The 136,773-nt window shown below is 41.0% G+C and overlaps 5 protein-coding genes across 8 annotated transcripts; 2 read left to right on the top strand and 3 right to left on the bottom strand.

The window, feature by feature from the left end:
* Nucleotides 1-1,534: 1,534 nt before the first annotated feature.
* On the top strand, nt 1,535-12,507 carry LOC120786594 (T-cell differentiation antigen CD6-like). Of its 3 annotated transcripts, XM_040122110.1 has the most exons (13): nt 1,535-1,628; nt 2,865-2,960; nt 4,908-5,189; nt 6,585-6,899; nt 8,078-8,392; nt 9,204-9,266; nt 9,491-9,625; nt 10,241-10,357; nt 10,574-10,696; nt 10,898-10,969; nt 11,286-11,456; nt 11,705-11,812; nt 11,915-12,507. In XM_040122110.1, exons 1-13 carry the CDS (start codon nt 1,577-1,579, stop codon nt 11,959-11,961), a joined length of 1,896 nt encoding a protein of 631 aa, XP_039978044.1. In that variant the 5' UTR covers nt 1,535-1,576; the 3' UTR covers nt 11,962-12,507. The 3 variants fall into 3 exon arrangements, with proteins under 3 accessions (XP_039978044.1, XP_039978043.1, XP_039978045.1); XM_040122109.1 differs by having other exon boundaries at nt 11,705-12,507; XM_040122111.1 differs by lacking the exon at nt 10,574-10,696 and having other exon boundaries at nt 11,705-12,507.
* Nucleotides 12,508-39,998: 27,491 nt separating this feature from the next.
* On the bottom strand, nt 39,999-41,482 carry gdf6b (growth differentiation factor 6b). The gene is made up of 2 exons (XM_040122355.1): nt 41,137-41,482; nt 39,999-40,891 (listed from the first exon to the last, which is right to left on the bottom strand). The coding sequence occupies exons 1-2, from the start codon at nt 41,480-41,482 to the stop codon at nt 39,999-40,001; spliced, it is 1,239 nt and encodes a 412-aa protein (XP_039978289.1).
* A 668-nt stretch (nt 41,483-42,150) lies between these two features.
* pkhd1l1.1 (PKHD1 like 1, tandem duplicate 1) lies at nt 42,151-88,225 on the bottom strand. Its single transcript, XM_040122583.1, has 76 exons — nt 88,171-88,225; nt 87,888-87,965; nt 87,285-87,429; nt 87,049-87,157; nt 86,851-86,908; nt 86,670-86,763; nt 86,317-86,370; nt 86,029-86,102; nt 85,868-85,910; nt 85,550-85,620; nt 85,323-85,433; nt 83,398-83,490; nt 82,207-82,472; nt 81,922-82,013; nt 81,657-81,816; nt 80,488-80,623; nt 80,115-80,258; nt 79,651-79,805; nt 79,249-79,359; nt 78,792-78,941; nt 78,413-78,537; nt 78,128-78,291; nt 77,524-77,693; nt 75,896-76,028; nt 74,804-74,958; nt 74,503-74,625; nt 74,095-74,200; nt 73,599-73,706; nt 73,326-73,490; nt 73,031-73,152; nt 72,303-72,435; nt 71,163-71,355; nt 70,154-70,296; nt 69,788-69,892; nt 69,245-69,430; nt 68,052-68,225; nt 67,596-67,801; nt 66,496-67,468; nt 65,505-65,753; nt 65,166-65,315; nt 63,717-63,891; nt 62,891-63,047; nt 62,586-62,742; nt 62,015-62,224; nt 60,645-60,774; nt 59,562-59,803; nt 58,969-59,105; nt 57,732-58,761; nt 57,172-57,363; nt 56,691-56,842; nt 56,396-56,555; nt 55,652-55,823; nt 55,185-55,273; nt 54,652-54,815; nt 53,736-53,865; nt 52,698-52,816; nt 52,299-52,428; nt 51,502-51,675; nt 51,123-51,226; nt 50,573-50,699; nt 50,272-50,393; nt 50,091-50,181; nt 49,744-49,892; nt 48,777-48,899; nt 48,546-48,657; nt 48,013-48,129; nt 47,696-47,861; nt 47,080-47,312; nt 46,272-46,436; nt 45,989-46,146; nt 45,642-45,777; nt 45,128-45,472; nt 44,823-44,974; nt 44,552-44,698; nt 43,357-43,510; nt 42,151-42,845 (listed from the first exon to the last, which is right to left on the bottom strand). The coding sequence occupies exons 1-76, from the start codon at nt 88,223-88,225 to the stop codon at nt 42,583-42,585; spliced, it is 12,666 nt and encodes a 4,221-aa protein (XP_039978517.1). The 3' UTR covers nt 42,151-42,582.
* Nucleotides 88,226-93,478: 5,253 nt separating this feature from the next.
* LOC120786815 (transcription and mRNA export factor ENY2-2-like) lies at nt 93,479-96,338 on the bottom strand. Its single transcript, XM_040122499.1, has 5 exons — nt 96,136-96,338; nt 95,958-96,032; nt 95,784-95,854; nt 95,518-95,592; nt 93,479-93,847 (listed from the first exon to the last, which is right to left on the bottom strand). The coding sequence occupies exons 2-5, from the start codon at nt 96,023-96,025 to the stop codon at nt 93,771-93,773; spliced, it is 291 nt and encodes a 96-aa protein (XP_039978433.1). The 5' UTR covers nt 96,026-96,032; nt 96,136-96,338; the 3' UTR covers nt 93,479-93,770.
* Nucleotides 96,339-96,449: 111 nt separating this feature from the next.
* On the top strand, nt 96,450-133,403 carry nudcd1 (NudC domain containing 1). Of its 2 annotated transcripts, XM_040122498.1 has the most exons (11): nt 96,557-96,670; nt 96,804-96,913; nt 98,149-98,303; nt 100,269-100,454; nt 103,168-103,351; nt 105,439-105,627; nt 112,161-112,368; nt 118,429-118,573; nt 119,610-119,735; nt 128,786-128,945; nt 132,694-133,403. In XM_040122498.1, the coding sequence occupies exons 3-11, from the start codon at nt 98,196-98,198 to the stop codon at nt 132,981-132,983; spliced, it is 1,596 nt and encodes a 531-aa protein (XP_039978432.1). In that variant the 5' UTR covers nt 96,557-96,670; nt 96,804-96,913; nt 98,149-98,195; the 3' UTR covers nt 132,984-133,403. The 2 variants fall into 2 exon arrangements, with proteins under 2 accessions (XP_039978431.1, XP_039978432.1); XM_040122497.1 differs by lacking the exon at nt 96,804-96,913 and having other exon boundaries at nt 96,450-96,670; nt 132,694-133,393.
* Nucleotides 133,404-136,773: the final 3,370 nt, after the last annotated feature.

Here is a 136,773-nt window from a genome sequence, read left to right as displayed (position 1 = left end):
TGAATATAGTCTATTTAGATCAAATGTTTGCTTTAAGTGTTAATGAGCCTTTGTTGTTGTAGGAAAATGTATGTAAACAACATAAGTCTCACACTAACTTCATCTTTCTTTTCGGCTCTTATTTTGTTGGATTTCGGGGCGGCCGGCGCTGGGCGGAGCTACAGAGCGGGACAGCCAATGGGAGGGAGGGTTGAGTTGAGCGCGTGCTCCTGCAGCTGGATGTAAACAAAGCAGGGAGCTGTCAACATGGATGCAGCTGTGTGCAGAAGTTAAATGTAATGTTAACATCTTCATGTGAAAAACTATTTCACTTAAAGTTAACATACATACAAACATATATATATATATATATATATATATATATATATATTTATTTTTTTTTTTTTTTTTTAAATATATATTTATATTTATTTATATTATTGTTTCCCCATATTTCATTTATTCAACTGTCCAATTATGTTCTCAAAAACACATTTCCCAAGACAAAGATCCAAATACTGTTTCAAAGCCTTATCCACACTGCTATTCATGTCGTTATAGATGATGAATCCCTTCCTTTTTTTTGATTTCTTATCAGCCTGTAAAATACACCACAAGTGTAGAATGTCACCCCCCCCCCAAGGTGGATAAAACCCATCAATTTCCAAAGTACACGGGATATTTTAAGCAAATGAAACTGCCCCAAGTCTTTAACTTTATATCCGTCTTATTGCTTCATTTAACTTCGTGTGGTTTAATAAATGTAGTGTCTTCATGGTCCTTTTCGCAGAAAACTTGTTCACAGCATAATGACTTTTCCTGAAACCATTTTAGTTAAAAGATGCTCCACCACAGAAATGAGGAAACGTCGCCCTCGACGGGTTAAAGGTAGAAGTAGGTCACCTGGTCGATGTGCTGTGAAGCAGACCTTATATCTTAGATTTAATATGATTAACAAGACTGTTAACACCACATCATGTGTTATGTTAATAATATTATTTCCTTACATGAAAAAAAATCAAACAAATCCAACCTTTTAGCATCATTAGATTGAATTAAATTTATGAAATAGGATTCATACCTAACAAAAATCTATTGCACTGAGTAATATGGTAATTTTAAGATAATTATAAGGAGCAATTTAAAAACACTAATGCTTCACAGCATAAATTATGTTACCAATTTACTGAATATTTTTAGACGTTCAGTTTCTACATATTTTTATATTTTATGTAATACAAGGGTCTTTGGTCCTAAAGTTACCAAGGTGACAATATTATACATCTGAATTTAAAGAACAGATTAAAGGCAAAACAAGTTAAATTATCAGTACAATATGCTGCTGATGTAAAAAAAATAATTAATGGAATGAGTTATTGCTGCCATTTAATGGGTAAAGATTCTGTATCACGAATGGGGTTTGAGTATTGATATTCATTTCTCAGAGACAAAGCCACTGGCTTCACTTCCTATGTTAAATGCGAATTGAATATAGAGGGAACCTAAGAGGAAGCCGCGCTTTGTGCAGACAGGCTCAGTTCGACTTTCAGCTTTGAGCAGAGACGATAGAAGCAGCTTAACTCTTTCCGTGAACAACATGAAGCTGGTGAAATACATTTTAATCGTCCAACTGAGCTGTCTTTGTCAAGGTAATGTTAACAGTTTTATACATTTACAAAACTTTTATGTAAAAGTTATTCACAAACCCTCAACTGTGGTTTTATTGATATTGGTGGTAACTGAGGCAATTATATATTTTTGTGATTACATGAAGTTACCTATAATTAACACTATTTTTCAAATGTATTGACACAATTAGTGGCTCTCACTTACCATGAATTCAGTTTGACTATGTTATTACATTTTGAATTGAAATCCTAAACAACCGAAAGAAGATATTAAGTTGCTGTTGTCGGTAACGTGATATTGTAAGTACAGGTACTTGCTTCTCTATTTTACAGTTTGTTTGTTGTTTTTACATGATTCATCCTAATTAAAGTAAGTTTAACATGTATAAAGTAACATACTGTTACCTGAAGAGTAGAATTAGTTTCGATGCACAACGTAACCCTGGCATATAGTATTGTAAATTTGGCAATGTATTTTAGAAGAAATACTTCAGTAGCTTCTTTACGTAAAATAAAGTATCCCGTGGTACAGTTCTACCAGCTCTTATTATTCTTTTTGTAGATTTTAAATTTACAAGTGCATCATTTTCATTTGGAAAACATTTTCTCCCTGAAGAAAATGTGAATTTTAAAGGGAATTGAATGGTTGAAAACATAGAGAATTAGGCAGAACTGAGTTGAGGATGAAAGGTGGATCATGCACATTTGTAGACATTTTATCTTTGAAACATTTATTCCTAGTATAGTGTTTGAACTTTTATCCTTTATTTCTCTTTTTTCATACTAGCCTTTTAGCACAACCTTAGGAGCATGTCGAATTGCATTTCACAACTGTGACAAATAAACCTTTGAATCCATTTGAATCATTTGAATCCTTTGGTGTGGGTGCTTAAGGTTCTGTCAGAAGGTCACAGGGAAGACAAAGTTGGTTTTAAAAGGTAGACAGAGGAAAGTCATATCTGTACCTCCATGCAGAAAATAAATGTGGGTGTAAAATGTGGAAAGATTGCACATGGCAGGTGGTGTGATCTCTCATCATGTTTCACCAGCATTGCACTCCATCACCATGTTCAAACGCAAAAACCTGACACTTGGCCAAGTCGTTTCCCTCCAAGGGTCCTGTGGTAAATGTGTTTGATGTGGTGTGTTGGTGAGTAGCCTTTATAGGCCCGTACAGGTCGAGTAGCCTGTATCGGCCTGACGCTGACACTGTGACTGTCGGTGAAAGTAATCAGCGTTTTCCCCTCTTTTTTCCAGCTTTCCAAAACTCATCCACTCGAACAAACCAAACTGATGTCCAGATGAAAGCAGAGGGAAATAATACAAAAGGAATAATGCAAGAGGAATTCAACAGTAAGTTAGATATTTTTCTGCAGTGCAAATATGTATCAAAGAAGATAATCTCACTCTTCCTCTGTCTCACACATACATATATACATAAACACACAGTTATACCAGAATTTCATAGACTATTTTCCTAGACCTTTTGTCCAGAATCAGGAGAAAAACTTATTGCAGGGGCTGTTTGAAAATTCTTCTTCATTCTCATTGTCACAGGATGTGGGCTGGCGTGCTAAGCAAACTCATCTTAGTGAATTTTGCAGGTGCATATCAAACTGTGAGACTGCCGAGCAGCTCTCCCACGCAGACTCTGTGTGGCTCTCCACTGTTGCCGCTTGTATCTGTGTGGCTTCGCCCCTTAACTACATCCTCAGCAACACAGTTTTGTCCCAGAAAAATCTCGGTCCAATACATTCACATTCAGAATCGTAGAAATGTAATTTGCCAGAGTTGCAATGGTTACAGTGCAATGAATTAAGCTACATTCAAACTGATTTTTACACAGTGAATCAGAAGATTATAATTGATATAAAGGTAAGTGTCACTGTTAAGGGGGTATAAATACAGTAAAATATTTTTTGGCACGTTGGCCTTTCTTGTAGAGGTAACGGTAAAGACGGAACCATGTGCTGGGGAGAATGTGTATTAACCACCATGCCTGCCTAAAATATTTTTAAATTTGCAATGCAACTGAAAATCACATTCTAGAAACTTTAAGATAATAAATTATAATACACAAAGGGACAAACACTCACAAAATGCTACAACGTGAATACATACAGAAAATGCTGAAAAGTGTGTTTGAAATAGTCAGGTTCAGTCACTCATTGCCACGGTAGAGTATCAGCTCATAAACAAGGTTATTACATTTTATAATTTCAGAATAGTTATTAAACTGTAAATGTAAAATTATAAACTACCTATGGAAGATGTTTGATCATTGTTGTCAGTTAAAGGAAGTGGTAGGAGCTGGTACTGTCTCCTAATTAACTGTTTAATGCTACTATTTACTAAAGCAATTGACACCTTCAATTTTACATGGTTGAATGTGTGTAGGGCTATTTTCCATTCGAAACTCCAGTTTTGAATAAAAAGTTTACAGTTGTGTCAAATTCGTACGGAAAAGCCTTTTCCCCTAAGCAAGTGTTAGACGTGGAGGCTGATTAATTGAAGATGCGGCCTGCGCTCATGTTTCACAGACAGTGCTCTGACCCACGTGCCCAAGCACAAAAGTCTGATGTCTGGTCAAGCGGTTACTCCTCAGAGGGACTAATACGTGACCACTGCCTCCGGTTAGATGGGTTTGATGCAGTGCGTCGATCGACATACTGTAAGGAAGTTGATGCTCTGGTTTGAGTCAATCCCACATAAAGCACGCTGGTGCTGTAAAATCTCACGAGAGCATCAAATGTGTATTAAGCCGCCTTTTTAAATAGTCCCCGACAGACATACTGTTTTTTCTCCTGTTTGAGTAAAGCTTGCTGGAAGCTGCTTTAGAAAACTCCTGAGCCCTTTCCAAAAAAAAAACACTATATATTTGTGTCCTGATTTTATAAGAGTTACGTCTCCAGCAGAATGCAATGGACTAACACATTGTTTTTTTCATGGTATTGGTGGACAATAAGAAATATATAGGATATAACCAAACACACAGAATCAATAACTGAAAGTCCAAGACACACAAACTCAGAATGACTTTTAATTGCAAGCGTTTGATATTGGTATATCTATCTATATGTTTGATATTGGACAAAGTGACAACTTGTAGCAAAGGACAGTGAACATGAAATAATTGAACTAACAATATATGCTTCTCATCAGCTGTGTAAACTCAAATTCAAAACATACATACAGTTAACAATTTTAACACTCATTTATGTTTGAAGGGCTTCAGTCAGACCAGAGAATTAGAGAGCCAGAATGTAAAAATGTCCTCCTTCTGCTTCTGTCTGTCCTCAGATGACCCTTATGTTCACCGCCATGCTGGTAAATGCAGCTGGAGTCTCAGGCTGCCTGGGAACAGGAGCAGCGATGTGGTGGCACTCGTATCCGACCGCACAGTTGAGTTGGTCGAGCAGATCTGTCAGGATCTTGGCTGCGGCGGCATCTACCAAGTGAATAAAATCGGCTCACCTCCCAACACCACTTGCTTTCACGGCTGTTTGTACAAAGATCGCCGTTTGCAGAACTGTTCGCAGAGTGTTGGAAGTAAATGCACTGTGATTGCTGGAGCAGTTTGCGGTAAGGTCTCTAACATGTGGCAGGCTTACATGACATGAGCTCGTTTTTAAAGCCTTACAGTGAACTTGTGAAGTTAGCACAAAGTGGCAATGAGAAGAAACTGTGAAACGTTTTATCTCGGCTACAGTGAACGGAGCATAAACTTTGAAGTACTTCTCCCTTGATAGGTTTTGATTTGTCACATTATAAACAACATGACACCGTATTGGTAAATCAGATTAACCTACGGGATGTCAGGTTAAGGGATAGGATGGTCTATGAGCCATCTGCAAGTAAAATATAAAATAACTATAAATCCATCATTTCTACTTAGACTCAGGGCAGCTCTAGAGGACCAAAATAGGCTTCAAATGGTTGTAAAGCAATTATTAACTGATTTTCAGTTTCTCTGCCCACACTAGGCGTGTAGGTGCACCAACGTGCAGCGAGTGAATAACACTTCCAATTAACGCTGAAGACTTTTAGGTGTTTACTGGAAGCAAATGTGAAACAGTAACTCGAAACCAAATTCAATGAAAGTGATCGGAAATCAGAAAAAAAAGATGCGATGTCACAAACGGGAGTCGGATCAGAGATACTGTAAAAATGAATCATCACAGTAACAACAAAACTGGATTCAGACAGGATGAGCATAGGCTAGTTGTCTGTTTAGCTACACTGTCCTTCGTGGTGGGAAGAAGCAAAGTACCAACTGTTGAAAGAACATTAAGTCTCCAACGGAAGTACAAACATACACATGAAGTCCACAAGAGTCAAAGAAAAAAGATTAAGGAACCTCGACAGCCTCAGACAGCTAGTGTAATGGCTGGCCTGGCAGTAAACTGATTGAAGGAGCTGTAATAAATGAGTGCAAACAGAAATTTAAGGAACACGTATGTAAAAATGTTCCCCTAAAATTATGTTTTGACTAAGGTCCATCTACAAAACGGGACCTTTATAATCAGGTTATAATGCAGCTTTAGTTGTGCATACAACATAAATCTTCACTTTATCAAATTACCACAAAGAAATTGCCAAACGGGGAACCTGGAATCTTTGGGCCCCCTTTAAAGTCTGTGGCCCCTGGGCAGTAATAAAAAAATGTAGGAGCAGTGAGAGGATCGAAATTCAAACTGATAAAATTTTATTTTCCTTTTATTTTTAATTTACTTGAGATTCAACTTATCTTTTATAAGTTTTATAAATGGTGATTTACAAAGTCCTTTCAGGCTCCTAATGAGCCGTGCAGGCTCATAATAGCTGGATATAATTACTCATTATGGAAGGTATTTAATGTCTCTTTTTTATTGTCCAATTAAATATCACCTAATAAGTGGATATCGATAACTGTATCACAGTCTGCCCTTCATAAACAGTGGCATGCAGTAAGTTGACTGGATGATAATGTTTCCTCAGGCCACCAGGCTGTGCGGCTGGCGGGAGGGCCAGACCGCTGCGCTGGAAGGGTGGAGCTGTGGAGAAATAGCAGATGGGGCACAGTGTGTGACGACCAGTGGGACCTGCGGGATGCCGACGTGGCGTGCGCCCAGCTCGGCTGTGGTTACGCCCTCAGTGTGATGGGACAGGGTGGCTCCTTTCCCCCGGGCAGAGGACCCATCTACTTGGACGAGCTAAACTGCACGGGCACAGAGGAGAACCTGTGGGCCTGTCCGGCCACACAGGAGGAGCCCGACTGTGGACACAAAGAGGATGCTGGTGTCATATGCTCAGGTCACAGTCTAGTAAAAAACAAAAACAAAAAAAAACAAAAAACATTATACATACAGAAAAAAACAGAAAAGCACTGATCTGAAACACGATTAAAAAATAACAAAATACCGTAGGAAAAGTTCAGCTTTAAAGTTCAGTCTTGATTCCGCTTACTAGCTTTCTGGAGCGGTTAAAAGCTCCTGAGAAGATAATAAGTGGACGTTGAGCTGGGACCTGTCAGAAAAAGAAAAAAAGCTTTATTCTTACAGCATATTTGTTCGTTTGGGGTGACAAAAAGTACAAAGCATAACAAGACAAAGAGTCTACAGTCATGTTAGCGGTGCTGTGGGGCTGTACTTAGGCACAGTGGTGCTTTAAGCTAAATGGTAATGTCTCCACGCTAACATGTTCACAGTGACAATGTTAGCATGCTAATGTTTTCCATGTTGACCATGTTACTGTAGCCAGTTAGCACGCTTACGTTTGCTAATTGGCACTAAACACAAAGTACAGCTGAGGCTGATGGGAATGTCATTAGTTTTGTTGGTATTTGGTCATAAACCAAAGTACAGAGAAAAATAAAATCTGAGCTGACGATGGCGTTTAATTAAAGTTAAAGTCGGGGGATCACCAAAGTGATTCAAATTTATCCAGATGGGGATGTGTATGTCTGAACCAAATGTCAAGGGAATCCATCCAATATTGGTTGAAACATTTCATTCAAAACTACAAACCTCGTGCTAGCGATAGAGGAAAAGTCAGGGGATCACCCAAGTCAGTAGGGTTCGTCCTCTGGGGACCATGAATGTCTGTAAAACATTTTCAGGCATCCGTCCAATTGTTGTTGAGAGCAACACAGTGATGGACCGAGTCCAAGTCCTGCCAGTGTTCACCAATCCAGGTATAAAACTTTGCTGGTTGATTACCAAATTCTAGTTTTATCTATTCATTTTGGCTGGCCAAAATGCAATGTGTAGGTTATAATTATAAACTGGTTGATAAAAGCCCCATAGAAAAAAACTCAAGGACGTGAGTTTGGTGTCCTCAATGGTAATATCATAAGTAAGCGGTTAAATCCAAAACCTCTTTGTGGCTCACAAGGGAATCATTTTACTTGACATCAAGTTATTGCAGAAAATCTTGATTTTATTTTCCTCTAGTAGTTTCACAGTTTGTGTTTTCTGTCTGTCTCTGCGCAGAGATGAAAGCAATCAGATTGACTGGAGGCCTGGACCGCTGCTCTGGTAAACTGGAGGTCCACCGTAATGGGAGCTGGGGTACGGTGTGCGATAACTGCTGGAATAAAGAGATGGCCGCCATGGTGTGCTCCATGCTGCAGTGTGGTACCAATCCGCAGAAATTCACCCAGTTTCTCCCTCCTCTCAGCCATAACAAAGGGACGCTGTGGTTCTATGAATGCGGCCAGACGGAGCGGAATCTGTGGCAGTGCACGGAGTTCATAAACAAAACACACCTGTGCAGTGACTCAAAAGCATCTGGTGTCATCTGTAATGGTGAGGGACACGGCTTTTGTGTCTGTTTATGAAGTACGTTTCGTCCAACGACAAGGGGGTTAGGGTTGAACTGGCCTCTCATAAAGCGACACAATCCGAGGATCTGGTTTAGACACAGTAAAACAGGGGGAACAGCGCACGTGAAACTGCCAGGTTTGGCTGAAATGGTAAATGTATCATATTTTACTTCTATAATTTCATAAAATATACAAATGTAGCTATAAACAGGTGTTTTATTCATTTAATACAGGTATTTGTTTCAGGTAATTGATCATAGCTAAATAATTGGACAGGTAACTCTGTCTCTGTCCCTGTAGATACTTTTAGATACTCAAACTGAATTAGGTGAAAACTTTCACTGACAAATGTAAACACTTTTGTTTACATTTGGTTTAGATATTTTTGGCCTTCCTTAAGCTAATAACAAAAAAAGGTTATGATTTAAAATCCTTGGTATTTGGGTCCTGAATAATAATGAGGAAAGAGCTTTCTAAAACACTTATCTACCAGTGGTACCTCCCTTTAAAGTTTTACATTGGAGTCATGATTATCCTTCCTGTTTAGACAGTTTTCTTTAACAAAAAAAAAACAACAAAGATTTAAATTACAACATTTTATTCCCAAGATTAGTCTTCCCGTAATGTTTGCTGTTCGGCGTGTACATTTTGTTCTAGTAGAAATATGAATTTAATGTCGAGACTGTGACTCTGTATTTTTTTCCTCTCTTTATTTGTCAGCTTCCATCTAAACTATTTGAAACACACGCACACACACACACAAAAAAGAAAAAAACAATATTTTTGTCCTGCAGGTTCCCTCGGGTTTCTTACAGCCACCACAGCTGATGCAACTGTAACAACCAGTTGGACAACTGGTAAACATTTAAGATTTTATCTTTTGTTTTTTTACATTGAATTGTATTTATAAATGTTACTTTAAGTATTCCTTGGCCTATTTAAGAGCAAAGTAGGACAACAGAATATTTCTCAGTATGTCTTAAAACGTCACGGGAAGGATGAACCAGCGGAAAGTATGAGACTTGTGTGATTTTTAAAAATTTTTATTTTTTATTTTTTCTGGAACTGTCCATCCCACCAGGTACAACCGCAGTCACTGTGGAAGCTCTCTTCTCTGTGTCCCCAGAGCTCACCAGCACCATCACGCTGTCTCTTCTGCTCATCGTCTTCCTGATCACAAACACTGTGCTCTGCTGCCATTACAGGAAAAGACACGGTTGGTTCGCCGCACGCCGGCCTCACCGCTTTTATCTGGATAGCGACCCGGTGATGCTGGGCTGTCAACAAGCATTCGAACAGAACTAAAAGAATACATCTGAATTGAGTTGTTGCTCAGTCTGTCTTAAGGATAAGTCGAGCTTTTATCGCTGAGATCTCAGCTGTGAAAGCAGTATAAACAGTTTTCTTCTCATTTAATAAGTTTTAGTTCTGGTAACTGTGGTGGTAATACTAGTAGCTGTGATATTTGTATGTATTTAATTGTGCTATACATGAGCAGAGGTTCTCATAGTACTTGTACATGAAAAACAGGTAGCACAACTCACTCAATTCAATTCATTTTTTTTTTAAGAGGCAACTTTCCTGAAATAATTCATATTATTATATATATTATTATAATAATTCATATAGACCCCATCTGATGTGTCCTGTCTGAAAAATCTAGTCAGATCCCATCTCTTTGGTATAACCAGATAAAAATGTCTTTTTCCAGACAGACCTGGACAAGACAACACGAACAGACTTTTCTGCCAAACAGTCAAACACACACCTGGGGCTGAACATTTCGCACAGTGGACATTAATGACTTACATCCCGTTTTACATGTCCACAGCTGTCCTACTCCAGCAGATGCGCACCAGACCACGGCCTCCCTCTGGACATAACCACAACAGCTACGAAGGCAATGTCAATCTCGTCAAAGTCACCACCAACCAGATGCCGGCAGATGGTCAGTGGCTGAACATTTCCAAGAATATAATAAATAAAAAACTACATGTGTGCAGACTGTAGTATATTATGTACTCCTGCATTTTCTTTCTTTATACCCTACATATACAGTATTTGTATTTATATACATGCACAGTGGTAAGAACGTTGCAGAAAAACTTTTAGTCGTTTCATCAAGTCATTTTAATTTTTTTTTTTTTTTTTTTGTCTCAAAAAGTCCCCCACAATCCCAGGTATCTTTGGACCCAGCTTAGTAGTGTTGACAGCACGTCGGTAGATACAGACTATGAGCAGTATGATCCAAGCAATGATCCGTCTGTCCTTTTGTCAACTTTTAAGAGTGAGCTATATTCTTTCATTTCCTCTCCATTTGTATTTCCCTTCATCTTAAGATGTTCTCTCGCTGTGTTTTTGCATTTTGCGGTTGCATCTGCTCTGTCGTGTGCGATTGTGTGAGTATCTGCCGATGCTTTCTGCAGTGAATGTGTGCAGGATGGCTTGTGATTAAAATATTGTACTTTGTGCATCATTTTGAATCCAGATTCTCAACGGTACAGAACTGAAACGAACGCTTTGATGAGGCCTTCGGGTCTTGACAGCCTCTTTGAGGAGGGTGAGTCACTGCTAGTTTGCAGAGAATGTCACGGAGACAAAGACGTTAGACACTTTGCAGATCTCAACCCTGCAGCTCCCAATAATCACCGCTAACATAACATTATCAAACACTGACAGAGTTTTAGTCCCAGCTGGGACGAGTGTTTAGAACATATTAACCACTGCAAGAGTGTAGGAGGAGGATTGTGACTGAAATTTGACTATGCCTTGTAATACACCTGCTATGCCTGTGAAATTCAGTAGGCTCTTACATTACTCTTCTAGCCTTTAATATTATATTTCAAAGTATTATATTTGTCATTGTCGTTTTTCAGTCCCTGAACCCAAAAATGAAGAGAGGGGAGCCTTCACAAGCTATAACGGTAGCCCCCAAGATGCTCAGTATGCCAGAGAGTCGAAGATCTCGGTGGACTCATTCGACACCTCCAGCACCTCGTCTGGGGAATGCTATGAAAACATAACCAGCAGCTACATCGTCGCTCGTGGTCAGTGGAATTCACTCAATCGCGTCGGCACGCTAAATGAGAAGCTAAGGCCGACAGATGCATTGGTCCAGATGACTCTGGACGGAGACAGGCTAGCTGTCCCCCCCCCCCAGTTTACTCACAGTATATGTGTTGTTCACTTGTTGAGTTTGATATGAAAGGTACAAGCCGATGTGAAACTTGCTCAGAAAGACTTAGGTAACCTTACAAAAAAGTAAATGAACTACCTGTGTCCTCCCAAATTACAGACCCAGGACTGGGCCAGTCGTCTGCTGTCAACGGTACTTTTGATCCCTCGAGGCTTGTCCACGGCGATGATCAACTCAACTCTGGACAAGCAACAAACCTGAGTTACAGTAAATATCACTACACAGATGTTACCTCAACAGATGTTAACACTTGTGGAAAGGTAAGATTTATAAAACGTTTGCTGGTCTTTGTTATTGTCTGATCAACAGGTGATGAAGACAACGGCCCCATCTACTCCCCAGTGAGCACTGGCTGAGACCCTTCATCTGAGGATGACTGTGATGACCTTGGCACCTGACAGCAGACAGCGGGGGACATCCCCAGCTGTAAAACCGCACTGAAACAAGACACTGTACATTTACATGTACTGTAAGACCAAATAACTCAGGCTACATCCTGTATTAACATTGTTTCGATATAAATTCAATGACTATGATTCAACGTGTAGTCAATTGGACTACACGTTGAAACATATGGTCATTAAAATGTTATCAAAATACACATAATAATACTCGCACACATCACTGAGATATCTTAGAAATGTTCACTCTTTAACTACATTTAGCCCGGACGACAGCTAGATTTATTTCAACAGCAGATCACCAAATGAATGCATGCTGAGAACAGCAAATACAGAGCTTCAGTGTACAGTTTCAGAGACTAGAAAATGGATTGAGCCACTGCAGGTGATCCGTTACCATGAAAAACTTGTTGCATTTTTTCAAGAAGGGACTTTTCTTGGAAGACTTTTCATGGAAGGGGGTTCCGTTGATGTTCAGGCATCTGACAATCAGGTGCCATGATCAAAAGCATTGCATTCGTGATTTTTTTTTTTTTTTTTTCCCTAAGGTCAGAAAAAAATCAAACCAAGGAGACAAAACTATATGCAAAGGTCGAGTGTTGTGAAAAGGATAATGTGAGGTTTTGGTCTGAGTTGCAGCCCACCCTGAAATGTTTGGACATCACACAAGCATCTTGGAGCTGGACAGTCCCTGCTTGCAGCTGATTTGCCGTGCAAATGTAATTTTACTTTCGCTAAAAAAAAAAAAGAAAAAAAAAAGGGTTACTTATCTAAAGCAAGTTTCAAGTCTCTGCATGTTTGTTTTAGAGCACATTGAGATAAAATGAATTAAAACCAATGACTGCCCAGAAGGAAGGTAGGGAATCAAACTTAGAACTTAAAGTATGTTTAAGTGTTTTTTGAATATAGTGGGAGCAACTATGATTATGTATTTTTTTTTTTTTTAATTTTTATCAAATTTTTTTTCAGTTTTATGTAATAACTAGTATATGTATTTGCATGTTTGCCATGTATCTCTCCCTGGATGTCAGTACAATCAAACTATTGAGTTGCAACATAATCTCGAAATTGTGAAGCGAAGTACATGGCCGAAGGTATGTGGACACCTGAAACATTACACCCATTACTGATGGTTGAACGTGTCATTGTAAAAAACATAGGCTTTAATCTGCTGCAGGGATTTGCAAACAGTCTGGCTGTCCAACAGTGTAATACAATGTTTTAAAAAGAGTATGTCCAAATGTAATTCAAGGGTCTACAGAATAAAAATGCTAAATTTTTTTGCAATTTAGGCGGAACCATGCAAAATGAGAGTGTCTGTTAAAGAGCTGAGATTTCCTTTAATTGTAGGTAAGGGGCCAAACCATATTAGAACAACCTCCGACCCCAAATTTTACAAAAGTGTCCACATATCTTTGGCCATGTATTGTGTACAAATAGTGTGCTAATGTTTGCAACACACCCCCCTGCGGGCATGTGTAAAGTTGTAATCAAACCATTGAGTTCTACCACAAGGTGGCACTACAAGCTTGTGATTAACTAAAGGGTTCCAGTACCTGACTGGAGTGAAGCCTTTTCAAATAAACTACAGAAAAAAAAAAACTATAAAACCGTAAAATGTTTTCCACAGCGATGTTTTCCAGGCTGTAACACTTTGTAACAAATACCTATTTGTGCTGAGTGAGGGAGAAGTCGAACCAATGCACTGTGAAAACGTTTGAGAGGGGAACTCTGGAACCTGATCGGGGGCCAACATAAACCATCAGTGCGGGCTGAAACCAGACCTGGCACGGCTCTTCTTGGTCCATTACATCTGCAGCAGCTGCAGAGCATCAACACTTCCTCCTGGTCCAAAGTACGGCCTTGAATCAAAGTGATGTCTTGTTTTGTAGAAGTAAATATGACAAACTGCTTCGAAGCACCTATAAAACTTTTAATAGGGGGTAGCAGTGGTGAACGCACAGATAAACATGGATTAGCCTCAGCTTAGTCAACATGACGTAGGAGTGATGATGCATTAGACTGATAACCAGCGGAATAGGGTGTTTTTTGAAAGGAAAGTATGCGGCGAAGAAGAGGATGAGTGCATATGTTGTGGTGAGGGGAGGTGGGAGGAGAGGGAGGCGACGCTGCAGAGAAAAACAGGAGGTGGACGGAAAAGTCTGGAAAGATAAAACGTGTCTGAGAGAACCATATATTAAACTCAAATTTAGTGCAGAGCTCTGCATCAAGATAAACAGGCGAATTAACGACCAGATCTCCTTATGAAACTCAATCTCTTTCACATGCCAGAGAATTCTGCACATCCACACTCACACACCAACCCACACACCACTTAACAGAGATTCCATCTAAAAGTATGCAGCATGATAAATCACAGATCCTCCTCGAACAGTTTGGTTTTGTTTTATCCTGCTCCGAAAGATTGATAAGTCAGAATCTTAAAATCTGTGGATTTACAGTCCTGATTAACATCAAGGGAAGGAAACAGAGTACACTAGTATTTCAAGTAGCTTGTAGTATTTGAGGGATTAGAAGATCAACCCTCTGTTTTTACTTTGTTCATTAAATCAGTTACACACAAAGGATTATGGCTCCATAAGCCCGTAAATTGCTTAAAGTGTCCTGACCACAGATCCTGCCCTAGTTTAAACTTTTGAACTATGTTTGGGGCAGGACGCCCTGGGACCACAGTACCTGCCTGCGAACGATGCATAGAACATACCAGAGCCTGAAGTTACAGCTGCTGCAGCTCGTGTTTACAACTGTTTTGAGGTTTGTCATCATCCAGTAAAATTTAATATGAAGAACAATGCGATTAGTTTGGCCTTTTGGCATGGGAAATGTGTTGACAATCCTCGTTATACTCCTATCGATAATCTTATTCTGTGATAAGATACTTATATCAGTGTTCACTAACTCGCTTTATCCCAAGCTTTTTGACCGTACGCCATGTGCTTCTTCAGTGAATGCACCTTATTCCGTTGTCAGTCTGTAACTTCATCACGGACTGTTGGTCACGTGACGACAGGTAGTCACATATGGGCAGTGGTATATGGACGAAAGTTCCAGAAAAAGCTAGTAAGTTTAGAATATTTGATCAGTTTTCAAGAACCAACCCCCATGCTCCAGTATTTTTATACAGTGAATGAATAACTACAACGTAAAAAAGGTCACTTGCTGTGACGAACCCACAGAGAACTCTGCAGCTGCAGCTTTTTAGCTTCTTTTAGCTCGTTGTTTTGGTTTTTTTAGGACACATTAAACGTTTGGCCCAATCTCACCGCCCTCATCAACCTCATCTCCAGCCCCAGCAGGCAGCTGTTTTCAGCAGAAATAGCTCTGATAAACCCACCGCACGCCGCAGACAAAGTTAGCCACTAGCTGGCAAACACAGTGAAGCATTAAGCAGCTGAAGAGCCAGGGGGTTTTCACGGGAACTGGTGGAGAGCAAAAAAGAGCTTAAAAGAGACTGAATATCGGACTTATATTCATCAGCTTGCAGAGTTAGAAATAGGCTGGCGAAGAAAGTTGAAAAGCTAGCAGCTAAAGCCAGATATTTTTTCCTGGATTAAGCGGAGGCCAAAACAGACATGAGACCGAATATTTGATCCACATCCATCTCTGATTCTAGACGAATACGGAAATTCTGCTGCAGAAGACTGTGTCTGTCAGTTTGTTTTGGATTTCTGTTGCCCCCACCTGCTTCCTGAAGCTTTTCTGAGAATATTACGTTGTGCTTTTTGGCTCTAGGTTTATTTGGAGCAAATCTCACATTTCGAGAGTAAGAGTGCACTTTTAGCTTCATAGAGTGATTCTTTTAATAAACCGTCCTCTTAGAGTATCTGTGTATTTTGTATCCATGTATCCTCACAAAAGACAGAAATCATAACTGAGAATATAAAAAGGGGGTCACAATGTTTTTTTTTAACTTTTTGTCCAAAATGCTGTTTTTCCCGTCACCAACTTAGCGACATGGGACTCTGGCTTATTACAAATACTTCCAACCAGGTTTCATGTTTCATTACAACAATGAGACGTTAAGAGAAAAGAAACACACCCTCTCCTGTCTAATTAGTGTCTTACTTCACCGTGACCTTGAAGGTTTTGCTCTTGACTCGGCCTTTGTATTGGCACTGCTCTCTGATTGCCAGGGACATGTTGCAGGATGGACTGCAGCCAGTGAAATGCAGTGAGGTCATCAGTTTAGGTAGAGCCCCAGATGGTTACAGACCCGGGCGAAAAATCCACTTCAGCTCATTAATCAAAGCCTTTTTTTCTTTGGTCGAGTAATGGCAAAGAGTTATACTAAAGCCGCTGAATTCGCCAGTATTCCCCTCTACTGATTAGTTGCTCTCGGAGTGAATCGGCCCGTAGTTTGGCTGTAAACGACATTACAGCCTGCTGGGCTGAAGCTTGGGTGCGCTGGCGAGGGCCAGTAATAGTGTTGATTACTCGTCACTCATTAGGTTGCTTTCACTGCTGCCGCTAAGCCCTCATCAGGAGGTTTTTGGCTGAGCGACCGGCCGGGGGCCCTGATCCAATTCACCTTTAAAGTTCAGTGGACCTGTCTGGGTTGCCACGGGTCAGTGCATCGCTCTCCATGCTGTGCACTCCCAGAGAGGCCCTCATTACCTCACTTCCTGTTACTACTGTACCAGACGAGCATTTGAATCTCACGGTTTGGGTGTGTGAAGTTTGCGGTGTTTGTCGCAGGTGGTATATTAAAACTCTTGAATAAGACACTTGTTGAATTTGTCTTGGGAGAAGAACGAATGTCAGCATCAGTCATAATTAGCAGTTTCCGTGTGGGCCCTGAGGTGCAAAACACAACAATATTGGCCCAAATGCATTAACAACACAGAAAACACAACATTTCACAGACCGCAACATTAAAGAAAATGATATTTCAGTTTCTAAGGTCGTTTGGTTGCGTCAGTTTTGCAATATTTGTCACACGTGGTTTATAACACTTGTTGAATTTATGAAGAACGAATGTGAGAATGTGAACGTTTCTACGGTGGCTCTGAGAGGCCAAACACAATAACACTGGGTGAAAAACATAGGCGAAATAGAAAACGCAACAATATTTCACAGAACACAACAATACAACGACATTCTTGAAAACACACATTTTTAAAAATGTCTTCATGTATTTGGGTTAAACAAATTATTGTCTGAAAACAGGTCAAGAATTGTGTACAACATCATTTTAGAAAACACGAACAAACTAGAATAATCCGGATCTGCCCCAAAATGTAATGGATCCCTCCCTGGCCCATGCCCCATCCCTCCACCAAGTTCTGTTGAAATCGGCTCAGTACTTTTTGCGTAATCCTGCTGAAAAATAAACAAGCAAACAGACACGGGTGAAAACATGTAGGAAACACAACGAAACTGAAAACACAATGACGTTTCACAAAGTGGAAAAGGTAGTGACAATGAACCTTGTCTGTGCCTCGACAGAATCAGTGGTAGCAAATTGCAAAGTACATTTACTCAAGTACTATACAGTACAGTTGTGGGGTACTTTGACATTGCTTGTGTATTTCCATTTTCTGCTACTTTATACCTCCTCTCCCCAACATTTCAGAGGGACACATTGTATGTTTTACTACACCACATTTAAATGACAGATGCAGTTATTCGTTACTTTGATTTTACAATACAAAACTTACGATCAACTTATAAAATATGACGCATTATTATGGTTCAAAGGCCCCTGCACATCCACACAGGTGTTTGCAGTTACTGTGGCTGAGTAAACCTGCTCGGGTTCGAGTTCTCTGCCGGGATTTACTTGAGGCCACCAAACTCTGTGCACCAATAAAAATTATAAAGTTGTAACTTGTTCTGCAAACAAAATTAACAGGTGAGTGTAGTCCACGTAGTCCCGTAAAAATGTTAAAAGACGCCTAATTAGGGGAAATCAGAGAAAATACCCCCGGGACCATGGGAGTGCAGGTTCTTCGAACTACCCAACAACATGAAAATGTTGCTTACTTTTTAACACTTCGATAATAATCCACTAATGTAATATATTTAACACAGAGCCCCTGAAGACAAGACTTCTTTTTAAAATTTGAATAATTAGTACCCAGAGACTTGTAGTCCAAAAAAAAAAAAAAAAGGGCTTTTGGGGAGTCAGTGATTTAACACAATGAAAGGCTCATTTCTGCATAACAAATACTTAACTACATTTTGCTGATAATACTTATGTACTTTTACTTAACTAGAATTTTAATGCGGGACTTGTAATGGAGTTAATCTTTAATTGAGGTATTGCTACTTTCACTTAAGTAATGGATCTGAACACTGCCTCCATCCAGGTCAAACCAGAATTCTTCCATATAGTATCGCTGGCCAGACCTCGTTTTTCCAAGAAAATCTAAGAAAATGTTGTTGCGTTTTCTGAAACGTTGTCATGTTTTCAGTTTTTTGAATGTGTTGTGTTCATGTTGCTGTGTTTTGCGCTTCTGGGCCACTGCAGGTTTCTCATCAGACACATTTATTGGCCTGTGTAAAGAAACTGAATCCCAACTTGAAAGCTAGGCTTGGCAGTGCAGCGTTTAGCTCATTAACCTTTTTTCTTCTTAGCACCTCGCTGCAGTTAACAGTCTGTGGCCTCTTCCCCACCAAGACACATTCATGTAGCTGCCAATCAGGTCAACGCTGCAATTAAGCCGCTTTAAACTTGTTCAGTGGTGCTTGGAGGCCGTAAAAATACTTCCGTTTGAGTGTCAATGGGAGCCTGTGGTGGTTAACGCTGCATTCATTGGAGAATACATTGTGTTTAGTTAATGTAAGTAGTCTGGTCAGCAGGTCAAAAGGGCAACACCACTGAAGGATATATGGAGGTGCAGTAGGTCCCAGGTATTTGAGTTAAACACCACCAGTGTGATCATCCAGGCTGAGAGTGGGACACCGTTTTTTTTTCTTCTTCACTTGTCCAACATTCAGATTTCTCAAGCAACTAAGAATTTATGGAGACATTTCCTTGTTTGTCTCCGACCAGATGGACTGAGTTTTATGAGCGTGTGGTGCATGTTGGACAGCGGCATTTCTCGCTGAGTACCAGTCAGTCAGGACAGGCGTCATCAATCTTGGTCTTCGGTGAATGGCAGATTGGCTGCCATAAAACCGGCATGATTGCAGTGTGCTGTTCCCAGCGGAAGAGTTTTCAGTCCAAGGGAGGCACGGAAACAAAGCCCTGCAGATACAAACAATGTGTGTGGGACAATGTGAACTGTGCCACATTGTCAGATATTGTGCATGTTTGCACCAGTGTTGCACAGAAATTGTTCATTTATTTATCATTCTCATCATTCAAAGTGATCCTGTAACCATTTTACGATGCATTACACAATAAAAGTTGAAGACAGAACATTATAACCACTTGAAGTATGTTCTAAACCAGGGTCATAGCCACGATTGAGGACATGTCCTTTTCATTTTACCAGGGTTTTAAAAACCTCAGGGGAGTTTGCATCCTACAATTAATTAAAAACTAACACTGTTATTGTTTAAATTTGACTTCTGCATTTTCTAGCATTTATTGTTAATAATAGCAGTGTAGAGAACGCTTTAAAACTAAATCTAAATGCTTTAAATCTTCATGTTGGAAAACAAACGTTACAGAAAATATAACTGCATATTTAACAGAATGAAATGAATATGAAGATGTCATAAAAGTGATGAAAACTTACAGATTTTATTTCAGGTTTTGAGAAGGGACTGCCTTGTCTCAGCATTTCGAAAATCCTGGTTTTATTTTATTGTATTTATCTATGTTTATATGCATCGCATATCCCAGACAAACAGATGCAATACAATCTCATTCACAAAGCAGAGGGGATTATTTTAAAAGGGATAAGATACAGGTAAAACTAGAAGGGCACTCAGTAGAACACATACCTCTGCTAAGGCCAATGTCAAACAACATACACCAGACTTCAGACAAAAAAAAAAAAAAATCAAATTCATAGTAAATGATCCAGATCTGCCCAAAAATTTAATGGGTTCTTCCCCATCCCTCCGTCAAGTTCGGTGCAAATCAGTTCAGTACTTTTTGCGTAATCCTGCTGACAAATAATCCAACAAACAGACCAACCACACAAACAGACATGGGTGAAAACATACCTCCTTGGGGGAGGTAATAAATGACAAGGATTACAACTCGGGTTCCGAGCATGAACCCTGGACGCAGCAAAGCAAAAGTCAAAGTTAAAAAAGACAGAACACTCACTGATGGTTTGCAGGTTGTACTCCACACCACCAGTGCCTAATTAACAAAATTTCATTTTTAAAAAAAAGCACTTTGATCCATTTCTCAGAAACAATGAGCCGATGTCATTTGTTACTGGGTGAAATCATGGCATCCAGTCATAAATTCCACCAGCGTGTAAACTGAACCAGGGAACTGTCAGTCGGCCTAGTGCGGTTCCTGTGGAGAAAATGAGAAACTGAGTTCCCTGTTGTATCAGACAGCAGCTTCCAGAACGTCGAGCGCTGCCACAGCCCTCAATAAACAGATCTAAATTTTTAGTTTATTTTATTTATTTTTATATGGATCTGGGTGGTACTGTTCCGGTGAATGTTGCAGAACACGAAAGGCTGAGCTGCTCAGGTAAGGGGTTGTAAGTTGTAAGTTGTTTCGTTGGTCAAGTCTCAGAACCAGTGTCAGCACATTACAGATCATCTGGCAGAGGACCAGTGTCAGTGGGCAGTTAAATATACTGAGTGGCTGATTAAGGGGAATGAGGGGCAGGTGTGCTGGCAGGCCATGATGAGGCCACGGGAACAGCTGAGGACGATTGGCAGCGACAGGTTAGAGCCGGCAGGTTCATGGAAAAGTGCTAAACTATTAGTGTGGTGAGGACGGCGCCATGACATTGGGTGATCGATTTGGAATCACGATCTGTTTGTTTGTTTTAGATCTCAGATTTTTATTTTGTATATAGTTTTTCTGATTACTCTTAAAGTATTTTGTCACATGTATTTGTAAAACGTTGCCTCAGTCACTTTTTAGCCGTGCTAGCCTGGCGCTAGGGATGGCATTGTTGGGTGGTTGTCGCTTCACTTGATGATTTCACCAAATATCGGCTGGATTTCTATGAAACTCGGCACACATATTCAAGGTTTCCAGAAGATTAACCCTAATAACTTCGGCGAGCCCCTGACTTTTCATCTGGTCCCTTCATCAGATCAAAATATCAGTTTGTGTGAGACTTTGTTTTAGGATAAAAAAGCTGCAAAACTAATGACGCTCTCCAATGAGATTCTCATCAGCCTCAGCTAGTTGACAATAACAGTAATTAGCAAATGTTACCCTGCTAACACACTGAACATTCTACCTGCCAAATGTGAACATGTTAAGGTTGTCAGTGTGAGCATGTCAGCATTTTGAACTTAGCATTTAGCTCAAAGCACCATTAAGTGCTGCTAGCGTGGCTGTGGACTCAAAGTCTTATCGGAGCACCTTTATTTTTAAGAGTAGCCACTGATATTTTGACTTGATATGACCATTTTTTTCAATCACAGTATTATTACATGAACTACACGAAAATTGGTTTTAAAGATGTCATTGTATAAGATTTTTGTCATCTGGGCATTCACAGTTTGCTGCTGATCAATGGGCAGTGTCCCCCATCCAACTACAATGGCACTCAGAGAGCGCGTACCTCTGCCAAGGCCACTGTCAAACAAAATGCACCACATTAAAGGGAAAAAAATTCCAATTCATTGCAAGCGATCCAGATACGCCCCAAAATGTAACGGGTTCTCCCCTGGCCTGAGCCCCATCCCTCCACCGAGTTCGGTGCAAATTGGTTCTGTACTTTTTGCATAATCCTGCTGACAAATAATCCAACAAACAGACAAGGGTGAAAACATGGCCTCCTTGGCAGAGGTAATTAACCCGCAGCTATACTTCCTCAGCAGTGTGCTCCGACTATATGACCAAACAGAAACGCTATGAAAACATCGCTCCGTTTCAGTTTCTGGCACTGTAGCATTAAATGTGCGCAGAGGAAAAACAACATCTGGCACAGACAGCACATCAGGCCAGGTGAGGGGCTCGCTGTGGGTATGAGTCACCTCTGTTGTCACGGTTACACAGCATCGTCATTTGTTTGTGTGCCTCAGGCTAGGCCATTAATTACAGAGTCAATTTGGGACAGCCTTAACAAACCATGTAGGTAAATGTGACTGTCAGGCGTTTGTGCCAACACAGCCCTCATTCACAGGCCTGTAGGGTCCTCATGCAGGGGACCGATATTTCACCTCAACGGAGGAGGAATTGCAAAATTGATTACGCTGAATTTCACCCAAACATTTTACTTTGAAAACCGTCCATCTGACTTAATGTTGCTGGAAAATTTTCATAAATTCAGATTGAAAATTCAGGTGTCCAATCTTCAAACAAGACTAAGAGTCTACGGCCAGGCCAGCAGCTCTGTGAGGCCGGACTCAGGCACTGTGCTGCTTTGAGTTAAATGCTACCATTAGTACGCAAACATGCTCACAGTGGGCATTCGATGTGTTTGCATGCTAACGTTAGCTAAGTAGCACTAAAGGCAAAGCGCAGCTGAATCTGATGGGAATGCCACTAGTTTTACAGGTGCTGAATCATAAACCAAACACACCCAACACACTGAAATTGTGTCCCGATGACGGCGTGAAACGAAAAGTTAGGGGACCATCAAAGTGATTACAATTCATCCGGAGGGAGACATGAATTACTTTGCCAAATCTCATATTTTCAAAAAATATGAACCTCAATGCTGGTCCAAGTCAGTACAATTAATCCTCGGGGAACCATGAATGTCTGTACAAAATTTCATGGCAGTCCGTCGAAACTCTCTCTGTCTCTCCCCCTCTCTCTTTGTCTCTCAACCCAGCCGGTCGAGGCAGACAGTTTCCACCTGTTTTCCTCGCCACTGTCGCCAAGTGCTTGCTCACGGGGGAATGTCGGGTCTCTGTAAATCTAACCATAAAAAGTGCGGTCCAGACCTGCTCTACATGAAAAGTGCCCTGACACAACCTCTGTTATGATTTGGCGCTATATTCGTAAATAAAAGTGACCTGATCAAAGTGGTGGTCCAACCGACTGATGTGGGAATCCCCAGAGCTACGCTGCTGGCAAGGGCTAAAAACTTTATTCCAGTTCCTCAAATTTAACGGCCAAGATTCAAGTCAAATCCAAAAATAAAACTGCTCAAATTGGATCGGTATAATTCGAACACCGAAATTCAAGATGACATGGTCCAACTTGAACATCCAAGCTACGAAGCATGAGCAATCGAGCCTAAATGGATTCCTCAGGTCACCTCAGTGTCAGTAATAATAATAACAATGATAATAATAATAATTATTATAATAATAATAATGAGGAAAGAGCGGCTGAGATGAATGCCTCAAAATCCCAATTGAATTTTCTACCTGTATTTGTAAACCCAAAAAAATGTTTTATTTACATTTCAAATTACTTTTATTACTTTATGGTAATTTCAAAGCATTCAATTCAACCACATTTATTCATGGCTGTCAAGTGAAATATTCCTACTCTACAAATTCTGAGGCCTTTTAACCACAACTGACTACTCAATGGCAGTGCATCTCACAATTAGGTATTCAGTTGCAGATATAATATATACAATCTTTGTGCGAGGAGAGAGATAGTAGATATAACTTTGTAACTTTATGAGTGTACTGTATATTTTATATTTAAGTATACTTGTGGTCACATCTTGTTTTTATTTTTATTCATTGTTACTATCGTTAAACAACTGACTGAACTAAATTAATTTATTACTATCATCATCATTATCGTCATGGGGGGGGGGAATCAGAGGGTATTGATGAACAGGACATCCCCTTTAGAAAAGGTATTCGGTAGGGCTGCAACTAATGATATTTTCATTATAATTAATCTGCCAATTATTTTCTTGATTTTCTGTTTGTATAGCTTCTTTTATCAGACAAAAAGTCTAAAACTTAAAATATTTCATTTATTATCATAAGTAATGAAAGCAAACAGAAAATATTTGGCATTTTTGCTTGAACTGATTATTAAGATATTTGTCGATTAATTTTCTTTTACTTGACTAATCAATAAATGAACTCATCGTTTTAGCTTTAGTTTTCAGTTACGTATAGAGTTTTGATTGTCACCACTTTTCTTTGCTTCCATTTATCTGTTTATGTATTTGATTTCCACATTTATAGGATGCGTTGTTTCTCAGACTGAATGAGGTAACCTCAAGATGGATAGCATGGCATAGGAGGTGATGGTGAGTGAGCTCGGCCAGCTTCATGTTGAGGAACTGTGTGTGTGTGTGTGTGTGTGTGTGTGTCTGTGTGTGTGTGCATGCGTGCGTGCGTGCGTGCGTGTGTGTGTTTGTGTCCGGTCAGCCGCTCCATGCCACCAGCTTAACCCCTGGATTCCCCACATTCCAGCCCAAAGTCAGGCACAAGTCTCGCTGCTGGTCTGTTTAAGGTGATTGACGTTATTTGCTACCATTAGGCACTACTATGTAATTGACCTCTGACCCCTCACAAGCGACCTGTTGAAACAGCTTTAAACCAGATCGTCTAATCTCCATGGGAAAAGCCCTCAATCTAGACTTAAGGCTCTAAAAGCAATCAACACCTAAAGGTGAAAGAGGGGAGCCAGGGTCACTGCCACCAGATCGCTCTGATCCAGTCGGGGGGCGACGATGATCATTTTCTTAGCGAGCCGCACAAACACACTTTATCAGAAAAACAACTCAGGGCTTCACTTCGATAATAATCGGTGTCCTTTTTTTTGGGGGTTAAAATACTTTACCTGAAATTTGTTATTCATTGTCTTTCAATCGTAGACAGTCCGGACTGTGGTGCAGATCTGTGATCCAGGATTAAAGTTGCACACTTTGTGTGTCTTTTTCTTTTCTTTTTTTTTTTTTACACGTTTGGTGTCTGACTTTGTATTTTAGAAATATCGAGTTTAGTTGCCATTTATAAGTTGTAACAACCTCATAAAATTAAGTAACTGAATTTTGAGTAAATCTAACAGGTACGTTTAAAGTAACCATAACTTCAAATTAATAGTTACATTTACACACCTTTTTTAAAGGCATTATGTCTCCTAGATTTTTAAAAGTAAGATCAACTTGTCAGACTTTACAGTGAAAGGCCTTCTATTCACATTCACTTACAGGTGTTTTAACACGCAGACTATCACTTTACAACGACTAAATCTAAGTTATTTGTATTTTCTGATACTGTTAAACATGTTTGTTTTCCATTGTAAACAAACTAGTTACTGGCGTTACATTCGAGTCACACAACCGAGCATCTGGTTTTTCAAAAAAAACAAACAAACAAACAAAAAAAACTGGCGATCTATGAAAAACCCAAAAACGGTCGTCAAACGTCACTTCACCGCCGTTGTGAATGTGTTTCCAGCGTCCACAAAGACTCTTCTCACCGTGTGTGTGTGTGTGTGATGAACACCTTTCCCAAGTTGCGACTGTATTTCCTAAACCAGGTAGCCGGAAAGGACGTTTTGTTTAACACAAGAATAATGTAAACACATTATTTCGTATAAAAATATAAAATAATACGATGTGACTTGAATTTATATGAATATGATTGATTGATAAAACCTTTTAATTTTATTCCATATCGGACCTACCGTTTATCATTTCCGGCTACCCCCTCTATTGGATTAGGAAAAGGAGGTACAGCTTGAGAAAAAGTGTTAGAAGTCTTTTATTGTGCTGCCAACTGAATATATTTTCATCCAGATGGTTAGAAAAAGTCTTTGAGTATTGTTTGTTGCATTTTTTTTTTTGGCTGCAGAGCCTCAGCGTGTGACCCTTGGCCACTTCTAAAATCCACTCTGGTCAAGTTTTTCTCCGCAGATCTGATACAAACTGACAGTTTCGGGGGGGGATTAACAGAGGTTTGACAACAAGACATTGTTTCAAATGATACTGATCAAAGTTCACTTTAATCCTGTTAATTAAAGAAAAGAATAACATGGAGCAAATCCATGACTTAAAAGAGAGGCTGGATAAAAGAGTTAATAAAAATTTTTGATCTCGAAATTCTCTGTTAGTACTTTAGTTTCTGATTATCTGATCTGCCCTCAGAAGTGCTGCTGCTGCTTCCAGGCGGGCTTCCAGAAATGTGCAGCTGATTGACAGCCTTATCAAGGCACGAGGAGTGAAGGACCTCGAGCAGACCTGCTTTATTAGATGAATGCGCGCGTGGTGGGAGGTCTGTCTGACTCGGTGTTAATGCCCATAAACGCTGACCTCTCCCATGCCATGTGCCTCCCAAAGCCAGATATGAAAAGTGGCTTACATATCAAAATATGCTTTCATCACAGTGCTCACGGAGATAAAGGCAGAGGGAGGGAGAGGACGGAAAATAATTTAACGACCATCTGTTCAGCGAAATCACAGTCACAATGAGAAATATGTTGACTACAGTAACCAATGTACAGTAGCTGGAAAACAGACCCTCATTCACTTTGAGGATTTTTCTTTTTTTTTTCCATTGTACATGAACATGAACGAATGGCTACATCAGAGATAAAAACCCAGAGAAGAAGGCGTATATGCAAGAAATCAGTCAATAAAGTTTAGCAGAATACGATTGATCAGATTTATAAGAACGAATGCAGAATGTTCATCATAGGAAAAATGACACATTCAGATGGAAATCGGTGGAAATTTCTCCATGCATATATACAGAACATGTAAGGGATGAGAGGATGAGCAGTTAACGTGTGAATATGGGAATTTATGGCAACGATTTGCCGTTCAAAAACTGTATTGTCAGTAATGATCCGGCTGCAGCCAATTGTATGATTAGGTATATTCAGTTTACAATGAAATAACAGATAAAGAAAGCAAATCCTCACATTTGAGAAGCTGAAAGCTGATGTTTGGTGTCTTTGTTTGACAAATGACTTAAATGATTAAGATTATCGAGAACAATTTTCAGCCGATGAATTTTTTTGGGTCAGCTGACCAAATCAATAATCGACAAATCGTTTTAGCTCTAAAACATTCACCCTGTCCATAACTTAAGGGTCTAAATATAGATATTTGGAGACTGACCACTCACTAGAAAGTCAGTACAGAGGTAACGCATGTACAGAAACAGTCTGTTTAAAGGACGGTTTCTACCTGTTTGTAAACTTAGAACAAATCAGTGTTTGGTCTGACCTTTGCGAAAGGAAGTTTTTTTCGACTGAACTGATGTTTCACCGGATAAAGTGGCTTGGTCAGGGTTTTTTAAGGACACAACATGTTGACAGATAAAAAGACGGTGATAGTGGCAGTGATGATAAAAAAAAAAAAGGGCCGGAGTATTCCAAAATTCAGGGTTATATTTTAAAAGTTGAAAAAAAAAAAACACCCCCAAAAACGTTTGATAGGTAAAAACGCATTTTTTTGTTCTGCTGCAGTACAATGAAATAGTTTTCCATCAAACCTAAAGTTGATCACGTCATCTTCGAAGCGGCCTTGAAAAGGTGTTTCACTGTGATTCGTAGCCTGATTTAGATTTTGAAGAAAGTCTGCAGCTTGTAAGCTTTGCCACTCGGCCATCGTACGCATGTCTTGTTTTTTTACCAGTGTCGTAGTTTACTACACAGAGTCATTGCGTATTTTCAATCATCAAGCGATAAATCAATGTATCTCTGTTATTATACAGTGATATTGAATGTTAGCATTTGTTTTTACATCTTTGTTGAAACCATGACCTTTGACCTGTGCACTCCTCAGCGCTGCTCTCGATGCTCTTTTAGTCCTACGCTGTTACAACTGCTCCCAGTCACTTTTGAATACGTTTGTTAAATGCAATAAAATCAGTAAAAATGCACCGAAAACCCAAACCCCTCATTTGAACATATTTGTGCTTTTGTTTTGCTCAGCCTCGGCTTGTTTTCCCATCAACACTCCCTCCACATTTACGACCCCTTTGTTTTCAGCGCTTTATTTTTCTCAGTGTGCAGATAAAACCCAGATCCAGCAGTTTAAACAAAATACAATGCTCCTCTATCACATCCATGACATGTAAAATATTTCCTCTTGAAGTTACCACACATTTCCTCAAACTGCTTAAAAGCCATAATTGGAAACAGACAGCTTTTGTATGTCTGAGTCACAGTAGCCTGAAATATGTTTAAATCTTTATTATTTTCTCTCAGTCCAGGGGAACGATGGGCATTTTGGGCTTTAATGAAACTGCGCCGGGAGAAGCGGCCTGGTAAACGTTGATTGGAGGTGTCTGTCAATCTTCAGTCAGACTTAAGGCTTCAGTTTAAACCAAATGTTTGTGTATTTCTTAAAGTATGCATGGGAAAGTGCCCCCGCTGCCGGCTCTGAGTGAACGTTCCCTGTGAATAAATGCATGAATTTATGACCGTGTGTGTGTGTGTGTGGCACAGCAGCGGGGCTTTTCCGTCTTGTCAATGGAAAACATTAGTGTCATGCCCCCACAAACCCACCCAGCACCCCCCTCAGCCCCCCACCTCCCCGCCCCCACTTGTTTAATTCAGTCCATCAACACTTCCTCCTTCAGCCTGTTAGTGTCACACCGCATTTCCTCTCCGGCCTCAGCCAGACCAGCTCGCCACAATCGGCCCGGTTTTGGGTTTCCCTCAAACGGCAAAGGGCTTCAAAGTCAATAACTGCTTTTTTGATTTTTATTAACCCAAAGACTCGGCCCCCCCCCACCCACCCCCCTCCACCCCTCTCCCGTCTACATAGATGCCACTCAACCCCACATTTCTTTAAGGGGAATAAATTACAGTAAGGAGGGCGATCGTGCCGAGGTTTGAAATTGGTGGTGTCTTGCTGATTGCACCTGCAACTCATTGAACAAGGTGTTCAAAAATGTCCGGCCTTCAGCACCTCATCCCTGATGTTCACAGAAGAGGGAGAAGAAGAGGAGGAAGAAGAAGACTACGACGGTGAACTCTGCTACTGAAAGGAAAAAGTCTAAAATAGTTTCAAGTTTTCGAAATTAAAAACTGAACGAAACGGATTCAAATTTCAGTTATTTCTTTTCATTAACAGACATACTTTCAGATAAAGCGAGTAACTGAGCGCATTTGCTCGAGGTTCCTCTACCACCACACATTTTGGAGGGGAACCATTGTAGAGCGTAATGGTTCATTCCTGACCTTGGAAATAACATTTTGAAAAAAAAGCGAAACAAACAAAACAAACAAAGGTCTTGCCACAACATCCCCTGTTCTTTTCCCAGAACCTTCAGCCACACCTCGCGGCCTTCATCCACAGGCAGAGTTTGCTCAGTCGTCATTGAGGTGATTTCGTTTCTTTTTTTATCATGTGACCTCACTGTGACATTTCATGCAAAATTGTACTTTCTACCCACACTACATTTATCTGATGGCTGCAGTTACTTGGCAGATTAAGATCTTACGTTCACATATGAAGGGCTCGTAAAATATTGGTCCTCTCTTGTAAAAATCTTTTATCTCAGAAAGGTCAACTTTTGCAGGAACTCTATAAAACTGCCTTGTTTTAGTTTGCTGACACAACGACTTTCAGACTTTATCTAAACGGTTTCAGAAAATCTAGTCAACCTGTACAGAACTTTCTCGCTCTTTGCCCCTCTTTCCTCCATTCTCTCCTTTCTTTTGTTCTTCAGCCGATCTGAGAGGATTAAAAATCACCAAAACTGGGGATACAAAGTTTTCCCCTTACGAGAAAACTTCATCTTTCTTCACCAAGTATTTTTACTTTTGATACTTGAGTGTGTTCTAGAGCTAATACTTGTTTGTCTCTACACATGCAAAAATACAATTACAGTTAATCTGTTGTAAAAGTTAATTTGTTTCAGTGTTGTTTCTACTTTCATGGGATTTTGAGGATCTGAGTACTTTTCTGTGACCAAACTGAATATCGTGCAGAAGCCTTTGTTTTGACTGTGGGAATTTGTCGGAGAGCGAGTCCTGGAATAAGTTGAAAGAAACGTCATTTAGACTCACAGAAATAAACTGCTGATGTATGAAGATAAGGATGGAGCTGAAAAGAATGTCATTCTTTGAACTAGTGCCTATAGTGTTTCACTTTTGTTGTTCGTCATTTTCAAAATTGTTAAGGTTGAAGCACAAATTGCTTCTGTGTTTGATTCCGATTTGCCTCCGAGGGGCCTCCATATGCCGCGTAGGAAGGAATAACCTCATTTATTGTCGCTACCGCCTCACTCGGTCCGGCACCGCCAGGGCTTTATGGCAGCTAATGTTAGCAAACTTCAGCTAGATGCTGTGCAACTGGCACTGAAGGGTAAACTCACTCGCTTCGTGGCTCTCCTCCACTTCTGCTCCAGTAAGGCTCGCGTTTTATTTGAAACCTTTTAAACAGCTGACTTAAAGGGATAGTTCAAGAACTACGCTTAGTGGCTTTTTTGGTGTCGAGTTAGATGAGAAGATCAACACCAGTCTCCTATCTGTCCATCCAGTGTGTGGCTACAGCCGGGTTTTTGTGCAGATGAAGCAAATAGGACGTAACGGGCTGATTGGTGAGCTTTAGGCGGATGGTGGTAGGCGGATTTTGTTACACTCGGACAGAGCCAGGCTCGCTGTTTCCCGCCGTTTCCCGGTCTTTGTGCTAAGCCAAGCTCGCCGGCTGCTGGATGTAGCTTGATATATAACAGACTGGTATCAATCTTCTGCTCTACGAGAATGTTAAGAAATTAAGATAAATTCAATGTGCCCATATCCTGTAATTACGACGCGCGGCCACAGTGGACGCTGTTCGGCAAAAGCTACCAGTCTAACTTAAACTGACTGATAATAAATCTGAATTATGGGCAGAACGCAAGATGTGGTGATGCATCAGATCAAATCGCCGCGGCATTAAATCGTTCACCTCTTTGGAATTTTATCACGGGGGGGAGAATTTTCGAAGTAAGAGTGTGTTTCAGTATAGCTCACCATGTGTGTGGAAAGGTGGAGAGAAAACAGACAATCTGTAGGTAATCAAGCGCCCAATGACTGCCTGTGATCTTTTTTGGGAAATCGACTCACTAATGGCTCGCCCTGTGTCCTGTGTCATTTCCTTTTGATGTGATCAGGCAGTGATGATCAGTGATCTGGCTGCGTGTAGTAAAGAGCTCTCAGCAGGCACTTTTAATTACCAGGGGGACTGATTTTGGCCGCGGAGCCCGCCTCGTCTGGTTTTTATTTCCAACTGCAGACTGACTGTAAAACAACACTACCAGCGCTGTCACCCAAAACCAAAGCTGCTCATGTACAAAAGCAGGCCCTGATTATCATTCTGTGTCGGGCATGTGAGCGACAGTTGCTCTGTTTTTACTTACAGTCCACTCCCTCCTCCTCGTCTTCCTCTTCCTCTCTCTTTCCTTTAAGTATCTTTTTGCACACATAAAAACTGATGTCAAGTGCGCACGCTGCATGCTCTATCTCAGACAAATCAGGGCCAGGTGTGTCCGGATGAGAGAGTTCATATTAGAGAGATATTGCAAACATCTGTGTGTTCTGCGTGTCCTCATCATTTAGATCCCTGTATGACAGTAAAAGGCTCGAGGAAGAGAAGAGGCGAACACCCGCTAAAAAGTAACTCTGCCGGTTTGTTCTGCTGCCAAAAGGCCTGACGGATGGGGCGCTGCAGCAGGAACGCCGAGCTGACACAAAGACGTACGTTCCTACCGTCCCAACAGTGGACTGTCACGCCACGCCGACCAAGTGTGGACCACCGTTTGCGGGTCATTTTGAAAATACACATAGCACGCAACATTTTTATTCAGGGTGTTCGTTCATAACACAAGTGCAGAGCCGCTTTTGTAATTTTTCTTTTTAAAAATTGTCAAGAGGGGACTCGCAACGCTGGCTGATGTCTACCTATCAAAGAGGGGAACTCCGTAGCCTGCAGCAGAACTGCCTGTGGTGGACAGACCGGGACACGAATGCAGACAGAGGTTTTCTTCGTGTCTTTCAAAAATGGGCTATTAAACTATTTTGTTTTTAGCATTAAGACATCTTGCTTTGACAAATGTTCTGAAAAGAATCACGTAGGGTTGCACTTTATTTGTGCTAGAGTGGCCAAAAGGCACAATTATCCAGAAAAAACCGTCAGAGTGTGAATTGATAGCTATATATTGTGTATGCTGTGCATATTACTGGCTATTAAAGTAGTAGGCCAATATAGTATTGGCTATTTTGGTACTAGTGTTTTAAAACATTTAAAAAATTTTGTCACAACTTCACATTTGAGGGAAAACTCAAAACTCTCGTGGTTTTCCATCCCATGATCCACTGGTGGGGGGCGGAAGGCAGCGGGATTGGTTTTGATGCTCCAGGAACCGAAAACGGGACACTGCACCACTGGCGCCTCAACCCACCACTCTACCGAGTGCTTATCAGTCTTCACTTTGGGTGTTGGACTTCAAGATTCACTGAGAGTCATAAGTATCAAACCAGCATCCTCGGAACTTCCACGCAGTCCAGTAAAACGCTAGGTTGTTTGATGAGAGACACTTGCGGTCCATCTCTTAGAGGCCTTAAGTCTTTCATCACTTCTGAGCTAAAGCTGAGTTGTTTTTCTTTTTAGATTTGACTGACTGAGGTGGATAAATGTCACCAAGTTCAATCTGCACACTATAAACTAACTGTGTGCCATGAGGTCACTCACTCACGTGCCAGCTAAAATCACTTCTGAAGGGAATTTTTAATGTGATGTTGATGGACATCATTGTCCCAGAAAAACAGAAACATAGAAACTCGTCACAGCTGATGCAGATTACAACAAATAGTGGAAAGAGGTGCAACCAGCTGCAGGGAGGTTTTCTTGGAAAAATGTTTTACTTGCTATTAATCAAGGTTTAAATTTTGAAAAAGGCAGGGGTTTTCCAGCATCCCGATTTAATTGACCTCCACTTTTCACAACATAGTTTTGATTCCCTGCCAGAACAAAACTGAACACCGGTGTCTCGAAAACTAACAACCAAAACAGCGCTGTCAGTATTATTCTGTGTTGTCCGCATAAAGTAATGCGAGAAACAACGCGACGGAAACCTAGGAAATGTCCGTTACCTGTGACATGAGAAGTGCTTAATATCACCACGACAAAGTCTTGTGTATTTGTAATCCTCATTGTCATAAGTTATAAATTCAAACATGAAGTAGCGCTGTGTTTTCCAAGTGACATGCAATGAGACACTGTTTACCGGCAGCACTGACCCACCGAGGACACACCTGCCTGCAAGGACGGCGTGAGCTGCTCGAGATCCACCTCCTCCTCCTCTGTCACTTTGTTCTCTCACTCAACTGTGTAAATCCCTCTCTTCCAAGTCTGTATCAGTTAGCACACAAGGAAGAAAGATCAATGGAGGATTTTGCTCTAATAAACACAAACCCTACTGCTGGAGAGAAATTTCTACCGGGCCCATGTTTGGTAAAAGTACTCATAAGAATAAAGTGAAAAAAGGCTCTTACAAAAAATATTGTGCCCTTATCAATTTTTTTTTTACGGAAAAATATTGTCAGAGGAATAAAAGTATTCACATTCTTGCTGTCACCGAGATTTAAAGCACTCTCATCTGTGGAAAGGTGCATTGCCTTACCTTTGGATGGAGTGAGGCCAGCTCCTCCCTTGTTTCCGGCCTCCACGCCTCTCATCCGACTCTCTCTGAGAAAGTGAATAAGCATATTTCCCAAAATGTTGAACTATTTCTTTCTCATTTCTTTCTTGTTCCAAAACATCCCCCGCTGAATCCAACAAGTGACTTGTAAATATCTTAGTGGATCATTGTCAGCAAAAGGGTTTCATCCAAGCTGTAGGAGTCAGGGTCACCATGAATACCAGATGTCACAATGCAATACAGTTTAATAGCACTGCAAAATACATCCGCCAGAATGACCATAAAGTTGAATCAACACCTCTCTAAAACAATTTCAATAAAAAATTGAACATAATAACCTTCATGAAGGAGGATTTATTGCAGGACTGTTGTATTAGACTGCATGAGTTTTAGCTGGGTGTACCCAATAAACTGCCACCTGAGTGTATTATTTACTTTTATGGTCCTGAGTACAGATCTCACACAAGGATTCCTACAAACACAGTAAAGTGTTTAATAAGCTCCACCTAAACCAGCTACAACATTAAAATGCTGCTTACATGTTTAATGCTTCACTAAGAGCTGATTTAATGATTTGAGTCTAAATTTGGTCAAATAGTCGAAGTTTTTCAGACGATATAAGTGCTGTTTCAGTAGCATTTCCAAAGCTAGATTTCAACATGTAGTGAGGGCCTGCTTCATACGGAAATATAGTCATTAAAGTACTGTTGAAATAACAACGAGATATAATAGATGTCTAAAACTTTTAAACCAACTTACGCCTGGTTTTAACCTGGATATGGAGACATACTTTGACCCGAAAAAATCCTCAGTCAAAGGGAATCAGAGAGAGGCCAAACCCGAAAAGAGGCAAAAACCCCTCAGCAAACACCATAAAAACTGAAAGAAAATTCTCACCAAAGTTTACTTAACTAACAGGAGGAGTAACTTCCCTCCTGTGTCGGGGCGTTGAGTCCGCAGCCATCTGACTCCACATAGAGGATTTCCACTCTAAAGCCTCTAAGGCTGTGTTTACCAGAGCAAACACAGAGGTCAAGATGACAGGACATCATTTTAGCTTAAAGCAAACAAGGGTTACACGCGTTTGAACTATGTCGTGCAAATACTTCAGGGGAAATGTTTTTCTTTTTTGCTGTGATTGTCTGAGATTTTCTTGGAGACACACTCACGCTAAACATATTTTCTGTGCTTAAAGAAATCTCATCCCAGATCTCGGTCACTGTAGTTATTCCTTATCCCTTCTTAGCTTTCTTTTTCCTCTTGACTGCACTCTGGACATGCCCCCAATCTGATAACAACGGCCGAACCCTGCGCACGATTCACACCCGTCTTTGTTTCCCCGTCAAATATTTTTTCTCCGTGTCACAGCAAATCTGCCACAGTGAGACACAGCGCGGTAACGCCTCCACACACCGCTATAGAGACGGTACATTCCAGTCCTTTGTCCCCCGCCGGCCGTTCAGAGCAGCTGCCTCAGACTGGCCGCCCCTTTTTTATATCTCACCTTGTTGTTTGGGGAGTGACAGCAAGGCCCTCCGAGAGCATCACACACATTCCTTCCCCTCAAACCTCCTCCCTCCCCTCTCGATTGCTGCCCTTTTCTAAAGGGACGTGCACGTTGTTTAATGTCCACAGCCCCTGGAGACAATGGGCCACTTGACCTTTGACCCCGCCAAGGAAAAGGCAAGCTTAATCTGATGTCGAGATCCTCCACTGCCATTGTCTGAGAGGCAGGGGACTCAGTGTGGCCCTAGACCAAAGGGGGGTCAGTCACTACATCTGCCTACCAATTTGTTTGTCACATATTGCATGCCCACAGGCACCCACCACCCACCCCAGCCCCTCCCCAACCCACGACCTCCATCACACACAGAAACATAGCCCACCCAGGGAAGATGGCGCTCTTTCCACTTGTCTGCTGACCCTGTTTTCACCCTGTACACTGTCACTCACCTCACTCAGCCCTTAAACACCAGAGAGAAAACTAATGCGCCTGTAAGTTCCCGACCACTTGTTTATATTGATCAGTAGCAAGGACAGTTCTGCCTCGCAATCTGTGCCGGGACAGTTTAGGCGCACTGTACCTTTATCTAATCTGTGTTTAAAAAAAAGACAAAAACTACAAAAACCATTGATTATTGACTGTTTACCTGTCACACTGTCAGACATTTTTATCATTAGAATCTGTCAAAAGGCGAACAATTGCTACTGATGCCTACTTTTCCTTAAAGCGGCTACAGTATGATGGATATTTTTATAACAATGCTTCAAATGACCGTGTAAAAACGGCGTGACGATGTGAAAGAGGTCGCTCGTGGTGATGAACCTGCAGCAGGTTATCTCCCAAATCTGCAGCTCCGCTCAGCTTTACGAGGCTTCAAGGGGCTATATGTAAGTTTTTGCTATGGCTACATAGCTAATGTTAGCAGCTGTTTACCTACCAGTGTAGAAGAAACGTAGCGAGTTCAGTATCTGACTTCATTCCTTCACTCGACAAGAGCTGTCTCCAGCGGTGGAGAGCAACACCTGTGTTGTCTTGTTTTGGTTCTGTTTCTATCACCTCTTTTCTTTGCCGTTGAACGTGTTTTTTTTGCCCTCTGAGCAGCGCTACTTCTTCATCCTCTCACGTTGTACTGAGGGTAGACTGGACGCTACAGTGACTCACTATCGCCTCTCGAGGTACAGAGTGGTATTACTACATGGGACAGGCCGGGGCTGGCTGGTTAGCATGCTAACATCAGTCGATATCTCTGCAACACAAGACATAGGCGTTTTTGAAATAACGTCAAAATTGTTATTTCTTCACATTCTGTTGATAATCTTATTTAATTTTTGAATGTTTTAAACTAAAAAAACTTACATATAGCACCTTTAATTGTGAGTTTCAGCACGTTGTTCAAGTGATTGGCCCGCAGCAGCTTTACTGTTTTGATTCACTCCCACTACTCTCATAGCGTCGTTTTTGACCGCAGCAGGCAGCTGTTCTCAGTGAAAAAGTATTTCCCTCAGGAGTTGGTGGAGACCAAAAACCTGAGCTAGAAGAGAGAGGATATTGGACTTACATTCACCAGGTGGATGCAAACGCGACTCCAAAGTAATGCTGTTGATCTGAAACTGTTGGATGTTTACATAAGCAACTGTTAGCTAACAAGTTTTTGCCATATTAACGTGAAAAGTGACAACAAATGCGATTATAACAACTTGTTTGCGCTGCCACAAAGTGACTAAAAAAAGCAAACAATTGCAGGTTGAAAGTGAAACTTTATATAGAAATAATGCAATCTTCTTTGTTTCCTTCCTTCTTACAAATGAAAAGTTGAACTCTTATGAAATAAAAGACATCCTTGTTTAATTCAGTGCACTGGCGGTCTGGTATGACCAGCAGCTTATCGTGGCTAATGTTAGCAAACTTTAGATGTTGCTGTGTAACAGACATTACTGAGTCGGTTTGCTGACTTTATGGCTCTTCTTTATTTGTGCTACTTCTACACATCTTTAAGCATTTACCCTCATACCATAATTGTGATTTGATTTCAGAACAAGTTAAAAATAGAGTCTCACTATAAATAAACAGTTTAGGATGCTAACTTTAAGGCAGATGTGACAGCTGTAGAGTTGCACAATGGTAACTTTTGCATCTATAAATTGCATTGTGCGATTGTTAGCAGCAGTGTTTATGCCATGGACACTACTTTTGTTTCCCTTGTGCTCATAAAGTGGTCACTGGTAAATAGAGCGCTCTCTATAGTAAATAAGCGGTCATTTTAACTTGTTCTTACTTAGTGGTTTTTACCTATTTTCTTTTCTTTTTACTTTATGTTTACACTTGTTGGTTTACTTATATTGCGGATGACTTTTTCTAGCTGATATATATATACTTTTTAAAATTCTTTTTTACTAATGGATAAGTCCGATTGAGGTGTCTCTGTTTGCCATTCAGCAAGACAAATTCCCCCATGTGGTGCAATAAAAACTGAACTGCACTGAACTGAACTGAAAGACGGTCTGACGCTGAGTACACGGAGATCTTTTAAAGGTACAGGTCACCAAGTATTCGGACCAAATTGCCTTTATAGAAGCTGTTAATGCATCACCGATAAATAACCGGCATGTAGGTAGGACCATGATATAAAGAGTCAAAGTTTACATGCTATGACACAATACTTATTACAAGGTAATACTAGCAAAAAAGGACAAATTAAAGAACGAATAACATAAAATATGCATTGTTAAAGACTGTTAAATGAATGAAAAGCAAATGTAGTATCAGCAAATTTGACACTGCAACTGGAAGATATAGCTCAAGACATTTTAATTTTTCTGTTATTCTACATATCTTACAATTCATACAGTTTATAAGAATAGATTAATTTGGTTAAAACATTTAAATGATTATTTTACTCTGTAAAAAAAATGTTACTAATTCACTTTTCTGCTGTAATAATGTGTCCCATGTCACAATGTTTGACGCTGGATAGCAAAGAGAGGGTGAAACAAAATCTAAGATCATACTGTGGCATGACACTGAGTTACTCCTCCATCTTTCTGCATCAATCAGTATAATATATTATCTTCAGATTCCAGTAAATAATGCCAAACATGAACAATATAAAAATGGGCTAAAATGTGCTAATAATGTCTAGATGAACAGCAAAGCCTAAAAAAGAGATTCACCAGACAAAAACAATGTTTCTTCTTCGGTGATGAATTGTTTCCTATTATATACACATCAAAAAAACTGATAATACCATTAATATTTCACAGTCTGTGAGCAGAACATAGCTGTCACGTTTCGTTACCAAAACATTACCCATATGTGTTTATTTGAACATGAACATCCAGATGTGTGACTCATGCCATCTGGAAGTTGTAACGGAACAAAGCGAAAAATAAAAATGCAATAACTTATTCATAGAACATAAATTATCATTTCCATATCAAATATTTACACATGGTACCTATGAACATCAGTGCATTACAGACAAAATTATGTATCTCCTCAATAGAAAACGATAAGTAAACCCTGCTGTGGCTATTTTGGAAATTTTCTAATTGTGGTTTTATCTGAAACGGGACTTCACATTCTCTCCAGGACGTTCCCTGAGTCATAGGCCATGTCAGGTGCTGAAAGTCTGCTTTTTAAATCCTGTCAAGAGATATTGCTCAAGACGTCCAGTATGGGAAGAAAAAAACAAAAAACTGTTTATCTGAAGTTTATCATTCTGTTCACAGAAGAATAAGGCTGCAATTTTAGTCGATTTGACTTAGTCGTTGAATTTTATACGTTAAAAACAAATAGATTCATTTTTTCTTAGATTCTTAGATCCTTGTGGTGAATTCGATGTTTTTTTAAGGATTTATCGTCAAACTGCCAGACTGCTTTGACGATAGGGAGACACCAAACTTATAAGGTTTTAGTTGTATTTATTTGGTATACTCTGCCGTGCCCCGTGCCTGGATTTTTTTTTTTTTAAATGGCCACGACTGGTAAACTGCAGTCTAATTTATCGATCCATAAACAACACGTTCATGTTATTTTTTTTTTTTTTCCATAGTACTAGCAGTCCTTGAAAGTTTATACACATCGCTAGTGTCCCATGGGCAGAGCAGTGGGTGGTAAAAGGATAAAAAGTGGCACAGATTGTTTTAATTTTTGCACTGACAATAATTTAGTAAGAGCAGATTCCTTTTCCTCAAATAAGAGATACCACATGTGTCTTACTTTAAGGAAATAGCTGAACACTTTGGGAAATGATTCGTTGTCTGGATGAGAAGGATTGACGCCGCTCACTTATGTGCAGTAAATGTAAAGCTGCAGGGAGGTTAGCTTAGCTTAGCATGAAGACTGGAAAAAGGGGAAACAGCCAGGCATCCGGCTGCAGCCTCACATCTATCGCACACACATGAGCGTCGCATCAATTTTCCCATCAAACTCTGGGCAAGAGAGCGGATATGTGTATTTGCAAAAACGCCGAACTATTCCTTGGTGGTTTTTGTTGATTAGGCGACAGAGAAGCGACAGTTAAAGTCTTTGAGAAGTTTATCTGATCATCCTTGAATTTGCATGCGCTGCAGCGTCTAAGGCGACCAGACGTACTTCCTCATGTCAGGAACATACAGGAGAAGCGAAGAAAACAAATGTCTGAGGTCTGAAGCATGACTGTGTCGGGTGCATGGTTTTGAAATGCGTCTCAAGTTTATTTCTAAGTCTCCATCTTGCTAAATAAACGAAGTAAGTTCTGCTCATTACAGGTGCAGCCGTGCCACAACAACAACAGACTACGACGCGGTTTGATTCCCACTAACCGGAGAGCCTGACGACAGGACAAAGAGGTCAAAGTAAATCACTAGACCTGTCAGCTCTCCTACCTACAGCCGCAAGACTCCACCACCATGTCCTCGTACTGTTTATAGACCACATTGTTTCCTGAGTCGATGTAGAGGATGCTGATGGGGCTGAGTTTGGAGGGGGCGCAGCAGCTGGGCGGCATGTTGCTGGGGTTCATTGAATTCATCAGAGTTTGGATGATGGCGTGGTTGGTGGGCTCTAGGTGGGAGCGCAGGGGGAAGTCACACACGCCCTCGCAGTGGTACGCCTCGTAATCCAGCGGGGCGATGATCCAGTCGTCCCAGCCCAGATCTCTGAAGTTGACATGCAGCGGCTTCTTGCTGCACCTGGATTTGGACTTTTTGCCGTGTCTCTTCCCGTGACGGGTTTTGGATGCAGCCGTCCTCCTTCTCCTGCTGGCTTTGATGCCGGGGCCCCTCTCTTTGGCCTTCCTCTCAAGGCCCAGCAACGCCCTCCCTTCCCTCCTCTCACTGAAGAGAGTCTGCCTCTTCTTAGACCTAGTGAAGACCACTAAGATGGCTTTCTTCTGTTGAGGCCTGCCATGTCTGTGCAAACCCAGGAGGTGCAGGTCCAGCTCCCTCTCGGGGTTGTCCAGCATGGCCCTGAGCTCCAGGCAGAAGGGCTTCCCCTGGCTCAGGTGCTGCCGCTCTCTGAAAATCTCCCACACATCCAAAACCTCCCACTTCGGCCTGTGGGAATCCTGCAGGTCCAGCGTTCTGGAGTCGAGCAGCTGCTGGTCGTAGCAGGAGAGGAGCTGGATGTCGACGGGCTCTGTCTCAGATATCCTGAAATTCCCAGACACTTTGGTGTATATCCTGAGCTCGGCTCCCAGCACCTCTGCTTTTTCGGACAGGGTTGAGACGTCGAACAGATACTGCTGTCTCCTCAGAGGGGAGAGTGGGAGGTCATCTGTGGAAAGCATTAAAACGGCAGGGTCAGATGCAGTCTCACGGAGATGATGTGCATTCCACAGAGATGTGGAATCTGACAGGAAAAATCCCACTACTGTCTGCACCGAATTAATCTGGGAGACAAACTATGAGTCATGGGTGTCCAGTCAATCCTGCCTGCATGCACACACACACACACACACACACACACACACACACACACACACGGGCACACGCATACAAACAGAGTAGAGCTCCACATACCTTGTCCACTGTCCACAAAACTTGCAATGGTGTTTGCGGCTTTTGAAGAGCGAAAGAAACTGGCGTTGAGTCCCAGTTTCTCCGCCGTGGAGAAGGTCTTGTAAATAGACAGCATGTAGTCATGAGGCTCAATCGCGTCTTTGGACGTTGCTTTATGGCTCCTGTCGACTGGTGGCGGCGCGTAAAACTCCTTGAAATATTTGGACGCTTCTTGCCCATCAAAAACCTTCGCCACCTTGCCGCTCTTCGGCGCAGCCGGAGGGAAAATAGCAAGGGCCTGAAAACAGGGGACTTGGCAGACAAACGCAAGAGCCCCGCAGAGAGAAGCGAAGCGATAGAAATCCATCCTCCAGCCGGAGCCGGAGCCTGAGCTGTGGCCTGGGGACCACGGGCGAAGCCGGAGCTGAACTCTGCATCCACTCCGCAGCAAGAGGCTGCTCCGCAAAGTGCGCACAGCTCGGCAGGACAGGCGGCGCAAAGTTAAAAAGGGGGCGAGAACACGCCCACATTGTACTGGGTTTCGTTCAGGCTGAATGGAGGGCGCAAATTAAGGCCGTAAAACTAATTGTCCCTCATCTGTCGGCCGCCACCTCCCTCCCTTGGAAGGCAGATGTGCGCCGAAACGGCTTCGCGTCGACTTCTGGGGCATTTTGCCGCCACTCGCTTTTGGTTTCCGACCGCAAAACCCGCCTGCACGAAACCAACACGGCTCTTGAGGTTGAGCTTTCAGCCCCGGTTTGACAAGTACCCCCCCCCCCCCCCTCCCATCCCCCGTCGGGGCAGGAGTTTAAAATCTCACCGCAACTTTGCGTCCGCTCGCCCCACAGTTCCGGGCTCTATCCACGGTGTCTCCCGCCCTCTAGTGTGAAACCCGAACACAGCGCAACGGCGGAAACGCGCGGCCAATCAGCTTCCTTCAGCACCATGGACAGAGACACCGCTCAGAATCAAAAAAAAAAAAAATAATTAACTTGATTAAGAAAAAAAAAAACACTGACACGGCACAGACGCATCTGACAACGAAAAATAGATTTTATTGAAAAGAGAATATAGTTTCAAATAATGATAAACAAAAAGCAAACCTCGTGTCTTCCTTCAGCTTGTTGGACATTCAAGTTAAGCACCATTGCACCTGTTTTAAAATAGGAAGTCTGTATGGATCGTACACCCGATGTATAATCACATTAAATAGACATTTTACACATTATAGGGCGTGAGGCCCCACAGGAACAGATAAAAAAAAAGTTATGGAGTAGATGCTTTGATTTTTACTTAACGTTATGGTGGTTGATGAAATACAAATGTATTACAAGAAAAAGAAAAGGAGTCATGTGCATAAAATATTCAAGGGGCACATTTGTTTTACCCTGCAGACTTGTTCATGTTAAAGTGAATATATGCTGAGGTATCCTTCATGAAAACCTCTCGGCTGAGCAGCAGAGCCGTCTAACATATGGCGACGCCTCCCGAGCAGCAGGCCACGGCGTAGACCAGGCTGAGCAGACACAGGCTGCCGGCAGACACGGCGGCGCTGGAGCTGAAGATGCTCTCGTCGGGGGTGGACCGTCCGTCTGTGGTGGAGGTGGATGCTGGCTGAGTGGCGCCGCCGCTGGTCCCCGGGGCCTGGGTGGTCGGAGTGTTTCTGACGGTGAAGGCGCGCGACTCGGCGCCCCACTCCTTCAGAGTGAAGACCATTGTCAGGTTGTCTCCTGCCGGGAGAGGCGGCGCAATTGTCACGGTGTGTCGTTTAAAAGCAAAGTGTTAGACGGTGTGTAGGCAGGATTTCTATGCAGAAATACATCTGTTTTATCAGCTAAAAAACTATTACGAAAACGGTTTTCCTCTCAGGGAAGAATAAAGTTCATCCTAAGTTGGCACTGCCTTTATTACCTGAAAAGAACCATCACACCTGTTTATGCATCTTAACCTGACATAATTTGAACGCTTTTGTAGCCTGTGACACTTGTCCTAGACTATTTATGTTGTTGGTGATGTATTTATTGTTGCAACAATGTTTGTATGCTGCCCTTCTGGCCAGAGATTGTAAACTCAATGAGCCTTTTAAACCAGTTTGAATGAAGGAAAATTAAATGGAACAAAAAGACCAGAGTGTCACATCCAGGCAGTAAACTCCACAACATCAGTTTTATCTGAAACTTAATACGTTTCTAGTGGTTTGTGGGGCTTATTTCTTTTTAAAAAATCGGGATGCAGACGTACCGCTGTTGACGATGGACAGGTCGGTGAAGTTGGCCCAGCAGGTGCTGAACAGGATGGTGGTGTTTCCCTCAAGGCCGTCCGTGCTGTGTCCCCTCGCGTCCTTCAGGCTGGCTGTAACGGTGAGAGTCGTCACTCCCACGGAGACACAGTTACCCTGCAGACAGCAACACGGGTCAGTGCTTTTAGACGGCAGATACTCCACCATCATTTTAAATCTGTATGTGTCCTCTACTTTTCCGCACTTCTATTCTATACAGTACTATAAATGTTGTTTCTGGTCGTAGCATCTGCTGTAATCCACTTCACTTTTCTCGAAAATGCTCAAACGGAAACAGAATTTCATTTGTGAATGACTGTTGAGTCTATTAATACAGTATTAAGGGAAAATGTCCTTGTAAGTTAATAAAAAATAATTAGCAAATTTAAAAATGGGGAGACAAAAAAAGCCCATAATAATTAGAAGGAAACCGTTTTTTGCATTGTACTATGTTTATAATTGAATCCCTGAGTTATTTTAAAAAAAGATTAGATTAGATGAGACAGCTTTATCAACCCCCGGATGGGAAACTAGTTTGGCCACCCATGCACAGTGACAAATAACAGAAGATACACAAGTCAGAAAGCTCACAGCAGACAAGAGTAGCTCAGGAGCCTGCCTTGCCACTAAATGAAAACATATATTAGTGCAATCAATCAATTAAAAAGCAGAAGCAGACCACAAGTGGTCCACCTAAAATCAGGAGAAATAAAACGGGCAATAGATGTGAAAATAAAAAAGGTACATTCTGCCCCATTTAGGCTAAAAAAGGCCTCGTAGGCAAACCAACCTACCAAAAAGCAAACGAAAACATAAAATCAAGCACGCAACTTGAATCAGTGGGAAACGACGGCTGCATGCACTGGACCGACAATTAAATGAAACAGCCACAAGATAAAACAGTACTGTAAAAATCCTTCAATATCAAGTAATAGAGGATTAAAGACTGCTCTTTTCTGTAGGTTTCCATCCGTGCAGTTCTACTGTTTATTAGTCCAATAAACCAAAAACATCCTCAAAAAGGTGAACAAACGACTGCCCAAATCAATTTTTTAAAGCTAATGCAACGGTATAGGAATATCTGATTGTGTCCTCTCTCTGATTTACAAACATCAGATTGAGCAGCAACCATGCAGTGAAAGTGATCAGCTGCCTCACCTGCTCGTCCACAGCCATCAGACTGGGCTGCTGGTCCAGAGGACCCACAAACTCCCCGGCTATCGGCTCCTTCATCAGCAGCAGGTCGTCCACGCTGGACACATAACTCACTTTGGACTCCTCCCTCGTCACCTCCTCTGTGGCCACCTGAGGTTTAGAGCAGAAAAACCCGCCGGTGAGCACCCATCCGTCCATGTAAAACTGACAGAGACTTATTTCACCGGCGTTTTCCACCGCGCAGACGTTGTTATGATTCAGCCTTGAGCTTCACCTCATTCCAACTGGGGTCGGATGATGGCGGAGGAGGCGGGATGACGCCCATCGAGGAGACGTTGAAGCCGATGGACTGACTGAGGTTTCCGGAAACTGCCGCCTGACCGAGATCATCGGCAATGTTCTTCAACAGCGTAAAGTCCTCCTCATCTGAGAAGACACGGGTCAAGGAGCGATGTTACAAATGTCCTGCTGTGATTTTCCTGTCTATTCGACGGTTGGGTCTGAATTTACAGGCACATATTACGTATTGAAACTGTAAATACAACTTCAGCAGAAACTGTGCGACATCTCCCCACTAACCGTTGGTGCTGTTGGTGGTTTGCGGGACCGGAGGTTTCTTGATCTCCACCTCCACCGTCAGGCCCGTTGATCTCTTCCTGCGCCGCGCGCCTCCATCCTCCCGGATGATCTTGGTGATTCGGATCATATTTGGAGGAACTTTGAGGAATGCGGCGAGGTTCTCGATCAGCCTTTCTCCGAAGAACTCGTCCTCAGTCATGGTGGGCAGGTCGAAGGCGATGAAGAGAACTGGGGCGGTTCGGATCTCCGCTGGTTTGGAGCCTCTCAGTACGACCTTCAGCATCTTGTAGTCCTGGTCGAAGAAGTTGGTGCCCACAGTGGCGTTCAGCTGAGGGACGTATTGACCTGAAGAGATCAAATAAAGAAAAACAGAAAATACGATTACAGACTTGCTGATAAAAATGTAAAAAAAATTTTAAATGATCTCCTCGGATCCTCAGTGTTTTACCTACGTCACATACATAGATACACACACGCACAAAGAGATGTATTTGTGTATGTGAAGCATTAGTACCTGCGTAGATGGGCTTCCTTAGGGTGTAGTCAGTTTGGTCAGCGTTCCACTCAGCATTAGTCGGAGCCACTAGGTTGTTGTCGACGAACACATCCAACCGCTGAGGCTTGGAGTAGAAGACTGACACCATGACGCTCTGCACAAATTAGAGAACAAAAGGTGTCTTAGTGAAAACTCAGGAGAAAATTAACCTCAGCTGAAGGAGGTTTACTTGTCCTGTCTGCTATATAGTAGGTTGGTGCTGGGACTCCTGATGGAAGGAGCTGCATTTAAAAGTGTACAGCTGAAAAACATTATTGAAAGGAAATATTTAGAGCAGAGCGCTGTCCTCCAAGGTGTGTGCTGACCTCAGACGGATCAGCGTTGAGCAGCATGAGGCGAAGTTTCTGAGGGCTGACGCTGGCGAAGTAGACGTCAAAGGAGCGACCAGTGGCCACGATGCTGTGGAAGAGAGACACTCTCTTTTGACAGGTGTAACCAGAGCACCAACCATGATCCTGAGGGCCTGGAAACAAAGACACACAACTATGTTAACGACACATTTTTCCTGTTATATTTTAACTGATTTTAGAAAGATCATTCAGATTTTTCTGGGTCTTAATCATATTAGAGCTGTAGAGCTCCTCCTACCGTTGATGAGATCCACAAAGCCGTCTCCGAGCACGGCGACGGGGGACAGACGTCTGGTCTCCGTGTCAGAGTCAAGGCTCTCAATCACCAGCATCCTGTAGTTCAGCCCGAAACACTTGTAGCTCTGCCAGGAGCTCATGTACATGCAATCTTTCCTTATCACACCTGAGGACAAAGGAAGCAAGCAGAGCATTTTTCGAAACTAGTTTATTTTCTGAAATAGCAGAAGGGTCAAAGGGATATTTTGAATATTTTTTAAGGACTTCTCCCTTCTCTGATCTTGTGCTACCAAACCGGTGACTCTCTGGGTGGAGGACAAAACCCTTAAACGCATATAAACACCTATACCCTGATGAGCCAAAACATTACGACCACCCACAGATGCGGCGAATAACGCTGATTACCTCCTAACAGCGGCACATTTTAAGGTCTGATATATATTAGACGCTTAGGGAAAAGTCGGCTCTTGTAGTCAACGCGTTGGACGTGGGAGAAATGTGCTGGTGTAAAGACCTGCGTGACTTCGACAAGGGCTAAATGGATTATTATTATTATCATGGGAGGAATGCGTCACAACCTGCAGCGTATGGGGCTGCGTAGCCGCAGACCGGTCAGACTGCCCATGCTGGTCCTGATGTCTTGCCTCATTAGTTGCAAAGGGACAAGCTAATGTAAGAATTTGAATTTGTCATGCTCACATTGAACCACGAATTGAAAGCAAACATATTTTTTTCTGAATAAATATGAAAATCATTATTTATGTGTTTTTTTAATTTTCCAAAAAGAGTCCCTCCATCGGTCTAGTTACCTTTGTGTGGAGCGATTTGATTCACAGGGATGCGGCTTCCGTTGGGGAAAGTGAGCATGACTTTGGGGATGCGGTAGTCCCCCAGGCCCCTTCTCGGATCACCTCCCCATTCATACTCCGACTGGGGCACCACAGCTCCCACTGCACCCAGGAACGAACCGTCCAAGTCCTTCAGCAAGCTCTTCTTCTTGGCGTCGCAGTCCATGTCCACGCAGTCAGCCGGGTTCACTTTACTGAGGCACAGAGACACTCATTAATGATTATAGGCGCCGTCATACACTTGATAACCTTGAGCAGACCAGTTTACTTTTCATTTTTTTCATGTAGCAGTTACTGTTATGTCCTACTGCTAGTTGTTAAGTGCAGCCCTACCTCACAACACTTTTACCCTTTAAAGCCTAAATGAAATACTTTTTTCCATGATTCTTTGAAAACTATTTCTGGTGTTGCTGTTGCAGTTTGAACTTAGCCAAGTGTATCATTTTTCATTCTGTCTGCATCTTTTTCACAGTTCCCTGGGAGACGTACATCATTTTTTCATTCTTTACCCACCGTCTGAGGTACACTGAAATTTCCCCACAGATTTTGCGAGCCTGGCATCTGTTCACGCACTTACCCCAGATCAGGCCTGTGAACAAAGACTTTAGCGTTCTCCGTGCTGTCAATCATCTCTATGCCTGAGACGTGCACAGGGTGCTGCAGGTCCTCATTCATCGGGTTGGTGATGAACATGACGTTCGTCTCAGCGGAGCAGACGTTCCGGAAACTGACAAACACTGTGTCTGCAGAGAGAGACAGAAACAGAGAAACAAGAAGATGTGAAGATAGCTGTTGATGGCAGAGATCACTACAAGCAGGATGTAATTACACACGGGAAATCATTTAAATTTTCAAAATACATCTCCGGTCACAAAACGCAGAACCTGAACTCACCCTTGACCGTCATCAGTCCTTTGATGGCATTGTAGTTGTTGTTCAGATGATGGACCTTTACCGGAGCAGTGTTATGTCCGGATCCAAAAGTCGGCCAGCAGATTCCAGATCTACCACCTGTACAGAGTGAAAACAGAGTCATAGGAGAGGGGAGACGGATATCTTTTCAGTTTAAACAACTCGCATTTATATGAAAAAAAAAAAAATTAATTAATTTCCAATTAATTCCAGCACTTTTACGTGAAGTTAAAGGTTGGTTGGTTAAATTAAGTGGTCAAAATTATGCAGTTTAAAGCTCTTTTTAATTTTTTAAAGCAGGATGCGAACTGAGGCAAACTGATGCGCTTGGGTGATTTTACAAAAAAAATTAAAGGCCTTTCAAAGCCTGCAGAAACCATGTATATTTGTTTTTCCAGGCTAAAACTGGCATATCCCTACAAATCAAACATAAGAATCACCAAATCTATCTGCTTTATACAGTGGCTGTGAAATGTTGCCTGTGTTTCGGCAGCATCAGGGAGGTCATACTGCACCTTTGAGAGGTCTGGGGGCTCGATGGCCATCGCTGATGGCAATATTAAAGTCACTGGTGGGCAAAGTGTCTGAACAGTTGAAGTTCGGGCTGCTGCCAATGATCAAGGCATTCTGGTGAAAAGAGGAACGTGAGGGATACAAAGTTTTGTCACAGCCCCTTAACATGATGCAAAGGAACACACACCACAGAAACAAATAAATAACTGGTGAATCAAAATAATCTCCCTCACCTGGATTCGTGCAGTTTTATCGGCGTATGCATGGGAGAGAGAAGGAGGAGCGAAGATAAGCGGCATGATACCCATCCCGTTGTCCACCAGGGTCACATTGGAAACAATGACATTCATGATGGTCTGTGAGGGAGAGAGGAAGAGGAAGAAAATGAGGATGCGGATCTGTTGTAATTTCTTTTACATAATCTAGGTCATCTAGATCCTGCGGCTCCTGGTCTCTGTTTTTCTCAGGAATCCTGAAGTCAGCTCTTAAATATCTTTGCCTGTGAAGTGACCAAAACTCAGTGATATCAAAACCATAGTTTCAGAAATATAACTTGAGAAAACACAGGTTTTCTATATTACATATACATGTAATGCACCTTAAAACAAGAGCAGAAATAGGATAAGCTTCAGTTGCCATGTTCAATCTCTTATAATGCCAAAGAGATTCAGGTGCCTGGTTCAAGAAAGTAATTTCCGTGCACTGCTGACATGAATCGCAAATGGTGGCAGCGTCAGGTTTCACAAATGACTGTTGCTCCCAAAGTGCAGATACATGTGCCAGTCCTACAGGGCTTTTGCAAGCTTTTGCATGAATGTATAGTGGAGGTTTCGTTTAGTGCAAAAAGGCAAATTAAGAATGAATATAAAGGCAAACGATCTCAAGTAGCAAATTTATAGAGATCTCTGAAATATATATAAAGATTTGGAGATTTATAAAATAGTCATTGATCCCTAGAACTTTTCTATGTTTGATATAAAAAAAGTAAACCGTTCTAAGGTGGGCTCCTCAACTTCATCCGTATCCCTCCTCTCTGTTGTTGTTTATGAGTAAATGTTCAAATTTTTACAATTCCTGACCCTTCACTGGCTCACTGGACCTCACGTTGGGAGACACAACTCCACACTTTCTTCTTGATGCAGTAAAATTAAGTCAGAAAATTATCTCTGGACATTTAGAGCGTTGCCATCATTTTCAAACCTGGAAGTAGATGCCATAGTCAAAGCTCCTCCAGACGAAGAAGCCCTGGACGAGGCTGCAGCCGGGCAAACCGTCTTTGTTCAGATAAACTCCGTACAGACCGCCGTGAGCCTCGTTATGAATCCACTTCTCGTTTTTGTTCACATAACCTGCACAGGCGGAAGAGAAAATGTTAACGTCTCTGTGGACTTTTCTACTGCATCTTTTCCTCTGTCTCTCACAAAACTGCTTGAATGTAACCTGAGATGACCATTTTTTCTGGTCTATAACAAAACTGAATTTACAAGGCCAGCATGGAAAAACTTAGTCCACTAAAAATTTGGTTAATAACATCTCTGTGGTGTTACCTGGGCACGGTTCACCGTCAATACGATATGCCACTCTCTCATAACCTGCCACGATGTTATGCTGAAGGACAACATTTGTCCCCTCGTTCACCTGAAATTGCAGACAAACAGGACAGGTCATAAAACGCAGGAAGACATTTCAAAGTATAAGTATTTTTTCTTTCGTTTTGCGAAGACGGACCTCGATGGCAGCGTTCCAGTCATAGTTGAAGGGCTCCTCTCTGTCCTGGTACGATCCGGGCCACAGCGTCATGGTCACCAGGTTCCTCCTCACTGTAATGTTGTTGCCCCAGATTCTAATACCTGAAAACACAGACGCATTGTATAATATGTTCAAAAGCTCCTGACGAGTGCTGAAGAAAGTCTGAACATCCTCCTACAAAAAAGCAGATTATTTGTAAGTCACGGTGACGTAGGTGCTATGAACTCTGAGCTGCACTATACAAAAGTGTTTTCTCTGGATTGAAGGGCTCAGTGTTTACCTTCTCCGACAGTGTGGTGGGCGATGTTATCGTCAACGTTCAGCCCTTCTGTCCCAAAGACTCCGATGGCTGGAGAGAAGCCATCGTGGAAAGCACAGCCCTGAATGTACGAGTCTTCTCCTGAAACCTTTAGACACAGAGAGAAAGAATATTCATTTTCCAGGCATTTTCTCCACAATAAACTCTGTTGTAACGAGTCTGAACAGTGGCAGCACCTAGTGGTCATGTCATTTTCTGCTGGATGTTGTAAAAGATAAAATACAGTGGAAATGTTTTTCTTGTTGTTTTCCTTCATCCAGTTAGATGGTGAAGAAGAAAATAACTTTATCTGGCTTTTACTTCCAGTTGTCATTTTTTTCACGTAAAATTCCTTTACTGTTTTTTTTTTTTAAATCAGCAATTATCAGCTTGTGCGAATATTAATTTGACTTAATATCAATTCAATTGTATGTGGCCTCCACTTCCAAGTTTGATTGAATATGCGTGTAGTTCTAAGGTTTTAATGTGTGTGTGTGTGTGTGTGTGTGTGTGTGTGTGTGTGTGTGTGTACCTCTCCCAGGTTAAGGAAGGCCACAGAATAGCGAGGGTCAGTGTAGTCGGTCCAGCCTTCCTGACCAGAGCGGAAGAACTCTACATTCCTGATCTGAGCTTTACCTTTAGGAAGAAAATACATGTTTAAGAAGCTTAAGAAAATGCCAGATACTCTGGTTGATATATATAACTGTTGAAACAGAGAATTAGAAACCTATCAAACAATATATATCATGATAAAAACAGTTAATTCGATGAAAGTATAAGCAGTAAGAGAATAGCGAGTAATTAATGGCCATAATACCACATGTGTCTAAGGATTTTAAAGCAAATGTATCTAATAAATTACACACAATATTCTGCAGGAATAGAACAATAGGCAAAAAAGTTCTGACTACCTTTATAGTCGATTCCAGCCCAGGAGTAGGTGCCAACCAACAGTCTGGCTCCAAACGACTCCCTCATCATGTCCGGGTACTCCTGACCGATGATCTTGATGTTTCGGGTCAGGAGACCGACATCAGCCGCCAGAGTGTAAGAGAGGGATGTTCCCGAGACAGAGTGAGTCTCACCTGGGCAGAGACAGAGGAACAAAGGTCAGTGTTTCAGTATTTAAGAATGAGCCACTTTTGAAACAGACTCTTACAAACAATTCAGCAGGTAATAAAAATCCAAAAGAAAATCTATAAAATCAGATCCATAAAAGTCAGAGGCTAATTTTCACACATGTCCTTGACTGCTGATAAAGTCTAGTAGAAATATATGTACACACGTATAAAAAAAAATAAAAAAATAAAATAAGCACAGGAACTCCATACCTACAGGTTCATCTAAATATTCATATGCTGACTGAAAATCACCACTCAGTGTGTTTTGCTATGTGCTGTTTAGCTACTTGTGCACTAGAGGAAGCAATATGTAGAACAGAAGTATTGCAGTTTTTTTAAATGTTCCACTTCACCTCCTCCTAGTTTTATTCAATAATAATCTCAATAAAGTTAGATCTGTTACATATAACTGATGCTCTTTGTCCTTAATTGAATTAATTCTCCTAATTGAATTGTTGAAACATATTAGTTAGCAACTGGCAACAGGGATATGACTTTAAATGTAAATGACACAAGTTATTGATGCATTCTTAGCATTAACTTATAGAATAGTTGCGAAGACATGCGGAGAGAGATTTTGAGCTGACCGATGTGCGTGTGGGTCAAAGGCTGGTTCAGGGTCAGGACGCGGCCGTCTGCGGACACGGCGGTGATCTTACGCTTTTCTGTCTCCCACGCGTTGTAGCTGGTGGTGGAGATGACGACCTCGTCTCCAACCTGCCCACACGAGAAACACAGAGGCACACAGATAAACAAATTTACTCATTACTACTGTAGCTCTCAAGACTACAACAATGGCAGCGACGACATGGGTCAGTGTCGTAGAAATAGACGTGACTGATCTAACAGCTGAAGATACACCAAGCCAAGATTTTAGTCCAGATTCAGCACAGACTTGACTGCTCAGACCAGTCATATGTGCTTACATCTGCATCTTCAATAAACACTAAACACTGAGTTAGAAGTGAAAATAAAACCACACGGACCTGCCAGTCGACGGGCCGCGCCAGGGTCAGTGTGTTGGATCCGGCGTCAGCGGTAGCAGCGAGTTTGGTGTGGTAGACATTATGCGGTTGGCCGTACAGCTCCAGTGTACCAAACACACCTGTTGCATGACAAAAAAAACAAAACACAGTCAGTTCTGAAACACGTGACACCCTACACATCCCTCGTGGCTGGGATTATGTCTCGTCTTTGTCAGTGACACAAAAGACAATTCCTGTAAATTCTGGTTTGATAGATTGTACATTCACAGCTGAGAATCCACAGTTCAATCATCTTTTGCATGGATCACAGTCAGAGCATTTTAATAAATGGTAACAAAATATGAAAAGGTTATGAGTAAGTGTGAATTTTTTTCAGGTATTCATTTATAAAACAAAAATATGCCGACTAATAATGAATAAGACTGTATAATGTGATCTATTTTTCATGAAATGCTTAAAATATTTGGAAGGATCTGGATAGGAGACCGAACACTGTTAAAGCCACTGAAAATAGATATATACATATAATATATCCCTATTTTTTTTAAATCGACAACGCTTACAAGTAAATTGATTGAAAAAAGAGATTCCCAACTTTTCCCATGTTTCTGAAATGGAGATATTAACATTTGCTTTAAGGCTCATGCAAGACAAGTCTGAAAGAGGCTGGGAATCCTGGATTGAGGATGTGACACCATCCAGATCAAATTGTGGCTCTTTAGTTATTCTAGTGTTACTGGTTGTCGTGTTATTTCTTTCTTAAGCGAAGGACAAAACAAGCGTTGGAGGTGTAATTACGCAAACATGTACTGTAGTAACACTCAGCAGAATATTCTACAACATGTTTCAAATATATTATCGATGTATCACACAATATATTTATAGATGTGTGACGGTGTTGTTCATGTCCATATGTGGAAAACATAGTTGCAGAACATAGACAACAAAGTTGCGTCAAACCTTCTGTTACAGTAACAAATATCTCATATATTTAGTTCAGGTGAGCACATGAAGTGTATCGTGATGCTGTTTTCCTACCCAGGACTTTGGATCCCTGGTTGGGCCCGTTCGGCAGCGGCCAGTCAGGGGTGCGGTGGTTCCCTCTCAGCTTGATGTGCAGCTGACCTCTGAACGGCTCGTCGTCCCATCCTGCGATCAGCCTTCCGCCCTGAAACGGCAGGAGACATCACCTCACCGAACGAACTGTACCATTCATCCACTGGGACTCATACAGTAGGGGAAGTACTGGGATTTCTTTTATTGATTTAGTTTGATTTTCAGTTGCTGCTCATAATGTCAAGGACCTAGATCCCCACAAGAACTTCTGTTGCTGCTACTGAGACATGAAACTCATCACTTCCAAAAAGCGCTTTCAGCAACATTTTAACGTAAACACCTTCATGAACTGTCTCTATGTTCAATAACTCTCTTCTTATGTCTACCAGTAAGACACTAAACTCACATTAATTGACATGAGAGCTGGTTTTGTCACCTCCTGAAAAGCTGACAATTTCTAGGGCTGCAAGCATCAGAATCGCGTAATCTGATGATTATTTTCTCAATCAGTTGACGAATCATTTAATCCACGAAACGTTAAAACGTTGTGAAAAACGCCCAGGGTGGTGCCATCAGTTTGTTTTTTGTGTCTCACCAACGGTCCCAAAGCTAAAGATATTCAACTGACTGTTATGGACTCACCAGAGAATGTTCAGCATTTTTTGCTTGAAAAAAGACTGAAATGATTCATAGATTAACAAAACAGTTGCCAATTAGTTTTGTGTTACCTGACTGATTAATCAACTAATCATTGCAGCTCTAACCCCATTACTGCAATGTTATAATTCACAGAAGTTCTCACTAATCTAAAATCCCCTGACTGGTGTCAAACGAGATTTATTGTAAAGCGATAAAGTGGGTAAACATGGAAGTTGGACAGATTATTGATCCCACTGACCTGGATGGAGATGTAGACAGCGTCTACCACCACACCACTGTACTCTGGTGCAGACCGAGCCGCTCTGGGGGACGAGCTGTTCATGGTGTCGGGGATCTCAAGAACTCCAATGACCGTCAGCTTGTTGAGTGGAGGAGTGTCGCTGTCCAGAACGACCCACTTCCCTGTGGTTTGACGGGGACACAAAGGATTTCTAGTCAGCGTATCCAACCATGAGATCTGGCTCAAACTGAATTTTTTATAAGAGAATTTCCCTCAAATATCCAAAGTCTTGCATGAATTCCTATTCATTTTCTCTTAAAATAAACAAACTTATCAAATTTTATCACCAGACAAGACTTGAGAGATTATTTACAAGTCTGTCATCCCATCCGCTTCATCTCAGTGAAGGAAATCATGATATCATACGTAAAGTGAAAAAATCACACATCTGACATGCAACAGGTCAGGTGGATGAAAAAAATGTGCCAGTTAGTTTTCCTTTCCTTCAGTGTAAAGGAAAGGTTTTTTTTTGCTTTTCCTCTGGACATTACCGGATGGGATGACCACATCAGCGCCCTCTGTTGGTACAGTGAAGTTATTTTCAGCCGAACTCCTCCAGAAAGAGTCATTAGACCACCGACTAGTGAGAAATGGACAAAGAGAGGACGTTTTAGCAGCAACCAGAGTCCACAGAATAACTTGTTTCAGTTTTGGGAATTAAACAAGTTGTGAACTGTTCTTTTGTCTAGTATTAAACCACTTCAAATCAACAGTGCTTGCTTTTTGATGCAACAAATTACTTTCACTCCAGTTACAGCAATTTTTGCTGACCATTTCAGTAGCTAGGGGCCAGGATCCTTATTACTTGTTAATGGAAACATGTTTAGCCCCTTAAATCTGAAGGATGGATCAGGGAAGTACCAAATTATATCAAACTAAAGAAAATAAGATATTCTTCTACAAGCTCTCTAAAAACTTGACGCGATTCGGAAACCCCTACTAGATCACTTTAACGCACATGAAGTTGTCCGGCCGGCGGCTGGGTAAAGGGGCGAGTGTGGCTGGAGGCGGTGGAGTCGGCGGGATGCAGTTGGGGTAGAAGCAGCGGTACACCGCGAAGTTCATCGCCACATCAGCCATGGAGCGGTCAACGCTGTCACGACGCCTGCGCTGGCTTGTCTTCCCAGACACTTGGGGAACAGAACAATTTCAAGCGAATGAAGACGCACCAATCACTGAATGTTTTTCTGAATGATGCTGAATAATGGACAAAGTACAAACTCCAGTGAGTGATCATCATGAGGCAAACAATCAACAAAGCACATCGGAATATATTTTCAGAAAATCCTAATGGTTACTGTTCTGTTCAGAAACAGATTTAGGCCTATAACAATAACACTGCTAATGTAAAAAATTATAATAACAAGGCAGGTTTAACTAGTGTTACAGCTGATTTTTTAACTTGTTATTTGCTGAATATGCTGAAGATTTCAAAAGATAAAACTGTTTTCTGCTCCTAGATTTTGTTATAGCAGCTGATATTGGTGCCGCCATATCAAAGTCAATAACAAAATTATTGAGTATATCTTTGAAGGCCTGAAACTAATGATTATCACTGTTATCAATTAACGATTGTGAAATACGCCCACAAGTTCGGACTGCGGGCGGTGGCACCAATGTTTGTCTGTGAATGTTTGCCTAATGATGAACTAATCATCAAAATAGATAGATCCATATTGATCCATATTGAAGTGTGTCTAACCGATGTAGTAGAGGTTGTTGGAGCCGTCATCGAAGTACCAGTCTCCGTTCTTGTTACTGCTGAAGCTCAGCGGCGTGGATGAGCCGTTCCTCTCATCGAGTATACGGAACCTGTTTGGACTCTGGGTGAAGTTGTGGTTGACGATCACATATTGATCCGGCTGCGGGGAAACATACGAGAACAAAACATCAGTGCAGACAGGCAGAAAGACGAAGAAAGAAGAAATGTGATGTATATTTGTAGTATTGTCATATTATTTGCTTATATAACTATCACGCAAAGGATGTTTCTTTACCTCGAAGCCGTAGAATTTTGCTTTGTAAGTGATGTTGGTGATGTGGTCCACATCGTTAAAGTACCAGTTGTACGTTTGCCCAGAGGGCAGCATGGCCATCCAGCCAAACTTATGAGTCAGTCTCTTCTTCAAATAGGGGATCACACTGGTGCCTGTAATAGCGAGTTTAGAAACAACACTTTATCAATTAAAAAACAGACAAGACAGTCCTATATGACAGCAGACATATTTATTTTATATATTTGGTAATGCTTTACTTTAATATATATTATATTCATCACTTTCCAGGTTGCTGAAGTTTTTGGCTGTCAGCAAGCCCGTACTTTAAAAAAAACATACCCTCTGATCAGTATTTCATGACAGAAATCTACGGCAATTCCCATTAATCACCAGCAGAGGTCAACAGCGGCTACAGATATTGTAAGTTGCTGCTTCTTCAACAACAAACTGGCATTTCAACAAGTTTTTTTTGATTCAATACCATGCGAGTTCGTTAAGATGACATCCTTGGCCTTCAGAGAGGTCGGTGAGGGATTGTTGAGCGCCAGACGATGGAAGTTGACGGTGTGGTCGCACACAGCTCCAGGGAAACCCACACTCCACTCGGCACCCTGGGAACAGTGGGCCGGGTCCAGCAAGGGGCTCATAGGCACGACTTTGTGGTTGATGTTTCCTGACAACAACCAAACAGAGGTAACACAGAGTGTAGTCAGACGCAGGAATGGAGGATAAGCCCACCTAAACCGCATTAACTTGACTTTTAAAACTTATACGTGCTGTTTTATGATGATGCCTGCCATGGCTTCACTGTTCTTTTTTTTTTTAACTCTGCATATTAGGAGGGGTGAAGAGGGAGTTCATTGAAATAACTAAGTGTCCAGGGATCGGGATAATTACCCTGTTGGTCAACCGAACAGCACGTGAGATAATTCATTATGTTGTTGATGTATGTATGATGTTGTTTGAGAAGGTTAAAAGTTAAATGATAATGATGTGCAATGCATTAAGAAAATGAGCAGCGAGAGACTAAGGACTGAGTACCTGTGAGGGAGCCATCAGCGTCCACCAGCTGCACCTCGTGCTCCCACCTGAAGGCGGCCTTGTTGGGTGAGTTGATGTACTTGATGCCGCTGAACCTGACGGCCCAGCCCCCGCACCGATCCACACACTTCCCGTCGATTGAGGTTACCCCGATGGCTGCACAGGAGCTGCGGTCGAAGTTGAGGAACTTGGTGTTAAGGACACTCATGCCATCGTCAAACGGCGCGATGACGCCTCGGTGCGTGCAGTAGCTGCTTCCCAGTGCGAGCTCGTCCACGTGGCCCACGATCGTGCTGTTGGAGACTGTCGCCCCTCCGTCTTCTCCGAAGCGGGTCACAGCCCACTGCAAGATGCGCTTGGCTTCAATGCCGGCTTTCTCATTGTTGACCATGACAAAGCCGTTGAACTGCACGGCGCCCACGTTGACCCACTCGGCACCCTTCTCACAGTTCCAGGTGGTGAGGGAGTGGAAGACAGCAGGTTCGGGGGTTCTGGAGCGGCAGCCTCCGTTCTTCATGGGGAAAAAGTCTGCAAAGATCCAAAGGCCGAACCAGCCCTGTGAGTGCACGGTGTTGTTGTAAAACTCACCAAGGGGAACCCTCTTCTGGCAGATGTTTTTGTCGAAGGATGGGCCATCAGGGTGCTCATGCATGCGGTACCAGAACCCGAAGTGGGTGCCTCCTGCAGCGGCGTTGTGGCGGACGATGTTGTTGGGATTGGTGACCCAGTAGGCGGCGGGAGTTACGTCGTCGTTCAGCAGGCTGGTGCTTTGTTTGACAAACACGGCCAGGTTGTACTGCAGGATGTTCTCTGTCTCAATGCCGTCCTCGATGAAGAAGGCCCCGCCCATGATGTCGTAGATGACGTTGTACTCCACCAGCAGCCGGTGGGTGTTGTGGATGGTTACGGCCCTGTTGAAGGTCTGATGGATCGCACAACCCCTCACGTACGACTTGTAGTTGATGTCTCCCATCAGATGCCAGTGGATGGGATAGCGTCCCAGCCTAAAGGCCTGTCCTGCATGGAAGACCTGTGGCACAAGAGCATAAAGACTTTAAAGTTAATCATTCCAATTTGTGTAAATACATAAGTACATACGATAGGAAAAAAAAAACAGACTGTGAGAGTGAGATTTAGAAAAATAGAAGTATTAAGATCATTATTATTACATGTAAAGACAGATGCCTGTCAGTACATGTAAAGACATTTCAGCAGAAATTAGTTTTAAGCATTTCACCTCAACATATTCCAGTCTGCCGACTGCAAGATTCTCATTGGGCCTGGGTGCGTGGAACATGATGCAGCCTCCAAACTGATCGCTGCCGACCTCCTCTCCGAATCTTCCTTGGAAACAGGTTTGCGTGGCAAATTCACCTACGACACAGAGAGAGAAAGATTTTAATACTGCATACTTACTCCAGTAGGATAATACAAAATGCATGATTATCTCAAAGTATGTGCAGGAGTCAAGCCTACAACACTCATAACATTTTTAATATAGTATTTTGTCTCTGTTCAATTGCACACTGTTAATTTAATATTTATTCTTGAATGAAAATCTATTATTTTTCTTGAATTTTAAAGGTTTACAGAACCATTCAATGTAAATTCCTGTTTCTTAACCTATAGTAGAGCTGAAAGAATTTGTGGATTAATCAATTTGTTAACAACCCCATATCCTTTTTTGGTTCCAGTTGTTAAAAAGTGATTATTTGCTGGTTTTCTTGTTGAATCAATAGTGATTTTATTGACAGCAGCATCATGCCTCTTTATTCTTCACTTTTACACAGTGTTTACTGTAAAATTAAATCAGAAATCTCCGCACTGTACCTGTGTTAAAGCCATCGGGGCATGCTTCGATCTTGTCGTCCCATTCTTGGTGCTGAGAGCCTCGCACCACAATGTTCCTGGTGAGGAGACCCACCTCAGCTCGGCCCTCAAACACCGTACCCTCCGGCAGTGTGACGGTCACCCCGAGGTGAGTGTACTTGAGCGGTTCGGTCAGGGTGAGAGTCTTTCCACCGGTCGACACGGCAGCAATCCTCCTCACCTCGTTCTCTCGCTGACTGTGCCTGGGAAAGAAATAAATGGCCTGGGATTAAATTATGCTGGACGTTTCGCCCTGCAGCTCCACAACTTGTTTTATGGAAGTAAATCTATAGAATGTAATACAGTAAGTATGATAGACCTGCCCAAAGCTTTGAAAAGATCTTTATAAATCATTAAATGTAAAAAGCCATTCACCTGTGACTTTTGTAATTTTTTTTACTTACATCAGAAAATATTAAAATGTAAACTAAAATTGCTGCTGAATAAATATGTGATCATATACATTTTACTGGTGTGAGAGTTATAATTTTTTATACTTTAAAGGAGGCAAGTGTGTGTAAAATGTAGATATTTCTTCACTACATTTCTCTTTCAGGCATGAGTTGAGATTTATTTCAACTCTGCAGGATTTGGTGACTTTATGGGATTTGGTTAATGTCAGGTATAATCCTGACATTTTCTCTTCAGGGTTTTTTTTGCATTCACCCACATTTTTATCAAACAACCTGTCACATATCAGCCTTTGTGAGTGTGTGTGTGTGTGTGTGTGTGTGTGTGTGTGTGTGTGTGTGTGTGTGTGTGTGTGTGTGTGTGTGTGTGTGTGTGTGTGTGTGTGTGTGTGATTATTGTGTTTATGCACAGAGACCATTATCTAAATAAAAGTACTAAGATGTTGGACACACTTCTATAAGATAGTAATTTTTATCTTACGGTAAGATAAAAATGATAAGATAAGATGTCAAAAATTCAGATTATTGTCTTAACTCAGTTTTGACCAAAAACTGAGTTATGGCATTTTTGCTTTGAAGGGCAGAAGTAATAACTGTATTTTTTAAAAAGCATGAATTTGAGACTCGTCTCTACCTGTGGCCGGTTGAGGCGATGACGATCTCGTCTCCGGCTTTCCAGGTCACTGCCTTCATCAGGGTCAGCGTGACTGACCCGTTGGTCGCTGTCTGGGCCAGGTGGGTCCAGGGGACAGGAACGGGAATGCCTGGAGAAACAGGTTGTCAACAATGACTTGCACCTGAGGAGGGCAGGTGAAGTGTCACCAATAACAACATCCCTGCGGGACACAGAACTCAAGTTACTCTGCCATCTTACATATGTGACATAACGACATGTAATCCGGGGTTTTGGGATATTTGGGTCACGACTTTTTCAGTTTTCTGATGCCCAATGCCTCATATTTGTGGATTTATAGGAGATGATAGTAATTGGTGGAAGAAGTATCCAGATTTAGATATTTAGATATATTTAGATATTTAGATATTTAAAATAACTTGAAGGAGATACTTTTTCACTGAACAATGCATCAGAAGCTGATCATATGATTTGAAAAATAAAATGGACTAGTAACTAAAGCTGTCTGTTTAAAGTAGTGGAGATAAAAGTACAATACATTTCTTTGAAATGTAGTGGAGTACAGGTATAAAGTAGCATGAAACAAAAATACTCAAGCAAAGCAATTGCACACCAGAACTATAGTTAAGTACTTGAGTTAATTTACTTAGTTACTTTCCATCCCAGCAGTAACTGTACATTAAGGTAGGGATGTGCTGGACAGCACAATGTTGTTTGATGTTTCATTTCCAGCAGTAAATGTTAACAGTTAGTTAATTTTGAGAGGTTTTTCCTTTATAAAATGTTTTATCTTTAAAAAGCTTAACTAATACAAATATTTCAACTTCAAAACAACATTTATGTCCTCTATACTGCTACAATTTTCAAAGAAAAGATTTTGAGTACACTTAGTAGCATGTTTAAAGGAATAATTACACTTAATCCCTTACTGGCTCAGAGTGGGATGTTTGTACGTTCAGAAGCAAGAGCCAGCAGCTGGTTAGCTTAGCTTAGCATAAAGACTGAAAACAGAGGGAAACAGCTAGCCTGGCTCTGTTTAAAGGGAACAAAACCAGCCAACCAGCAACTCTAAAGCTCGCTACTTAACACGTTATATTTCATTTGTTTAATCTGAACAAAAAGCTTTAGAGGTGCTGTTATGGACAGATTTAGTTTCCAGTCTTTATGCTATGCTAAGCTAACCATATCCTGAGTCCAGCTTCAATATTCTCATCTAACCCTTGGCAAGAAAGTGAAAAAGTGTATCTCCCAAAATGTCAAACTATACCTTTAAATATTACAATCAGAGGAAATACCTAAAGTCAGAGCGACATTTGTCAATTTAATAAATAAACCTTCTGCATACAAATGAAGTTTGTGAGTGTTCATACCATGGAGGTCAAGCACTCCCTCTCTGACAGCCAGCGTCTTGGTTCCGTAAACAGGAAGTTCAGGTGAGCGCAGGTTGCCATGAAGTGTGATGATGGCTTTGTGCTGGAACGGCGCCCCCTCCTGGCCAATCTGAAGCCGCCCGCCGTCCGTGATCAGGATGTTTTCCGCCTGCAGCTCGATGTCCGCCTCGTCAAACACCAAGGTCCCTCCTGATCACAAAGAAACAGCAGGTTAAAAACTATATATACAGTATATTATCCTACTGCCACCAGTTACACCAAAACAATACATCAGTCAGAAACTAGCTTGTTTGTAAATCAACAGCTTCTCTAGAGATCCTAAAAACTTAACACCCAAAAAATTTAATATAAAATATATTCCACTTCTTGAAATGCATTGAGTGACCAGAAAGTGAGAAAAGAAGAAAAACATTGGTAAATACAGAAAGGAAAAAAAATATCACCAAAAAAATATCATCGATTTGGAATCTGCAAAAAACTTCTTCGCATCATTACAAATGCACAATGTCCAAAGTAAATAGAAATGCCCATGATAAAGTAATTATTGTACCTTGAATAAGGAGCATCTTCAGCACAGGGGTGCTGGTGTCCAGCAGGATGGTCTGGCCTTTAGTGATGACGGTAAATGAGCCTTTCTCGGGTGGACTAAGACCACCCCACGTGAACCTCGATGACCACACATCAATGTAGAAGAAATCGGCATTGTCCTGAAGAAAAAGACAAATGCTTGGTGAAAAACACTGTATATCCTCGAGAAGATATGAAATCAGCCTGATTATGTTCTAGATGGGAGGATGAAACAGACATGACTCTGTTTTGTCCGTAAGGTCGGGGGATCTGACTGTCCTGTCTCACCATCTTGGCGATGCCTCGGTCTCCGACGCTGACTCTGACTTTGGTTTCCTGTGACTGTGCCTGCGTGTTTGTCACACAGATGATGTGTGTGTTGTTGGCGGAGTGGACGTCACACACAGTCCCTGCGATGGTGACGTTGACTTCATTCATGTTATTGCTGTAAAATGGGGAAGTGCGTGAATGTGATGAGATTAAATGAAGTGGGAAAGAGTGAATTGAATGATCACAATATATCAACAGATAGACTGATTAGATGATGAATCAATAGAAAAACAGATTATATAGATTACACAATTTAATATTATAAATTGCATTGTTAAATACATGTTATATAATATGTATACAGATGTATATAAAAGAATACAATACTATAATATACCTTACTTTAACATCATATACCCCTATACTATAATAATAATGATAATAATGATAATAATAATAATAATAGGATAATATAATACAATAGCATGCTAAATAACAATAGATAACATAATATATTATTGTAACATTTTATATTAAAATAATGTTATGTTACATTATGTCATAATAGTATATTTTGATGTGTTATGTGTTATTATATTTTACTATCTTACATGCCATTGCACTACATTATTTTATTTTATTTATTTAATTTAATTATATGAATCTGTGTTAAGGTACATTATAGTTTGACATAGTATGTAAATATGTTAGTAGTATATTATAATTTGATATAGGAACTGTGTTACGTAAATTGAGGGTTTTATTCTTAACCCGTGGTCCATAATCTGGGTGTGTCTCTCTATTGTGTTACCGGTACACTGCAGAGACTTTTCCCTTACTGCACCTGAAACCGGAGCCGGTGATTGTGAGCCGGGTGCCTCCGGCGGTGCCTCCTCGGCGAGGAGAAACCTCCGTGACCACTGGAGTCAGCTGAGATTTGTAGGTGAAGCCATTTAATATGGTGACGGCATCCAGCGGGTTACTGACAGCAACCGCGCAGCTCAGCTCCGACTCGGTGGCTGAGACGAGGCAAGACAGACAGACGGACGGACGGACAGACAGACGCAACAACAAAAGGATGGGAAAAATTTAAGATGCGTGCACAGACGTAACAACCAGTCTAAGCTGTCTCATCATCCATGACAAGTTATTGTTGTCTTATCTGGCGTGCCTGTCATTTTCTGCTGTGCTGAAACGCTGACAACATTCCTACAAGACTAACTCTGTCAACATTAGAGCATATAGACAGGACAGAGTTTGTCATAATGAGCTGGGAACCAAAAATATCATAAACCAGTAGGAACAGATTCTGTCTGAAGAACAACTTGAAAAGCCCGTTTGCCCTTCAATTTTTACTGCTTTAACTGCAACTTTTACAAGAAAGATGGGGAGGCTTTCTATTAGGCTAAGAAGTAAATTGTGCTTTTCAGGGATGAATGTTCCACACCATGCCCCAGCCCCTTCGCAAAAAGAAAGCAACAAAGCTGGTAACAAATAAGTAAATTAGAAATTAGAAAAGCTGCGTTGTCAATGTACTACCCCCAATTAAAATCCCCACAAGGTCCAGAAAAGCTAATATGGACCTCGTGATGAGACTGTTCCTTAATCTGATGTTTCCAAGGTCCCAACATAAACTGTGGACCTCTACTTAAAATCATTTTTAGTTTCCTTGATACAGATGACAGATGACATTTAATGAAAGATATTGCCGTATTTGCATCTTTACAACAAAGAGCAGCGCTGTCCTTTACAGTCTTGTCTTTGATTAATGTTCAATTCTAGTGTATTGATAGGAAAATATCAAACTATGATCAAAAGTAAAGATGAAGAGTAATGATAATAATGAGAAATGATTTTTTAACTATAAAATTTGCTATCTGAGTGCAGCCTGAGAGGTAAAACCTAGGGTAAAAAAGTCCCTAAAGCAGTCACTACATCACTCACTACTGCTTGTTGAGCTTATTGCTGTGAGCGCACTGAAGGCGACTCAGAGGAGTGTGTCTACATTTTTCTCCACTCAGATCTTTGCTAATCTGGATTTTGGTTGCCGGACAATAAGAGGACACTCTTCAGAGAGATTGTAGTTAGTTAATCGAACTGACACTGGAAAAGTGGGGGGGGGACAAAAAGAGGATTTTGAAAAGTCAGACTTTACATGCCAAAAACGGTACCGACTGTTTGATATGCTATAATCATCTGATTGTTTTACTGTTTGTTTGAGTGAAGTACCCGAGACTAAGCAGTATTGATACCGAATGGATTATCCAGGTGAACTGAAGCAAATTAAACTTACCGTTGTTGAACGGAGACTGGCAGTACAGACGGGTCGATGTCGACATTTCTCTGTGAACTTCACACTCCTCCCCGCAGATCATCACGGTGGAGTTGTGCGGGTCAAACCCGGAACCCTGGATGGTCAGCAGAGCTCCACCACCAAAACTGCCTGAATAACAGGTCAGAGAAGAGAACAAATTTACGCAGCGTCTAGCCATTTCTGAAATTTGATGCATTTTGCTTTCGATTAGTTATGTTTGCTGGGTGATATTGTGTGGGATTTTGCAGTAAAATATAAAAAAAGAACAAAAAAGGAGAAATATCAGAATATTTTAGCTCTGACTGTATCTCTGCTTACCATCGTTGGGGTGTACGCTGCTGAGAGTCAGCTCATACGTGAAGGTGACATCTGACTGGCCGTGACCTTTGACCTGGTGATGCAGCATGACTGGGTAGGGCCCCCCTGGGTTGTCTCCTGCAGTGCACTGAACCTGTGTGTCGGAGACTGTGGACACCTTGCAGGGCACGCGGTTTATGGTGACGGAGATGAGCTGTGTGTCGGTGCCAAATCCTGAACCTGTCAGTGTGACGACTGAACCGCTCGGTCCTTGGGGAAATAAACAGAGTGGATGAAATGAGAGAAAGGTTACAGAGGACTGGATGGATGTGTATATGAGTTAAACATAGTGAATCAGAGACTCTGTTCCCTTTGTTGCTTTATTCAGGTGAACAGATACGCTGTATGCTTTTGTCTGGGTATGGGTATGTATGGGTGTTGTCAGGTTTAAATCAAGTTACACTAATGATGCTGGCTTTATTGTTTTTACTGAAACTGTGGGGTTACTCAAAGCGCTAAAGGTTTTCTAACCCTTGAACTTGAAACATGTCAAAAAGAAGCTTTTCTTGAAAACAAGAACTCCCATTTTTGTCCACAAAGCCGGTAATGACAAACACAAAATAAAATAAATTCTGTTCTTGAACCCTTTAGAGTACAGTCATGATCCTGGTCTCTTCAATAGGATCTGGAAATTACTATCAAAATGTAGGAATTAGTCTGAGTGATAGAGAACCAAATTTACAGAGAACACAGTAAAATGTATGTTTTTTTTTGTCTCATTGGATCTAAAAACGGTTTACAGAGAGTGAATTGCGAGGCTTTGTGCATTCAAAAAATAGTTAGTCAACACTGATTAAGAAATCAATCTGCCATCCCAAATAACGTAACAAACTCCCTTTCTGTCCAGTATTCAGCCCCCTGCTTGTTATCTGAAATATGACTAGAATGTTTTCTCCCTACTTACTGTGAACAAGTGTTGCTATGAATACATGATGTGGAGGATCATAATTACCGGTGGTGGGGCTGATGGAGCCGACGACAGGAGTGTGGGCTGTGGAGTAGGTGAAGTTAAGAGGAGGATACTCTACAGAGAAGACCCAGACGTTGACAGTCACCAGCCCCTCGCTGTGAGGAGGTGTCAGGCAGCGAAGAAGACCCGGAGTCACCTCCTGAACCTTGCAGTGTTTGCCACCAACCATCACGCTGGTGTTGCCTGGAGCGAAGCCGTTGCCTGTGAAGACAAGAGGGGTTCCTCCGGCCAGGCTGCCGACACTGGTGTTCAGGACAGCTTGGGCACGGCTGCTCAGGGTGACATGACCGGATGCGAGGCCTTTGCTTCTCACAATCACTTTGACCGGGTGGCTGCCTGCAGGCAGAGCGTCAACTATTGCCGAAATATTGCCGTTGGTTACGGTGGTGACTTCCAGCTTGATGCTGCTGGCGGAAACTTCCACATCATCCACATGGCTGCCAAACCCTGAGCCAGAAATGGTTACAGTAGTGAGGTCGCTGATGCTGTCGGGGGAAATGCCGGTGACCTTGGGAGTGATGGAGGGGGAGTACATGAAGGAGCAGTTTGAGGGACAGGAGCTTTGGATCCTGCCCATGTGGAAGACGACATCACCAGTGTGCGGCTGAGAAGGAGAGGTGTCGCAGACAATGCAAGTGTAATTGACTGACACAAGGGCGCAGGGCTCGCTGGCTACAGTCACTCGTCCCTCAGAGAAGCCAGAGCCGTGGATGAGGAGTCTCGTGTGGCCAGTGGGGCTGCCGACCGGCGGCAAGACTGAGTCGACCACGGGCAGAACAACAAAACGGCGGCCGAGCTCGCTTGGCACAGCGATGATGGCGCTGCCCAGGTTGTTGACTCTGACGGCTACGGGGAGAGCGACGCCGATGGGGAGTTCGCTGCTGGGGCTGAGCCGGCAGTTGATCTCAGAGTGAGAGCTGTTGATCACCTGACAGGGCTGATCTCCCACTGTCACCTACAGGTCACGGAGAAGGGCAGTGTGAGCCGCAACAAGCTCCGTACAAGCATTCACTTTAATAATAGGTGACTGAACTCCAGGCTGAGAAAAACACAGTTTATGTGTCCTAAAAAACACTGCTAACCTCATTAGCGCAAGCAGTGTTGCTGAAGCCTTTGCCCTGGATGTGGATGACTTGGTGGTATGATCCCTGGTTGGGAGAGATGGAGTGGACTGCTGGGGTTGAGCAGGCGGAGGCGCTGAAGGAAAGACCGTCTGAAGTCTCATTGGTCTGTTGGCACTGTGGGGTGGCAACACACTCTGGGGGTGCTCTGGCAACACGACGTGAACCTGAAGGGGAGACTTTTGATCGTTTGCAAACTTGGAATTGTCTTGTATTTTGAGACGGATCACAACAGGACTCTTCTCAATCTAAACATATTCAAAAATAAACTTAATTCATATGATCTGACTTGATTTATTTAATCATACATGTGCTATGATGAGTTGTTACTCCTCAAGTATTATTTTTCCATATTCAGATTTACTGGAGGATTAAAGCTTCTGAGTGAGAGCATTTTATCCACAACTATACATTTACCTCCTGTCACGTGTCTGGCTTCCATTCCTCCAACTCTGACAGAGACCGCGCCGCTCTTCTCCCCCCGGGGCTCGACTTTCACAACTCCCTGCAGCCGCCTGACGCTGGCATCGTCTATGTAGCCACTGCTGTAGTAATACACACCGGGAGCATTGAAACGGTAGCCAAAAAACCCTGAGGGAAGCGAGATAGAGGAAGACTTTGTTAATGTGTCCCATCAAATCGTGACGCATACTTGGACATGGTGTGCATTTGCCTCTCACACGTGTGCGAAGCTGTTACACATTATGTGGCACGCATCATATTCCGCATTTGTCACATGTCTTGTTTATCGTGGCGTCGCAAAAACTAAAAGGGAAAATCCACCTTGCCTGGGTGGCATTTAGATTTATATGATTAAATGGTCAGATGTAGACAAGATGAGATCATGTGTCAAGCGCAGCCACAGCAGAACTTGAAGGAAAATGAAGCAGAATGAACCATCAACACCAGAGAGAGAAAAAGTCTAGAGAAGAGGCAGAGGTAGCAGTTTTACTCCACCAAGAATAGGATGAACATGGACATTATGCAGTGCAAGAAAATATAAGCTGCATTTACAGTGTAGCCTTACTATTATTGTTATTTCTATTTTTCTCTCCATTCATGCATAGAGCCTATAACGATGCACAAGATTTCACACTCGTTTGTCGTTCCTTTTGGGAAATGTAGGAAACCCCTAACTAAAGGACAAGTAAAAACCTGGGCCAAAAAGCTTGTAAATATGCTCTAAAGTAGGACTTGACTGAAAATAATTATATCTGTGTCATGTGTGACAGTTTTTCCTCAAAATGTTTATGTTGTTTGTTGTTTCTGTGCTCTTGTCCGACCCCTAGGTTGGGAAACACTGGACTAAACTACCTAAATTACAGTGATGTTTTTTATGCTGCCTTCTTGGCCAGCTTTATCTTTATCTAAAATATTTTAATCTCATAATTTCACTTTTATCTGATTAATCAAAGGAAAAGAAGAGAGAAGGACATACCATTAAAAACATGCATAACAAAATAAGGCTTCCCAGACACTGACCATGACAAATTGATAATAACAGTGTAAAACATTTTAAGGATGGAATTCAATTTAATTCAAGAGGAGCTCAGTAACATTGGGGGAAGAGTGTATAACTTCTGTTGAGGGCTGGCAACTCAGTATTCTACCTTTGTCGGTTTTGGTCTCGCCGCTGGTGAATGGTCCCCCTTCATAAGTGGTGCCACTTGGGCTGGAAACACTGAAGACCCGGTATCCGACTCTCTGGAAGGCTGGTGCCTCCCAGCGCCACATTACTGTGTCTCCAGTAAACACTGTGAGCGAGGCCGGACTCCATGCATATCCCTGTCCATAAGCTGGAACACACAGACAAACGTAAAGTTCGACTGAAGGTTGTTCATACAAACAGTACACACGCAGGCAGAATAACACACAGGAGAGATTTCATTGTCTGAGGTTAAGCAACATGTAACGGAGATACTTGCAAATCCTATTCTAAATATGGCTAATTATGGAAGAACATAGCCCAAACAGGTTTTTGAAAAATCTTTCTTTTTGAAACAGTTTCTAGGCGCGGTCACATTTAAGCTACAGGAGATAGCTTCCTTGCTTGCAGCAGTTTTCCGTAATTTAATCCCCATTCTGTTGTACTCAGTTTTAGTCTACTCAGATTCGGTTTAACACCCGCACAAAGGATCGAAACGTAAACGTACTGCGGTGGGATCCCTGATTGGTGACGATGTGGGTCTTCTCCTCAGACTGCACAACACACTGCAGTTCATTCTCTGACGCAGCCTTCACTTCACACACAGCTTCTCCTGTCACGCCACAAACCAACACAAAATATGTGTGAGATCATATATAAAACATGCTGTCACGCTGTAGCACTGCTTTCCCATATTTGCATGTATTTACATCCCTGTAGATAACCACCAGCTAGTAGTACTAGTAGTTTTCCTCTGAACCATTCTTTTGATATCCAATTTCACTGATAAAATCTTATAAAGAACAGATTGCTAGTATAGATTATTGCTGCGGTAATGAGTGTATTTTAAATTGCTTGGCCGCGTGTTGCTTACCAACAGAGACTCTGTTGTCGGAGGTGTTGTTGCTGAAACCAGAGCCAGAAACAGTCACCCTGGTTCCTCCCGATAAAGAGCCAAACAGTGGGGAGATGCTGTAGATTTCCAGGATGTATTCAATGGTCGCATTCACGCCGTTGCTATGAAACAAAAAACAGAAAGAGTCCAGTTAAGTCCCAAATTAACCATGTTTTCTGGCTTAAGAGCACGACTGATGAACAACTTTATCTGTTTAAATAACTGACTTTTGTGAATTCAGTCTATAGTGTATAATCAGTTGGAATATTTCAATGTGTATAACTATCAGGGGTAATTTAACTTGCCACTAATGCAGCTATATCATTGGGCATTCAATATATACCATAGTGCTACTATACTATATAGGTTTCTGAAGAAAGTCAGATCTAGTCAGCCTAAACCATCCTTGGTCAATACTGAGCAGCAATTTGTCAGTTAACATATACATTTGTCTTATTTGTAATGTCCTATATTGTGTGTGTGTGTATATATATATATACATATATATAAAAAAATCTAATAATGTACAATACATACAGTATATAATAATATATCAGTAACAGGCTCGTTTTTTTCTGCAGAAATTCTTTTACTGCTGTACTTTTACATGAGTAGGGCTTTGAATGCCAGACTTTTACTTGTAATGGGATATTTTTACATTTTGGTATTGGTATGTTCACTAGGACTTCTTCCCCAACTGGAGAAATGAAAGGGGAAAAAAGGAATACTGAACTGTCTAATGTAAATATCCTTTTTTTGCTGTGCATGTATCCATTTGTTATGTTTTCTGACTAGCTTAGACTAACCACCCTCCTTTGTTTATTTCATTTAGCTTCTGAATTGATTTGTTTGTATTAGATGTGGGTTGTGTCTGTGTATATTTTACACAAAAAAAAACGAAAAACAAGCAAACAAAAAAAATACTATATACTACGTGAGAGTATTTCCAAATCTCTATGTGTGCAAATGTCTTGTACAGTAACTGTACCTTGTCTGGGGGTAGCCATTATTTCCAACCTGTACGTCCACCTTGTGCAGGCCGGGCGGCAGCACAGGGAGAAGGCAGGTGATGTTTGTCGCCGTCCAGTGCACGGTGATGCACTCCTTTCTGCCTACGAACACGACGCTGTTGTTGTCCTGGCCTCCAAGGTTTGAACCCTGGATGCTAAGAACGCGGTGTCCTACAGAAGGAGACAAAAACGTCAATACATCTTCTCCACGAAGGAAATTTTTTCTCATTCAAGTGGCAAGATTTATTTTTTTTTAAAAGTTCCACTGATCATCCTGCAGATTAACAGGTATTCTTGTTGTGTGGATGGTTCTGTATTGTTTACTATAATTACACAGGATGACACGTGGAGTCGCTTCAGCTCAGGTTCTCGAGTTTTAGCAAGAGAAAGGGTTAGAACAGAGAAAACCTGCAAGTCAACATTACACGACACAAGAACAAAAGTAATGCGGTGTGAGTGGTAAGAGTGAGTGACTGCTCGTGGTTACAGCGGAGTCTGAACAGTGAGGCCTGAATAAAACACACAGAACAGACACAACATCATCCTATACATCTTCCCTTCAGACACATACCGTATAATTAAAGTGATATAATATGTCCCTGAACAATCAGAAAGGCATTTCAGATGTGATCTAATCATAAATTCACACGCCCTTCACATCTGTTACTCTACTAGTTGTGTTATCTTGTGGGAAAAAAACATTAACAGGAGCGGCCCTTGATTTGACTTTTAGCATGCAGGTCTATATCTTATCTTCCTAAACAATATATTTTTCATAGAACTTATTCACCAGTGACAAATGTACTGCGCCTATAGACAACTGAGTGGTTTGTTTTGCGAGAGAAATATAGAATGGGAAATTGAATCCTGTTCTCTTCGTAAACAAAGGACAAACAGACTATATATTGCGTCTGTTGCATTCGGTGGACAGATTTCTATTGATCTTTAAGGACAAAACCCATCCTCCCGACTAAACGTGAATTTTCATTTAAATGAAGCAAAGAAAAATAATCGCAGCGCTCTTCTGGGTTTACCAATCCCAGTAGCCCTTTATAATGATCCTACCTCAATCACAAGGTTATAAAATGTATGACTGGTATAAAAAAAAAAAGACTCACCAATCACTGTGGTACTGCCGGGACTCAGACCTGAGATCTGGGGTGTCAGGTTAATGTCATAGTTGAAGGAGCTGCTTGCTGTCTGACTCATGTTTCCCACCATCACTGTCATGGGCTGTGATCCTGCTGTTCCCTGAAATGAGTAAAATAGGAATTTATTAATAATAAAATAAAATAAAAGAAGTCCAATAAGCTACTGTAGTGAGTTATTTAGAGCGAAGGCTCTTTGCGGGCCTGGGATAATGAAGGTAAACCTTTACCTTGTCATGCTCGAATGAACTGTTAAAAGGAGAGTGCGATTTTTGAAAGAAAAAACAACACCATCTTCCTCTTAAAGCTGAAACCTACCGGATCTGGTGTAACCGGTACATTAGCTGACCTTAGACAGACATTTCAGTATAACTACATTTAGGTCACTGTCTGACTCACCCCTCATCGTTACACTAGTTTTTAGTTTAGCAATTTCCCCATAACTGGCACCTGCCGCCACAGTCAGCAAAAGTTAGTACAGAAGCTTGCTTTAGTGCAGCCATGCAAAATCATTTCAGTGTCAAAATCAGTAGGATAAACATGTTAACCTACAGGCACCATGACATTTGCACGCTAATTTTTTTAGCAAGGTCGCTGACACTTAATAAGTGCCCTGTGGTACAGCTCATCGAGTCCCTCAGATAATACAGGGAAATAACATCCTTAAAAAAACAATGGTTGGCAGTCTGTACACTTACTGCCGGTGTTCTGCATTTCAGCTCAGTGTCACTGGCATGCACCACTGTGCACTCCTCACTGCCAACAGTAACTGTGGCGTTCTGGCTGAAGCCGAAGCCTCTCACTGTCAGCAGTGTGCCTCCTAAGGAAAAAAAATATTAGAAGATAAAGGTTATTCTTTCTAATGACGTTATTTGGAGTTTATAGAGAAAGCGATTCTGCTTTTGACTTTGCGACTAAATGATAACATAGATTGGGGTATTTAGTTCAGTGCAGCTGTTATACATTTTTTTTTCTTTTTGAGTAATGACCTACCTGCCACACTTCCGGACAGCGGGGAGAAAGAAGAAACAATGAGCTGGTAGGTGAATTGGGGGATGTTGCCGTCTTCGTAGCGTGAATTACCCAGAGAGGGGAAGCTGACTGACACAGGGTAGGTACCAGCACCGGCACTGCCCAGCCGGCACACCTGAGTGGTTGCTGGAATGCAGTACACAAAATCTCATTAAATCCCTTCCTCTTGATTGAAAACGGCCTCATTTTAACCACCAGCTACAGTGTTCACTTCTCAAAACGTCTGCCACATACCTGTGATCTGTTCAACACGGCACCTGGCCTGTCCCACCATGATGGAGGCATTTTCATTGCTGAATCCAGTCCCAGTAACAGTCAAAAGAGTCCCCAGGCCATTAGATCCTGAAAAGGGGAGGTATATTTACAACACATTTAACATTCACTACCATCTCCATCTTTTGTTTTTTACATAAAAGCATACAGTATGTACAGGAAGCCTAAGATATGTTTTTCTGTAAAAGCAGGCACTTCACTAAACTTTGCGGGTTTTTTTTTTTTTGCTTCAATTATTCAATATTCAAAAGTGAAATATTTTGGTCCTGCACTGGATGTTTTCCATTTTTTAATAAGTCATTGTGTTTGGTACCACATCCTACATCCTAAATCCTAGTGTTTTTTTTTTGACTTAAAAGACAGGAAAATTGGTTGCATGTATAATACCTTAAATAGTCAATGATGAATGACTAATAATGCTTCATGCTGAATGACCAACTTATATTTAGAAGGTCACCTTGAGACGGGCTGATTCCAGACACAACTGGAGTCTTCTCCTCGGACCATTCAAATCCACAGTCACCAGAACACTTTGAGGGAATGCCATTGATATAAACCTCCACCTGCGAAGAGCATCACAAGACTCCTCATCAAATATTAATCAGCAGCATGTGAATTTGCTGCTACTAGAGTCCTGACAGCAGAATAACAGAAGACTGGAGCTGCCAGTCCATTCAATACAAAGCAGTTATTTAGCAGCAAGCACACATATTGATTAATTCCTGCCTGGAGGCACGATGTGCATGACAGGATTTATAGTAAGCAAACACATGCAGAGCAAGTGTTCTGCAGTGGCCAAACTGCACAGATGACAGATAAATAATGCATCCAGATGTGCCGGAGGCCTTTTGAATAGCGGTTGTACCTGTGGCTTGGTTTCCCACACACGGAGGAAATCTCCTGTCAGGCTTCGTATCAACAGTCCCCCCTTCTTCTTCTCACAGGCTGAAACAACTACATTTTTGCCAACAACTGACGAGCTGTCGACCTGTAATGGGAATAAATCGCAATCAGGACTCTGGACCGAGCAGCCGTTGTGTGCTGGGGCTGTATGCCTACAGAAATGTTAATGGTCAGAACAGATGACATTCGGTATGATTAAATAACGCTCATTAACTGCTACTGACACGGTGGTTTCTGCATTACTACTAAAAGCGGAGTCTGACCTGGATCAGAGGCTGGTCTCCAGGGTTTGTGAGCCACTCGACCCTCCACTTGGGGCCTCTGCAGCTTCCCTGCTTTGCAACTCTGACCTGTCCCATCCCTGCGATTCCCTCCAGAGCATACTTCAGGTCCTCCTCACTGATGTCCACTGACAGACCTGAGAACAAGCACTGCTTGTGTTAGACACCTCCCTGCAGAGGCAACTGTTAGGTAGGTATGTAGACGTGAGTGCAGCATGCAGATATATGGAGTGATACGTGTGACTAAAAATCTTCACTACATATTTCACTGTCCCTCTGCGGTGTATGTGACGTACTAGGGTCCGTGTGCTTCAGTATGGACTGCGAAACTACAAGATATCAGTATGTTTCTGCACCAATATCGCAAAGACAAACTCCTAAATAGGGGGAATTCTACGATAGGGAGCTGTACGGTGCGAATAATTATGCAACATTCAAAACAACTCGTTTACTTACAAGTTGGAGAGACACACCGGTAAAATAATTGCTTAAGCTAATGATAATTGCGACAGCTACTAACCCATGTTTGCGACTATGTGATTATCGCAGGAGTCATTAGAGATACATCTTCTTTAATCCTTCTGTGTTGATTGACAAAGTGTTTCCTTTCTCAGTGTAGACATTAATTCTAGGTTTCTTTATGTTAATTTTGGCAAAGAGTCAACGCCTAAAAGCGAAAGCACTCGGTTCAACCCTCATCATTTTGTCATCTGAGAACTTAAGAGGCCCAATCGGAGATCGCTTTACAGAGCCAGCACTGCCTGAGCCATTGCTCCAGCTCTCTGTCTCTGTTTTATGTACATGAAGTTTTCACAGTAGCTGACAGCAGGAGGGATAGCGGGCAAATCAAGAAGCCTTGCGAACTGCCCGAAGAGCTCATGCACATCATTTACTTTAGGTTAATATTGGCTTCTCGTTACTACAATAGCAACACTAAAACACAAGTAGTTTAGAAGTCAGTGGTCTGTCAGTGCGTTTAACCTTTTGGATGATCCTATCTGTGGAACAGGGTGTATGCAGCCAGGACAGCTAGTTGCTACAATGCAAATACTACACATGCTCTGTCTGAACTACCTCCAGCTCGGCCTCCATAAATCTCCACATCAAAGGTGCCGTTCAGAGGAGGGGTGGCTCTGTGAGGGCGTGTGATGGTGACGGTAGCTGCTCCTTCCCTGAACTCAGCCATGTCCTCGCTGCTGTTGGACATCTTTGAAATTAGAGAGGAGGAAGAAGAAGGTCAAAGAGATGCTTTTGCCGTTTTTCTAATACGCAACCCTTTTCTCACAATCTCAAATAAATAAGATGTGTCACATTTAACACACTATACATACTGTATGTCTAGACCGAAACAAGCGTTTTTTTCTTCTCTCTCTGTTTGGTGAATCAGTACGTGGAACTCTTTACCTACAGAACTCAAAATGTATCATGGATGGGATCATTTTAAAATCAAGTTGAAACAACCTTTGAAGAGGGATCATCTATGTAATTATGAATTATCTGGTGTTTTGTCCTTAACTTTGTATCATTGTTTCTGTTTTCTAAGTTTTTTTTAAATGTATCTTATTATTTGTGTATTTGTATGAAGGCCTATCTACAGAAGGGCACTGCATTCTCATCTTAGTTAAGAAAAAAAATATGAGTGTTGATTTTCCATGGGGATGTGGCATCTATACAAAAAACTAAAGCACAGAGGAAAAAGGTTTTTAGAATCATTATTAATGCTAAAGAGTGAGATAATGATGGATTAACGTCTGATTAACTATCAGATTTAATTGAAACAAATGCTGCAACAGATACTCCACCTGTCAGTCACACGTCCGTGACAGTCCTCCTACACTAATCTGCCGCTGCTTCTGCTGTAATCTGTTAGGCAAATGATGACTGTACAGCATGTCAAGGCACGAGACACATACGGGATCACTGTGGTGCCTCTGTACTGTAAGTTATATCACATGGCTGTGGGCTACTGAACATTTCCTCTGTTTTTATGAGTCACGCTGCTGGGGCAACACTGTTCCTTTAAATACAACACCTTTTTCCTGGTGGAAATGTCTTTTTGACGTTTCAAAGAACCGTTATCAGGATAAATCCTACAACTCAGTATGTTCTTGTATTGCCTTTTGTTTTAAAAAAGATTTGATTGGAACTATCCAGAACTGCTGCATGTTTCTGGTCCCAGCCCTTTCTTTGTGGGATCATTAATTTCTCAAGACACACAAGACAGGCAAATTAGAGACTCCACAGTATTGCTCCATCAGACTCTGACTGTACTGAAGTGAATGGGAAAACCCAGTCTTCTCTCATATACTTATACTAACTCAACACTGAATTTTTTCTTCGAGAGGTTAGGATTTCAACAGCTAAAAACACGTCGAGTGTGTGTTACTGACACTTCTGAAAAATATCACATTAAAAAGATACTGAGGCACAAGGAGGGAGCTTAATGTTTTGGGGAGTGTCGGATTAACTAACAGATGGTTGCCACTTGCTTACTTCACTTCAGCCTAATACTAGGCTTCACCCCTTTGTCCAAATTTGGGTTTCCTGGTTCTGAATAACAAGATGAACCTAAACTAGACAGACTCTACATCTGTCTTTTCCAGCAGTCTACTGTACTGCTCCAAAGCAGGAATATGTAGGTGATGTCCCTAGTCTTTAATATGACCCTGCTGCTCTACACGAAAGAGAATTAAATCAGTTACCTGCAGGAAGCCAACTCCTAGCAGTGGGAACCCAAAGGCACATTCTACTGGTGTGGCTTTAATCTCGTAGCTGATCTGTGAAGCAGATGATGTGTCTTTCTTAACAGAGATCACCTCGAAGGAATGACCAGAGCTCTCAAAAGGTGGGGGCCTCCTCTTTCGGGGAACAGCTGAGAGAAACAACGCATATCAATAAAATAAAACTGTTGAATATTTAAGTCTTGCTACTAGTGAGAGGGATGCGCTCAGTCCTACTTTTACACATCAATATCAAACTAAATACATAAAAAGGTGTTCACATGCTCCACAATGTTGTACTGTCAAACAAAAAACTTGTCATTTTTCTGCTGTTTTCCGGGCTGTGTTTCAAGAAAAAAATAACAGGATTATGTCTGATTGGACTGAATTATACCAAATGCATGCAAAATTGGAACACTGCTTTGTCTGTCGTATGGAATATGCAGTAGATGCATTCAACAAAAGACAGGTATAAAAAAGGGGATTTTGTTACGCTAATCTTGACAGCACGCAGCATTGCGTGGCTTTGGCTGTGATATTAAAAAAAACTGCAACCCAAAATCCTAACTGCTATCAAGCTGTGTACCATTTTCATCACTTGTGGTGGCTCTCTTTCCAATGTGAACGGCATCCACATAGAAATCTGCACCAGAGACGTCTTTGTACAGGTAAAACTCCAGCAAACTGTATCCGCTTCCAATGTATTCTGTCTGCAGGGAACTCTGCAGGTCCATGCATTTGTAATTCCATCTGTGAAGAAACAATCACACTTACAGTATATGCTGCAGTTTTGCTGAGAAATAGCGACGTGTAATAAGTGTTTGCGCGTACTGTATCTGACAAATCAAAATCATTTTGTGGTTTCACTGACTTGTGGCCCTTTGTGAAGATAGTGTTGATCTTTGCGGTCTGTGTCTTGGTCTGGCTTTGGCTATTGCGGTAAGTAAACTTCATTCCGACTTCATCCTTCAACATTCCCTTGTACGCGAAGCAAAGCTGGAAGGAGAGGCACGGAAAATGTTTCAAAATTTTTTACGATAAGAAACTAAGAGTAAAAAAAAATCACAGTTCCATAACATTTTAGAGACATTAGGAGCAAAGATTTAATTATAGACCGGATCCAAACCAGCATGGTTAACCACACGTGTCAATTACTTTCTTAATTGCTTTAATTTACAATATAAATTCTGTGTCAGTCTAACCAGATGTACACAATCAACACCTATAAATTAAGCAGTTTTGCATTTTACCATGGAGTGTTGGTCCAGTGACACTGGTCCGTAAGTGCCACCGGACTCTGCGGTGTAGCTTTCCTTGAACAGAACCTCAGCGTTCTTCAGTGACCACAGGCCACAGAACCCAGAGTTTTTCACCGGAGTCCCTTCCACAGCACGATCAAACTGGTGAGAAAACAATGAGAATCCCAAGTCAGATGCTCTCCCAACATTTAGAGTAAGGTCTGGTGAGTTAATTCAAGAAAAGCAAAATCGAGCGTTTAAAGTAAAAAACTTCAAATAAGTAAGTCGTATGTGGAATAAGCAGTTTTTGAAAAGCAATGACAGAGGAAATGCTTTGATTTGTTAGCATTTCAAGGTATAGACATAACATACAAGTGCCTGTCACAGTTCTCCAAATAAGTTTGTTTTCTCACTGACTTTCACTCACTCACTACGCAAAGAAACAGCAAGTTTTTTTGTCCCAACGGACCTGAGAGTTGTCATGTTCAAAATCTTTGAAGTATTTCACATCGGTGCCTTCGGTGGTCAGGATCTCACCAGGGCACTCCGCCTTCATCATGTCCTCCAGAGCCAGCTGCACCTGTTCACAGTCAAACAAGGTGGACGTAAACTGCCAGATTTTTCAATGAGTTGTTTCCAAATGTGAGTCAAATATAGGTAATCATTTCAAGTTTTTGTTTACAACACTGTAAAGTTTGCAGGATTGTTTTGGACTGATTTAGGGGATTCTAAATTTCAGGTTAAAAAACTCTCCACAAACATCAACAAATACAAACTTTTAAACATAATCCCAACCAAACTGAGAATAACTAGAATTATAGCTATTCGAGCACAAAGAGAGTCAGCAATGGGACTATTTTACATTACAGACCTTAGCCTCAGTTTCGTTGAAAGGGATGGGCTTTGTAGGGATCCCCCCCCAGAGCAAAGTGAAAGTCTCCATGTTACTTCTCCCCTTGGTAGCCTCCACAACAGTGATGTTGGTGTTGGAGCCAAAAACCTCATAGTGAAGCGGTTTGAAATCACCTGCAGTCAAAAAAGACAGATAATCAATTCATAATTTGTTGCACATCTGCTGCTGGAACCACATGTAACAGTGATGTAGTATAACAGTCTGCTATTCCAATTTAAAAACAAATCTCTGTACAAAATCCTACGCAAAGCAACCGTTATGTTATGTATCAAGTTATGTATCTATTGAACCTACTTTAAACCTGTAGGAATTTCAGGATCGATTTCAGTATCAAGTTGATACTGAAGTTTGTTTGCATGCTATTCAAGTGAAACACAGATCCTCTTCCCAAACTCCCTGACTTGTTTTCTGTCTCTTCTTACCTCTGTCAGAGTTGAATGTGATTGTGTAGTGAGATCCCTGGCTATCATCCTGTTTGGTGACCTGAACTGTGTCCGGTTTGAGGGACCAAAGGCTGTTCAAGGCGGCCTCCACCATCTCTGCTGAGGCGCTGACTGGGATTGGACCTAAAGAAGACAAAGATAAAGCTCACTGTAGTTTTATTAGATGAGAGCAAAAGTCTAAGGGTTTTTCTTTTTGGCTACCAATGCTAAAATATATGTTCTTAAACATAATTAATGTACCAGAAACAAAGGCACAAAAGTATTTAATCTTAGAGTAAATAATAACTGTACAGTGAGTGAATTCTTTGTTCTTGCTACCGTTGTTTTTACAGTTCATTCACATTCACATTACCAGTCTTTGCGTCTCCATAGCCCAGGCTGAAGACGGTGCTCCCACAAAGATGACTGGCACAGCTGCTGCTGACGCTCACCTTTTGGACCTCTTTGACTCCGATGGCGTTGGTGGGCCACGAGTCAAAGGTAACCACCTGTGTGACAGTGAAGATGAGCTTAGGTGAGACACACGTGGCAACGAAGAGGTTTATGATGAGTCGTAAATTTTAAATATTTAAAAGATGAAGATAATTTACTTTTTTTTAATCATTAACATGCGCTGTTTTACGCATTTCAGGACTTATTCAATGATTAGGAATTTTACTTTTTTTTTTTTGTACCCAACGTCCCTCAGGTCTGCTACATTTACTTCTACCTCATTTAGTGATTTCCATCATTCTCCAGAATGACTTTTAACAAACCCTGGAGAGCAGATGTGAGTTGAACATGTAGGATAGCGAGATCAACAGTGCCAGCAATAATGCTAACATTGCAACAGCAGGACAACGAGAACTTTTACACATGGGAAAGCTGCACCATTTGCTCACAATGTAATGTAATTCATTTCAAACATTGTTGATTTCTTAGCAATAATAAAAGGAAACTGAAGAGGTGTAAAATACAGTTGATTCTACCTTCATAGGTTCATGCTGGTGGTCTGCAAACTCTTGCCAAGCCATATAAGAAATTGTTTTGCAATTTTTTCTGTTACTGATTTGAGTTAAATATGAAGTTGGAGCTAGGAGACCACACTAGCTTAGCATGAAGGACTGCAAACAGGGGGAAACAGCTAGCCTGGCTCTCACAAAAAGGAAACAAAATCTGGTTTATTGGGGACATATGCACTGGACTATTTCTTGGCCGTAAGCAGTGTCTGTCTTGGACAGAGCGGGTTTAGCTGTTTCCCCCTGTTTCCTGTCTCTATGCTAAGCTGAGCTAATGATCTCGTAGCTAACAGCTGTAGCTTAACATTTAGCGCACAGATAAGAGAGGGGCATTAAACCCGTCACCTAAATCTAAAAAAAAAAAAAGAGTAAGTGTTAAGTGTATAAAATGTTCAACAATTTCTTTTAGAGGAGGTGAGCCAATAGTCTGTGAAGTGCTTTATTCAGTATGGTCAGGGTGATTTTTTTTTTTTTTTTTAACAGAATATAGCAACAGGTTAGCATCAGGTTAGCCGCCACATACCTGTTCCTCGTCAAACACGTCATATTCAGCCACGATACTCTGAACCTCATTGACAGCATCGTCTGTCTGCTCTTCTGTAAAAGCACTCTCCTCCCGGAACAAGCCAATGTTGAAACTTGCTTTACCACCATATTGTTGAAGTAGCATTTCCATGTAGTAGCTACAGAAACGTGAGCTTATTAGTTATTTTCATTCATATGTTCATAGTTACTGTAAATATGGTGCAGTGTGAATGAATGATTTGGAGCCATACTACCATACTTACTGTTTTCCTTTCTCTAGAACCATCACTTCAGACTTTTGTGACTCCAGTTTGGTGTAATCTGAGACATAATGTGGCTGGTACGCAACTTTAACCTGAAGTAGAGGATGTAAAAAAACACGTTACAAGTAGGAAAGAAAAAAATATCTCACTTTATCACAAAATTCATTCGAGATCTACAGGAAATCTCAGGTTATCTTTGGTTCCTAAAATAGCATGACTTGTTTTGATTGTGTAAAATCAGTTAACAAGAATATGGGTTATTTATTTTGAACTCTCTTTTCGTACCTTGTCTTCCGGGCGGCTGGAGTTGCTCATGTAGAGATCACATCGGTCATCACAGTGGACAAGGATCCTGTAGTTGCCGCTGGCTGGAGGGACAAAGAAGCCTCTGGACCGTGAGCTGAAACGATTGATTTCAATAGCGAAGATGTGGGGCATGGAGTCGACCCACCGCGACCAGTATCCCGTTGTGTTGTCACTGTAGTTCCAGATGTCAGTCAGGTAACGGGGTCTTGTGCTGTTCCACACCTCCATCTTCAAGCCTCTGCCCCCTGGACGTACATGTGACACAATGGAAATGAGCGTTGGTGTTATAAAAATTAGGGCTGAAGCAACCAGTTAATGAATAAATATGTCAGCCGACAGCCAACATTAAATGGCAACTACTTGAGGCAGAGTGGCAAACTGTAATCCACTTTTTCATTAGTTTTTAATGACCAATGGCACATACAGTACATTCATAGTACTTTCTTTGAATCTTTGGCTTTAAAACAATATCAAAACAAATACAGATTTTGTTTAAATAACTTTCTCCTGAAGCCAAAGGTTCAAACCATGAAGAATGGTTGAACATTGTTTGTAGAATTGAGTGTCAACATCACTTTGTTTGAGAATTCCTTTCTATGCTCCATACTTTACAATGACACTCTTGAATCACACGGGACACTCAGAAAAGCTGCACTGAAACATGGGCTGCTCTCACTAATGAAATTATATAACTGCAAGACGTTGGTCTTGTTTTTTTTGTTTTGTTTCAAGCAGCTAAGATGAGAAAAGAAATCCTGATGGGAAAAGGTTTTAGAAATTAAAAACCAGTGGCTGCATCTGCCATTGATGTCAGATCTGTGAGATCTTTTTTTTGTTTGATGCATCATTAAAAACACGGGCTTTTGTCACAAGCAGATAACAGGTTATTTGGATACAGTGCAGAGCACATCAAAGTCCCCTGAGACTCAATGGAGACTCAATGAACTGTGAAAAAGCGATGGGACGAAATCACCATCATGAAGACAATAGGTCTGTAGAGGTAGGAAGAGATACTCTAAATTCTTCTAGAGATCAAGTTGACAGCTGATGTTCGTGTTTTGTTCATATAACAATAGAGCCCAAAATAAAGCAGCAACATGGACTGAGACAAGTGTCTGTTGCACCATAATAAAAGACAAAAAGAGAGAGGAGGAGGCAGCGTGTTCTCACCTGGGTAGACTGTCATGTTGTTGTTCATCTGGTGTTCGGCAGTCCTGCACGTAATTCTGTGATCGGACACACTCTGGATTTCACAAGGCAGGCCTGAAAAAAAAACATCGAGTCGCCGTGATTGAAAGCTCACAATAGCTTTCCACTTACACACAAAAAAAAACAGCGGCACAGGTTTCACTTGAGAGAGTCTAGTGAACCGCTAAGTGAAAATTTGGCCATTATCTTCCATCCTCTGTGTCAGCTGAAACCCTACGAAAAAATTTGTGGGCCTGAAATATGAATGATTATCTTGGAAGAAGTTTCAGTTGGGATTTTATTTACTGTAAATAAAAGTACATTTGTTTTCCTCGGTTGCACAGTTAAGAGCTGCTTTTTCCTCCTTTTTTCCTCACAAGACTCTTTACCAACCGATCATCATCTAAAATATTTGTTATTAGATTAGCAGCACTTTGACCAGCTACGACCTAAATTGCTGCTTATGCATGAAGACATTTCAAATAATAATACAATGATAAATTGTATTATACTACAACACTCACAGGATCAATTTTTCTGCATGATGAGCACTTTTAGTTTTGATAAGTTGTGTACACTTTTATATTCCTAAGTACAAATTTTGATTGCAGGACTACATACAGTATTTTTACATTGTGGTATTACTACCTTCCCTTAGGTGAAGGATCTAAATACTCGATTCCCTTCATTCAAGTGCAAGGTTTGCAACTTTCTCATTTTTTCACTCATTTGTGATATATTGCCGTTTATTTCAGTGCAGGATTTTATAGTAGGTTCTGATAAGGTGCACAGTATTCTGTTTTTTTTTTTTCAACGGTACTATTATATTAACTATTCATCTTCTTTTTATCTCCTTGTGCTGTTGTGGCACTTCAGTCCACTAATCAATAATGATTATCTTGGTTGACGGATTTAAAAATATTCACAAAGGAAGGAGGTTTTGCAAGCTCTGATCTGATAACATTGGAATGAGATTCTCATTTGTGTTCTCCATTTATGCGATGACTTAGGAATTTCAAATTTTCAAGAAACTGCTCAAAAATCTTAAATATTCGGTTGTATAGATGATCAAAATTTTTAATGGTTGTCTAACTTGGATGTTATTTACGTTTTCTAACTTTAAAGCATGGAATTAAAGGCAAGACGGACTACTTAATTAGTCTTTACAGTACATTGATTTCTCTGGTCGGTTACAGTTAAGTTGTCAGTGAGCGATTTTAACTGGTTTAACCAATTTTACTTCCTATACCTAAAGTATAGGACTTTTTTTGGTGACATGAAGGTCTGAAAATTTTGATTTGGTAAATTATATGAGGCATTCCTAATTTCTGGACTTTGTGTGCTGTCATTTGAAAATGTATGCTCCGTATTCTGTATCTGGTTTATATTCCTTTCTGATGTCTTCTAAGCCCTTGAATTTGTCAACGTTCGTCATCATCTTTACCAATTTCTGTGCTTACGCGCCAGATTTTTGGATTTTATCAAAGAGCACTGATTGAAGAGAAATGACTCCCCTTACGGTCAAATATAAACTGTAATGCAAAGTCAACAGCATGTTACATGACTAATGAAATCTTATGAAAGACAGCGCACTGGATCGTCATGGTCTGCTGTGTCTCAAAGCTTTCAGAAGATACTTCATTCTATCGTGAAACAACTCTACAGTTTTCTTTTGTTCTGAAGTATGTGCACAGTCTGTTGCGTTGGAAAGGATTATCGCCATCGCATGACTTTAGGCCCCAAACAGCGTGTCGCGTTTTGTTCCGTCGAGACGCACCACATTCATCTGTTCATGCTGAACACTTTGTGATGCGTGGAGACAATACCAGCAAAAGTTGCCATGTAATTAGAGACTGGCTGCAGCTGGTGAGTTTCTGGTAAGTTTCCACTCTGAGGGCGATGATTACCTCCAACAAGGACACGAGCTGGGTGATCGGTTTGGTCGAAGAAGCGGCCGTGGATGGTCAGCAGGGTTCCGCCCATGACACTACCCTTGGATGGAGAGACTCCCGTCACCTCTGACCAAGTAAAAAGCAACAAATATTTCACTGTAACGAGAATAAGCACTACAGAGCAACGACTTATGAAAAACTGCCGCATTTATTGTGATTGAATGTCTTGCTCTCTAAAGTACCTGCAAAAGTCTGGAACATGGAAAGCTTGCCCAAAGCTGAAACCCTGTACAGGTTCTTGTTCGTTAAACTCCTACAGATGATAAAGAAAAATAATAACATTATTAGTGAAGTTCTTACGATAAAATTGTTGTTGAGTGAAGCAATGTATCACCAGGAAACTCCTAGCTTCGCATCTATGTATTTCTCAGTTTATCTGTCTGCGCTTTCACAGGTTGAATATTCCCAGTGGTCATAAGTTCCTGAATGAATAAAAAATCTTAAACTGAAGTTAAAATATAAAAACAGGACTTTGCATGAAGTTTTTAACAACGTTTTACCTTCCAAATTCATTATCGAGAATGTAACTCAAGTTGTGATGCCCTGTTGGGAACAAAACATAATTATTAAAGGTTGGACAGTTTGGACAATTTCATAATTTATCTTTTGTAAATATACAGTATATTAAGAGCAGTTGTAACTGTGAACCAAAGCAGCTTACCGACATATGTTCCCGTCATTTTGCAGCTCATGTGTCCCCAGTGGGAACGTTCTGAATCCAGTCGTAGGTTATATCTTCAGAAACATTTAAAATGACTTTTAATACTGTATAAAATACCAAACAATCTGCATCATTACCAATTTCATTCAACATAATATCATCACTCAAAAGATTCCTTTGCAGCTGAACTTGCTATGAAACATATCTGAACTTATTATTTCTATTGTCCATAGTGTAGTGCTGCAATTTCATTTCTAGACGCAATCCACATCTAGACAAACTACTTACAGTTCATCCGACTCCGGTTTGAGCAGCTCGCAAGGCATCCCCCCCATGTAGGATCTGCAATAAACAACATTATGTTGATTTGATTTGAACCAAAGTTTAAGAGCCTGCAGTTATATGTCTCAATCAAATTCTTTGTTATATAGCAAGCAAATAAACCTCTTCTTTGTCCTAAACTTCAATCTTAAACTTGAATAAATGTCAGTGGGTTGAGAACATTTCAGTTGTTCATCTTACAGCAGTCAGAAATGTCTCTAATTTGAAATAAGTATACTATAAGGTTTTGGTGAGACAAAATACTTGACATTCATTTCAACATTTCGAATCTATATCTAGGTTTTATTCTATTTTTATACCTCAGAAATCTGACATTGAGGCCATTTGAGCTCACGTCCGTGTTGCTTCCGTACACATCTGAGAAGATCCGTCCTCGCACCGTCACCAATGTGCCTGCAGTGGTTTTTGGAAGTGGGTTTAATTTAAAGTTCAAACTGGACTCAGAAAATTCACCACGCGCTATAGAAGTGAAGACTGTACCTGGGGGACCACTGACTGGACTCAGAGAGTAGATAGTAGGGGTGCGATACCAGACGGTCTGAGGACAGTTAAAATGCGAATGTAAAAAAAGACTGTTAGAAACCAGTGAGAACAATCCAAGCTTGACTGCAGGGAGGAACTCATCAATTAATTAACTTGTAAATCAAGGTGTCTGTGTTGCATCAACTGCAAACTTACATATAAGCTGCAGTGGTAGGATTTGTACGCGCCGTAGCATATATTACTCTCTGGAATGGGAACACCGTCCACACTAACCCGCACCACATAGTGACCACTCGGCATGGGTCTGCGATGGACAAAATTAAGAATTTTAGTCATGGCGTATATATATTTATATATATATATATATATATGTATATGTATTTTTTTAAATGTTTATGTTCAGTAAAGAGTTCCCTTGGCCTGTGGGCTACCTGGTGTAACACAAGATCTGGTTGCCGTGTGTTGAGTCTCTCTCCACGTCACAGGGGACTGACAGGGTGTCTGACACCAGGGTCACGCGGTTGCCAAACGCGTCGTCCGTTGGGTTCAGCTGGAACTGTCGCTCCTGGGCAAAACCTGAAGGAAGATGCCAAAGTGATCACTTTTAGAAACAATGAACGCCACATGTTTTTTTCTGGATCGAAAGACTCAACGAGCACACTGGCGGCGGCCCACTGAAGGACAGTGTTCAGCTTCACGAAAACAGGATGAAAATTTGGCTGAAATCCCGCAAGTTTTGGATTAGGAGTTGACTTTTGTCACAGTTGAGGAACAAATAATCCCCATCTGCAGCTACTACAACTACTTTTACCTGATTATTTTTCTTGAGTTGCACTTTGGCTGAACAGTATTATAATAGGGTAGATACAGACAATAGTCTTTTATTACTTTTTGATCATTTTTAACCAATATCTGATTGTTTTATGCGTCAAAAACTCTTTATAAGTCTCATTACTGAATGAAAAAAACAATCACCAAAGACAAAGTTAGGTCTATAACAGGATTTAAGCATCACCATTAACAAAATCTCTCACCTTCTCCTGAAATGGTGAGTCGTGTTGCTCCGTTGACGCTTCCTCGATGTGGATATATGTAGTTAATGCGTTGAGCACCTGAAATATGTATAAATAAAACAGCATAAGAGATGTTTTTCCCTCTGGGCAGCGGGCTGGCCGGTGATTTGTCAGGAGATCTGGGAATGTTTTTGCGCAATTAAGAAGGCGCAAAAATGACTAGACCCAAGGAGCGCAATTTAAAACCAATACAGATATTATTGACCACTATAAACGTTGTAAACCCCCCCCCCCAGTTACTTACTGCAGCAGCACCAAAGTGCGAGGAGAAGAGCCGCCGGTTTCAGCGCGGACTCCATCCTGGAGATTTCCCGGAGTCCCTGCTGTCTCACCTGCAGTCCGCTGTTCAGGTGCAGCCTTTAACAGCCCCCCACCCTCCCCCCCAAACCAAAAAAAAAAAGTGCTATTTTTAGAGCGATGTTTCCGAAGGAGTTCAAAGAGAATCCACACAAGGAAGAATTGGTCACGTCTCACTCAGGCAGGATTGACGAAAAAGAAACAAAGTGAAATGATAGAAAAGGGAAATCTCTGAAAATTCAAATACCTTGAAGAATTATTAAGATTGACAGCCTATAGTCGTCGGGGAGGTTAGAGGTTAAATCCCTACATGACCCATGGGACTAGGGCCACATTGTGATTAAAAGGCAAAAACAATCTATAGCAATCACAAGAAATGTCGAAAAGCAAAATGGATCGAACCCCACCTGTTGTCGTTCACCTGTTAAATGTATCAGGTGTTCAGAGAGAGAGAGAGAGAGAGAGAGAGACGCTGCTTGTGCACAGGAGAGGGGCACTAACCCTTTATAACGCTGCGCGGCGTTTCCGCCTCTCGGCTGAAACTGGGAGGCGACGGTGAGGGGTCGAACCCATCCGTGAGACCAAACCGCCAACCCCGGACCGAGTCTGGCGTCGGAATCCCAACCGCGCGGACCCGCCGGCGTGAAGGGACGCCTAGAGAGTGTGAAGGGCGACGGGCCACAGCTCCGCGCAGCGGGGCTCCGAGTCGGGCTTCGGTGGAAGTGAGGACGAAGATGTGAACGAATAGAAAAAAAAAAAAAAACCCAAAGTAAATTTGGCTTTCAGGTTTTGCAGCTCAAAGGGACCGGAACATAAAACTGAACGTTAGCACAGATAAAATGATTGGAGCGCAAACATGTGCTGAAAACTTTGCTTAAAACCTGAACAACATGATGAAGATCCAACACAATAGCCCCTGAATAAATATCACCTCCGTGAAGCCAGCTTCCGATTTATTTATCTTTTGGAGCCTCGTGTGTGTGTGTGTGTGTGTGTGTGTGTGTGTGTGTGTGTACTGCATGCCATTATGGTGCCAGTTGTGCCTAATATTAACCCCAACACCGTGGACGCCTGTACAGTGTGGACTGGTGGACCGTCTCAGTTTCCACACCTCACTCCACACATCACACACGTGGGAAATGAACATGTACAGCACAAGGACACAAAGTGGCCATAAGGGCGACAAGACAAAAAATAAAGAAAAACTGTTCCAGGAACATATGACTCGACTGTGGTGCAATCACAATATGCCTTCGACGAACTGCACCTTTGTGACACTTTCAGTGTTTAGTTGTTGTGCAACTTTGCCAGAGTATTCATCTCGGGGGGGGGATTTCCAATTTCAATTTCAAGGTTCAAATTCAAGTTTAGGTTAATTTTTCTCATTGCAGGTGAAGGGCCAGATGATAAGACTGACGACTCATCAGATAAAACATATCGGATCAAGGCAAAAAGATAAAACATATTAAGGGTATGGGTGAATAAGTACATGTTTTTTGGTTTTGTTTTTTTCCCTAGACATAACAAGTAGTGATGTATGGAGAGGCGCTGGCTTACAGAGGCCCATGGAAGCAATCCGCACAAGGAGCAAAAGGAAACGCACACATCAGCAAGTAGGGGCCCCAGTATATCACATCCATGCGGGAGAGGTCATGGCCCTAGGTGGCCCTATTTACGCGTTGCAGAGTCAGGACACAAGGCAAACGGGGATCTAAACAGGTAACCCACAGCATTCCCTCAGATACTCCGATAAGTGCTACACGCCGGTGCTGAGGTTACGACACTCCGAAAAAGCGCAGGAATGTTTACGGCCATGTAGTTTCGACACTAAATTTTGCAACAACCACCGTTGCACACCAAATCGAAGACGGGACATGTCTGACTCGCCACGCCACACAGGGCGTCAGCATATTATCAGTTTACAGTGATGACAAGCTGAAATCGGTCTAATTAAATCTCCCTGTTAATCATCGCTGTCAGTCTCTGTCACTGGAAAGAGGTTACATAATTTTCTTGTGTAATAACAAAAATATCAACGTATGTTAACTAGAGATTGCTGTGATTTGAGCTGCTGTTATCTAAAGCCAGGGGTGCCACCCTCACACTAAATTTCTCCGAAAGGTCACTCAGGCAGCCTTATGAGATTTATGCTCATTATATACCAGAACAGCAAAGTCACCTCTCTGTTTTTTATACGCAGCTAACATCTTTTTTTTTTTTTTTTCTGGTGTGTAACGACCATTACAGGCTCGAAGAGGAGAGAAAATGTGGCTGTAGACCCTTGCTCTTTCAAGTATCAGCTGTAAAGAGCTGTGAGGTTTTTTTTTTTTTAAAGGCTGTACATCCTTTAAAAAATAGAGAAAAACCTCTCCTGTATGACGTGTAGTCGGGCAGGACTATTGCTCTCATTGAATGCAGTTACACCGGGAAGACAACAAGGAGAGACAGAAATCTAGTTGGCTGATAGTGATGAGTGGGAGAAATAGAGTGGGAGGACAACTTTGCAACTTTAGCAGCCTCAAGTGGTAGTAAGATTTAATTGTTTGAGGTTTTAAAAGGTTGGGGGATAAAATCATTATTAGCCAGAAATCACGTACTAACATCAGCAAACTCTCCACGTTACTACGTTACGTCTTGGTCTTTTTTCCCCTGAAATACAGGATCTGGAGAGCAAAGAGGTCAGATGAACAAATACTGTAAGTTTGGACGGAAACGTATATGTTTAGCTTCTCCAAGGTTTTTTTTTTACACCACGCTTTCTTTTCTGTATTCTCTCCCTACTTTTAACAGGAAAAAAAGTATGCATACTGGAGGATGTATATATATACATACATACACATACAGACATACAGATATACATACATACATATACATATATATATACACATATACACATACATACATATATATATATATATATATATGTATATATGTTTGTATGTGTATATATATATATATATATATATATATATATATATGTTTGTATGTGTGTATATATATATATATATATATATATATATATATATGTTTGTATGTGTATATATATATATATATATATACAACACACACACATAAATACATACATACATACATATATACACATATGTATATATGTGTATATATATATATATATATATATATGTGTGTGTGTCTGTATATACATATATATATTTTGCCTTCTGACCTCACAAATGAAACCTTATTTTGCTTTCAAGGCATAAAATAAACAACAATACAAAGGAGTAGCATCAATTTCAGCTGCCAATACAGTCAACAAAATAGAGCTTTTTCACAGCAGACATTTTGACATGTCATAGTAGGAAAAACACAGGTGTTACTAATAACACTTAGGACAACATTAACAATAGCTCTTTTTCTATTGAAGTGTCCCAGTAACTCATGACGGTGTGACACTGAGCCACGACCCTGAAACTGAAGCAGCCAAATCAAATTCAACCATCACACATTTTATTATTTACACCTGTGCGTCTCCAACTGTGACAGGTCTTCCGTTACTACACGTGGATTAGTTGGCCTGCAGCTTTGCGGGGTTAGTGTTTACAGTTCAGGAGGAGGTGGTGTGTAGTAGATGTTTAACTCACATCACGTCACAGCAGTTGCCTTCGGGTGCCCTCGGGTCGGAAATGCTCATTGCCCAAAGAAATGTTTGTGCTTTCCTGCATAACATCCACGAGAACAACAGTAGAGCTCAACAAGCCTTTTACGTTAACAAGATAATTGCAGTTCTGTCCTTCTTTCCTTCGCTGTTATTTTCGGCTTAAAGCATTAATCATGTTGTTTAGCAAAAACTAAAAAAAAATGTAAAACTACATTCTTTACAATTACAAAGAGGGAGTTAGATACATATTGATGGTCAGATAATGTTGAGTCCCACATTGTGGAGGAATTATAAAGAACATCAAGTGACTCTTGTTGAAAGGACTGGACACAAATTGTTGCGGGTATGTACAACAGAGTGGGAAATGTGCTTATTTGCCCTCTTCCTCTGAGAGACTTGGTGCCACTCTCTCGTCTGTAGGATAAATATGAAGCTAGAGTCAGCAGCCGGTTAGCCTAGCTTAGCATAAAGACTGAAAACAGCTAGTCTGGCTCCGTCTTGTTTGTTAATCTTTGCAAAAACCGAAGTGTAAAAGATGTGGTTATGTGCTGTACCAGTTCAGCAGGTCACATTTTTACTCTTCAGTTTTTTGTAATTGAATAAAAAAAACAAGATATAACATGTTAATCGGTGAGATTTGGAGGTGCTGGCCGTGGTTTTATAATAAGTCTAGAGACGTGAGAGAGAACAGACATCAGTCATCAGCGAATACATGTATTTCCTAAAATATTTTCAAGCTATTCCTTTAATTTAAATTTTTGGATTTCAAAAATGCAGCTTTACACTTTCAGTTTTCAAGTTTCTTATTGCTTGAGGCAGGAGTAGGACAAGGAATGATGATAAGTGATGAAAGTAGAGTGGGTGTGAGCAACAGAACTCTTGGGACACCGAAACATAATGTTAAAACGTCACTGTTGTGGACGGAAATCTGCTTAATATGATCAAGTTGTCCGTTCCTTTATTGGCCTTTAGTGCTGCACCTGCTCTGCTGTCTTGGCAGAAGCATTGACAGCTATCGTGCACAGTAAACATAATGTACTAGACGAAAACAAACAGAACCACTCGCAGCGCCCACACACGCAAGATCTCAGATCTTTCCATCAAGTCTGAAGTCACGAAAAAAAGAACAAAGGAAGATATGTTGTCCAGCAGGTTCAGACAGTGATGCCAGATGATCGCTAGTGCGTCTGGCTGTCTTATCGCTTATTGATCCCAGAAAGGGAATATTAAGCAATTGCTGCACTATGAGGTCATGACTGATAAAGTGTCCGACCAAAGCAAAGGATTTTAGTTTCTCTGGGAAATAACTTTTCCTTTAAGAGGATGCACCGGATTTTTGAAGGTGAAAACTGTTAATTGTTCACTAGAATGACCGATGCGCCTCCACTCATGCAATATAGAAATTCATTTTAAAAACTGTTTTTACAACTGTACAATTTATCAGTACGGAGACTAAATAATGCACTTACTGAGCACATTTGAACTATTCACCCCAGAAAATGCCTTTGTCTTCTCATGTAACATCCTAAAGAAGAAGGATGAGACAATGGCATTTCTGTCATACCGTCCACACCGTAATTTTTAGCACAAGTCACTCATGCTCATTCATTGGAAAAAAGACGAAACCAGATCTGTCTGCCTTTTTCTTTGGTTTTACCACAGAAATCAATCAAACAGGTCAAACAGGTTTCAGTAGCAATTAAAAAAAACAAAGGCCGGACGCCCAATGAGCAAAATAGGCATGACTTTATTTTTTTTTTTTCAAAATTGCTGCAAAACAAACTAAAATCAATATGAAAACACACAGTACAAAATAAAAAATAACACTTCAGCGATGCTCACAATGAGAACAAACATCAGTCTGGATTTGAATTGTGGATTTACAGTGAGTATAAAAAAAAAAAATGTCTAGACATGAACCATCTCATTCACAAGGTTGCGTGTTGAGCTAGAAAAGCTCTGATTCTCTGCAGGAGCTCTTTCTTCACACTGTCTGGTACAAGTGCTGCAGAGGGGAGAGAACAAATTAAAAAAAAAAAAAAAAGGACAACAATAGCCCTGTAATAAAAACTCTAATAAACTATCTATTCAATTTTTTTATGGTGACATTGTATTTGATTAGATCGTATTAAAAGGTGTTTTTAATAGAACTTGCATAATCATTTAGTCTTAGTCGCCCAGTTTATTATGTACAACTTGCAAACGTTAATGCAGTTTAAAAACAACAGCCCTCCATTCAATCCTAACTTCACGAAGGTTATGATGTTGAGTTTTTGTTTAAACTGTTTTAAAGAGGGGTTGATTCAACCTCGTCAGCATTTTGGAGGCGGTAGTTTGTGATGCCCTATAAGTGAATCGTGTTATACTGCGACAAAATTCAGCAGCCGTAACACTTTAAAGGAGGTAGACAAAATATTATTATTATCATTATATTAATAATACATTTCAGTAGAGGGATTCCAGTACAACACCAAAACTTACAACCCATAAATGGACATTAGAATCTGGTTATCGACAGACAACTAAAGCAGTAGTCTCAACAAAAACTGCACATTTTATCTAGAGTATTTAGTGTAAAAATACACGTAGGTCAACAGTTTGCTGTTTATATTTGCAGAGTTGAGTAGCAGGGCATAATGCCAGGGCATAATGCTATGCAAGTGTGGAAGTTAAGAAGTTCAGAAGAGTTTCAGCTACTGTAAAGACGCAGCTTTTTTATTCTTTTACTGACGACGATACTGACTGATATACTGCACTTCACTAAGTGTTTTTTTTAACTTTCATTGAGTAAAAATCTTTTTTTTTTTCCCAAGCTTTTTAAATTTAAACTCCACACTCAAAAAATGGAAATGTCACAATCCTTTCCAATGGAAATATTATGTCTTTTTTTTTTAATGTGACTATTACATTTACTACTGTTTATATTTGTTTCTTCTCATAATCGATGTACATTCATAATGTAAACTCACCAATCACTTTATTAGGATCACCATACCGATACTGGGTAGGGCCTACCTTTGCTTTCATACAGCCTTGGTTCTTCGTGGCATGGACTCCAGAAGTTGTTGGAAACATTCCTTTGAGATTGTGGTCCACGTTGACGCGATTGCAGCACGTCATTTGCCAGCTGCACATTAATGCTGCCAGTCTCCTGTCCTACCACACCCCACGGGGGTTCTACCGGGTTCAGATCTGGTGACTGGGGAGGCCACTGAAGTTCAGTCAACTCCCTGTCAGGTTCATAAAACTAGTCTGTGAAGACTTTTGCTATGTGACATGATGCACTGCTATGCTGGAAGTAGCCAGGATGGTAAATTGTGACCCTCATTGGATGGTTTTTGTTTTTTGGCACCATTCTGAGCAAACTCTGGAGACTGTTGTGTGCGTGAAAATGCCAGGGGATCAACATTTTCAGAAATACTTTAACCGGCCGGCCTGGCACCAACAATCATGCCATGGTCAAAGTCACTGAGATCACATTGCTTCCCCATTCAGATGTTGGTGTGAACATTAACTGGAGCTCCTGACCTGTAGCTGCATGATTTTATGTATTGTACTGCTGCCACATGAGTGGCTGATCAGATAATTGCAAGAATAAGCAGGTGTACAGGTGTTCCTAATAAAGTGCTTGGTGAGTGTATATAGTATTATTACACAGGAGCATCTGAACAATACCTCTGCCTTTTGGTGTGACTTCTGTGACCAGGTCTTCCACTGTAACGTGCTCCAGGCCCTTTTCTCTGATCACATCTGAGCACAAGAGTTAATGAGTTTAGAGGTCCAGCTTCGTGGGATCACTCTCACACTCACACTCACACACTCACTCTCTCACACACACACACACACACACACACACACACACACACACACACACACAGACACAGACACACAGACACAGACACACACACACACACACACACACAGAAAATTACATGCAATACCTTTGCAGTGTGCTTTCAGCTGATCCTTCCATCCACACTCCACCAGTTTTGCCCTGAGCAACTCTTTCAACCTGCGGCCACACATTTAGTTGACATTATGTAAACGTATGAAAAGCTACTGCACAGTCTCTAAGCCATTCACGACCAAATCACTGCAGACACAGGCTCGCTTACCGCTCCCGTTCCCCCATTTCTATCAGCTTCTGGTTTATTGCAGCCCTCATTTGGGAGTCTTTGCTCATGATCTGTCTGGGGATCAAATGGAAATAGAGGATCTATCAGTTTGGATGCAGCGAAACGAGGAAATGCAGAAAATATTGTTTAATTTAGCTGGCAATCAGGTAGTCGTTACCTTTTGTCGGGATGGATCAGCTGGGGCGCACACTGTCCCTTTACACAACCGTACCGTCTGAAACGTTCAAAGCTTAGCGGTGTGACGGTTCCGCTTTGGTGGCGCCACAAACCGACCACACGTTACATCATTATGAAAAGAAAAATCTTGTTTTTATAATACAGTTAATCTTCAAGGGACTGCGTATTGGTTGTAAAGATTAAAATAAGAACATTTTTTTACGGGGCATAACGCGTTCGAGGAGGAACTAGTACGGGAACTCAACTTCCCATGAGCCCCCGGGCAGGTTGTGTCCGCTGTAAAATGGCCCCGTGTTCGACAAAACAGGAAACGTGTGTCTCCCTGACTTCTTTGCCATCATCATCAACATTGTACAGGCTTTCATCAGTTTCTTAACAAGCCTGTCATATACAACAAGACATGGCTGCGTCTAACTATTCCTTGAAGGTCAAGAGAGACCTGTTGGACCCCGGCTTTGAAAGTTACAGGTTGTCTCTGGACGCCATACCAACCTACAACGTAGAGCTGGATGCTGGTGAGAGAAACTTATGGGTACAGTTAGCAAGTGTGCTAGCATAGCACCGCTACCAGATGTCACTTCTTTCACGTAACATACTCGTTTTTACAGTTTGGTAATAATTGAAAACGTCCTGTGGATTTTTACTTAGCGACACTGAAGCTGCTCTTCCTGTAACCCAGCGGTTCCAAGGGAGGTTTACGGTCCTCCACTTGTACCTGTAGGGGTCCCTAAGAAATTGACGACAACGTCGATTAATCGGTCAGTCCACGCATAGAAAATTAATCAGCAACAATTCTGATAATGGAATAATGACTTTCGTCATTTTATAGGGGCAAAAATGCCAGATATTTGCCGGTTCCAGATTCTTACATGTGAAGATTTGATGTTATTCTTTGTCAAGCATGTACCATTGTAAAATCTTTGGGTTTTGGACCTTTGGTCAGTCAAAACAAGACATTTGAGGGCTTCAGTTTGGGCTGTGGGAAAGTATAAAGGCCTTTTTTTCACTATTTTCTGATATTTTATAGACGAGCTGATTAATCGATTCATTCAGAAAATAATCTGCAGATTAATCGACAATGAGAATAGTGGTAGTTGCGACCCTCACTGCCAATTATCACAATAACATACGAACATAACGTCATTTTATACAGCTGTCTACTGAATGTAGCGTTACTTAGTGAGGAACTTTTTCGACCACGGTGTGTAAAATTGTGTTTGTCTTCACCGCATAACACTAAAGACAGCAGGAGACAAGGACAGTAATAAAATGTGATTATTTTATATGACAGGAAGGAGCTGGTTGTAAGATTTAGTTTATATAAGAGCCATAATGTATTCAATATCTTAGACGCACTTGGCAGAAATGACACATTTTTGGTGGCTCTTACTTGTCTATAATGACTCCCTGAGGATTACAAATACACGAACAAAAAAAGCAAAGTGTACAAGGGTACAGAGGAAAAAATCTCAGTCAAATTGACATTTGGTAAAAGTATAGAAAACATGAAAATAAAGGTAAAAGAGGAGGACAAATGAGAAAAATTAAAGCCACAGCAGAGAGGAATGCGCTGGTATTTTTTTAAGCTCATCCATGTTTTCCCATTCATTTTGGCCGCTACCGAAAAACAAATACATCTTTGTAGGTGTAAAGCATGCTTATCTTTTCAGTCATGCGCATCACAAGGCAATTAAGTGGCTTTTAAAATCAAGACCATTATCCTACTGCTTATATAACAAATTAAGCGACATACAAAAAGGGAGCACAAATGAGCCTGAAAAATATGAGCCTTGGACCGACACCAAGAGCAAAGTTGATGGTGGGACATACCAATAGATATATCGGTGCATCTTTGTCATGTATAAAAGCTGTTAGAGTAATTGCAGGTTTACCTCCTGCTGCCTGAAAACTGACTGAAAAATGTAAATATGGTCAAGCATCATCTCATTTTCATGTCTTATCTAACCATTTTGCTTTTTCATCTGTACCCCAGCTGTGGAGGAAGTTAAGCTGAAGGATACCCAGTATACCCTGGAACATATGCGTGCTTTTGGCATGTACAATTACCTGCACTTAGACCCTTGGTATGAAGACAGTGTTCTGTTTGTGGACTGCAAAGGGCGGGTTCTCAGTCTCACCGTCACTCTGGTAAGCTTTTAAATCCTCCCGGTTTTTCGTGGTAGTCCTCGTAGTCCTGGTAGCTACTCCCGTGTTTGTGTTGCAGTACAATGTGCGTCTATTTGGTGTTACTTAGTTGTCAACGTGTCCTTCCACCAATGTCTATGAGGCAAATTCCTGTGCATTTATTGAACATGTCAAATCAAATGTTTAGGATTCCGATTTTGTAACAGTGGAATTATTGGTGGACTTAGATGCATCTGACGCACCAGTAGGTGGTGATCAAATACTTGTGTAATAGCAGCGGCAGCCCACAGTGCATTTCTGGCAGGTGATCTCAAGAGAAAATGATCTTTTGTAAAATATAATATTAACATTTTAAAAGCTGCAGTATTAATGTGGCTCGTTAGAATTTCCATTACTTGCTCTTCTCTTACTTTAGATGTTCAATTAGAGACAGTCAGAGGGGGTGAGAGGCCCAGTTTTAGGGGAAAAACAACTTTTTTTTTTTGTTTTTGCGATAAAGTTTTGGATAAGCTCTTGTATGTCAGTGGTAAATCACAGGTGTGATTACATAATGGACTCAAGGTACTGATCTGCGTTTGTTACCCGAGGCACCAAGATCCTGAGATGTATGTAAGGCTGAGATATGATTGACCATGATTAGAGATAATTGGTGCCACATCTGTGTTTTTTTTGTTTTTTTTTTGTCTAAACTGGCCTGAGTGTTGGTCATCAGATATATCTGGCTTTCAGTGCCATCATTAAATGACTCTTTAGGGCAATGTGTTTCTCAAATTCTAATTACACTTATTATAATTATCACATAATTATCATCCCTGGCAGGGCCTTTTGTGTACATTTGCGGGGACGTGTCGCTCGGCACATTGTACATAGGTGGTTCACGCTCTGTTTGGGACATTAATGGCACGGATGGTGGAGAAAATGATAAAGGTGCATCGTACATTAGGTAGCAATATAATACACAGTGTCACGCTCCATGGCAACAACAGGGCAGCCGCTGCATAGTCCTTTTGCAGCACTGTTCCTTCATGCAGTGAGTAATTGACGCTCTTGTGAATCACAGCCAGGTCACATGGGTGGCCACGTGACAGGTGGTAACTTCGTCTGTCCGTGATGAGTACATGTTGTTTCCTCTTATTCAGGTTTTATGTTGAAGGTATCTTCCCTGCAGCCTTTTTAACAATAACAACATTATGGAAATTGTGTTTTACTTTGTGTTTTCATTTCAGAATTTTAATCACAGAATTTTCTAATGGGATTAGAGTGTCCCTTTTGATATGAAAGCAGTGACCTTTCTCTTCTTCTGTAGTTCAAAGCCCTCTCTTATTAAGTGTCTCTGTCTGAGTCTTTGTGAGACATGACTGGACTACTTAAAGAAAGTAATTTGATTGGTTGGTAGCAGTAACAGACACATGTATATCACCCATTTTACATTGTTCTGCAATCTGCAATGAAGTTGAGACAAAATCTATTTTGTATCATTCCTATGGTTTTCCTCACCACTAGCGCTGAAACAGTAGAAAACTTGTCAGCACCCATTTTAATAACCGATTCATTGATTGATTTACTTATCAAGCAGAAAAGCCAAGCATTCTCAGGTTTCATCTTCTCAAATGTGAAGATTTGCTGCTTTTTTTCTCATATGTGACAGCAAATTCAATTTTGCACCGTGGGTTGGACAAAACAGGCAATTTGAAGATGTCACCTTGGGATTGAGAAGTTGCTATCTGTATTTTTTTTCATTATTTTTTGACATTTCATGGACCAAATGAATAATCTTAATCAACTGAACAAGAAAATAATTTTCAGCTGTATCCCTATCCACCAACACATTCAAATTTTCACACTGCAGATATCTCTGAATCAGGCACACTGTAGCTTAAATACTTGTGGAAGCAACTGTACTTGGTGTTTCTAGCTGTTTTACCGTTCACAGCACCGACTGATGTGTCTGTTGTGTTGTGAATCCAGGACACCGCCCTTGGGAAGCCAAGAGAGGTCTACTGTATAACCGCCGACTCCAGCCAGTGTGAGGATCGTCTCTGCGCCTCCCTCAGCCTCACCTCCGCGACCTGGGCTGCGCTCTCTGACGGCACCGGCCGACTGTACCTCCTCCGCACCGGCAAGAGAGGAGACAGCTCCCATATGAAGTGGGAAGTAAGTATAGCAACAGACACACTTTTCAAATAATTCTGTGTGTTTTCCATAATTTAGACATCTTGCATAGAATGCAAAGTATAGCAGTTGCAATATAATCTAGCAGCCAATGTGTTGCTTAAAGGGTTGCGTCTAATCCATGACCTTTTATCGACCTCTACCGGGGACTACATGGACGTACAGCAACACTGACTGAACTTCCTACTCTGTACCCAGGTGTCTTACACAGATCACATCCCTCTTATTTCCACAAATTAGTCTTCTTTAAAATTGACGCAAACAATTTTGCAAAAGAGGCAAGTAGCTAAGAAGAGATCCCGCATACTGTATTTTGAAGAGGAAACGTCTGCTTTATCGGCTCGACACTGTGATTTATTAGCATTTGTAACAGACAATTTTTGTATTGGCAGCGACTTGCTCATTGCTGTGTTCACAACTGTTAAATGAGGCCAAGTCTGGGGGAGATTGGAGGTGTTTTGAATGTCCAGAAAGTGGGTGTCCAAAGCCTGACACCTCAGCAACTGTCAATATAATCACCGAGCCACTAAATAACAATATCCAAGCCCCACAGGAGCAGTTTTAGTTATTAAAAAGAGGTAGGTGATTATGACTGGGACAAATTTCTTTGCCTACTCCAGCAGACACTTTGAAAAGTCACTGTTTGATTTCTGCCTCATTTCTCATTTCTTTTTTGTCTAATTGTCAGCAAATCCTATGGAAATACCAAAACCTAGAATGAGTTTGATCGTTTTAAGAAGTATTGCCTATGTAGCCAAAGCCTGTGCCACAGTGCTCCATTGTTACCCAGAAACTCTGAAAAACACACCACTGTTGCACTGCGTAACATGTTCTTTCCCTAAAATGAACATGGATGCTGTAGTTTATTTTAATCTAACCCACATACATTGTCCAGCTGCCTAAAATCCTCACCAAATGTGCATTAATCTGAAGATAATCCCCAACAAATGCACTATTTGCTCCTGTTGGAGTGAAGATTGCTTAAAAACTGCAGTTCTCAGCTGTTTAAGGAAAGAGCTGAGTATTTTAAAAACATTTTTGTCCTCCAATAGGAACCAATGAGCTTGGAGTGAGTGCAGTAGACAGGGTAGAGAAGTAAGAAAATATTGAGAGACCGATTAACACTTAACTGTTGTCTTGTCTTTTCTTGTCTTTCCAGGGGGGTTGTTGACAATAAAACAAAATATAGAATATTCCCAGCCTTATCCTTTAACCTGCCATATAGATTTCTTCACTGGTAGATTAACCAAACCCACCAACCAAGAGCCTTGTTCAGAAATGCATGTGTCGCCTATAAATATGCTCTTTCATTATAAAATGTCCAATTATTCTTCACAGAAACTTATCGAAAGAAGCTTTTTGAACTGTTATGCTGATTCAAACTTTAGAACCAGTTCCTGTGTTTAAAAAGCTTAGCCGGCCTTCGGTAATTGGCTGAGGGATGAAGTCTTTTATAAAATGGGTCTTTGTGCACTTTGTCCTGTTAACTAGCATGCAATTGAGATTGGCTACAAATGAGATTTCACTCTGTGAGCAAGCACACTTGATGCAATTCTAAAAACAAAGTTCAAGAGTGGAATTCGTAATGAAGATTTAAGCCCTTGAGTCAGTAACTTCCAATCTTGTGTAATTTCAAGTTTCAGCACTCAGGAATCCTATCCAAGCCTTATGGCATCTTTCACTTTGTTTTGTGTGTTTGTGTGTGTTTTTTTTGTTGAAAAAATACCGGTAATAACTGAGTCATAAACCAGATACATTACGCAGTCACGTTAAAGTCAGGCTTCTCAGCATCACATCACCTTCTCCAACCACACAACTGCAGACACTGATATAGAAATACTAGTCTGAATTAGCATTTTATTGATAAAATAAAGACAAATATCTCCTTTCGAAAGCGCAGTAAAAACCATTTATAGCCACAGTTACTGCTGTGGCTTTCATAAAAAAAAATTTTTACAGCTACATCAGCTTGCTTATAATTAATCTTTATAACCATTAGCCTTTCATCGTCAAAAGTATAATGCAAGGATAATGCTGTACTTCTTTTTTTTTCCCCACTCTATTCACAAGCTATTCTAGTTTATATTCGTGAGAGGGTACAGCAACACCTCCCCTAAACTTCTCCACCTTTAAATTTTACAACTGCACTTTAAAGTCGATGCCACAGCAGAATTAACTCAAAATTTAGACGACAAATCTAAATTGCGGCGTATTCCACAATAAGGAGCATTCTAAATCTAAAGTTTTGCTGTTTTTTGGTGTCCACTCTTACTTGCACCTCCCTCCTCACTCTTCTGCATGTCATTTTTGCTAGCCACCGTATATTTCCTATTCTCTGTTAATGAGCTGGAGTTTCTGTAGGTACTGCTCTATCTTCGACAGGTTAGCCCTGCAGGGTCCTTCTGGGGAAAAACTGTTTAGTAGGGGTGGTAAGCCGCTCAGATTCTAGCACATCCCATCTCTTGATCAAATTAGCGAGACACTTTCGAAACGTGAAATCCAAAACCGACACCGCATTCATTAAATACAGATACTGTAATTTGCTGTATGGAAAAGCATCTCTCCTCTTTTTCATGTAGATCAATTGTATATTTTTGTATATAGAGCTAGTCTTTATTTTATTTTGGCATTTTGGCATTAACATTTTATGCCAGCTAACAGATTTTTCCTGTCTTTCTTGCTTCTGTGCCCGTAGCCCCTGTTCAGCGAAGACATGGGGGAGCCTTTCACCATCCTCCACAGCATCTCACATGTCCAGGCGGGAGTCCACACCTTTGAGGTTCTGCTGCTCCGCATCGAGAAAGACCCGCAGGAAACCAAAGGAAGTGGATACTCTGTGTCTCTCGAGTGGATCACAGTCGTCAGCACTGCAGGACAGGGTGGGTGGTGCATTGACATATACCATCATAACGTCATCATTTTGGTAATTGAGCATCAAGTAATTTAAGACGAGTGTGTCATACATAATTAGGTCTGAATGGGGATCTAAATTTCAAGCCTGTTATTTCACTCTTGTCCATTTTTACAGTATTCATGTCCAGCAGACAACAGACATCCTTGTTAATTAAAACCGTACTAGGAAGTTAGTCATAGTGTGACTTTAATGGAGTTTGATTATTATGCCCCCAGATGAGATTAGTGCACTCTGTAGCAAACACTGGCGAGAGGGATTTTCATTAAGGTTCCTGGCAAGGCACGTGCTGAGAAAGAAAGACGCCCTGAGTAATGATTCAAAGATTGGATTGACAAAAAAAAAAACAGAGGAGCAGCCTTTTGAGAGTGCCTTCCTCATTTAGTTGGATTTAAAGATGCAGCACTTTGATACCTGCTTGCATGTAGCTTAATCTTATCTTGTTTGTTTAGCGTCTCAATATTTGACTAAGTCAGCAGGGTTTGGATGTCACTGTAAAGTGGAGTCCGAGTCTCTAAAATCAATTCTGTTGTACAGTATGTTTTAATGAAGGGTATCATCAGTGTCACTATTCTCTGTATGCCCATGTAGAGTCTTCTTAAAAACACGGTTTAATCTATATTTGCAAGCGTGAGCAACAGAAGAATGCTTTATTCTGCGATCGTATCATTACACTGAGTTAACAGGGGTTTCTGGAGCTGTTTCTACTGAGTGTCAAGAAGTGTCTGTGGTTCCTATAAGCCTGGGCATGTGCTGTCCTCTAGCCATGTCCACTGGTTTGACCTGCGTCTGGTCTCTTATGTTTCTCAATGTAGGGGAGCTTTTCAGGGAAAACAGTATTACTAGGAAAATGACATTCACTATCTTAAATACAGAAGATATATATATCCCCCTCAATAACCATATTTTATTTTATTTAGAGAGGAAAACGGAGTAACACAACATTAGTTGAAACTGATAAACCTAAAAATTAGTGTTAAATAAATAAAACAAATTATGGTATTTATTTGTAGGGACAGAATAAGCTTCTGCCTATGGTGAATAGAATTGACTACTTTTCCAGATTATACTGTCTGTGGTTCAGGAAAATTAAAAGACAAGATTCAATGTGGCAAGACTTTTAGCTTCAAACGCTGAAAGCATTTGAAGTAGAACTAAAATATGATTAGTTGATTAGTGAATGTACAGAAAATGAATTGATGGTAATCTTGATAGTTGATTAATCATTTAAGTAATTTTCAGGTACAAATAAACATTTGTTGGTTCCAGCTTCTTAAATGTAAAGGTTTCTAAAGTGACTACCTTTGGGATTCTAATCTAATGGTCAGAACGACTAATTTAAAGGCATATTTTGACTAAGAGATTAATTTAAAATAATGGAGTAATTCATCAAATATAAAAGTAGTTATTAGTTGAAGCCTGAATCTCATGTGGAACATGACAACAACCGAGCATTACAGTGTTTTACTTCTTCCCTATACATTTCTGTAGGACCTCTGCTGTAACTACCTTACTGAGATGAGCTGATGTAATAGTAAGTGGACAGGCTGTTGGTAAGAAAGTAGACGAGGAAGCATTGAAGGACAATTTGGTTTATAGACAGTTGTCAAATGAGCAATAACTATGAAAAATACAGAAAAAAAACGAAAAAAATGCACATGATAGCACATTATATACAACTTGATACCATCATTGAGAACCAAAAAGTCTGAACAAAGCAACAACAACAAAAAAGAAAGCAGGAGACAGCCCACTCTGATTTTCACAGCAAGTTCTACACCATTTTGTTGACATAGCTAATAACTGATAAAAGAAAATAATAAAAGACTGGATATTGACTGGACAGCAGGTAAAACCTTCGCCCTGATGGAAGTGACTTGAACTCACTGCGTGAGGAGTGATGGGAGATGGGTAAATTATCCTGAGATTGCTATGTAGCTCTGACATGAGACGTGTTGTTGTTGCTGTAATTCCTCTTGTTCTCTGTCAGAGTTTAACAGAAGACGAGATTACTTTACACCTTTTGTCACCGTTTTCTTTGGTTTCCACATGCAGGTCAGGAGAAGAAGTACGAGGTGAAGAAGAGGAGAGTCCTCAGGGGGAAGTCGGTGCCTCACTACGCAGCAGTGGAGCCGCAGGGGAAGGGACTGATGGTGGCCTCGGAGAAACCGTTTGTCTTCACCAATGTGGACGGTCGTCCTGTGGAACAGCCTGAACCAGAGCCCATGGAGGTGGAGAGGACAGGTGGGTCAGAGGTGCTGCTGGGAAAAGCCGTCAGCACACTTCTAGGAAGTTATTAGTGTGGTTAAGGACTTCTCTTTTTTACAATACAACTCTACCACATACTTTTAGAGTTCAAAAACAATTGTTGTGTTGCCACAACCTGTTATTCTCTCTGTTAGAAACCAAAGTGGATGGTAAACCACCACCATCTGTGACCAGCAGATAAAAGTGCTCCACTAATGCTGTAGTCGTTCTCCCTAAACACTCTATTCCTTTTTGGGTTTCAGTCAATGTTCAGCACTTATGTATATGGATATTTTATTATGTGAATTGTTTGGAGAAGTGTTTTGTTCTTTGTTTTTTAAGCCAAGATAAATCCTTTTAAAGCTGCAGTGATACATTTTTCTCAAATGGGGCGAGAGGACCACCACCACGAGTAAAAGAAAACCCACAGCCCTGAAATATTTTCACATTATAAAGTTGTTATGTGTAATGAGTTTGCAAGCATACCTATTTATACATCCAGGAGACATTGAGAAAAAGAATTTGTTTCTCGCCCCCTGAGAAATTTAAATCTAATATTCACTCTCCACTGACGCCTGAGAAAAATTCCTGGCTCTTTAGCTGCCAAATGCTGCACTTTGTCATCAAAGCTTTTCCACTGAAAACAGCTGCCTGCTGCTTCTTAAAACAAGGTTGACGAAAGTGTTTGTGAGTCATGAACCAGAACTTTAGGTAAAAGAGGTTAAAAGCTTTGTAGAAACCCATTCTCTGCGGGTTTGTCACCCCAAGCCACTGTTTTTATGTTATAAGATTTCATTTGCGTCATCATTATTATAGAAACACTGATGAGTCGCTCGTTAAACAAAAAGGTTACTCCATAAAACTTACGCTAATATTTAATTTCACAAAGGAAAAAGCATTCCCCTAATTCAGTGGTAGGGTGTGACATAAAAAAAATTTAATTCCAGATAATCGAGCAGATAAAAAATATGATATGATGATAGAAATATGAGCTGCTGCAAAATACACCAACATTTATGGGCACGCTTCAGTGTGTATCGACACACGGTGAACCCAAACCCATCAGTAGTCCAATTTCACACATCAGTTTTTAAGAACCTTTTGTACGTGCAAGTGCATATAATTGTAATGCATGCATTTTTAACATTTTGCAAATAACATCCACAAGAAGTTTCTTGGGGTCAACTTCGGCGCCACTGTTATTTTTCAGACCCCGGCTCTCTGTGTCGAAAGAGTACGTGCAGAGTGCAGACCTAATTTAGACAAATTCGTGATGTCACATCAAAAAATTTTACAGCCTTACTCCTGCTTTAGACTTTAAACACTAAGAGGTTTAGACATGGTTTGGCCATGATCATATTTATAGGGAGAGTCCAATTTTTGTTTATTTTTTCTCTCGTTAAGATCACAGTCTGAAACCGGCCAGAGGGCGATCAAGCCTGTCTGTAAAACTGCTGAAACAAAGTGAAATGCAAACATCACCTGGGCTCTGAGCTACAATCCTGCCTCGCTCCATGAGAGATGTGATATCACTACACCACTCATTTCTTGGTATTTCTGCGATGACATTATTTACGGTTAAGAGTCAGCATGCTGTTGCATCCGCTTGTTTTTCTTGCTCTCTTCTGCTCATTACCTGGAAGAGCTTGAGATTGAAGGCACAAACTGACTAGTTGGGTCATAGTCATAGAAATGCCTGAGTGCGCAGCAGAAATTTACCCAATCACACTGGGATCTCCGTCAGATCTGGTTATCTGTGTCTGTTTACATAGATACATTTCCAGGCCAATTATTCCTGCTCGTACTGACATTGTGATAAACAGTGTTTGTTTCATCCCTTACCGGCAGTGGTGGATCAACGTGTCTCCCCTGTACATTGGGTAGAATGAGAACTTGGGAAGACTTGGTTTAGACCTGCAATGAATGATTATTACTCATTAATGTTTTTATTATATATTGGACTAATGGCTAGATTTTAGTTTAAAAATGTGAAAAATAATAACAAATGCTTGTCATAAGTTACTTGACAGTCTTCAAATTCACACTCGTTAAATGACTGTTAAACAACACATTCATGAAAACTGCCAATAACTTACTTCTGATCAATTAAAGGACTAGTTTAGTTGATACCACTCTCATGTCTGTATGGTAAATATTAAGGTAAAGTCAGGAGAAGGTTAGCTTAGCTTAGCATAAAGACTGGAAACAGGTGGAAACAGCTAGCCTAGCTCTGTCCAAAAGTTAAAAAAAAAAAAAATCTGCCTACCAGTGTCTTTAAATTCCACGGATTAAAAAAACAAGATAGAGAAGTGCTGATAGGTGGATTTTGTTACTTTTGGATGGTGCCAGGCTAAGTGTTTCCCCATTTTCCAGTCTTTATGCTAAGCTAAGCTAACCATCTTCTGGCTATAGCTTCATGTTTAACAGACGGATATGAGAGTGATGTCAATCTTCTCATCTAACTCTGGACAAAAACGTGAATAAGCGTATTTCCCAAAACACTGAACTGTTCATTTACTGGACTGATTATTTCAATAGTAATTATGGTAACGGCAATGGTATTATTATGGTAATCGTGGTTTGTTTCACTGTGAGATTCTTGACTCGGCTTTAGTTTTGCATTTCACATGCACTAACTCCATAACCATATCACCGGGGTGGTTTTCACACCACTAGAACTTTTCTTTGCCTTTCCTCACAAAACATTCAGTGAATGTCTGAACTAAACCCAAAGTTCACATCCAGCTGGTTTTCATCCCTTTTGCTGCTTTTACACTGAGTTATACTCACAGCCTCTAGACAAGCAGACAAACAGCTACTCTCCAGATGATATAAAAAAACCTCAGGTAACAGGGGAAGATGTGTGTGTGTGTGTGTGTGTGTGTGTGTGTGTGTGTGTGTGTGTGTGTGTGTGTGTGTGTGTGTGTGTGTGTGTGTGTGTGTGTGTGTGTGTGTGTGTGTGTGTGTGTGTGTGTGTGTGTGTGTGTGTGTTGCTCGTGCAGAAGCAGAATAATGGCAGCTTTTTAGCCAATCCTTTTATCAATGATCTATGTTTTTCCTTTTGGAGAGAAAGAAGTGGATTAGAGGTCAAGAGAGGAGGCATCTTCAAAGAGGCTTGATGAGAGAGGAAATGCAAAGGCGGTAGGAGAGAATGAGGTGACTTGATGCTGTGCTGATGGAGAAGAAGTGCTGATATACATATAATACAGTATATATACTGTATAGCTAGAGAAAGTGTCCAGATGAATGGTTGGAAATGTCTCTGAAATATAATTTGGTTTATCACAGGAAACCAAAAACGATAAATACCAAAAGCGATAAACCAACGCTATGGATCATTTATGTAAGTGGATAATTTTGGAATTTTTCCATTTGCTGTGCGTGCAGTCTTGACAATATATGTGTCTGTTCAACAATTTGCCCAACTTACCAGTTCAGATAGAGAAGAGCAAAAGAGATGTACATTGGAGAGGGAAGAAGACCATTGGGAAATGAAAGACAAATGAATGATTTGGCAGCTCACTTCTCTCCTTTTCATTAATTTCTTCGTTGATTCAGTCAACAACAAAAGGTGATAATGAACACGTCTCAGTTCCTCACGTCCCTGCCAGATAAGGAGCAGGTCTGTTGATTTGAAGCATCGCAATTGGAACGATTTCTGTGTTCAGGCTTTGCGAGCAACCGCGGGCTGTTGTATATGAGAAAGTAGGCACAGAGTTGTCTGAATATGAATGAGATTATTCAGATCAGGCTAATCTCTTCCTTATGTCTTAACCTAATATGCTCCATAGCTCTTTTGTTATTGTTTGTTTGTTTGTTTGTTTGATTTTAATCATAGCTTAGCTTTACCTATAGCTGACTGTATTCTGTATTATTTTAATTCTGTTTAGAGCAGAGGGACACACATTTGACATTTCAAAGCCAAAAATTGTGAACATTTGTCTCAATTACAAGTAAAAGTTCTGCATTCAAAATAGTACAACTAAAAGTCCAGATGTATTGTTAGGTAAATGTACTTCAGTATGAAAAAGTGAAAGTACTGGTTCTCTGGAAAAATGGCCCCTGTGACTGATATCACAATTACATTGCACATTATTAGATTGTTAATACTGCTGCATCAATGCATGAGTAGCAATTTACAGTTGTATCTGGTTGAGGTGAAGCTAGTTTTAAAATTTTTTATATACAGTGTAGGTAGTTTAGACCAGGGGTCCCCAAACTATGGGTCAGGCCCCTCAAAAGGGGGCACAAGATCAATCTGAGGGGTAGAGAGATGATTAATGGTGTAGAAAAGAAAAAAAACAAAAACAAAAAAACAAATTCCTTCTACACAGGTTTATATGGTTTTGTTTTTTTTAACTTTTCTGTAATCTGTGCTAATGTTGTTGTTTTTTCTCTTTCGTAAAATATGAGATCATTTTAACTCTTTAAGCCTCAAAACAGTTATTTAAATGAAACAATAGTAGAAGTTAAGCGGGAATATCAGTCTTTGGTGGAACTGCCAACAACTCATACATCATATGTATATTTTTTTTTAACTTAATCTATAAAGTAAATAGTACTTACGGCTGTCAGATAAATGTAGTGCATCAAAAAGTACAATATTTCCTTCTGAAATGTAAAGTGGAGTTGATGTGTAAAGTAGTATCAAATATACATACTAAATTAAAGTACATGTACTTTAGGAACATGAGTAAATGTACTTTCAGCCAGTGATAATAATATTGATATCAAACTTTTTTCTTATAGCAGTGCCTACTAGTGCAGATGAGTGTGAAGGAGCATAATCTGCCTCTTTCATATGCCCTCTCTGGCAGGATGTGAATCTTAAAATTAAAATCCCCAAGTCTTCGTTTTATCTGGCGTGAACCACATGCTGTTTAAAAAATACAAAGGACCATTTCTGAATTAAATGGGTTTGGACATGGGCAGCCAGTGTCATTTTATCAAACATCTGTGAGCTATTAGAGAGAAGTAAAAGGACACAAATCCTGCTGTTCATCCATTTCCCAACAAGGCTTTTAACAAACGTGCCCTTCCGACTTCTGCTTCATCCAGGATATACATCCGTTCTCGCCACTGCCAGCGGTATTTAGAAGCAAACGCTCTCTGTGACGAATTATTTTGTGTTTCATTATGGCATACCACATAGTACCGATGTCGTCACCTACTACAAAATTTATTTGATCGAGGATCACAAAATGCCGTCAGGCCGCCTCAGTGCTGAGTCAGGGGCAACAGAAAGTTGGCTCCTTAACAATGCGGGGAATGGTGAGAGCATATTTGTTGCCTGTGAACAAGGAGCATAAAAATGCAGCCGTAATTTTTGCTAAAAAAGGGTGTATAAAGGAAGTAGTTGAGTGCCAATGCCTGAACTAATCCATTGTTTTTAACTTATTGCACTGTAGTTATGTTTTGGTCTGAAGTGAAACGCACACATATAGTCATAATAGACAATCACAGGACATATGTGCCAGATTTTTAATTCTGTTAAGAGCAGCGGCTCGTGAGTTAAAGCCCTGTTAACCGCAGCAATATTGAGAAATCCTTTAAAAAAAAAAAAATCACGATTCAGCACCTGGCTTGGATCCACATCAAAAACAGCTAATGTGTTCCTTGGCCAATGGCCTAACATTGCACTATATTTGATTGAAATCTGTCATCTGGTTTTTGAGACATCATTCTCATCAGCAGGTAAACAGGACTAAAACAGATAACGTCTTAGATTCATTCTTGGCTGAGGCGACAAAAAAAACATCAATTTGTTCTAGCTGGTTTGAATAAAGATACTTATTTAGCTTTTAATACCAATTTAGTGCCTATTTGTGGATGAAAGGGGCAGAAATGTCACTGTTATTTAGTGTTTCCTCCGTGATCTGATTCCCAGCAAAGTTTTAAAACAGTTTCCTTCAAACAGAATTCATTGTGAGCAATTAAGGTGCCATCACTGTCTGAATTTTATACATTTTTAAAAAAATGCTCAGCATCTACTGTGTTTATGTATAAACACCCTGAGGATTTGAATTGTATCTTTGTGAGATTTATATCACTCTTTGTCCAAGGGCTCAGCAAATTAAAATCTTTTAAAGTGGTTATTGTTTAATACGAAGATTATTTTCTCAATTAATTGTTTAGCCTATAAAATGTCAGAAAATTGTGAAAAATGGTGAAAAAAGCTGATTACAATATCCTGAGGCCCTAAGTTATATCTTCAAATCACTTTTTTTGATCCCACCAACTGTTCATATTACAAAAATATACAAGTTGATATGACAACAGACAAAAAACCGAGCAAATCCTCACATTAGAGAAGCTGAAACCAGTCCTCGTAGTTTCCTGTTGCGGTATGATAATTTATTTATTTAAATAGATTCCCATTTGCAGTGTCACTGAATATTCAACAGCAATTGCCTTCAATTCCTCCAGGTATTAGATGTTTTATTTATGACTCTGTAACAGCTGGCACAGGTCGTTAACTGTCAACTGTCATTAACTGCAGCACCATACACTTCTCTCCTATTTGAATTCAGATCCCATTTACTTCTGGCAGCAGACAGTGGAGGACATCACGGTGTGTGTGCGCATGCCCGAAGGTGTCACCAAAGAGGAGGTGCAGTTCAGGCTCTCAACAGACAACATCAGCATTGGAGTTCAGGGTTTCCCTCCTTTACTGGAAGGTCAGCTGTATGCATCCGTGGACCCCGAGGCCAGCGCCTGGATCATCAAAAATGACAAAAGGTTCGCAACCTGGAGTCTACGTAGTTGTTGTTTCTGAATTGTTCTTTGATTTCAGTATGTCCAAGAGCCTAGACACAGCAGTGACATAAGAAACCTCACAGGACTTTACAGTGTTGGTGAGCAGGGAGACACAAACCAGTGACTTCAAGAAACAGTTTCCATCTGCAGTCTTCTTTGTTTATTTTTTTGACAGTCTTATAACAAAACCATGGATCTCACATACTGTAAATAACCTGCACCCCATGAATCTCAAAAGAGTGAATGTTTCATGTCTGGGAATGTGTGGAATATTTACTACGTGCCATAATATTTAAAAGTTGTCGGTGCTTGAAATGGAAAATGTTTTGACTCAGAGCAAAGGACCTAGTGACGGGTTGTCGACTGCCTTTCAGGATGAACATTTTCATGATTTTTATTTTTGTTTGTTTGTTTGTTTTTTTAACAACACTGAATCTCAAGGTGTGTGGACAGGATTTTTTTTGACGCTCATCAGCAGATCAACTTCTGATCTCTAAATGACCACCTTACTGTGTTTCCCTGCGACCCTGGTCACAGCGTTGTTAGGGTCAGTAGCTCCTTGTAGAGTCCATTAAAGCAGGCTGCTCCCAGGGAATAAGCCAGACCCAGAGTGATCGAGGAAGCCTCATACATTGAGTCAACACCATAGGGAAAGAGGTGACCTCGACCAGAATAGGAAGACCGGGACAAATTCTTGGAGCCAAGCCTGTCGAGGGGCTCAGAAGCAAGTGTCAGACAACTTGGGAAGGGACAGCAGGGCCTTACTCAGGCTGTTTTCATCAGGGAGCAGAACTGCTGACCTTGCCTTGGATTATAGTTGGTCAGTAAAGGAAGCACTTTAAGAAACTTCTGAAACTGACTGACATGTAGCAGAGGCAGAGTCAGCAACTTACGGTGCAGGCAGAAAAGATTTCCCCTGGCGACATTTACTGGCGTGGTGTGGTCAAAAGCAGGCAGGGTAGGAAATAGTGGGAGCTAGCATGGTTAGCGGACTGACAACAAAAGTTAGCAAAGGTGCTATTTTATTTTCCCACCTGAGGTAGCCGTACTCCCGCCCCGACCCTGCCTCCGATTGGCTTACCCTGATATTCTTACCCTAACCCTAATGAATCATCACTTTTCATGCATATTCTAACCAACTCAACCAAGGAAGGCAACGAGTACGAGCCAGTCAGAGGCAGGGTAGGGGCGGGTCTTTGCCCATTTTGGGTGGGGAAAAAAATAACGCTTCACAAAGCTGTAAATTATACAGCTTCTTATCAAACACTAAACTGTCATTTAATACTAATTCAACGCCCCTGGTAATTGTTTTTCACTGTTGGGTGTGTTTTCACACCCAACAGCAATTTTGCGTCTCAAATGACCTTTCCTTCAGGGTTTTGGGTGATTCCTTTCCCACCTCCATGTCAGTGGTCAACGAGTTATTTAAAAAGGTCTACAGATGCAAGGCGCCAATGAAGGGACAAGATTTTTTCCTGAAATGGTGAGATTGTTGGGAGTTTGTTGGCTGACACGTTTCCTCAGTGTCTTTAGGAGGTCCGTGACAGTGCCTGTGGACTCGCAGATGAAATGGTTCACATTTTCAAAACGTCACCGAAAGGGTGTACTCAGGTTTTCGCAGTATACTGAAGAACCGGAAGTCAGTGCAGTTGTTGAGCACCAGATTCAAGGGGAGGTGGTGTTCTGGTTGTGAAACAGTGGACCAGCTCTTTTTCTGTTTTTCAAATTCCACCCACTGTGATTCAGTGTAGCAAAATAATGAAACATAAAAAAGGGTAGAGATGCCTGAATAGTTTTCATAAGCACAGAATCTATTAAGCCCATTTTCTATATGAGTTGAGTCATATCCCCCACTTTAAGACCTTTCATCTGTGGCTCTGTCAGCGCTCCATCTCTGCTTCCTGTTCCTTCAGTAAAAGTCCTCCAAGGCCCCCTTCCGTGTAAAAACATGTTACATAGCCTGTTTGTGGGTTTTCTGATAATCCTTGATAAGTTTAAAGGCTCTTGTGTGTGTCTGAGGGAGAGAGAGAATACCTGCGCCTGTTTGTCCTGTCTTGTTTTGTGTGCAGAAAGAAAAATCAAAAAATAATGTGGTTTAGATGAGGAACTGTGAAGTGGACACGTGCGCTTATCCCGGCTTATCTATCAAGGATAAATCCTACTGTCATTCTGCACTTGGTGGGTGATAATTCCAGCCTGTGACCCTTTCTCTTCGTCTGCATATCTGCTGTTTTGATGCTGTATACATCTAGACGGCCCTTTTAAACTGTGAATATCTCAAAGAAATCCCACCTTCCTTCTGGGTGTTGTGTTTTTCCGTAGATACGCAAAGGACATTATGGTAGCCAAACAAAATGCAAGCTAGACGGTTTGATTTGTTTCCTTGATGAGTAAATGTGTAGTTTTGATGGAAATCTAGCTGGTGAAATTATGTCTGTTTGTCTGTCTGTGTGTGTGTGTCTGTGTGTGTGTCTGTGTGTCTGTGTGTCTGTGTGTGTGTGTGTGTGTGTGTGTGTGTGTGTGTGTGTGTGTGTGTGTGTGTGTGTGTGTGTGTGTGCGCATGCATGTAGACTGCATCTGGAGTTCCTTTTACAATGTAAATACCTAAAAAAAAAAAAAACAACCCACTCCCACTGTTGTATTGAGCATGTTTTTCAATGCCATTGGATTATGCTCTTTATAGACAGACACCTGAGCACCATCCTGCTTTCCTTTGTCCGGAGCTGAATTAAGAAGCTGCCCTTTATGTCTCTTTCATATCTTCTCATGGTTGCCAAATTTAGAACTGTTTTATAACATCCCTCAGTACAATAGAGTATGAATGATTTTGGCCTCTGAAAGCCTATTTTTGCATTCTTAGATTGAAGCTGCAGTGTGTGCACAACATGTTGGAGCTGTAGGTTGACTATGCCTGGAAAAAATATCAAAATAAGAATAATATAGTATTGGCAGAGCCGAAATCCAAAGCAATTAAATTGTAGAGGTGTAAAGTCATACATTGCTCTTACATCCAGTATTACTACAATTTTCTTAGGTCATGGAAAACAGAAAAGAGATTAAGTGAATAAGAATGTATATTTTTACTAAGGTTGGGTTCTGATAGTCAGTTCCATTTTGGTACTGTTTAGCAGTTGGCAAAAATACTCAGAGTGGTTTAATTCTAACGTCAGTTTTTTGTTTTTTGTTTTTTATTAGCAAAGAGCCATGTAGAAAATGTTTAGGTAGCAGGCCTCTCCTTCTTAGCCGTCTGAACCATTTCTGTTGTTGGTTAAAATGACAAAAACCACTATCAGCTGTAGCTAGTTAACTTTTTTTAGCCATTATTTTCTCTGATGGCCGAGCACAGAAACAAGCTGTACGCCAAGGATCCCTTGTGAGGGAAAGAAACTCCACCCTGTAACACCGCTGTGTGATCGGGAGTGGACTGTGAGTTTTTTTGCAGTTCAACGTGACCAACAAAGCAGCAGCTCAGTAGTAGAGAAATTATGCAACTGATCCCATCAAATCAATTTGAGGAGAATCGCACGGTTAACTATTGTGAACATCACATTAATGGTTCAAGCTTATCAGTTGACTAATTCTGAATCAGGACCTCGGAACTATCATGAAAAATAAGGTGTTAAAGTGAAAAGGCAATGCCTGTATTTCAGTGTCTCAGATACATTTAATTAACATTTTATATGTTATGCTACACATCTCATTTTCAGGTTGCAGCTCCAGGTTGTGAATATTAGATAGGCTGACACTAAAAACTGCAGTGTTTCTGCCTTCCCAGCCATCAAAAGCTGATTGCAGATCTTTGAGTTTTAGTTATTTATAAATTTAGTTACTTGCGACTGTCGAAAAGCAAAACCCGATTAAGTTTTATACTGGATTCATATCCCCAAAATATGAACCCATACTCTAAATTGGACGAAACTGTTCCCAAGGCTGACTGTCAAGTCCCTGGACCATTTTTAGACAGACATGCAGTACAAGAAGCACTGTTTCTCCTAAATTTAGCATGAAGCTATGAAAGCCTCCATTTTGAACAGCCTCACATGGCTTGACTTTTAACACTGTTTTTTGGATCTCAAAGTCTTTGAAAATGTTATCTTCGTCAATAGTTAACACAAGAGATTCTGTTAACTATTGGTTAACATCAGAAAAGGTTGTTTGTTTGTGAACAGACGTCATTTTTGTGGCACTTTTCAAAACCGAAGTTAGTGCTTTACAGGAAGATGGAAAGGGAAAGACAGAGATGGAACAGACGGAGGAGACCAAATATACAGAGCGTAGAAACTACAACGTAAAAGTTGTGAAATTATTACAGTTAAATTATTTCAAAATCATATAAGGTTTGATACTTAAATACTTAAAATACTTATTTACCTTGTTTCTGTTGTTCTGATTTTTGTCACTGACCCATTGTTTGGGGTCAGTGTCATAGTTTGCACGCTGCTGCATACTGTGATACAGTCCAGCCTGTACATTCTGCCTTTTCACTATTCAGTAGACCAAACTGCATTCGAGAGTATGTGATGAATTCAGTACCAAAAAAAACGTGATTAAAGCACCAGCATAATTCATTAGGCTCTCCTCGCTCAATGGAAAACCGCAAATGCTCTGCTGTTCCTGTTATAGTCTTACTACTGACGTCCACAAGAAAATGTGAGGTTACGTCACTCAGGGCAAAATGCATATATCCAAACAAGGATGATAAAGGCATTCTAATTTTATTCTAATTTATTTCCTATTTATCTTAATTACCATCATTTAGTGAGACACTCAGCATTAATGAACAGGCTCACGTGTCCTTTTATTGAATACATGGCACACCCTCCACTGCAGCAGGTGATCAAGTGTATAGATTTCATGTGTAGACAGCTAGCTCCAACTGATGAGTAGCATATGATCTGAAATGTTCGTGCAGATAATTGTTTCCAGTAACCAAAATTGGCTGTGTAGAGTCAACGACTGATTGTTGCATTTATTTGATTTTCTTAACTTAGCAACAAAAACTTACAGACATTCTGTTTCACTTTAATGTGATAGTAAATTATTTTTAAATCTTTGGCGGAAATTTATAATATCAAAAATAGGGCTGCAACTAACAATTATTCTTGTTATCTATTGATAAATTATTAAAATGAAATTATATTTGCATTCTTTCAGTTATTTCATAATCAGTTAATTACTGATTATGATTTAAGACTAAGAAAAGCAGTAAATTCTCACATTTGAGCACCTGGAAATATCAAACTTTTGGGATTTATCAAAATAGATGAATAATTGTTGCTTAATTTTCTAACGGTCAATTAATAGACTAATCTTTGCAGCTCTAATCAAAGCACATCTTACTACAAAAAAATTTAATAAAAATTATTTAGGTGGGCATCCTTCTGTAAATTCAAACTTACCTCATGCAGCATGATATTGGCAGTTAATGACAGTGCAGTAATTTTGATGATAATCTTTAGTTTTAGTCTAAATTTCATCGCTATTTTGGGATTTTAAAAATCAAGTTTGATTGTTTTGTTTTTTTTGTTTCTTTTTTTTGGTCCTCTCTTTTTTTTTGTTTTATTCTGCTGTTCAATTTCAAACACCTCCCACTCGCTACTGAGGAACATAGTTTGTGTCAAAGTAGATGAGCTGCAGTTCTGTCAGCTGTAGCTGTCGTCTGAATAAATCTTCAAGTTCTCCTCAGACCTTTCTCATCAACACTGCATTTTAGCCCACTAGACTGCTCCTGATTGGATGTGTACTGGCTGATTGCATCACTCTCATCCTAAGTGCGTCGTTTGCTCGGTGGTTCATAAAAGTCAGGCTCTCAGGCAGTTTTTCTGAAATAGTGGAACCGGAGGTTTTGGCCTCTGGGTGCTTGAAGCATCTTGCCATTTGTGACTTTTGGAAACCAGCGAGTGAGTTCTCTGACCCTGCCGGTCTGCATGCTAAGTACTTAACCTTCATCATTTACATATATATGACTCATTGATCATCAGCACTTTGAATGAAGGGGAATGTGTGTGTGTGTGTGTGTGTGTGTGTGTGTCACCTCCTCAGCCTGGATGTGACCCTGCAGAAACGCAGCGAGGGACCCATGTGGCCAGAGCTGGTGATGGGTGACAGAAGAGGGGAGTATGTGATGAACGACGAGCAGGCCGCCCTCATCCATGAAAGACTGACCCACCTCACCTCTGAAGACATGGTGAGGCCGACTCTTTACATTACACTGATATCGCCAGCACTAAATGTATCTCTTTTATCTGTGCCATCGTACCCTAGTCCAAATCTCCCGTGCATGAAAATACCCAAAACTTTGCAGAGTGGTCTGTCTTGACCAAATTTATGCATATTAAAGTACGGGACCAGTGTTCCACATGGTCGTAATATAGTAGCAGTTAGAAGTTTAAATCGGAAGCGTTTATTTCCATGAATGTGTAAATGTACTACCACGTAATCGGCAATAACAATATGAAATATTTTGTGTACAGAGTTGACATTTTGTCTTGAGCATTGTGCTGAAAGAAAAAAAAAAAATAGTTCATCCTCTGGGGAGCAAGATTAGGTCACCGGTTTTCGTGGAGTTCTGTGCTTTAGATTTTGATATTTAAAAAAAACACATTAAACATGGCAGATATGTCTGCTTTGCCTAATCCAGTGGAGTAAATACTTGACAAGTATTTTTTTTGATCAAGTCCTTCATCACGTTAAAACAACATTCCTGTTAACCTGATGTTACCTTAAAACCTTAAAAATCTTGTTTTGTATGGTATTGTATGGCAAATTCTGTGACAGTTAATGTCTGGTTGAATTATTACAGTGTCAAATCAGTCAGCAGTATGTGTTTGAAAATATGACTCAACCATGAAATTTTCAGGAAGCACCGCTTTGTCTTTTCTCAGGAGGTTTTTCTCATGACCTTCCATAGATTTTTCATTAAAACCACCCTTCTAGCTTTTAGCATCCCTCCTTCCTCTTTGGCCTCTAATCTCTGTTACGTTCCTCCTCAGCTGCTCTGAGCCCTTTTTTCCTGAATTCTTGTCCACATCATCACACTGTGGTCTCCAGAGCCGCATCCCAGTCTCTAGCCTCTCTCACCCTCACCCTTCATTAGTATCATCAGGGCCCACTTGAGGCCTTCAGTGCAAATCAAGCCTTTTACATGTTAATAAATGCAAAACAAGTGTAAGTGTATCCTCTGGCTTTTTTTTTTTTTTTTCCCGTTCCTCCTTTTTGTACAGAACGGAAACCCTGACAGGGACAAGCCCCCTTGTAACTCTCAGGAGCTTGAGGACTGTGATGGTTTCCCAGAAGATAGCTCCAGCCTCACACACTTTGACGGAGAATCGCTCAAGCCCACTCAGGTGGTGAGTAACACCTCTCTCCTTGACTTGCAAACAGCCTGAGCCCTCCAATTTAACATTTTCGGTCATTTTCTGTCGCCTCTTTTTCTATGTTTCATTCCCCTCAAGTATGCTGTTGGCTACCTAATGCTCACTGTCTTTTATAAGGGCATGTTTTTATTCAGCCCAGCCCCCACCGAGTGAGCCAGAGCTGGCCTTGCCCTTTAACAAACCACTTGACCAGAGAGCTCTAGGCCCATTGAAGAAGGAACAGGCACGCCCATTTCATTTCCATCACCTGTCCTCATGGCTCGAATAGTAAGATGTTGCACCATTGTAGCTGACATCTATTTTTATCAGTGCTCATGCAGAGGATATATTCATCTGGGTGCAACATAGAGGTTAGAGAGGCTGTCCTGTGACTGAAAAGCCACAGGCTGGATCCCTCCAACAGCCAAAGTTTCAAACAGGGTTTGATGGATCAAAGTGGAGTCCGATTTGCTTTTTGTTGCCCAGATTCATGTTTTTTCCCTCCACTATTTATTTTGTTGTTTCCAGGTTTTTTACATTGTTCTACAGGTCACAGCTGAGTCACGTACCGGCTAATTACCATCTGTAGTTTATGTTGTCAACAATACTATGAGTCTACAGCCATGCTAGCAGCTCTGTGAGGCTTTGCTCAGGCACAGCGATGCTTTGAGCTAAATGCTAATGTCAGCATGCTAACACGCTTACAATAGCATGTTAACAATGTTAACGGGCCGTTTTTTGGCCGATGCAATATTTACCATGTTCACCATTGTACTTTTAGCGTGTTAGCATTCCAACATTTACTAATTAGCACTAAACGCAAACTACAGCTGAGACTGACAGACATTGCTATCCCCACACGCTACGAGCACGGCTCAAGGACATTTTTGGCTGTTGTCTAGTTTGAGTAAAGAATGACCTTATTTAAGAAAAAAAAAGGGACATATCTTTAAGGTATCAATCCATTATTAAACAAGAGGTATGCAAGCTGTAATCCTTGTTTAACCAGCTGACTTTTTACAGCAGTAACCTTCGAGAGAAGCTGTGGTATGAAGGAATGCTGTGAAATCTCAGCAAAGTTTATTTTATTTTGTATTTTAAAATCATTTTTTAACATGTCTAAGGAATTGGGAGGTTTCTGCTTAAAAACAGAAAGGATTGATGAATTGAGGAAGCCTGTGTTGTGACTCCATCCAGAATTTGTGAGGAAAAACTGCCACACGCGTCCTTCTCTTGCCATTATGTGGCCCAAGGTGAAAAATGCACTTCCCATGTGCACTCCTTAAGACAAAGTGCTTCAATTTTAGTTGGGGAAAACAAAAAACAGGCTCACAGTTGATAAGGAAAACATTAATTATTAACCTTAGTCATCGAAGAATCCTTAGTTCCTTAGATGGAGGTGAGGAAGTGACATGCGTGCTTTCAAAATTAGCATAAAAAGCCAGATGAACATACTCTGCTGCGTGACAGAAGTATTTCTAGAAGCAACTGTAACAACCTTACCTCTGTATTTTGGAAATACTGAATAATGAGCATAGGAAAATGTTTTTCTTTTGCCCAAGCTGATATATTGCAGTTTGCAAAAGCTCTGTTAATTTGTGGACATTAGTCTTCTGTCCATCACTGATGCTCCTCTTTCAGTTTCTCTGTTTCATTTGCACAAAGTAATTTTTGTGTTTATGGTTAAAAAGTCCCATTCACAAAACTCTCACAACAATCAAAAACGAACCCTTTTATAGTGTAATGAAAGGCGAATAATGAGTATTGAATGTAAGGTACAGGGTTTCTGCCCACACTGTGGTGAAGGGATTGATGTGAATGTTTCTCCGTCCATTTACTCTGCAAATAGTACAGCCAGGCAAGCTGCTGCCCTTAAATAAGGTGGATTGTAACAGTACCTGTACCATCAGCTATCTGGAGGGCAATCGGGTCTGTGTGTTCCGCATGCGTGCGAACATGTGAGTGTATAGAGGTGTGTGTGTCTGGACGTTTGCCTGCGTGTATCCGTATCTCATCCGGGATGCCGTACCTTTCTTTTCTTCGCTTCCCACCCTCATTGTATTCGCCTTAATGCTTCGGTCGCTCACCTGCCCACTAGGATATATGACCTGTTTTTTTTTTTTTTTTAAAAACCAAAAAAAAAGACCTTTCAACTTAGAAATTGCGGCACCTCCTATTAATTCGGCGCCTTTGTCGATGTGCTTCTCTTTGGTTCCGATCCCAGTTGAAAAGACGAAGAATGGCCTTTATGTGTGTCCCCCAGAAGGAGGCTGTGAGTCATATCCACTGGCCATATCTATAATACCCTTTTATAATGGAGTGTATCTGTACATCTAGTAACCGTAGTTACTGCAGGCTTTAGCCAAAGATTTTGCCAACAGTGTAGCTGTTCTAAATTAATGTAAAACACCACTTTTGAGTGTCATGATAATATTTAAATTGTACTGAGTAATGTTAAGTCTACCAGTACTGTAATTTGTTACTAAACATGGACTAAATTAGGACATTGTTGACTTTATTCTGGCTTGTTTGGACCACGTTAAGACTGACACAACAAGCATCTGCATTATTTTGTCTGATTTCATTCGTGCAGAAACAAGACAAATCTGAGATGATCTGTAAAATATCTTATCTGGTTATCACAAATGCAGGCCTGTAGTTTAAATTATAGGAAATAATTGCAATTTAAATCTCAATCCAAAAATTATGCAGAAAAAATGGGATATACTTCTCAAATCATTCAGCCCTACTTGAAAGGGATGTACGTTGGCTCCCTGTGCTGGAGATGTGCATATTTCTTAAATATGCAGATATTCAGCTAAAATCCATATCTCTGCATTGCATGTCCCTCCCTGGTGGTGAGAAGTAATTGACGCAATGTTTAAGCTCCAACGAAACATCTTTTTTTTCCCGTTTTTTGGTGGAAGCCCACGATTTATTGTAATCAGCCTGAGTGACGGTGCGATGCTGCCGGCCTTACACTGTTGATTTCCGTGTGTGAAGATACAAAACATGGCGTGAACCTCTTTTGTTCTCTGGTGTTGGCACTGCCAGCCAGCCAGGACAGCTGTGACTCCACAAGCCAATCAACAGCTTACAAAGCAGAGCACAGAGAGCATCTCTGACCACTGAGTGATTTGGTAAATAGCTTAAAGAGATTAGCTTTAAAATAATCTGGTGTCTTCCGCTTTGGTTCAAAGGACTGACACTAATTAAATTGATTTCTACGGATTGACACTCTAACGGAAAGTGATTTTATTGTCACATTTATGATCACATGTCAGACTGAATGACTGTTATTTGATGCAGCTGGTTTCTTTACAGTCAAAACACTCTGGCGGTTTTAAAAGACAAATGCAGCGTCTCCGGTCGGAGAGAGTCTAAATAAACAGCGATTTGTAAAGGCGAGTGAGCAGCAGCCTCGCAGGAACACGGGGGCAGAAGTGATGATTATGACAGAGAGTTGGCATTTCAGCCATTATTACAGACATCTGGCCTCCATGCACAGATGCATTTGCTTTTGATTTCGTATTGCCAGCTTCTCACATCCTGTTCTCCATCAACAAAGCCCACAAACCCTTTGGTGGAAAGAAAAGAGCATTCACTTAAAAGCTTTTTCAGACTGAGAACAGTTACAAGTAATTTATTCTCAGTACTTGCCTCTGCTGAGTCTAATTGTAGTACTTCATATTGTGTACATCAATCATGCAACCCCAACAACAACAAGACAACATGCTGTTTAGTATCTTATATGGGAGACTCTATCTGTCGAATAAGGGTACGAGATGTAGCTGAAAGTCAGCTGTTTTTTTTTTTCATAGCTGCTGCTTACAATAAAGCTTAGTGTTTATACATATGTATATAAGTACATACTGCATTCAATTTTCCTGCTACACACAACATACCTTTTTAAAAGCATCTAGTATTTTGTTTTGTTAAACAGAGCATTGTCTGGTGTTTTCACCCAAATTGAAATATCTCAATTATATTATTGTTATTATTACTGTTACTGTTTCCAAATGGATCCCGGATCCCTTTAGCCTGTCTCACTGTTTAGGAAAACAACCGAACTAAGGCTAACTTTATAGGTGGGACTAAGAAACAGACAAAACAGCCACAAAAAGGGTGACAAGCGTGGATGAGATTGGCACAGCTGTTGTAAGCTGGAATTCGGACTGAAAACAGCCCCTCATTAAATGTTTATGTTAAGGCACTTTCCCAGCAGTAACTATTGTTATCTTTTGTCCCAACAAATGTGAGTTTAACAGTAGAAATCTTGTGTTCAAGTTACAAAGTAATCGACGTGGATTTGCACAGTGACTCGCCGGGTGATGTCACGTTGTGTTGAGCCAGGTTCAACTTTTTTGCCGGATGACCCTGTGTTCTCTTGCCGAAAGCCCCCAGCGCCGGCAGTCTGGCGCCACTCAAATGTCACATGGGGCGAAGTACTGTAGGCTGCTGGTTCACTTTGCTTGATTTGATTTGATTTATTTCTGGATCTACAAAATCGCACCAGTCAAAACATATATTTCCAACATGTTCCCAAGATGTTAAAAGCAATAAAATATGATTCCTTTTATGAAGCGCAGATCGAGTAACTATACAGAAAGATAGACCATTACTCGAGCACGCTATTCTTTCCTACCATGAGAGGGGAAGCAGACATAAAAGAGCCAAACGGCAACGCATGTTCACCCCAGTCTGTTTCTGCTATGTGGATGCATTAAATACATTTAACAGTCTTACTGCAGTATGCAGTAGAATAGTTTGCCTGCTGACAGACAACTGAGAAGCTTTCTGCTGTGTCCAGGGCATCCACAGTCTTGAATAAAAATCCCCTGGCACTGAGCTTATCTTTGATGGGGTTTTTTTTATTTATTTATTTTTTTATCATTCTTTATTTTGAACAGCATATCTTGGTTTTGCAGGTACTATAACAGGAATCGGCAGGAACTCAGATTCTGGATTCAAAAGGTTAATCGGCTGCTCTACTTTTCTGCTGGCAGTTTAAATTCTCGTCATTAAATAATGGTTTTGTAAAGTAGAATAGAATAGAGATTGTTCTTTTGTTAATATCTTGTTAGTTTAAGTTTTGATTCCCCTGGCTCATAATGTGAATGTATATCTGAGAAAAATAAGCAGGTCTCTGAGAAGGTGTGCTGTAAAATAATGAAATAATTGTTTCGTTTTCCAGGACCCAGGCCTGGCGTAGGTAGAGCCATATGCAAGTCATACAATAACAATGCTTAGTCACTGAGTTTGAAAATGTCTCGATGAAGGAAAACAAATTAATTATAATAAAAAGAAGACATAAAAATGAGCAAATTGGGAGATCAGATTTATTTTACTTCCCAAATAGGTTAGATGACATGGACATTTCAAACCCCATAGAACTGGATTATATCAGACTTGTACGTTCAAGATTTGCTCTCAACAACACTGTGAACTGTTTTGTTGGTTTTTTTTCTTATTTTATTTCTTATTTTTTCTTACTTTCTACCTGAGAAATAGTTTCAAACGCGAGGAGCACAAATGAAAATCCCTTCACCTCCAGTGTATCGGCGTGTAGCAGAGGTTCGGTAGCGCTTTATTTTACTGCTCCACAATTTCCTAATAATTTCTTAGTATCCTAAGAATTAGGAGGGAACTATGTAATTTGGTCATATTATAGAGAGGAGAGAGGCAAAGACCTGGGAGAGTTATTTCGGTTTAGTTACTTGTGTCGAGTTTAGCAGTTGATTTCCTGAGGAATTTCTTTGAAGGAACTGGTCCATTTAAGCAAAAAAAAAAAGAAAATCACATTATTACTTCTATATTTTTAATTTTATGCTTGCCTAAAGACAAATTTGACATTTTCAACTGAGTAATTCCGATCAATTGCTAGTGTAACCCGTAGAGTCTTTCAGTCATTGCACAGCAGGCCTGCTAAAAATGTAGTTTTCCAGTCTACATTTGTCCAGTTTTGGTGAGCCTGTGCCCACTGCAGCCTCAGATTTCTGTTCTCGGCTGACAGGAGGGGAACCCGACGTGGTCTTCTGCTGTTTTAGCCCATTCGCCTCAAGGTTGGACGTGTTTTTACAACTGTGGTGAGCAGAAAAGCATCTCAGAAAGAACAGAGTTGTTATCCGAGTTACCGTAGCCTTTCCGTCAGCTGAAACCAGTCTGGCCGTTCCCCTCTGACCTCTCTCATCAACAGGGCAGTTTCCATCTGGGGAACTGCTGCTCACTGGATGGTTTTCGTTTTTCTGAGTAAACTCTAGAGACGGTTTTGTGTGAAAATCCCGGGAGACCAGCAGTTTCAGAAACACTCCAACCAGCCCGTCTGGCACCAACAACCATGCCACAGTCAAAGTCACTGAGATCACATTTTTCCCCCACTCTGCTGCTTGATGCGAACGTTAACTGAAGCTCCTGACCCGTATCTGCATGGTTTTATGCATTGTGCTGCTGGCACTTGGTTGACTTTGATGAAACCTGCATGCTCTTGGCCCTCCATGGCATAAACTCCTGATTTAAGCCAATTTAATTCAATGTAGTTATTCTCTTTATGTCACGTTTTGTCGTTGTTGTTTGACTTCTGTTGTTCATCACTAATCGTGACCCGGGCAGACACCGGCATCATTGTTAGTCAACAGGCTCCGGTGAAGTATGAGGGAACGTCTGCCACATGCTCCAAGTCAAACACAAGTGGCAAGAAAATCAGTTTTAGAGTGGAGGAGTGATGGCTTGCTTAATGGCTTGTCATTGTGTGCAACCATCAAACACCAACATATGGGCCGGTTTATACTGAATTTTCAATGCCTGTCAAGTGTGGTAATTACATGGGGAGGACAGCGCTGCCTGACAGTCCCTGAGACGTGTTGGCAGTCCCGATTCACAGGCGAGGGTTCGGTGTGAACAGTCAGATGTCGAGGAGCGATTGTGTCACACGCAGCGGTCATTTTTCTTTCCAAAACAAATGGACTCGGACCAGAATAGCAGCAAACCACACACAGGCAATTACGTCAAGCACATTCATCAGAGCGAGCTTAATCTGGGGCATCACATACTATTCACAAAAGCTTCTTACCCAATATGGCCATGCTGAATTTCAGGATGGAGATCTGCCACAGATGGGAATCTTAATCTCTACATTTAATGATAATGGTAACCATGTGGGAAGAAACATGCGGAGAAACCTGTGGACATTTTTTTTTTACTTTTTTAACAATCAACAAAAAGGACAAAAAACATAAACATAGGAACAACATGACCGTGAAAAATGTAAAAATAGTAAAAATAAACTTTATTCATCCCAAACAGGGAGATTAAGGTATATTATATACAAAGCCAACCAAGGTCCAACAAAGACAACAAAAAAAATGTGTTAAATTTACCAATAAATATGCAGGTATGTCAGTAAGTAATTAAATATATAAATAAATAAAGGATAAAAAAAGATGGAAAATAGGTCCAGAGGCCTGCACGACAAAGCAGGATTTGTGGTAAGCGATGTAACTTCAGGTTTGACCCTGGGTTTTCAGTGTTACGACAGTGGTTTGCTTCTTACCGGGGCACATCGCCGGGGCAACTTACGCCGCACACCTGACCTCCTCCAGAGCGGGCTATGTCCGAGATAACAGATCAGCGTAAAAGCGACGCCTACTGACCGGTCAGTTCTCTTGGAAAATGGCGTCACCATTCTTGGAAGATCCCGTGGAGCTCGGTGCACAGAATGTGAGAGGGGCTCTCAGGAGGGCAAGAGTGTTCAGACTCCACCGAACCCCTTTTTTCCTGTCGTTGTGTTGTTGTATACCTATGCCTGAAGCACTAAAGCCTTGCACTTGTCGTACTTATAAAATATGAAAGTAAGCCTGCTTACCACTTTGAATTTTTTTTATTTATTTATTTAGTCATTTATTGCTCTCAGGTCCATTTGAAACAGCCATGGTTACAGCTGAAATTATAAGGCTAAAATTGGCTCTCTTTTTTTTTCCCAGCTGTCCTTCCTGCATTTGGCAGCTGCAACTGTTGCTTTTGGCCTGGTTTGTTTGTTTAATTCCTCTGTATTTTTCCAATAATTTTAGTTTGTTCTTCGTTTGTAAAATAAGTGGACTTGTCCGTGTTTGCCATTGGTCATATGCTGCAAACACCGCCCCTTTTTAGGTGAACGTGCCCAGGGAAAACCTGGCTTGACTGAACAAGTCGATAACCGCCGTCCTGGGCCCGCTTAGCATGGTTACAGTTGTTAGTCTTACCGAAAGCCAGGTAACGAAAAAGATATTCTGGGGATGTGCAACTTACCTCTTAGTACAGGCCTCTTTTGTGGCCAAACAACCGATTACAGCAGGTTACATCAGAAAATAAGTCCTCTAGTCATAGACAGGCTGCACAGAAAATAACCAAACTGATATTTCTGGCATAATTTATATTTTTCTCACTTATGGATCGAGAGAGCTACCCTGTTAGTCAACTATCCTCCCATATTCAAGGATTAAATATTGAATCAGGGATCCAAAACAGAAACAAGAAAATACAGTGAATTCCACAAGTCCTTGTAAGTGTAGATGCTGTCTTAATAGTTTATATTATCTGTCTTGGCTTGATGGTCTTCTCCTTTGATTGATCTGTTAATAGACCATTGATTTTTGAGGTTTATTTTTTGGTATTTTATACGTGAAGTCAATCAACCTGATAAACTGTGGGTAAGATGTAAGAATGATGGCAATGGTAAATTTATGCACTGCAGTGTACCTGCTTTTTACAGTGGAGGAGGTGCAAAAGAAATCACTTTTCAGTAAAATTAGAAAAGTCACAGGTTTTATCCTCAAAGTAGTTCGTGTGTCCATCTCTGTCCAGGTCCGTGGCACTGATCCCCAACCTGCCGCGGAGCCATCACGCTCCACTTCAAGTCCCTACCTCCACTCACAAATCTATGTGTCGCAGAGGGACGCGCTTATAGATTAACGTCAATTTTACAGTAAAATAGGATGACTGACGGAATCCAACAATGAACTAACTTTAATTCACACCCACACCTGTCCCTCCCGTCTGCCCCTCTCCAGGTGAATCTAGGCGGCCATCAGTACCTGTTCACGGTTGACGGGAACCCTTCTGAAATGCCGTGTCTCTGCCTCCGACACGATGTGGACGCTCTGGTGTGGCAGCCACGTCCTGACCAACCCAGTAACATGTGGGAGCACGTCGCCACGTTCAATGCCTTGGGTAAGCGCTTCAACTAGAAGACACCTGAAAACCCACAGGAAAATATTTTTTACTATCAGACACAATGAGTGAATCATAGGTGATGTACAGTATTGGAGGTGCAGTGCGAACATGATAGAGCCATGCAAATTAAAGACCAGAGAGACAAAACAACAAAAAACCAAGGACATCACAGATCACTACATTTCAATTGCTACATTGGATGTTGATGTGATCATGCTGGGACCAAGCAGTGAGCCATGCAAAGAGCTAATAATGTCAGTTTTCTCAAGGTCTTAAAACTGACATTAAAGGTACGTTCTCATTGTAGATCGACCATGTGTGTCCTGCTGGGGACCGACTTGAGATACAGCCACTGGGTTTAGTTTGAAATCTCAAGGGGCCACACTGAGACACACTGCTATGGCTGCCTGCGCTCTGACCTGGTAAACCCGACTTATTCGGTGCATCTTCACGCACTTAAATAATCATTTTACTCAGACAAACCGAGTTACACAGGTAATTGGTGAACGTGGTTACATGCAGCACATCAGTAATCAGAATTTCTTCCCAACCCTCGACCCTTCTTTGGAGGCGTGGCTTGCTTATTTTAACTAACTGACAGAGGATGCTGCTTCCTCACTCTCTTTAGTTTGTGCGTGTCAGAGCAGACTGACGGTGCAGTGAGGGCCGACAGACGGAGCGCGGCTCCTCCTCACACTATGAAAGTGTATGAAATTCAAAAGTCAGGTGTTTAGTGGTGGGAAAAGACTCACTTAGACTTCTGGAGGATACTCTTATGTCATTTGCTCTTTTTACGTTCAGCCGCTGCGCTGTTACTCTCTCGCTGTCTGAAGTTTTTGTCGTGCACATGCACACGTGATTTGAAACCCGTACACGTGGCAGGGAGATCAATCTTCTCCGAAAGAAATTTAGCAGGAAAATCAAGTTTCTCTAATCCCCTACTCCGATTAAAGAAACCAGGCCTCTTGTCTACATGACATTTAAGAAATCAGCTTACTGGAAAAAGCTTAGTGTACCCTGGTTACTTGAGCGCATGTGGATGCACGGATTTTGGTTGTCCAGTAAAAGAGATGCCTCTTCACCGTTGGTGGAAAATCAGCTTTGTCCACCAAGGAAGAGCGTCGCCGTTCATTGTTCTCGCTTTCTGCTGCCGCTCCCTTTGCTCTTCCGCTCGTCGCCCTCGCCGCCGCTTCAGCGCGAGCTCAATCAGACAGCCGCATAACAAGACAATGAAATGGTAATGTCACCGCTTACCGTACTGCCAACTTGTGCACCTCAGCAGGCAGCACACAGCAAATGAAGCCAGGAGAGGGCAGCCAGTAAAACCAGTTGCATTTTGTCCGTTAGTGTCAGAAACAGGGAGATTTTAATTTCATAGCTGGAAGGTGAGGACTTGCAGAGGATGCCTCTCAGTATTTGATATATCTACTCATCTGTCTGTACTCAACGACGGCATCTGCCGCAAGTTTTATTTCAATTTTTCCACGTTTTCAGGTATGGCATGTTAATTTGTCTGTTTTTTAACACTGCAGAGTTTTACCGTCTGTTTGGAATACATCATCCAGTTTGAGAGTGCAGATGGATCCCACGGTCATATTTCCAGAAATTGTCTCAGTGAGGGAAAATGAGGCGCAGAGGAAAACCGACCCTTGCGTGTTTGGACGTCAAAATCAAGCTCATTTGGACGCAATACAAAGAACTGTGTTATTAACATAAATATTTTTTCCTTTGCACATGAATGAGGTCTGCAGGTCTGTTAAACCAGCATTTAGTGAATCCTTCAAAGTTCGTATATACTCCCATATAGAAAACTGGTATTCTACATAAAGCTCAGATAATGAATTTCAGAGTGAAAAATGTTTTTGAGAGAGTAGAAATTATATAACACAATAATGAGTTTGGTATTGATTGTGCTGCCTGAGGCTGTAGTAGGCCACATTATTTTGTAAAACTAACCTAGTTAGGCTTAATGACAAAGTTGAGCTGCAGGAGAGAAAAATGTTCCGTCTTCTGTTGAAATGCCCCGGTGTCAGATGGGAAAATCTCGGCACGCAGGAAGTGGCTAATTGGATTTTAAGGGTGCAAGATAAACAGTTTTTCAGCAGCGAAGGAGCCCTCTTTTCCAATAAAGGCTCCGCTGAATACGAGGGCGCTGTTCTCAGTTCAGGGGTGGAAACTGGTTGAAATTTAAGGAATTTGCCAGTACCTCGCTGCCATTCAGAGCCTGAAAAACCAAACAAAAAAACTGAAAAGCTATGTCTGTGTTTCTGGGGCTGCAACTAAACTAACCTTTATTCTTTAATCTGTTTCTTTTGTTGAATCAGACTATTTTCTGGCATTTTATTGTCTAATTTCCCAGAACCCAAGGTGACAACTTCACATTACATGTTTTGTCCAACCGAAAGTTCCACAACACAAAGATACACTCAGCGGCCACTTTATTGGGAACACATGTACCAGCTAATGCAGTCCGATACAACAGTTTTGCCGTATCTGTGTTTATGATTCTCTATATGTTCAGAATTTGGGTGACATCGTCAGAAATGTGTAAATTCAATTATATGTTTATTACCGGCCTCATAGTTGAAGTTGGTGTTGTACTGGACTACTTTGTATCGACAGGTGTTTCAATTTTTTTTTTAGTCCTTCCCATTTACATTCATGGAGTATATGTATTTAATTTACAGTGATTAAAAAAACAGAAGGAAAAACTACAAATCCTCATATTTGAGAAGGTGAAACCGGAAGATGTTTGGCGTTTTTGTTTGATAAATGACCTTATTAATCCAATATCAACATGGACTAATTTTCTTTCCGTAAACTCATTAAGTCGTCAACTAATTGTTTTAGTACTAATGTCTTGCTTTATTGACGTGTCTCATCTGAAGAGGCCCTTAACAGTATATGTAAATACTAAACGTGTATCTCTCAGCCGCTGTAGTGCTACCTCTTCCTGCGTATGGGAATTCACTGCCTCATTAGTTGCATCTGTGTCTTCTGCATTTGAATCCCCTGAAATCATGACTCTGTAAGCAACATGAAAAACTGAGGGACTGAAACATTTGCTACAGATTTTTAACTTCTTTTCTTCCCCACGCGTGAGCACTCATTCCCTGTGCAATAAAGCCTTGAGAGCTTTTTTGATTTCAGCTACCTGACTGGGTTTGTGAGGATGTTGGCAACCTCTTTAGATTTTTCAGTATTTCAAGCCTTCTCCTCCCTGTGCATCAAAGACAAGAGAAATCATCACGTTGCTCACTGCAATTTAAAATCGCCACTGTGCAGCGTTTCCTAATGCAGCGCAACTATGCGCCAGAAGATCACACGCGTTGTACTCTTGGCTCAGCCGATCCTCTCTAAACCTTTTACATGGGGCAGCGGGGACCTAAAGGTTAGAGATGTTGGCTTGTTACTGAGGATCACTGTATTTGCCTGTACTTTTTGTGGGAAGCACTGGGTAGTTTGAGAAAGCTAAGCTGGGGTTGAATTATATTCGAAGACTAGACAATTCATGTTACGCAGATATTTTTTCTGAATGAAAACATTGTCCTGCAGGGAATTTTGCATCATGGATTGTTTCTAGCCTTATTATTACTCACTGGTCACCTTCTGTTTGTCAATGTGCATAACTCTAATGTTCAACAGGTGGTTCCTGCAATAGGAAAATTCTCTTAGTGAGACAGTGGAAAAATGTCTCTGATTTTATTTTATTTTTTTTATTAATTTATTTCTTCTGTTTCCATAGGCTACGTCCAGGCATCCAAACGGGATAAAAAGTTTGCGACCTGCGCCCCGAACTTTTCCTATGCTTCGCTGTGCGAGTGTCTCCGCCGCGCATTCATCTACCGACAGCCGTCGCCGGTGGAGACCGTCCTCTTCAACAGGAAGCAGGGCCGGCAGGTAGGACAGGTTGCCAAGCAACAGGTGGCCAGTCTGGACTCCGACAAACCGATCCTGGGCTTCAGAGCAACCAATGAGAGACTGTACATCCTGACCTCCAGTAACCTCTTTGTTCTAAAGGTCAATAATAATTAGATTTGGGACTTTTAGATTTTCTCCTCATGTTTCACTTTTCAAGCCTTCTGTGTGTCGGAAAATGTCTATGAGATCTACAGGTAAGGAAACATGTTCTGAAGGACAAATTATAAACATTCACGAGCTGAATTTTTTGTAAATTCGTCGAGAAAATGAATATCAGTGATTAAATGATAATCAACGCACTGTTTTCTCATGAATCCCATTTAATGATACTGGATATTTCCTAAATATACATTTAGTACATGCTGTGCCCTATTAATGCTCACTGCATTACTACATACATACGTACATTTTTTTGTGGTGGTGGTGAAGGTTCAAATGGAAGCGCTACACTTCTCATACAAGCCAGGGGGGTATTTCTGAATACTGCAGATGGCATCTGATCCATTTTTCCCCGAAGCTATTAAAGAGTGCATTTGCTACTTTGAAACCTGGGATAGATAATACGGAAAAGTTAGCATTTTAAACTTTTGTACACTTCCTCCAGCATTAAGCATGGAAACAGCAGCTTGTAATAGCCGTGAATCCCCATTCATCACGTCTTTGTGCCGAATCCAAAATCCTGCCAGTAAACAAATGTTTCTGCCTTGCTCGTTCAGCAGTGATATTTCCTTTTTCTGTTTTAAGAATCCCTGAAGAAGCCCCCCCAATCGACCAACTGGATATGAAGAGTTTTAAAAAGAGACACTAATGGACTCTTTTTTTTTTTTTTTTTTTTTGTAAAAAGAAATAAGATGGTCCACTTACGTGTGCAAAGATTCTCAAACATCCAGGTCACAGTATTTCTAAGTGCTGTATTAAGGCAACTGGGCTTGCTTGAGGTTCGTGGAGACGTTTCACCTCTCATCCGAAAGGCTTCTTCAACAGTTCAGCGTCTTGGTCCACTTCCTCTCCTTTACATTTTCTTTTGATTGTAACGCAAGGAAAGCGCAGAGAGACACAAGCAGGGGAGATGCAGGAATGAAGGTTTTTCTAGGACTAGATAAGAAAAGGCAAGAGGCTTAAGCACAACATCACCTCTGACTCCTGAAAGAAACCGATTCATATCAGCGTCTTTTCACGTTAAGCTGAAGGTGTCAAAAAACAGAGGACAGCCCGTTGGTGCTTGCTGTTTGTTCAAACTCGCAGATATTCAGAGGTTACAGGAGAACTGCTCCGACCAATTTATTGATCTAGCTTGAAATTGCCAGCGATGCGTGAACATGAACAACTAAGGAACAGTGCGCATTGTCTTGTAACTATAGTGTGAGTCCCAGTCAAAGGCAGTTTAGCTTTACAATTCACTGGTCTCAATCAGGACTAAATTTGCGGAGACAAGGCAATTTGTGCCCTCAGCTCCTCTGAGTGCTGCTGGTTTCTGAGGCGTTTTGCTTTCCTCTGCTAAACCACGCCACAGGCCGCGGCTAATCAGCTCTATCTCTTTTCCCTGTCATTGTTGTGTTCAGGAAAATGCACCTTTAGTCTGTTTTTATTTAATTATTGGTGTGCAATTGGGTTAGACCGCACTGCTTGTTTTTATTAGCTGTCCCAGCTTCCCTAGATTACTTGAAGGAAGCCTGTCACAGCCACTAATGTCTCAGAGGATAAGCTCTGTGTTTACTGAGACAAAAAGGGAAAAAAAAACAAAAGGACAAGTAGTCAAGCCATCTGACCACAGAGAACTGGATAATTGAAGATATTTACTGCTCACCATCTGCATTTCCCAAACCTTAATATCGCTGCTTTTAGTTAAACACCATTTGTCTTTCAAAGTTGGGCTTTTGAAAACTTGATTAAAAGAGCATTTCCAAGAATGACAGCCGCGCTTTTTTTTTTTTTTTTTTTTTTTCAAATTTAATCAGCTCCTCTGAATGAGTTTCATTAGCTGCAGGGTCAGAATACTTGGTCTGGCTCTAAATTAAAACCAAGTTTGCTGAGATGACAGCGACATACGGCGGGTTCATATTTCACTGCCGGTGTTTGTATATTCAGTCACACCGTGCAGTACAGGTACACATTCAGTTATTCAGTACAAGATACAGAGGTATCATAGTCAAATCAGCGACGAGCTGAGTCTCATGACATTTAACGTGCAGCCGTGAGGACTTTAATTAAATGTAATTAATTCACATTCATAAATTTGGTAATTATGGTTTAAGTTAAAGCCCAACTGACTGAGACGGCCTGTTCATACATTGCATATTGCAGAAGAAAGCGCCCATGTTACTGTACTCTAGAAGCAACCTCATAATCAAGGAGTCTGCCCGGCAGATTCCGGCGTATCTATATTCTGCAGTACAGACAGTATGTTGGCAGAGTAACATACCGCAGGCGTTTTATTTTTTATTTTTACATGAGCAAGTACAACGGTGCTGTAGTGTACGGTACAGCAACAACACAAAACACCACATCGCAAGGCAAGATCAGTCTATTTGTATTGCACCTTTTCAACTGTTCAAACTGCTCTACATAAATAAAAAAAGGCACTAAGACAAGATGCAGGGCAAAATGTAATATTAAAAGGCACATGAATATGATTTTAGAGGAATAAAGTAGAAGATAAGTAAGCTAAAACAGAATAAAACTGAATAAAGAGAAAACAAATTGCAGCACAGAAAGAGAAAAATTCAAATTAAATTAATTTAAATTAAAAATTAAATAAATCCAAGCAGAAATGTTTTAAGGCCTGATTTTTAAAAAAACCCCAAAACAAAACAAAACAAAAACTGAAAGATGAAGGACACCTCAGGTATTTTGGAGTTTGTTCCAGATAGTGTGTGTTCTAGTATACACTGAAAGCTGCACCGGGGACAGTAGACTGACCTCCTTCCAGATGAACCTAGAGGTCTGGCAGCTCATACCGCAGCAGCAGATCAGACACGTTTTTTGCATCCAGTGCTTTATAAACCAACAGTTGTACTTTAAAATCAATAGAACTACAGCACAGCAATACCAACAACAGTAGAAAGCAAAAATCGAGGGACAAATACTACAGTTCAATCAGTAGTAGAGGTGTAGCACATTGGGACTGAGGGGGGATATCTGTGTCATATACTCTCAGACTCTCAGATTGCCGTTTTATTCTTGTTACAATAAGCTCTGGTCTTTGCTTTAATTCGCCAGGAATCTCACTTCAGTTTAAGCCTAGGTTTATCCTGATCAAGTGCGGTGCCACTATACCAGAGGGTAACTGCGTCATCTTAGCGGGGAGGAGAACCGAGTGGCCTTGAGAAAACAATTGGCCTGTAATTAAAGCTCAGCTCCTCGCGATTGAGACTGATCTGCTCTGCAGGTGTAATTGGCACCGTTTTAAATGATCAAATGATTAAAGTAAGCCAACCCACATATTTCTCCAGTAGAAGAATCGCGTCTGCAAATCGTTATTGAGTTGATTGCACATTGTAACGAATAGAGCTCCTTCCCGATGGGGAAAGTAATTAAATGTTATGGATGCCATGCCTGCACGGTTGTCTCTCCACAGGCAGCGAATATTACAACAGCGTGGGAAGTGGCAACATCTTTAAACAAGGCAGATTACTCAGACAAAGGTTTTAATGTAAAAAAAAAAATTAAAAAAAAAAGCTTTTAAACATCATTTTTATTGACAAAGCTCTGTTGTCAGTCTTTCAGTTTTTTCAAAATAAATAGTTTACAGAAAGTGTACAGTCTTCTTTAAGCTTATGCACGGCGTGTCATGGGCCCCTGTAAAGTTTTTAGGAGCGTCATTAAGGAATTAGTTCGACATTTTGGGAAATACACTCAATCCCTTTCTTGCGGAGAGTTAGATGGAGAGACTGACACCACTGTC

This window comes from Xiphias gladius, chromosome 24, assembly GCF_016859285.1.
Source record: "Xiphias gladius isolate SHS-SW01 ecotype Sanya breed wild chromosome 24, ASM1685928v1, whole genome shotgun sequence".
NCBI lineage: Eukaryota > Metazoa > Chordata > Actinopteri > Istiophoriformes > Xiphiidae > Xiphias > Xiphias gladius.
This window is presented reverse-complemented; position numbering and strand designations above follow the sequence as displayed.

Coding starts and splice junctions, on each gene's coding strand:
- LOC120786594 (XM_040122109.1), top strand. CDS start 1,577: ATGAAGCTGGTGAAATACATTTTAATCGTCCAACTGAGCTGTCTTTGT. Junction 8,393..9,203: donor ATCTGGTGTCATCTGTAATG/GTGAGGGACACG, acceptor TTTGTCCTGCAG/GTTCCCTCGGGTTTCTTACA. Junction 10,358..10,573: donor CAACCAGATGCCGGCAGATG/GTCAGTGGCTGA, acceptor TGTCTCAAAAAG/TCCCCCACAATCCCAGGTAT.
- gdf6b (XM_040122355.1), bottom strand. CDS start 41,482: ATGGATTTCTATCGCTTCGCTTCTCTCTGCGGGGCTCTTGCGTTTGTC. Junction 40,892..41,136: donor TTTTGTGGACAGTGGACAAG/GTATGTGGAGCT, acceptor TGCTTTCCACAG/ATGACCTCCCACTCTCCCCT.
- pkhd1l1.1 (XM_040122583.1), bottom strand. CDS start 88,225: ATGGAGTCCGCGCTGAAACCGGCGGCTCTTCTCCTCGCACTTTGGTGC. Junction 85,911..86,028: donor AATGACGGGAACATATGTCG/GTAAGCTGCTTT, acceptor TGTTCCCAACAG/GGCATCACAACTTGAGTTAC. Junction 44,975..45,127: donor AACCACCAACAGCACCAACG/GTTAGTGGGGAG, acceptor GTGTCTTCTCAG/ATGAGGAGGACTTTACGCTG.
- LOC120786815 (XM_040122499.1), bottom strand. CDS start 96,025: ATGAGCAAAGACTCCCAAATGAGGGCTGCAATAAACCAGAAGCTGATA. Junction 95,593..95,783: donor GCTGAAAGCACACTGCAAAG/GTATTGCATGTA, acceptor TCTTGTGCTCAG/ATGTGATCAGAGAAAAGGGC. Junction 93,848..95,517: donor AGTCACACCAAAAGGCAGAG/GTATTGTTCAGA, acceptor TCCCCTCTGCAG/CACTTGTACCAGACAGTGTG.
- nudcd1 (XM_040122497.1), top strand. CDS start 96,556: ATGGCTGCGTCTAACTATTCCTTGAAGGTCAAGAGAGACCTGTTGGAC. Junction 96,671..98,148: donor CAACGTAGAGCTGGATGCTG/GTGAGAGAAACT, acceptor TCTGTACCCCAG/CTGTGGAGGAAGTTAAGCTG. Junction 112,369..118,428: donor ATCATCAAAAATGACAAAAG/GTTCGCAACCTG, acceptor TCACCTCCTCAG/CCTGGATGTGACCCTGCAGA.